Source organism: Erpetoichthys calabaricus, chromosome 17 (assembly GCF_900747795.2).
Source record: "Erpetoichthys calabaricus chromosome 17, fErpCal1.3, whole genome shotgun sequence".
Lineage (NCBI taxonomy): Eukaryota > Metazoa > Chordata > Cladistia > Polypteriformes > Polypteridae > Erpetoichthys > Erpetoichthys calabaricus.
In genome coordinates, this window is record NC_041410.2 from 28964861 (window position 1) to 29109039 (window position 144179).

The window sequence follows — 144179 nt, forward strand, 5'->3', positions numbered from 1 at the left end:
ACTGACTTCATGGAAGAGTCACCAGAGACACGAATGTCACTGCTGAGGTAAGTAAACCTCTCGACGAGGTCGACACTCTCTCCGCAGACAGACATACGGCTGATGGCTGTGCCCAAGAGGTCATTAATGGCCTGGCTCTTGGTTTTTATCAGAGCCCGTTGAATCAAGAATGGCATGAATGTGATTTAGGATTTATACAATGAGGCCGAGTGGTGGCTCTGAGGTTAGGGATCTGCACTGGCAATTGGAAGGTTGCTGGTTTGAATCCCATAAATGCCAGAAGTGATTCCAGTCTGTTGGGCCCTCGAGCAACGCCCTTAATCTACAATTGCTCCGTCCTGAGTATGACATTAACCTGCACTCAGGTCCTACAACTTGCAGGGAAAACTCAGGGTTTCGTGACAGGATTGGCACTCCAGCCACTGTATAAAAACCTCGCCCTGTTCCACTCCATTCAAAGTAGTGTCGTACTGAGGTGTCACCTGTTGCACAGCTCTGCTTGGGTCCTAATTTGGGATCCTGAAGTGGTTTGTGATGTGACACATTGTATCAGTGTATGCTCCCAACCTTTCTTATGTAATGGCACAAAAACAAAGGTGCAAAAAATAATTAAAAACAGACATTCGGCATTCCACCCAGTTGTCTCCTGAGACTTGGTCTTGGGTTTCAGTGAAGAATTTTCATTTTGCTGCATCTCTAATCCCAGATGAGTCTGGTTAATATTTCCTGCCATTCACCACCACCTGCCAGACACGAGGCTTTGATGGCTTTCTAGGTGGGACCTTTTCATGGCTATGATTGGACCAGCACACTGTGGACAATTTTTTCCTATCCCCGAAATTGTTACAGAAAGTTGAACAAGCAAAGCGTGATTGGGTCATTGGCTGTTCACTTCCAGAGCCATCACTTTCTACACATTTTGTTATGTTGCAGCCATGTGCGAAAATCATTTAAAGTCATTTCTTTCCTCATCAAGTAACACTCAATTCCCCAGTAGGACAAAGCGGAAGCAGGATTTTAGGAATGTTTATAAATTTATTACACATTCCCATCGACACAAGTATTCAGACCCTTTCTATGAAATTATGTTCAGGTGCATCCCATTCAAATGATCATCACTGAGATGTTTCTACACCTTGGAGTTCACCTGTGGTCATTTTAATTGATTAGGCATGACTGGGAAAGGCACACACTTGTCTAGAGAAGGTCCCACGGGTGATCAAAAATCAAGTTCTGCGATCATAGGAATTGCATGCAGAGCCTTTTGACAGGATTGTGTTGAGACACGCATCTGGGGAAGGCCACAGAAACATTTCTGCAGTATTGAAGGTTCCCAAGTAGACAATGGCTTCCATGCACTTTACATGGAATTAGACTGGAACAACCATGACTTTGCCAAGAACTGGCCACCTGGCCCAACTGAGCAATCAGGGGAAAGGAGCTTTGGTAAGTGAGGTGAGCAAGAAACCAGTGGTCACTCCAGAGTACCCCTAGATGGGAGTAACTTCTAGAAAGACAACCAGCACTGCAACACTCCACTATTCCAGGCTGGACAGGATCGACAGATGACACATGAAAGAAAATCTGATTGGTGTCTGCAAAAAGACATCTTAAGGACTCTTAGATTTTGAGAAAGAAAAATGGTCTGGTTTGATGAAACCAAGGCTCAGCTGTCACGTCTGGAGGAAGCCATGCCTCGCTCATCGACTATGCAACGCCATTCCAACAGTGAAGCCCAGTGGTGGCAGCATCAATCTGTGGGGTTATTTTTTTTAGTGGCAGGGAATGGGAGATTAGTTAGGGGTGAGGGAAACAAGAATGGAGCAAAATAGAGAGAGATCCTTAACAAATACCTTCTCCAGAGTGCTCTGGACCTCACACTGGGCCAAAGGCTGATCTTCCAACTAAACCCAACATAAAGATGACTTATGGTCAAGTCTAGGAATGTTCTTGAGTGGCCCATCCAGAGCTCAGACTTGGACCCAATCTCTGGAGAAACCTAACAATGACTGTCCACAGATGGTCTCCATCCAACCTGACAAGAGTTTGAAAGGATCTGCGGAGAAGAACGGCAGAAAGTCCCCAAGTCCAGTTGGGCGAAGCTTGTTGCGACAAACCTAAAAAGACTCCTGGCTGGAATTGCTGCCACAAAATATGGAGCAAAGGGTCTGAATATTTGTGTCATTGGGATATTTCACTTTTTAGCACAAGACTGCAACATAACAAAATGTGAAGAAAGTGAAGGATCTGAACACTTTCTGAAGGTACTTTATATAAGGTGAGGCTCGTGTTTTATCTCAAAGGAACATGTTGGTTGCATCGTAAAAAATGAAAACGCAGATGTAGCTTCAAGTGATGTCGCTTAAACAAATGTTTGCATTATTGCTTTAATTGTTTTAAGGACACAAGTTAAAAATCCGTTTCAGGGGACTGTTCTAGCTGTCCATCTTTCTTGTCCTTCTCTGTTGTGTTCCCACATGCCACCGCGATGTCCACGGCGCTGCTCGTACATCTTAGCTTGTCCATATTATCTCCTATGGCTTTCCCCTTCCGGGGATTGCTGTTCAAACTTTTGGACCTGAGAGATGGATACATTCTGTCATCGGCCATCAAAAGAGAGTGGTCAACATCTGTCCTACCATCAGCCGGCAGACAAACATCGCTGTTGTCGTCTGTGCTCGGGAGTGACTGATTACATTCGGCTTGCTTTATTGCCTCAGAAGTAAATTGTGACTTTTCAGTCAGCCTCAGGATGGAGACACGTGGAGGCAGACCATAAGGACTTGGATGAAATTTATATTCTAGGCACTGTGTTTGCTGACCAACAAGAAACTGTCTTATGGAGTCCGTCGTGGAATCTGTGCATAAATCGTTCCCCGCTGTTGGAGGAAAAAGAAAACTACTTCGAGATTTCATCAAAGTGCATGATGGATTGGTGGTTTCCAAAGGGTAGTACCGCATGGCTGTCGATCTCTCTAAGGGGTAGGAGATTGCTGCTTCCAGTTTTGCTCGCTCTGCTCCAAAACCAGAGCTTTCATGTCCAAATCTGTGAGTTGCCAGTATCTGTGGGCAGGCACTATCTGAATGACTTGGTTTGCTCCTTGAAATCAAAATGTCCACACAAGAACCTGACTGCTTGTCAGACTGTAGTAGGCCTTCTGGGTCGGTGTTGGCACAGGATGAATGTGAGTCCATGTGGCTAGAGAGAAGCCTCTTATCCTCAGCGCCCTTGTCGACTCCGGCCCTTCTTGGCACTGCAGGGGACAGCATTGCTTCATTCTCGTCATAAGGCTGATCTTCTCCTTCGAGGTGACCCCTTGACCAGCCATAACCATCAGAGCTGTTGATGCTACTCTGTCTTAGAAGACATGCGGGGTCACAGTCTGATGAAGCCTTGGAGTGAGTATGGCTTAGTTCTGCTTTGTCTACTCCTGCCAGCTTCTCCAACGCATTTGCCATTCGTGCTGAGAACTCTTCCAGTTGAGCCAGACGCAGATCTACTGTTTGAAGTGATGCCTTCATGAAATGTTCCCGTTCGTTAACTTCTTCGAGGCGCATAGACATATTTTCAACCCTAGGGAAAATGAGAATGTCTTACGGTAATTACAAGCTATCATTTGTTCAATTAGATAGATAGATAGATAGATAGATAGATAGATAGATAGATAGATAGATAGATAGATAGATAGATAGATAGATAGATAGATGTATGGCCGGGGATGCTGCCCGGACGGGACGCCCTTTACATGAGAAGACCGGGGGAATGGGCGCACTACCAGGAGTACCTCCCCCGGGACACGAGAGGATCGCCCCCTGGGTTTACATCGGGACCACGGATTTGGAGCTCAGAAGCTCAACCTGCTGGGGGTCCGTGGTCATCACCAGGGGGCACCTGGACAGCTCCAGAGTCTGGGCATACAGCACGTCCGCCACACCCGGAAGTGCTGCAAAGAGGTTAATCATGGGAAACCTGGAGCACTTCCGGGTGCACTATAAAGGAGGCCTCCTCACTCCATTCAGAGGCCAGAGTTGGGAGGCAGAAGACGAGGTTGCAAGTGAGGAGTGGAGGTGGCAGAAGAAAGGATTGAGTGGAGTTGGGTATTGGAGCACGGTATTGTGTGCAGGACATTGAAAATAAATAAAAGTGTGTGTTCTGGACATTCTGGGTCTGTGTGTCTGTCTGTAGCCAGGCTATCTTCTACAATAGATAGATAGATAGATAGATAGATAGATAGATAGATAGATAGATAGATAGATAGATAGATAGATAGATAGATAGATAGATAGATAGAACATTATTTGTCCACAAGGAGGAATTTGGCTTTTTTACAGAAGTTCTTTAATTAAACAAATGCATAAACAGGTAGATAAGTAAGTACGTAAATACTTTATACACACACACTTTGTTCTGAACATACACCATTAAAGGAAGGAAGGAAATTTAAAAGAAAGAAAAGTTCTGAGTTGTCTGTCCCAGTGTGTGTGGTTGCCCCAGTTGCTGACTGATTCGTTGCCTGACCGTCCTCAGTGTCAGTGTGTCAGAGAGAGGATGTGTAGCATTGTTCGTAATGACACTCGGTTTTGTTTTGTTTTTTTTTATTTCCCTTGCTATGACCTCCAGGGGGTCCGGAGTGCAAATTATAACAAGCTCCAAAAATGAGATTCCTTCACAGGGTGTCTGAGCTCTGAGCCTTAGAGATACGGTGAGGAGCGCAGACATTCGGGGGGAACACCTCTACATCAAAAAGAGTCAGTTACAGGAGTTCAGGCATCTGATTAGGATGCCTTCCTGTCAAGATGTTTCAGGCATGTCCAAGTGGGAGGAGACTTTGGGGAAGCCCCAGGACATGCTAGAGAGATTATATCTTTCAGCCAACCGGGGAATACCTCAGTATCCCCACAAGGGAGCTGGAAGAGGAGGCAGGGAACAGGGACATCTAGGCACCTTTGCTCAGATTGCTGCCCCTGTGACCTGGACCTGGATGAGTGGCAGAAAATGGATGGATGGACTGCTTGTACAATTAAAAAATGCATTTACACTCTTAATTTTAATAAAAAATAACCAGAACAGTGCCTTATTAGACCCCCTCCCCCCAACATGGTATAACTTTCGGCCATCTCTGTTTCTTTAGCTAGTTGCTCAAATAAGATAAACAGCATAGTGACAAACCCCTCATCACCTCAGCAGTTATCTCGTTAGTCACAGCCACTTCCGGAGAGTCTGCCATCAATCCCTGGACTGTGAGAGCGCACTTTGGCTCGTGAGGTCACAGCTCTTATCTTATTTGAGAGCCGAGGTGAATTTGGTTTCATTAATGAGTAAATAAAAGCAAAAAAGATTATTCTAGAGCCCCCCCCCAAAAAAAACACAAAGCACTGAAAATGCTGGTCTCCTTTGTTTTTGTAGGATTGGCTTATTATATTTTTAATTCTTCTGCAAAATTTAATCTGTATCTTTATCATGGTCACATCTAAAAGGCAAGAATAATAATGCCTGAAATTAAAAGAACTAAAACTTGTCAAGTGGTATTTTGAATTGATTAATTTATTTTTATATTGTACTGTTTGCCTTTTTTCCATGGTGGTCTTAATGTAATTAAGCTTTGCTCATTTCAAACACTTTAATAATAGGACTGTCAGAGACACCATAAATAAATGATCATTTTCTTAACTGCTGTTATTTTCAATTTATTTATTTATTTATTTTTTTGAAGATGAAACTTGTTAAATGAATACTCCACCTAAAAGATGACCACATAAGAGAAGAGGTCATCACAGGAAATCCTTCAGGGGTCTGACTTTTCTGATTTATATTAATGACATTGATTCTGGTTTAGTTAGTAAACTTGTCAAATTAGCAAATGATACTAAAATTGGAGGAATGCAGGCACTGATGACTCAGCAAAAAGAATTCAAAAAGATGTGGACAAGCGCCAGAACTTGGAGAACACCTGGAAAACGCAGTTTAATGTAGAAAAATGCAAAGTGCTACACGTGGGCAAAAAGAACACCAATTATACAGTTAGGTCCATAAAACGTTTGGACAGAGACAACTTTTTTCTAATTTTGGTTCTGTACATCACCACAATGAATTTTAAATGAAGCAACTCCGATGCAGTTGAAGTGCAGACTTTCAGCTTTAATTCAGTGGGGTGAACAAAACAATTGCGTAAAAATGTGAGGCAACTAAAGCATTTTTTTAACACAATCCCTTCATTTCAGGGGCTCAAAAGTAATTGGACAATTGACTCAAAGGCTATTTCATGGGCAGGTGTGGACAAGTCCGTCGTTATGTCATTATCAATTAAGCAGATAAAAGGCCTGGAGTTGATTTGAGGTGTGGTGCTTGCATGTGGAAGATTTTGCTGTGAACAGACAACATGCGGTCAAAGGAGCTCTCCATGAAGGTGAAAGAAGCCATCCTTAAGCTGCGAAAACAGAAAAAACCCATCTGAGAAATTGCTACAATATTACGAGTGGCAAAATCTACAGTTTGGTACATCCTGAGAAAGAAAGCAAGCACTGGTGAACTCAGCAATGCAAAAAGACCTGGACGTCCACAGAAGATAACAGTGGTGGATGATCGCAGAATTATTTCCATGGTGAAGAGAAACCTCTTCACAACAGCCAACCAAGTGAACAACACTCTCCAGGGGGTCGGCGTATTGATATCCAAGTCTACCATAAAGAGAAGAAGACTGCATGAAAGTAAATACAGAGGGTGCACTGCAAGGTGCAAGCCACTCATAAGCCTCAAGAATAGAAAGGCTAGATTGGACTTTGCTAAAGAACATCTAAAAAAGGCAGCACAGTTCTGGAAAAACATTCTTTGGACAGGTGAAACCAAGATCAACCTCTACTGGAATGATGGCAAGGTAAAAGTATGGAGAAGGCGTGGAACAGCTCATTATCCATAGCATACCACATCATCTGTAAAACGCGGTGGAGGCAGTGTGATGGCTTGGGCGTGCATGGCTGCCAGTGGCACTGGGACACTAGTGTTTATTGATGATGTGACACAGGACAGGAGCAGCCGAATGAATTCTGAGGTGTTCAGAGACATACTGTCTGCTCAAATCCAGCTAAATGCACTCAAACTGATTGGGCGACTTTTCATGATACAGATGGACAATGACCCAAAACACACAGCCAAAACAACCCAGGAGTTTATTAAAGCAAAGAAGTGGAAAATTCTTGAATGGCCAAGTCAGTCACCTGATCTTAACCCAATTGAGCAGGCATTTCACTTATTGAAGACTAAACTTCGGACATAAAGGTCCACAGACAAACAGCAACTGAAAGCCGCTGCAGTAAAGGCCTAGCAGAGCATTAAAAAGAAGGAAACCCAGCATCTGGTGATGTCCATGAGTTCAAGACTTCAGGTTGTCATTGCCAGCAAAGGGTTTTTAACCAAGTATTAGAAATAAACATTTGATTTCCAGTTATTTAATTTGTCCAATTACTTTTGAGCCCCTGAAATGAAGGGATTGTGTTAATAAATGCTTTAGTTGCCTCACATTTTTATGCAATCGTTTAGTTCACCCCACTGAATTAAAGCTGAAAGTCTGCACTCCAACTGCATCTGAGTTGTTTCATTTAAAATCCATTGTGGTAATGTACAGAACCAAATTAGAAAAAAAGTTATCTCTGTCCAAATATTTATGGACCTAACTGTAAATACAAGATGGCAGACACTGTACTACAGGAAGCAACCTCTGAAAAGGATTTTGGAGTTTTTGGTGATGCAACATTTTCATCAACTAAGCAATGAACAGAATCAAATAAAACAGCAAATAAAATATTAGGTTATATCATAAAAACTGTTGAATTTAAGTCAAGGGACGTTATGCCCAGACTTTATAATGCACATGTAAGACCACATCTGGAGTATTGTGTGACGTTCTGGTCACCACACTACCACTACAAAGACACAGCAGCACTTCAGGCTTTGCAGAGGAGAGCAACCAAGTGAACCTCAGGACTTGAGGAAGTGTCCTACTCTGACAGACTCAGAGAAGTAAACCTGTTTAGTCTCGAGCAGAGGAGACTACATGGGGACCTAATTCGGGTATTTAAAATCCTCAAAATCATTGATAAAGCAGATCCAGTAACAGTCTAGTTTAAAGGAATATGCCGTACTCGAGAACATCAGTGGAAATTAAGGGGAAGTACATTTAAACTGAAGCCAGGAAGCACTTCTTTATACAAAGAGTTGTGGGACTCTGGAACAACACTACTGAGTCATGGAGTTGAAGCAGAAACCTTAGAACCTTTACGAAGTATCTGGATGACATATTGGGACAGCTTAGCTATTAGCTAAACATATGGGAGTAATGGACTGAATGATCTCCTCTTGTTTGTCAAATTTGTAATGTTCTTACTTCTAGAAATGAAACATTTTCAATCTGTTTTTTACCCAGTGCTGATCGTAGTGCTGGCTAAAACAAAATTTAATCTCATGTTTTCATAGAAAACAGAAATCATAAAATTGATCACATAATAGGCTTCAATGGAGGCTGTGGAGGGACGATATTGAAAGACAGCAAACAATATTAAAACATCCATTCTTAAAATTCTCAGGTTACTTGTGTCACATGAACCTCATATGTCAACTATCCAGTCCCATGTGTTTTCTGCTAAACTATTCTTAAATAAGCACTTCCAGAAAATCAGAGCAGTACATGAACATGAAGTGTGTTCAAACAGGATTAAACTTGAACTAAAGCTAGGAGTCAACCAATGAATGAGGTGGCGGGATCCAATGGCATTGAGTGCAAGTCAGCAATCCACCCTGGGTGGAGGGCAAAAATTCACTCTTTGAGACATGAGGATAAAATTGTGCATTTTTTCAGTATGTTAAATAAGACTCATGATATTTAATTTGTATGTTTTTTATTTTCAGATTATTTACATAAGCTGTCGTTTTTAACTGACTAAACTGTATATTTAAACAGGAGTTTAGCAAAAACACTGCTGGTAGAAAAGCAAATGCAGACACACAAAAGGCAGTCCCAACAGGTAGGTAATTAGCTCACTGACCACAAGGACTAATGACGTCATGCCATCAGAAGACTGGGGAGAAGTCGCAGAAGACAAGGTGCAAAGTTAAAACCACTTTAGAAGAGGAGAAAAGGGGGCCACTAAAGCTGTTTTTCTTTTGAACCAGTAGCTAAACAGATTGACAGGAATAACAATGTGTTTTCATTCAGTGTTGAATTCTGAAATGCAGAATTTTATTAGAATGTACTGTATAAGTTTAAACACAATTAAACTGACCAGTGTGTATATGCTTGTAAGAAAATGTGAAATAGGGTCTTTTGGGAACGTAGTCGTTTAATTTGTTCGCTTAAAATAACTTCAAGCTGACAGGTAGCAAGGCCAAGCAAAATTCTCAGTCATCCTGTTTTAAACTGATATCACTTACTAAAAACAGCCATTAATTCATGGTATAGGAGACGTCGCCTGTATTGGTTGGATGCAGACTCTATAGATCCATGAGCACATGAGATAAGGCTTTGATCTGAGAAACGTGAAAGGCATTGATGCCTTATGAGAGACTGGGAGTAAGCAGTTTTGAAAATGGGTAAAGTGCTACCTACAAAATGAAAATGTGCCATAATGGAAAAGGGAAGAAAGGCTGCACCTTGGCCTACACTTTTAAAGGACACCTTAGTTGAATTAAACAGAATGAACTCTTTGATTTACATGGACATATACTTTATCTCTAGGCTATACTCTAGGCTCTACTTCTGGTTTTTGATGCCCAAGTTATCTCTGCAATAAGTATCATTAATGATTGAATAATCTTATTGAAACTGTCTTGTTGACTGATATTACGCGCCTCACTGTGCCCATTTCAGTGAGTCATATGCTTTATTAGTGATTTGTAAGCCTTCAGGTTCGTGTTGTGCTTGTTCCAGTGATTCATTGTTTGTTCAGCTCTTTCTGAGGTAGAGTTTTAGGAACCAAAGGATTTTTTTTAACTTGGCAGGAGGTCCTCCTGGCCTCTGGTCCATCATTTGTGCAGCCCTTTCAAAGGTAATTCTCTCTGAGCAGAGTCCCACTTCCATTGATCCTGGCAGGAGTGCAGCTCCTGAAGAGGCTCTTGGCCTTTGCTAAGGTAGTTTGAAGAGTAGCGTTTTCATGGATAACAATTCAGGATCTTTAAGATACAGGCATCCCGGCAGGAGTGAGGCTTATGAGCACAGTTGTTTTTAGCCTCTGCTAAGATATTAAGGTATGATTCCAAGGATTAATAAAATAACAGTGGGAGGTCGAGCTTTTAGTTACAGGGCCCCTAAACTGTGGAATGGTCTGCCTGCTGCTATAAGAGATGCCCCTTCGGTCTCAGCTTTTAAATCCCGGCTGAAGACTCACTACTTCAGTTTAGCACACCCTGACTAGAGCTGCTGATTAACTGTACAGACTGCATCTCTGTTGTTAGTCATTAGCACTAAAACATAAGTAACATGATAGTTATAATTTGTTACTAATCCTCACCTATTCTGTTTCTCTTCTCGGTACTCAAATGTGGCACTTGGTGCCACGGCCCACCTGCCAAGTTGTTTGCCTGCTTAAGGTAAAGTCACTCTGTTGGAGGATCGCAGGAATAGTGGGGTAGAGGGGTCCTTTCATCGGATTGGCAGGCCCAGTGCTGTCCCAGCTGTGGAATGGCCAAATGGGAGAGGCAGCTTGATGGCTGAGGTCTCCAGGACTCTAAACAAATCCAAATCATATTATGTGATATCATCTACTGTTAAATTTTGCTCTGTACTTGTAAAATTTTAATTTTTATACTGTATTGAGGATTTGTTCTGTTCTGTGTATTGTATTGTATTGACCCCCTTCTCTTTGACACCCACTGCACGCCTAACCTACTTGAAAAGGGGTCTCTCTTTGAACTGCCTTTCCCAAGGTTTCTTCCATTTTTTCCCTAAAAGGGTTTTTAGAGCGTCAAGGCTGGGGGGCTGTCAAGAGGCAGGGCCTGTTAAAACCCATTGCGGCACTTCTTGTGTGATTTTGGGCTATACAAAAATAAATTGTATTGTATTGTATTGTATTACTGCGGTGGGTTGGCACCCTGCCCGGGATTGGTTCCTGCCTTGTGCCCTGTGTTGGCTGGGATTGGCTCCAGCAGACCCCCATGACCCTGTGTTTGGATTCAGCGGGTTGGAAAATGGATGGATGGATGGATGGATGTATTGTATTAAAGCTGAGGTAGCCAGCTGCAGCCATTGTTAATGTATTGCGGACATCTCTGTTACAATATAGCACCTTTGAGCAAATAGGCATTTTGAGTCGAGTACACAGTGGCAGCGTCTGTGATGAGAATGACTGATGAGTGAATGTTAAATAGGGGTGTGCATGTAACTCAAGACTAATACCTTAGGCATTTCCAGTATTAACTTGTCCACCAGTATAAAAAGAACTTTAGAGGTTAAAGCGCCAACTGTGATCACTTCTTCACAATAAAACAAGACGTAAGAGGAAAACAAGAAGAAAATGTAGATGCATGTTCTGCACCTAGCAGAACTGTGTGCAAGCTGTTTGCTATTCTTGCACACTGCAGTTTCCTCTCACTTCCTAAAGACGGCCATGATTAGGTCAATTAGTGCCTGTGATTTGGCCCAGTGCAAGTCTATATGTGTGCCTTACGATAGATTGGCATGCCAGGCACAGTTAGTGATTCCTGCCTTGCAGTCAGTGTTGTCATTATAGTCTCCAGCCCCCTATCACCCTGAAACGGATAATAAAAAATGCGTTTGGCATATGAATAGACAGTTGTATGGACTGATGATTCTGAATGTGCGACCAATCCTAGGCTATTAAAAACTCTTCCCTCATCTGCCAGTTAACTTGCCTTTCTGATGTCACTCGGATTCGTTCATCATTGGATGAAAGTTCCTTGTCTTCTTTCTCTTGGAAGTACTCATCCACACATTGTTCTTCAAATTCATACAGTTTCTTCATTTCTTCATCATTCAAAATTAATTCTGCAAGAACAAATCCAATACATTTATCTGAACAAATAGTCTGTGTTTAGCAGACTTACAGACTTTGTGAAGTGTTACGCCATGATTACAATGATGGAAGTAGCTACACATGCAAAGACCAGGTGACAATTGTTCTGCAAAACATTTCATAATTGTGCCTCCTTTAAAAGACACTATCTGATGGATTAACAGGAGTGTTTGTTCACCAAGACTGATCCTCAGATAGATGTCGTACCTGATATCTGGATGTACTCTGTTAAAAAGACAGGATAGGGAGAACATTCAAAAGCCGCCCTCAAAATGGAACAAAATCAAGGTGCACATGGCATGCATCCATCTCATCCTGCCTTTTAATTCACCAGGCTATGATCATTGAATATGTTTTCCTAGACATGTGTGTGTTAGGTTAAGTGATAACTCCATATTGGCCCAGTTGGACTGAGTGTGTCCTACAGCTTGACTAACACCTTCACAAGCTCTGGATCATGACTTGCACCCATTGCTCATGGAATTAGCACAGACGTCCAGCTGCACTGAATTGGATCTACAGTATCTATAATATAGATAGATAGATAGATAGATAGATAGATAGATAGATAGATAGATAGATAGATAGATAGATAGATAGATAGATAGATAGATAGATAGATATTAAGGCACTATATAACAGATGATAGATAGATAGATAGATAGATAGATAGATAGATAGATAGATAGATAGATAGATAGATAGATAGATAGATAGATAGATAGATAGATAGATAGATAGATATATAAGGCACTATATAACAGATGATAGATAGATAGATAGATAGATAGATAGATAGATAGATAGATAGATAGATAGATAGATAGATAGATAGATAGATAGATAGATAGATAGATGTGAAAGGCACTATATAACAGATAGATAGATATTAAGGCACTACATAACAGATGATAGATAGATAGATAGATAGATAGATAGATAGATAGATAGATAGATAGATATCTATCTATCTATCTATCTACAGTATATATCTATCTATCTATCTATCTATCATCTGTTATATAGTGCCTTTCACATTTATCTATCTATCTAATAATAATAATAATTCTTTATATTTATATAGCGTTTTTCTCACTCCTCAAAGTACTTTTCCATAGTGAGTGGGGAGCCACTTCAACCTCCACTAATGTGTAGCATCCACCTGGATGATGTAGTGCCAGCCATTTTTGTGCCAGTACGCTCACCACACATTAGCTGTTAGGTGGTGAAGGTGTGAGAGAGAGAGAGCCAATCAGAGACAGGGGATGATTAGGGGGCCAGAATGACCAGACCACGGTGGGCAATATATCCAGGACATCAGGCTACACCCTGCTCTTTATGAAGGAGGCCCAGGGATCTTTTATGACCACAATGAATCAGGACCTCAGTTTTATGTCTTGTTTCAAAGGTAGCTCCATTTGTACAGCACAGTGTCCGCATCACTGCACTGGGGCATTAGGATCCATATTAGGATCCATATTCAGACCACAAGGTAAGTACCCCCTGCTGGCCTCACCAACATCTCCTGACAACAACTCAAGCTTTTCCTAGATTGTCTTCCATCCAAGTACTGGTCAGGCTTGAAGATGCTTAACTTCAGGTGGATTTTCTGTGTTGTAAAACTATAAACACTTTCAAGCAGGGGAAGGTAAAATAAATTGCTATGTGGTATGAAAGTGACATTAAATGTGCAATGTGTGTCAAGCTTTAAAAGAAAGAGCAGCAGGCAGAATCAGTGTGATAGTTAAATGTTCCCACGGGAGTCATGTGCTTTAGATGCATTAACTTTAAAAACCATGAGGTGGCACTGCAGTCCAGAGAAGACTGAAGTGGTAAATGGACAAGTGATCAGCAGTGATCTCAGAATTCCACTGGTTTCCTAAATACAAACAGCTTTCAAAGTAACTGAGCAACTGCTGTGTCCTTATTAGTGCACTTCGCTCCTACTTCTTCTATGCTGTTGCTTCTGCCTCAGGGAATGTGTGTGCAGGATCCTGTTTATTACTACTGAAGACAATGGCTCCTGTGTCCTTAGGACTTCAGTTCTCACTGTCTTACTACATATGAGCACACAAGTTGTACACAACGCCAAATGAGCAACTGCCAGCATCTCATCTGCCTACTTAGTCCCCGGTCCCGCTCGTCCAAGTCTCCTTCTTGCCTCTTCTTGCAGCGGCAGCAGGCGTTCTTGATGATGATGTAGATGTGACTAAAGATGATGAGAGGTGGTGGCAGAACTGGTCTGTCATGGAAGGTCATGATGAGCTGGTAGCGTTGGAATTTCCACACCTGGTTTGAGATGGACTTCACCTCGAAGAAGGTATTGCTGTGGGGAACACAAGAGCAGAGGAGCTAAATGTTACAGATGAACATCTTATCTCCATCCCTTTCAGAAATGTTGAATGACATTGTTTTTTGCCAATAGGGGACACTCTTTAACTCTGGCAGGTTATAATGTTTAAGGCACCCCAACCACAACTGGCTACTGTGAATGAGCGCCTCTCCTTGTTTGCTCTTTATCAGGGTTTGCCTTTTTTACATTTTGCTCTTTAAAAGTATTTGTTACTAATGTGTTGTTGACTCCAGGTCAGTTTCCTTCCATAGATGGGGGACACACCGTGCACTGATTTTTATTTTACACAGTTTTGTGTCTGCTACTCCAAGATACACCAAGGTACAATGGCTGAGCTTTGAAGACTTACTTGAAGACTGCGATGAGTAAGTTAACAAGCAAGATGTTTGCCACCAGCAGATAACAGGCCATGATGGCTGGAGTGAGCCATGCACCAGGAATACATGGAGGTAGGCGCTTTCCATCCTCGTCGTACAAATTGTCTCCACATGGTGCTGTGAAAAAGAAACATCAAAAAGCTCAAACGTTCTTTCTTCTTCACAACAAAATGCCAACAGTGAGACCTGACGTGTGCAGCTGTATCAATGAAAGTGTTAGCGCTGACACTGAAATGTAACCAAAATTAATGGGATCACCAGAAGAAGAGTCATCTAACAAGCAAAGATAGATAGATAGATAGATAGATAGATAGATAGATAGATAGATAGATAGATAGATAGATAGATAGATAGATAGATAGATAGATAGATAGATAGATAGATAGATAGATAGATATGTGAAAGACACTATATAATAGATAGATAGATAGATAGATAGATAGATAGATAGATAGATAGATAGATATGTGAGACACTATATAATAGATAGATAGATAGATAGATAGATAGATAGATAGATAGATAGATAGATAGATAGATAGATAGATAGATAGATAGATAGATAGATTGAAAGACACTATATAATAGATAGATAGATAGATAGATAGATAGATAGATAGATAGATAGATAGATAGATAGATAGATAGATAGATAGATAGATAGATATGTGAAAGACACTATATAATAGATAGATAGATTGAAAGACACTATATAATAGATACATAGATAGATAGATAGATAGATAGATAGATAGATAGATAGATAGATAGATAGATAGATAGATATGTGAAAGACACTATATAATAGATAGATAGATAGATAGATAGATAGATAGATAGATAGATAGATAGATAGATAGATAGATAGATAGATAGATAGATAGATAGATATGTGAGACACTATATAATAGATAGATAGATAGATAGATAGATAGATAGATTGAAAGACACTATATAATAGATAGATAGATAGATAGATATGTGAGACACTATATAATAGATAGATAGATAGATAGATAGATAGATAGATAGATAGATAGATAGATAGATAGATAGATAGATAGATATGTGAAAGACACTATATAATAGATAGATAGATAGATTGAAAGACACTATATAATAGATAGATAGATAGATAGATAGATAGATAGATAGATAGATAGATAGATAGATATGTGAAAGACACTATATAATAGATAGATAGAGATAGATAGATAGATAGATAGATAGATAGATAGATAGATATGTGAAAGACACTATATAATAGATAGATAGATAGATTGAAAGACACTATATAATAGATAGATAGATAGATAGATAGATAGATAGATAGATAGATAGATAGATAGATAGATAGATAGATAGATAGATAGATATGAAAGGCACTATATGATAGATAGATAGATAGATAGATAGATAGATAGATAGATAGATAGATAGATAGATAGATAGATAGATAGATAGATAGATAGATAGATAGATAGATAGATACTTTATTAAACCCAAGGGGAAATTCACATACTCCAGCAGCAGCATACTGATACAAAAAACAATATTAAATTAAAGATTGATAACAATGCAGGAAAAAACAGACAATAACTTTGTATAGAAAACTTTTTGCAAAGGACCCAAAGACTAATACAGAGATTGTCAAACTAAAAAAAAAACTCACCCAAAAAGGCAAATTCAACAAACAATGAGGCCTTAGAAGGGGATTAATGAATGAAAATATGCAAAGAGTTTAATCGAAAACTACAAGCAGGTCCTCCAAGTCCCAATCCGGGTGGTTCGTCATGTGGTGGGTGCGACAACGTGCTCTCAGTGCATTCCCCCAACCCCTCTCTCTCTGTCACACAGTTCTCTTGTTGATCTTCATAACATTGCACTGATGACATAATTCACATAACATCCAGGACCACTCGCCATGGCAGCCACAGGTGTGAAATGGCTGCCACAAAACAAAATGGTGGCATCAAAATGATTACACAAATGACAGAATAAAATAGAATTAGGGAAGAAATCTCTAACAGTGGGGGCGGCACGGTGGCGCAGTGGGTAGCGCTGCTGTCTCGCAGTTAGGAGACCCGGGTTCGCCTCCCGGGTCCTCCCTGGGTGGAGTTTGCATGTTCTCCCCGTGTCTGCGTGGGTTTCCTCCTGGTACTCCGGTTTCCTCCTACAGTCCAAAGACATGCAGGTTAGGTGCATTGGCGATTCTAAATTGTCCCTAGTGTGTGCTTGGTGTGTGTGTGTATGAGCCCTGCGGTGGGCTGGCACCCTGCCCGGTGTTTGTTTCTTGCCTTGCGCCCTGTGTTGGCTGGGATTGGCTCCAGCAGACCCCCGTGACCCTGTGGTTGGGATATAGCGGGTTGGATAATGGATGGATCTCTAACAGTTCTAACAGTACAAGTGTATTGTACAGCAATGGGGTGTGTAGCAGCTAAAGTGAGGGATGATGGCTTAGAGCAGGGGTCTCCAACTCCAGTCCTGGAGCGCTGCTGTGTCTGCTGGTTTTCATTCTAACCCTTTTCTTAATTAGTGACCAGGTTTTTCTGCTAATTATCTTCTTTTCTCTTCGTTTTAATCAACAAGTTTTTTTAACCCGTGACCCTGTGTTCGGATATAGTGGGTTGGAAAATGGATGGATGGATGGAAGTTTTTTTAAGACTTAGTCCTCTGAATTGATTCTTTTTCTTCCTTAAATGGCATCCAAACAGAAATGAACAGTGAGGTGAGCCAATGGATGACCAGCTCAGTCAGGGCCTCAAACTCCAACCAGTTTCTCAATTAGAAGTTGAGTCTTGCTGCTAATTAAACCCATTATTAAATTAAATGGCTTGTTGTGTGCTGTGGCAGAATGAGAGCACCATTTCTGAAACTGTTGTTTTGCTTTTTGCTAATAGAATTGACAAAATGTTTTGTGGACCTAAGCAGACCAACATTACTGAGGCCTTCACTGAGGTTGTGTGTTGGCTCATTTTGTACTTCATTATTGTTTGGAAAAAATAAATAATTAAGGACTCCAGTGTTTTAAATAGCAAGGTAAATTAAAATTAAGGTAAAAGAGTTAATTAAGAGCAAACACTGGTCACTAATTAAGAAAAGCGTTAGAATGAAAACCTGTAGCCACGAGGGCCCCCCAGGCCTGGAGCTGGAGACCCCGCTTTAGACAAAACCCAAATATGCTCATTCACTGTATGAAACGCCAATACAAGCATTTTTAGGAGTCCATGACTCAGACAGCCATCAGTTGAGCCATCAGTTGAGCTACCAGTGTATTAGCTAGAGGCAGTGAACTAGCCATTTGCAACGTTACTGTAAGAAGTAAGAATCAAACTCATCTGTTCCTCTCTGTAAGAATTCCTTTAACAGATGCTCAGCGTCATTTGTCTAATTAGCTAAAGAAAGAAGGGATAGAGGGTGGCACGGTGGCGTAGTGGTAGTGGTGCTGGTAGTGGGTTCGCTTCCCGGGTCCTCCCTGGGTGGAGTTTGCATGTTCTCCCCGTGTGTGCGTGTTTCCTCCAACACTCCAAAGACATGCATGTTAGGTGCATTGGCGATCCTCAATTGTCCTTAGTGTGTGCTTGGTGTGTGTGTCCTATGGTGGGCTGGCGCCCTGCCCTGGATTGGTTCCTGTCTTGCGCCCTGTGCTGGCTGGGATTGGCTCCAGCAGACCCCCGTGACTCTGTGTTAGGATATAGCGGGTTGGAAAATGGATGGATGGAAGAAGGGATGAGAAGCCATTTAGAAAATCCATGTAAAGACTTACGGTTAATTTCCATGGCATAGACTAGAAGCCAGTCCGGTGAAGGCAAAAAGAGCATGAAAGGAAGAAAGCAAAGAAAATCAGAGCTGCAGGTAGGTGTGACACACTAAGAACATAATCTTCAGTTCTTATTGTAGCACTATTGTTTTACAACATTCAAATGGAATAGAGCACTTTCTACGAGAAAACAAAAAAAACTTCAATTCCACAATAATTTTTAACTAAAATGGCAGATGATCATAAAAATCAGAAGAGGCCTGCTCTATAATCACTGGAATTTGAATATAATTTGGTACAACGGCAGAAAAGAATAAATAAGAGAAAAATCCCTATGTACAGATATTAGTTAAAAGTTTTAGAACACCTCAGTTTTTCCAGTTTTTCAAATGTAATCAGTTCAAATACAATGAATGACCTTAAATGGTGAAAAAGTAAGCGGTGAACTGTGAGAGGTTTAAATTTAATGTTTAGATTAGCAAACACCGAGAAAGGGAAATATCAGAATATTACAAATTGGCCTTCTTCAGGGAACAACCTCCAGATGTTCTGCAGCAATTAATGTAAATGAAGCCTTACGTCTCATGCGGTTCATTTATAAAGGCTAGAAAGATATGAAACAATGTAGTGACATTTCTCACACTATTCCTCCTGCTCATTTCTGTACATTTCTTTTTCAGATTTCATACCTAGTCTACTTGATGCTATTTAACTATGTCATTCTTGTTAAAATGGAGCGCTGGCCGTCTATCCAGGAGTGGATTGTCATTTCCTACATCCTGACACTTGCCTTAGAGAAGATTCGAGAGGTAATGTGGCGCATGAGAGCCAAATAACAACATGGAGTATACCAGCGGTTCTCAAACTGTGGGGTGGGCTCCCCTAGGGGGGCGCAAACTAACCAAAAAGGGGGCACGAAGATGTGAAAAAAAGAAAACAAGAATAGAAAATATGAAAAATACATCTATTGAAACCAAAACAAATTAACTTAAACTACATTCTGATACTAGAAAAATATAGAGTTAGATAAATGTCGATAAAAGTTAAGTAGGTATAATAAAATATGCATCTATGATACTGTATATCATTAATTAAAAAAGAACAAATTGGTATTAGTGGGCTCCTTTCAAAAAAACATTAGGGGGGGCGCAATTAAAACTGTTATGAAAACTCGGGTCGCAAATACTTAAAGGTTGAGAAACGCTGAATTAAGAAATGAAATGAGACAGAGCGTTATTATACTTAGAAGTGCAGGCCTTTCATTTAGAGTGGTGACCTACACAAACCAAAGGAAGAAAACTGGAAGAAACTCTGACAGAGAGAGATCCAAAGTCACCACTGAATCAGAAGACAAGTTTCTGAGGGTCATCAGCTTGCATAATAGGCACGTCACGGCACAACAGCTTAATAGTGATGGAAAAACGCAAGTGTCAGTTTCTACTGCGAAAAGGAGACTTTGTGCTGCAGGTTTGACAAGGTGAGTGGCAGTAAGAATGTCATTCCTTAAAGCAGAAGTTCTCAAACTGTGGGGTGCGACCCAGGGGCGTGAATGTTGCCATATGTGGCGTAATTTCACTATTTGTAGGGAATTTTTAAACTTGTAGCGGTGTATCGGTTGCAATAAATATAGGAATACATTTTTTTAGGGTTTCAAAAAAAACGTTGGGGGGGGGGGGCCCGATTAAAACTGTTATGAAAACTCGGGTCGCAAATACTTAAAGGTTGAGAAACGCTGGCCTTAACGGACAAAACAGGGCCTTGAAATACCGGCTGTAGACTGCTGCAGACTGAAAGAAGGTCTTATGGACCAATGAATGAAAATTTGAAATCTGTAGTTCATCACGAAGGGTGCTGAGTTGGTGAAAGGAAGGTTCCTCAGTGTGTGACACCAACAGTCTAACATAGAGGAGGAAGTGTGATGGTCTGGGATTATTGTGCTGGAGGCAGAGTTGGAGACTTGCACAAAAGACTTGGCATTCTAAATCACAAGGGTTACAGCAGTTTGGCTGTTATATCAGCAAAAGGTGGCTACTATGATGAATCAAACATTTGAATAAAATTTTGTACACTTAATGATTCCTTGACTTATTTTTGTTTTATTTACCATTGTTTATTTGTTCTATGCCTTGATTTCATGAAACATTTCCATAAAAACTGAAGTGTTCTTAAACTTTTGACCAGTAGTGGTGGTGACCACAGCAAGGTCATTAAATCTGGATGCCTTTGAAAGATCTGGTCACAATGGAGACAGAGATGTACTCCCTAACCCTAACCCCAAGTATCAGGACATCAGTGAGCAGCACTTCCCTAGTTTCGGGAACTCTGTTCAGGAATCTTCTGGTGGACATAATAGCAAGAAACTAAAAAAGCAAACATAATCAGGCTGATGAACTCGGGTTGTGACCACTGACACCAAACACTTAACCAGACAGATGTTGTCAGAAGCCGCTTTGTTATGTTTATCTAATTTATTTTTTGTTGTTCGTTTAAGTGTGCCACACAGCAAGAGTCCTTAGGAAGCTCTTACCAGGGTCCCACCAAGAACCCAACTTTATCTCTTATTGAATCAGTAGGCATCTTGTGAGTGGCACACATGCACCATCCAGTTCTCTACACAGCTGTGATGGCAAAAAGGGAATATTTAATATAAATAAAAGCTGCAAACATCAGTGTACGACAGAAATGGAGAAACACATCGTTTTGGAGTCCATTTCATAGTAACACAACTCTTTAATGAATGCACACAGCCTGTAGTCTCATGGGTTCCTTTCAACCTCTCTTGGGTGACATGATACAGAAGCATCTGTCAGAATGCCTCACAACGGCAGCTAACGACATCATAAAACAATCTGCTTGGCAAACTTGGCCCCAGATTTTTTATCATCCTCTGAGTTCAGTGTTCAGTCCCCCAGAAACCTACCGGAGAATTAAGTAGCTAAGAGGAGGACAAAAAAAAAATAAAAAAACAGGAAAATGGATGTCAGCAAAACAAGAAAACAAGCAGGCGGCCTTCCTTAAACAACAGTCCCAATGATCATCTGCCCTGGAAACGTGAAAACAAAATCTTACTATGAATTCTACTCTTACGGTCTATCTGATCTGCAAACACCTCCCCATAGATCATCCAGTAAGGCATGTAGAAGATGTTGCGAGCCAGACGCCAGGTGGGCTCCTCATCTGGGTGCAGGATTGCCTGACGTGCGACACCAAAGCTCATCAGTACCACCAGCATGATCACCACAAAGTACAGCATGTCAATCATCTGCAAGACAAAGGGAGATGTCTCTCTGTGTATGCCACCCCATTGCAGATAAGGAAGCTGAAAGCCACACAAATGGGACACTCACAAATCCTGAAGACAAGTGGAGAATGTTAGACAAACTTGGGCTGATGAGGATGAACACAAGCAAAAAGGTCACATGTTCACTGCAGCAAGGGAAGTAGAAATGACTGGAAAATATAAAGGTTCAGTAGATCCATCCATGTAATCCTTTAATAGTGAATTGGGATCAGAGTAATACGAGGTCTGTCATGACATTAAGGAGACTGAATGACAATATCCAAAGAGCCATCACCAATGCAATCATAGACCTCACATACTGTAAGACAGTTTCCACAAATGGTCCTAAGGATGGAAAGAATGACATGTAATCACATGAAATCATTTTTTACAATAACATTTTCTTCAACGTTTATTTCGGGGGTGTCCAACTCCGATCCTGGAGGGCCGCAGAGGCTACAGGTTTTTATTCTAACCCTTTTCTTAATTAAGGACCTGTTTTTGCTGCTAATGAATTACTTTTCCCTTCATTTTAGTTGACTTGCTATTTAAGATTTAGACCTCCTCAATTGTTTATTTTATTCTTTAATTATAAGCCAAACAACAAAGAGATACAAAGCAAATTAACCCATGACCAGCTAACCTGTGTCCATGACACGATCCGTGAAAATAAAGAAAGGTGAAGGTCTCAGTAATGTCGATCTGCTCAGGTCCACAAAACACTTTAACGGTGCTTTCTGCTGTGGTAGAACGAGACCACCAACGTGCTATGAAATTTAAAAACGAGTTAAATTAACAACAAGAATCACAGCAGATGAAATGGAATTAGTTGGAGGTTGAGGCTAACAAGTTAGATGGTCATCTGTTGGCTCGCCTCACATCTCGTTTTTTATTTGGCTGCCATATAAGGAAATGAGAAGCATTTCAGAGGATTGTTAAATAACAAAGCAAATAAAATAAAGGGCAAAGAAGTCAGTTAACAGCAGAAATTGGTTATTGATTAAGAAAGTGGTGGAAAAGTGTGGCCCCTCCAGGGTCAGAGTCGGACACCCCTGGTTTATTTCATTCATTTCTTTACAGACCTTACAGGTGTATCTGAGCATGGAATGGACACCAAGTAATTGTATGTTTAGTTAGGCATGATGCCGATTTGGACTTATTCTTGTGTAGCAGTCTTTTGATTTTTGATGCATTTGACTTGTTTTTGTAGGGCTGCAGGGGCAGAGTGCTATGGCAAGACTGAAGGTAAAATGCAAGTATAAATTTTATAAACTACTAAATACAGAAACAAAGTAGAAAGTGATTAACATACAGTAAATGGAAACCAACAACATCTGTCCATTAATTCGTTGTTGAACAATGAATAGTTGATAGTGGAGAAGAGGAAAACAAAAACTCCAGTCAGCAGCATACATGGAGAAAATAAACCTCTAGGGGGTCCCCGGTCAGTCCATGTCATTTATTTCACAGAAACCTTTGTATTGTACAACACAAGCAGCTTTCAACATTTGACTCCTGCAGTTGTGTTCCTAATGGCATGAGTGACAGCTTCACTGTTCTGTCTTGACACAAGCTACTTAGCATGAACGTCAGCCAGTCAAGCACTTGCTTAAAATACACCATTTGTGTTACAGCTCTTCTCAAACTTGCAGCCTGTCATCTCTAAAAACCTTCAGTATGGGATTATGGGGGAAAAATAAAAACAGCTTTCAGATGTGCCAGCACTTGGGTGTACACTGCCATTCAGCTGCCATTAAATGTCTTGTACTTCAGTGTCATATGAATATGTCTGCTCCCAGGGCGACACCACCATTAAGGCAAATTAGTCATTCGCCAAGGGTGCGGATCATAACCCAGCTGCATGGGTTAACTACCAAACAGAATTTCTCAGAAACTAGTAGATATAAAACAGGGAGTATAACTCATGTAACATTTTATGTTAAAACATTAGTATCAGTTTTCTATCACCTTTATATCTTGATGAAATCTTTCTCCATACTCATCTCTGACATCGCTTAGATTTGGTGGAAAAAAGTCAAGGTGAGAATGTAAAAAATGCGTCTTCAGTGACAGTCTGGCTCCCGTAAGCTAATATACTTTCAGCATATTCTCCACAAGTTCAGTATAATTCTCTGCTCTGTGACTGTCAAGAAAATTCTGGACAACCTGCACGAATGAGGGTGCTGATTCAGTTGGCTTCAGTTTCTTTTTGAACTCATCGTCAAACATCAGTTCACGGATTTCAGGACCAACAAAAACACCTTCCTTAATTTTGGCTTCACTTTTCTCGAGACCAAACTTATTTCTTAAATGCTGAAACGCATCGCCTTCACTGTCCAGTCACCCTAGTTGTCCAAGACCTGGAACATCATAACTAAAAAAACGGGACGTGCTGGACGAAAACAGTTTTCAGATTTGGAGTCAGCAAGTGAAATTTGTTGAAGTACAGGTGAAAGAATCCCAGTAGCCAAATGCTTGTTGAGCAGTGTAATTTGTTTATTTATTGAAGAACGGGATGATGCGCTGCACTATTTAATTGAACACCTTTTGTTTTTGATTTCAGTAAAAGCATTGAGCACCTTTTGCATCTACCCCTTGGCTGGATATGTGTGTCTTCATCTGCCCGGCTATGACTATAGACAGTTTCAGGTTGGAAAGGCTCTCAGGACCATGGGGCCGATCCATACCATTTCAGGGTGCAATAAGGATTACTGATCATTAGGCTGTTATTCAATTTAAACCTGTTAGGTATTAAGGAGCTAGGATGTCTCTGTATGCATGTTTCATATTCAAAGTGACTGTAAATGGTGTTGTAGTTGTATGTGAATAGCTTTTTGGCATATCATTCTGTACATATTATGCTTGAGCTAGTCCAGCATTACTTGGCAGGGTAATGTATACATCTGTATGCAAACTGTAACACTCACAGGAAGAACATGGGCTCATCTTACATGAAGGAACATGTGAAGTAATAATTAACTTCTTTGGCAAACAGCTAGGACCCATACCCGACTGGGACGCCTTGATAAAGGTAGGAGCAGGGGAGAGAACTTGCACAGGACATTATCTAGAACTTTTGAAAATATCATGCATAGTGCTAAATCCATCCCTCCTGGGTTGCAGCGGTGCCTCAGATTCGCACAAGGCTCCATGGGAGTTGGAGTTCGCTACAGCCCTGTTGGGTTTCTTGGGTGCTGCCAGGGGGTTTGTTGCAGGGACTGAGGAGCCCTACTTTGCTTCACTTGGAAGTGTTTCCAGACCACACTAATGGGCCAGCGGAAGTACTCCTGGGTGCAGGATAAAAGGTGCCTGCTGCCATTGTCCCGGGAGCCAGAGTCGGGAGGGTCAGGATGACACTTGCCAGAACAGGAGTGAAGGCGGACTGAGAAAGACTGAGAGAACGAAGAAAAGAAAAGAAAAAAGTGTGCAGCTGGGAAACAATTGAAAGCGTTTTGATCTGTCAAATACAATTGTGTGTGTTGCAGAGACTTGTGCCTCGGTCTGCATGTGTCAGGTTTGGTGAACATGTTGCTTTTGACAGTCTTACATGATTTTAAATATAGTATAAATGTATCGATATGTATTTTGAGAATTGGTGATTCTTACTCTCTCTTAATAATGAAGGTGTGAGGTTTTCAGACAGTCACAGATCTCTAACTTGCATTCATTCATACTTCAGGTACATTTTTCTGTTGTGGTGAATATGAGGCAGATGTGCGTCTTGAAAATGGGATCCATGCAGAACATCTTCCTCCAGAATGTGTGACTGTCACAGTGACAGTTCCCACAGAACAAATGAAACTAACAGCTGTGCATATCTCACAAAAAAATGAAATCACCACAACAATGAAGATTTGATAGATTCTTACCATTTTCCCAATCATCATGACATAGGGCCCCAGGTACTTATTCACTCCAAAGATGTCCAGCACTCGGATGTACCAGAAGATGATGTCCACACAATAAATGACGCGCCCATAGCCCATGTATGGCTGAGCCTGCAGCCGAAGGAGCAATCCCATTAAAAACACAGAGATAGCCACCAAGTCGGTGATGTTCCAGTACTCCTGCAGCCACACATTAATCTTCTGCTTCAGCTTGCCTGGCTCTGACATCAAAATCTAGAGAAATTAGAATGGAAGTTAAAATGGAAAGCAAGGGTAGAGGATGTTCTCAAGCGAATGCTCTCTAAGCCTGCATTGAGCCTTATTTTTCACCTTCCTTGACACGATTCCTTTCCTGTATTTCTTGTGCAGCCTTAGAAACATCAGATGCCATGTTGCCAACAGTGTATGAGCATCTGTGGCTCTCTGGAGAATACCAGTGGCATGCATGATGGCAAGGGATGTGGTGCAGGTAGTACGGTACAGTGGTTAAGGCATTGGACTTCAAACCCTGAGGTTGTTGGTTCAGATCCTGCTACTGACACTGTGTGACCCTGAGCAAGTCACTTGACCTGCCTGTGCTCCAATTGGAAAAGTAAAAAGAAATGTAACCAATTGCATCTTAAATGTTGTAATGAAGGCGTCAGCCCAATAAATAAATGTAAATGGAGGTGTAAGATGATCCTCTTGTAAGCACCACACAAGGAGACTCTCATGGTGATGGATGGACCGTAAGAACAATCTGCATGTGTCACAACACAAACTGCCCACCCGGCTCTACAGTGTATACTTCAGCGTTTCTCAACCTTTTAAGTACCCAAGGTTCTTGTCTATAAGCCGGACTCGTGTATAAGCCGGAGACCAAAAATCATACGAATTTTTAAAATAAAATCTTATCATAGATAAGCCGGACTCATGGATAAGCCGAACGTACTATAACCTATAACTAATAGAAGAGAGGGAGGTCAGTGGTCTCACTCGCACCCATTTAATTTCTTTAAGGGGGGAGAGAGTGTGAGATATTGGCGTCTCTCTCACTCCCCGCATGGCGCGGCCGGAGCGCATTCTTTCTGCTCTGGGTGTCGCCGAGTCAACACGCGCGCGTAGCGGTCATTTAAATTGTGATTTTATATGTAAGCATATTTAAATATATATCGCGGATTTTTTGCTGGTTCGCGGATTTCTGCGGACAATGGGTCTTTTAATTTCTGGTACATGCTTCCTCAGTTGGTTTGCCCAGTTGATTTCATACAAGGGACACTATTGGCAGATGGCTGAGAAGCTACCCAACTTACTTTTCTCTCTCTCTTGCGCTGACTATCTGTGATCCTGACGTATGGGGATTGAGCAGGGGGGCTGTTTGCACACCTAGACGATACGGACGCTCGTCTAATTTTGTAAAGCTGATTCCTGAAAAGACATACTGCACAGTGCTTCGCATACTTAAAAGCTCGAAGGGCACGTATTGATTTTTGACTGAAAAACAAACTCTCTCTCTCTCTCTCTCCCTGCTCCTGACGGAGGGGGTGTGAGCTGCCGCCTTCAACAGCTTTGTGCCATGGTGCTTCGCATACCTAGAAGCCAAACAGCACCATTGATTTGTTTGCTAGAGATTGTTTTCTCTATCTATGTGACAGTCACTGCTCCTGACACACACACCTTTGAAGAGGAAGATATGTTTGCATTCTTTTAATTGTGAGACTGAACTGTCATCTCTGTCTTGTCATGGAGCACAGTTTAAACTTTTGAAAAAGAGACAAATGTTTGTTTGCAGTGTTTGAATAACGTTCCTGTCTCTCTACAACCTCCTGTGTTTCTGCGCAAATCTGTGACCCAAGCATGACAATATAAAAATAACCATATAAACATATGGTTTCTACTTCGCGGATTTTCTTATTTCGCGGGTGGCTCTGGAACGCAACCCCCGCGATGGAGGAGGGATTACTGTATAAGCCGGATTTATGTATAAGCCGATATTCTATTTTTTCATTTTCACAACTTTTTTCCTTAGATAAGCCGCGGCTTATAGACAAGAACTTAGGGTATTTGCGCCCCGAGTTTTCATAACAGTTTTAATCGCGCCCCTCTAACGTTTTCTTGAAAGGAGCCCACTAATACGAATTTGTTTTTTTTAATTAATGATATACAGTATCATAGATGCATATTTTATTATACCTACTTAACTTTTATCGACATTTATCTAACTCTATATTTTTCTAGTATCAGAATGTAGTTTAAGTTAATTTGTTTTGGTTTCAATAGATGTATTTTTCATATTTTCTATTCTTGTTTTCTTTTTTTCACATCTTCGCGCCCCTTTTTTGTTAGTTTGCGCCCCCCTAGGGGAGCCCACCCCACAGTTTGAGAACCGCTGGTATACTCCATGTTGTTATTTGGCTCTCATGCGCCACATTACCTCTCGAATCTTCTCTAAGGCAAGTGTCAGGATGTAGGAAATGACAATCCACTCCTGGATAGACGGCCAGCGCTCCATTTTAACAAGGATGACATAGTTAAATAGCATCAAGTAGACTAGGTATGAAATCTGAAAAAGAAAAGTACAGAAATGAGCAGGAGGAATAGTGTGAGAAATGTCACTACATTGTTTCATATCTTTCTAGCCTTTATAAATGAACTGCATGAGACGTAACACTTCCTGCAGACTCAATGATTTGGGGCATTGCTGGTGCATTTATTATAATTTACCCTGATAAGAACTCAGAATTTGTGGTCAACATTGTAGAAACACATCCATCCATCTATTATCCAACCCGCTATATCCTAACTACTGGGTCACAGGGGTCTGCTGGAGCCAATCCCAGTCAACACAGGGCAAAAGGCAGGAAACCAACCCCAGGCAGGGCGCGCACACACACACACACACACACTAGGGACAATTTAGAATCGCCAATGCACCTAACCTGCATGTCTTTGAACTGTGGGTGGAAATCGGAGTATTTAAACACTATTCTATAGCAATTTAATACAAAAGCCATCATTCCAGTTTGAAACACCTGCTTGGTCAAAGTCATGGTTGCTGGAAGAATGCATAAGCAGTGGTGTGTACGGTAGTCCATTACTGCAGCTGCCCTTTCACAGTGTGCAATTCTTCAAGATACCAAGCCTGGTAGACATTATGGAGGTAAAGAAGAAATCCAGCCAGTGTTACACACTTCATGCTTGCATGCTGTTGATAAACCAACTTACCGTATAGAACCAAAACTTGGTGAAGGGAGCATTGTAAAATTCAAAAATTTTGGTTCCAATAGGCACCCTTCTCTGCTTTTTCTCTCCTTCTTCCTCGTCACCTTTCTTAGAACTGTTTTCTAAGTTGCCATCCTGAAAACAGACCCATAAGTGGTAGTGAGTATTTATAAATTGTGACGCTTGGCTCACAGCATTTGAGGCGGCACGTCTACACGTTACACTACATGGAAATGAAAGCATTGGCTTCCTTCAGGTGTCTGAGAAAAACATGTCTAAGGAGGGAGCACAAACACCACGGTCACAGGTGACAAACAGACAATGGAATTAGGACAAAGGACAGACAAAGCTCGGAGACAAAAAGCCAAAAGGAGCCAGCAACCAAAACTAAACCATCTGTCAAAAATTGCAGGTAAAAAGTCTTGATTTAAATGAAGGTTTTGTTCCAAACTAGAACAAACTATTAAATATTAGAAAAGCACAGCCAATAGTTGATTGATTTAGAATATCCACACACTTGGATGTGAAATACCGCATGCCACTTTCTCTTACAACAGCTGCTCAGTGACAGCACAGACCATGCCCATGTTTTGCATCACACCCATGTGACAGGAAAAGGACATCGTTAACAAAAATTATGGTCACGGCCATGAGAAGCAGCTGCAAAATGGTGGCGATCACAAAAACATCAATAAATAAGATGGCACGGAAATGATTTCTACCATCTGGGTGTAAGGTGGGGAACAAACCCTGGACAGGGTGCCAGTCCATTACAGGGCACACACACCAAGCACACACTATGGTAAATTTAGAAACACCAGTTCACCTAACTTGCATGTCTTTGGACTGTGGGGGGGAAACTGGTGCACCAGAAGGAAACCAACACAGACGTGGGGAGAACATACAAACTCCACGCAAGGAGGACCTGGAACATGAACCCTGGTCACCCAACTGCGAAGCAGCATTGCTACCACTGCACCACTGTGCCACCCATGTTACAATGTCTACTCCCCTAAATCTTTATTACACCCTCACTGCATATTCATAGGCAGAATTGCAGAGTTTGTACCTAGTTGCTCAGATAATTCATAACTTTGCAATAAGAAGCTCAAGATGTGAACCACAATCATCTACAGGTTTGTTTTTTGCTTAATTTATAAAGCCTTCCCATCTCCTCAAGTTTGGGTACAGATCATAAAGTCAATCTGGTTTTGGGTTTTGCTTCTGGTGATGTCCATGCACAGACTCATCTCTTTGGCTGTTGGAAAGAGGTGTTTGCTGCAATCAGCAGCTGATGGTCTACAAGTTTGGAAAAGGAGCCTTCTAAGCTCTGATGTAAGCAGTCTGTTAGCTTCTTCTTCTTTGTCAGGTCTAGCAGAGATATTATAAAGCACATGGATTGTGAGCTACTGGTATGGTCAGATGAGTAGCACTTGTGTTAGTCATGGTCTCTTGATCATTCTTTTTTTAGTTGGAGCTGATGCTCTACATTTAATTTAAATAAACGACATTTCCAAAATGGTTGTTGCAATGTCTTTGTGCATTTTTCCTTCATATTGCAAGGCTCATAAATAAGCAGTTAAAATAACATAAGTGATAGTGTCTAAACAATTTGATTTTCATTTTGTTTAGATAATCAGACAAATCAGTTTAGCATTCAGACAACTGTATTTGTTTTTGTCCTTTTTACAGATTGCTAAATCATTTTTTACAGAATACAAATTTTTTTGCAATGTAGAGTATAGGAAATATACAAGTCTTGCAGGTTTTTTGAGTTGGAATTTAAATCAGAGTAATCAGATTAATGTCAAATTGTCCATTAGAAACAAAAATTGCCAAAAAAAAGAACATCAACTGTTAAAATGCATAAAAAATTACAGTCATATGAAAAAGTTTGGGAACCTGTCTCAGCCTGCATAATAATTGACTATACTTTCAACAAAAAAGATAACAGTGGTACGTCTTTCATTTCCTAGGAACATCTGAGTACTGCGGTGTTTTCCGAACAAAGATTTTTAGTGAAGCAGTATTTAGTTGTATGAAATTAAATCAAATGTTAAAAACTGGCTGTGCAAAAATGTGGGTCCCCTTGTCATTTTGCTGATTTGAATGCCTATCACTGGTCAATGCTGATTACTTGTAACACCAAATTGGTTGGATTAGCTCATTAAGCCCTGAACTTCATAGTCAGGTGTGTCCAATCGTGAGATATAAAGGTATTTAAGGTGGACAATTGAAAGTTGTGCTTCCCTTTGACTCTCTTCTGAAGAGTGACAGCATGGGATCCTCAAAGCAACTCTCAAAAGATCTGAAAACAAAGATCGTTCAGTCTCCTGGTTTAGTGGAAGGCTACAAAAAGTTATCTGAAGTTTAAACTGTCAGTTTCAACTGTAAGGAATTGAATCAGGAAATGGAAGGCCACAGGCACAGTTGCTGTTAAACCCAGCAGGTCTGGCAGACCAAGAAAAATACAGGAGTGGCATATGCACAGGATTGTGAGAATGGCGACAGACAACCCACAGATCACCTCCAAAGACCGGCAAGAACATCTTGCTGCAGATGGTGTATCTGTACATCGTTTGACAATTCAGCACAATTTGCACAAAGAACATCTGTATGGCAGGGTGACGAGAAAGAAGCCCTTTCTGCACTCACGCCACAAACAGAGTCGCTTGTTGTATGCAAATGCTCATTTAGACAAGTCAGATTAATTCTGGAACAAAGTGCTTTGGGCTGATGAGACAAAAATTGAGTTATTTCGTCATAACAAAATTCGTTTTGCATGGCGTAAGAAGAACACCGCATTCCAAGAAAAACACCTGCTACTTACTGTCAAATTTGGTGGAGGTCCCATCATGCTGTGGGGCTGTGTGGCTAGTTCAGGGACTGGGGCCCTTGATAAAGTTGGGAGTTGGATGAATTCAACCCAGTATCAACAAATTCTTCAGGATAATGTTCAAGCATCAGTCATAAAGTTGAAGTTACGCAGAGGTTGGATATTTCAACAAGACAATGACCCAAAACACAGTTCAAAATCTACAAAGGCATTCATGCAGAGGGAGATGTACAATGTTCTTGAATGGACGTCACAGTTCCCTGACTTGAATATCATCGAAAATCCATGGGATGATTTGAAGCAGGCTGTCCATGCTCAGCAGCCATCAAATTTAACTGAACTGGGGAGATTTTGTATGGAAGAATGGTCAAAAATACCTCCATCCAGAATCCAGACACTCATCAAAGGCTGTAGGAGGCATCTAGAGGCTGTTATATTTGCAAAAGGAGGCTCAACTAAGTATTGATGTAATATCTCTGTTGGGGTGCCCAAATTTATGCACCGGTCTAATTTTGTTATGATGCATATTTTCTGTTAATCCAATAAACTTAATGTCACTGCTGAAATACTACTGTTTCCATAAGGCATGTCAGATATTAAAAAGAAGTTGCTACTTCGAAAGCTCAGCCAATGATAAACAAAAATCCAAAGAATTCAGAGGGGTTCCCAAACTTTTGCATATGACTGTACATACATTGATTGTTCTGCAAACACAGGAAAGAATACAAATGTGCCTTTCTGTAACTTTACATATTAATTATCTTAACACTTTGGCAGAACGATCACAAATATTAGTATGTTTTAGAGCTCAGCCCTGTTCTTCTAATGTTTACAATATTAGAGGTTTAATGTTCAAATCCTACATGAAATTTATGAAATTCAAAAGTTACACATCTTCAGCTACTTTTCAATCAACACATTCTGGGCACGTCCGCTGCATACATGGAGTGTTTACAAAGAGGAGAGGATTGAAATCAACAAAGAAATCACTTTAAATCATCTGTGCAGACAGTGCTAATGGTTTTAATTATTTAATGGTGTGTCCTTGTCCTTTATATTATATTGGAAAAAACTTTATCAGGGATCGGTCCTGAGCCCTTTCCTGTTTGCAATGGTGATGGACACGTTGACAGATGAGGTCAGACAGGAGTCTCCGTAGACTATGATGTTCATGGATGACACTGTGGTCTGTAGTGAGAGTAGACAGCAGGTTGAGGTGAACCTGAAGAGGTGGAGGTATGTACTTGTGAGAAGGGGAATGAAAGTCAGTACGAGTAAGATAGCGTACATGTGCGTGAATAAGCAGGAAAGTGGGGGAAGGGTGCGACTGCAAAGAGCAGAGGTGGTGAAGGTAGACACGTTTAAATACTTGGGTTCAATAGTCCAAAGCAATGGACAGTGCAGCACAGAGGTGAAGAAGAAAGTGCAGGCAGGGTAGACTGGGTGGAGAAAAGTGGCATTAGTGATTTGAGTTAGAAGAGCATCTGAAAAGAGTGAAAGGGAGGGTCTAAAATGGTAGTGAGACCAGCTGTGATGTTGGTTTGGAGATGGTGGCACTGATGAAAAGACAGGAGGCAGAGCTGGAAGTTGAAGATGCTACAAATTTTCGCTCGGAGTAACGAGGGTAGATTGGATTAGGAATGAGTATATTAGAGGTACAACACAGGTATGACAGTTTGGTGTCCAAGTGAGAGAGGTTAGATTGAGATGGTTTGGGCATGTGCAGAGGAGAGATGAGGGGTACACCGGGAAAAGAATGTTGAGGATGGAACCACCAGGCAAGAAGAAAAGAGGAAGGCCAAAGAGGAGGTTTATGGATGTGGTGAGGGGGGACATGAAGGCAGTTGGTGTGGCAGAAAATAATGTAAAAGACAGAGATAGATGGAGATGGATGGTCCGCTGTGGCGACCCCTAAATGGGAGCGGACGAAAGAAGCAGAAGAGGGAAAGACTTGTTATTGTGATTGTTAGAAACAAAATGTTAGTGTTAGAAAGTAAAGTCAGGTCAACATGGTAACATAGACTATCACCTCAGGGATTAGATGTTCTGAGGTTGAGACCCCACCTCCCGAAATCATTGTCTGTTGAAACAGAGAAGGTAACATGCTGAAGGTAAAGCAGGTTTAGAAAATGGATGGATGGATGGACATCTAACAAGGTAAATGTTTAAGCATTTGTTTATCTAGCTAATTTTAAAATGCAAGGAACTTAGGTAAGCTTGCTGTTGCTACTCCCAGAGGTCCATTGATAAGAAAAGCACCATCTGGGGTACTTTATAACCAAATTGTTTGTTTAAAACTACATTTGTGAATACTTTGAAATTGGAGAAAATGCTGACAAAGGTGAACTGGGCTGGGGGGGTTGGAGGTGCTCATCACTGGTTTTACAAAGGTGCTTTGATATAACTCTGTACTGACCTGTTTAAGTACTCCCTCCAGGATTTTACATTTATGCGTCTGGCAAACATGACAGGGACAGGCCATTAGGGAAGAAAATTGTGTAAAAGTCAGGCGATGAGCTGGCTAAAAAGAGAGCAGGCCTGATGATGACCTGAAGAGCGTTCATCAGAGAAGAGCTGCTTAAGAAGAGAACTGAGTGTAACTACAAGAAACTCCTAGCACTATCAGGTTGTATGGTTGGCACGGCCACATTCTGTTTGCTTTTTGTTTATGGCATTAGTTATAATATTATTATTAATTATTTTACCAGTTATTAAGTATTTACAATATTTATAAATTGTGTGGGATTACTGCTGTAAAAGGAAGGGGGAAGAATAGAATTGTAGAATTAATCCTCATAGTGTGGTAAGAGTATGGGATTTGGATCAATCTGTCAAGGTCCATATAATAAAGAGTATAAAGAGGAGAATAGGGTCACCCTTGTACATTGCCCTGACAAAAACATCTGTGAGGAATTTACATGTTCGCCCCATGTCTGTGTAGATTTTCTTCTGGATATTCAGCTTTTTCTTCTGCATCCTTAAAAACGTGAGGGTTAGATTAAATCGTGTAAGTGTGAGCGAATGAGTGGCCTCTGTCATGGATTGGTATCACGTTCAGGACTGTTTCCAACTTGAACCTAGTACTCAGGACCCTGTAAGCCTTATTTGAATTAAGTTAATCATATTAAAAGTTAAATCAACATTCAATCTATAAAACATACAAATTCTAAACATATCATTGAACTGGAACACAAAAACGCACAGACAAGACTGTCCATTTTTAGAAGAACAGCCCCTGGTACATGGAAGTGATAATAAGAGGGAAAGCTGATTGGATATTCAATATAATATAGTCATGTCTACTTCATGTCAGTGACCTAATTGGCTATTTATATACTTTTTATCTTGATGAACCCCTGAAGCAATCATGCCACTGCAATGGCACACCTCACTCTCTCCTCTGGGTGCTCTTTTACTGCGTTACATACCTTGCTGACTGTGTTGTCCTCTTCCTTATCCTTCCCTTCTTCATTCTGACTGCCAGTCTGATATGAAAGGTCTTCACTGGTCCGAAATTCAAGGAAGAAGATTGTGGGTGGTAGAAGAATTCCCATTATAACCTGTAAAAGTGAAGCACATTTGCTAATTTCTGATGTGAGGATTTTGGTTCACCTGCTACTATTAGTTCCTCCATAGAAGGGCTGAGAAAATGTTTGGTGTTGTTTCCCCTCAGATGAGAAGCCATGATTGAAATCAAAGACTTTTTTCATTTGTTTGCAAGATGAGGTCTGAATGGACCCTAAACCAACTTGCCCATAATCACTAAAGTAAGTACTGTTCTGTTAAGCTGTTTTAATTTTGTTCTCCTCTTTAAGGTGCATTTGCTTAAGACATGAAAGCACCCATTGTCACCTTCAGTCTGTCTGCTCGCATGAAAGTATAGAGCATGTTGTACAAGTTCTTGAACTTTGAAAAACGTCTATTAAAAAGCATTGGTGAATTTTCTAAATTGTATATCTTAGAACAGAGAAACATTCTGTACAAGCTCAGTTACTAATTAATTTGCTCTTTCAACTTTACCTTAAGAGAGGGGTTATGTCAACTTGTGTATCTTCCTCTCTTAAATATCCAATAGGTGCTCTTGACAGCAAACCAAATCCCCAATATAAAACACTGAAACACCAGTTCTCCATTGGTATTTCTTTTAAATATTTTATATTTAAGAAATACATACAATTACCATAGACACGCCAACCAACTACTAACAGTTTAATGCAATTTGTACATCACTTGGGTTTATCAAACCTAATTGGGTTCAGTTTTTAACTACATTATATTGTAAAATTTTATTTTATTTACTCTACTGATACATCCTATTATCACTGTAATTTTTGCTTATGATTGATTTTTACAAAACTATTTAATGAACACTGCGGTGGGTTGGCACCCTGCCCGGGATTGGTTCCTGCCTTGTGCCCTGTGTTGGCTGGGATTGGCTCCAGCAGACCCCCGTGACCCTGTAGTTAGGATATAGCGGGTTGGATAATGAATGGATGGATGGATATTTAATGAACAAATATGTTATCTCTGCCCTTGATGAACTAAATTAACAAAAAAATAAAAAATACTCGAACCTTTGAAATAGCCAAGTCCCTGAATAAACCATAATGTTGTGCCGTGCATACTGTACATTTTCTAACTTGCTTATATTTGTTGGTTTTATTTGGAGTTGTGTTGCAGGGTTTCCTCTCAAAACAAAATAAACAAGACTATTTTATTTCCCTTGTAATAAAGAATCTTATTTGCATCAAAAGCCGTGGAATTGGATAAAACACAGAACAGATAAAGGCCTATAACACCTTTGCAGTCATAAAATATTTTTTCCCTGCACAAACACTTTAAAAGAGCTGGACAGAAATTTGAATACCTCTGTAACTGTGCTTGCTCTGATATGAAAACAGAGTTACGCTAACAAAGTCGCCTGTTTACCACATTTTGCCTCTCACCTTAAGGCCAGGGTTTTTGCGCATGCGCAGGCATCCCATCCACATATCGGTGAGCAGCATCTGGCTGCAGGTATGTGCAATGAAGTCCCGATGCTTTGCTGCTACTGCTAGCTTGAGACACGTTGAGTTACTCCAGTTCTTCAACTCATAGGTGAGAAGCTTCATGGCCACCTGCTCATCATGCTTGTAGGACTGATCCAGCAGTTCATAGGCAAGCTGAGCAAACTCCCTGCAAGAGACAGACCTCCATGAGAGGGTGAACACAGGCAAGAAATAATAGTCTTCTCCTCTAGTTTGCCAAGTTCATCATATCCAGTGTGTCAGAAAAGCATAAGCCATTAACTGAAGTCAGCACCCTGTCAAAGCTTCACTAGCAGGTGACTGAGCAAGACAAGCACAGCAGAACACCCTGGGGTCTGAGAGATCTGTTCTTCAAAAGCGTAGCCTTGTTCTGTATGCAGAGTCCATATTTAGCTGTACACACCAAGGTGAATCACTTGGCACTCTATACACACAGCTCACTTAATCATCACAGTCTAACACCAAGTCAGTTAAGCATCAGGGAAATCAATCTGCCCAGTTAGGAAGCAAAAGTGATTGTGCTGTCGTAAGAAGGTTTGCTGTGTCCAGCTTAGTCTGAAGAGCATGGATAAGATACCAGGAGATGTGCTGTTACATGAGGAGAGCTGGACAAGGGTGTAGTATGGCATCAACTCATCAACAGGACTGGTATCTGCTTCTTTGCATTAGGAGGTACAGAAGGGGCACTGCCTGAGCCCTACAAAATGACCTCTAGCTGGCTACTGGTGTGCATGTTTTTGACCAAACTGTTAGAAACAGAGTCCATGGGGATGGCATGAGGGCCTGGCGTCCTCTGGTAGGACCTGTCCTAACAGCCCATCACCATGCAGCTTGATTGGCATTCTCCAGAGAATACAACAATTGGCAGCTCTGTCATTGGTGCCGTTCTCTTCACAGATGAGAGCAGGTTCATACTGAGAACACGTGACAGACATGAAAGAGTCTGGACACACCATGGTGAACATTATGTAGCCAGTTTGGCGATGGGTCAGTGATGGTATGGGGAAGGAATATCCTTGGGAGTGTCACACAGACCTCCACATGCTAGGCAACAGTACCCTGACTGCTGTTAGGTACTGAGATGAAATCCTCAGAGCTCGTCAGAACTTACACTGGTGCCGTGAGCCCTGGGTTCCTCCTGATGCAGGACAATGCCCGGCCTCATGTGGCTAAAGCGTGTAGGCACATCCTGGATAATGAAGGCATAGATGCCATTGACTGGCCCGCATGTTCCCCAGATATGAATCCAACTGAGGACCACAGGGACATTATGGGCTTGTTCAACCAACACAGCCAAGTACCGCCACAGACTCACTGATGCCCTGATCCAGGTCTGGGAGCACATCCCCCTGGACACCATCTGCCATCTCATCAGGAGCATGCCCAGATGTTGTCAGGAGTGCATACAGGCACATGGGGGCCATACACACTATTGAGTCACATTATGAGTTGCCATAATGAAATTCATTCAAGTTGGATCAGCCTGTGATTTCAGTTTTTGACTTTGAATTTCAGCGTGATGATGAATTCAGCCCTCAATGGATTGTTAATTTTGGTTTCCATTGACTGTTAGTACATCATTTTGTTCTCAATGAATTACATAGTATTACTAAGTAAAGATTTACCACTTGAATATTTTGTTCATCGAGATCTGAAGTGTGATTTAAGTGTTCCCTTAATTTTTTTGAGCAGTGCATATGAGTGTGGCTCCATTACTAAAACTTAGCACAAATGAGAAACTCTACAAAGTCAGGTCTGAAGTGATTCTCTGGGCATAAACAGAAGTGAAACGTTACACATTGGGCAGATGCAGAAGTCTACTGGACTTGGTATTGATGTCCAGCTTTATGGGAAGAAGCTCTTAAGATTTACACCATACTGACTTTCATAGTGCATCAGATGTGTTGGTAGGCAGCATTTTTCTAGTTTGCTAAAAGTCCTTGTTGTATTAGTTGTGGTGTATCAAACGGTGCCATTGTAGCTGGACTTCAGAGAGCTCAAGGATCTGGATATGGGAGCCAGCTTCTTCCCAGAGTGCAATGGGAGTGAAGCTGGCTTGTGGCTGTTTCTGTCTTTGCACAAAGGCAAAAATGCTTGGGAGCAGACGTTTAGTTGTGCAAGTGCATGCTTACTTTGAGTTGTTATCCAGGTCTTGGGAGATGTCATCCACCATCTCACTCTCAGAAGACTCATGGGCCATTGACTTATATAGTTTACATGCAACCAGTGCTTTAGCCATGGCTTCCTCACCACGCTGCCATAGAAAAAGTGCCATCTTCTGCCGTTTCATCAGTACTGCCCACACCAGCAACTCGTGGAAGGGATACTGGAAACGACTGACTTCAGGATCATCTACATCAATGTCGGCTTCTTCCTCTTTTTTCTTTTTCCTTTTCTTGCTCTTTGAAGGTGGCTCATCATCCTATATCAAAAATCAGATAGCAGATTAAAATACAAATTTTAATGAGAATGATACATTCATATTATGTGACTCGTATCGATAACTGTTTTGTATTAAATAAAGGCAGGGCACCAATTTCCCATCCCAGTTTCCAGCCTTGTCACAGGTTTTAAAATCAAGTGTCAGGTTGTTTCACCTTGAGCTTCTAAACCTAACACAAATCCCTACCACACAATCAAGGGAGTTTTTCAAAAGAATCATGGCCACATTCTGGGAATGGAGATATTGCAAATGTCTTAGAATTGGCGCATGCAAAGGCTACAAAAAAGGATGGTTGGAAAAAGTGAAAAAATATTAAAATAAGGTAAAACAAAACTCGATCTGACCGAAATCCTAAAATTGGAGCTTAAAAAAAATGAAAGCAAGATTATAAAAATTACAAAAAAAATATAAAAAAAAATTAAATGATAAAAAAGAAACATTGTCATGTATGATTAGCTAATGAAGCAGGAAGCTAGAGGATGTAAAGCCACGTAGAAAAGTTTGCTAGCTGAAAGGAGATTCAGAGCTTGACCGTGAGCTCCTCATATCTATTCTGCTTTCTGATCAGCAGTGAGGAACAAAGATGCCGTGCCACCTTGAGGCGTACACAAACACTTGAATACAGATATTTGTGTGCTTGACAGACACTAAAGCTGCATGGAGAAATGAATCCCAAGAAAGCAAAACTGACCTCTTCATCAGTGGCATAGCGGATTGGAGCATGACAGTGTGAGAGCCACCCAGGTGTGCCATGGAAATAATGAACCTGAGAGGGATAAGTTCCATGGATGGTCAAGACCTGTCTGCGGAGGACAGAACTTTACCTAGAGAGGCTGGCATAAAAGCAGCTCTGCACTTTGGGCACTTTGGATGCATCTCCTGGCTGCTAGAGTCCATCTACCTGGGCGTGTGGTCACCAGCGAGCCTCACAGGGCTGGTAGATAGTGGGCATGTGAGTAGCCTCTGAGGCAGAGAGGGGTGGGAAAAGGGACGAAACAGCTGGGAGATGCTCACTGAATGTGAATGGCAAACAGAGCTTCTTTTCTACTGGTTTCTTCAGTAGTCCTGCCACTTTAGACATTTGAGCACGTACTGTATATATGAGACATTATGTGTTTGTGGTTAGTAGAACAGTGGTGTGCCTTGGGATATTTTTGCTTACAAAAAGTGTGCCACCCCAGAAAAAAGGTTGGGGAACACTGATCTAGAGCAGGGGTGGGCAGATTCAGTCCTGGAGGGCCGCAGTGGCTGCAGGTTTTTGCTCCAACCCAATTGCTTAATAAGAAACCCTTATTGCTCAAGTAACACTTCAGCTTCACTTTAGTTGTCTTGCTCGTTAAGATTTTGAACCCTTATTGCTTATTTTAGTCTTAAACAGCTGTATTCTTGGTTTTTAATTGCTCCTAATTAGCAATGCCATGCAAATGACAAAAGAGACCAGCATTTCTCCATTTAGCTTGTTACCATTTACACCTGTGTGTATTTATCATGCACTATTTGGTTTAATTAAATACTTGGAAGGAAAGTGAAGAGAAAAAAGTGAAGCACTGAGAATTACTCATCTGTTTTAGACTTCAGATCATTTGGATGATATCCTTAGAAAGGAAAATAAATCTAGGATATGAGAATGACCTGACATGGCAGAGTTAAAGCACTAACAAGCCATGCAATTAAATAATTGACAAGGATTGGTTTTTAATTAAGCAACTGGGTTGGAACAAAAACCTGCAACCACTGCAGCCCTCCAGGACTGAATCTGCCCACCCCTGATCTAGAGCAAGGAATGCTATGGGGCACATTAAACAAAATGTCACCACTCCACTTGGACAACCTAAAGTCACAGCTCTGACACTCTGGTGTTCTCACCAATGGAGGACATCACTGCGTGAGCTTACCTCCATTCCCAGCAGCTTCAGAGCTTTTGGCTGCAAAACACAAAAAACATAAACAGAAAGTCAGTTTCATTGAAGAGCCAGAAAAAAGGAACCCCGTGAAGAAGGAGATCTGAGAATATCAGGAGGTGGAGGAAATTAAAATCAACAAAATACATCTGACAACAAGCTCAACATATTATGTTGCTACAGGCAGAGACTGAATCATGCTAAAGAACAATTCAAGTCAAAATGTATTGTATGATTCAAATACTTCAATCTACAAATCTTCCTTAATGTTTGTGTCTGGTGCAAATATACCTATCCACCTTGAAGTGCCTGTTCTGTTTTGAATACTTTTCATGTTATTTCACAGGGGGTATAATAACATAGCACAAACCCTGTTGCTTTGCCAGTTGCATAATGAAGTTATGCATTATAAAATGCTGTGGGTCAGCAGGAGAAAGAGCAGCCTGTATGAAGACCATGGGACTGTCTCAGCAAAACATTGATGCAGACCCCGAATAAAAAAGGAATAAAACTGATAGCCCATTTGCATCTGCTGACTGACTTTCAAAAATACTAGGGAGTATGAATTGTATTATTTATTTTGGAAATGTTACTTCGCTTTCTCTTGGTCTCTGCTAAATCTGAAGGCACATGTGCTTTGTAGTTAGCTGCCTTTTCTGTAAATGTTCGTGCCAGAGGTGATAACAACAGTAGTGGATCCGTCATTCAGCATTTAACAGAATCCAGATTTTCATTTCAGTTCATTAGTTGAGTTCACTGCAGTGGGCTGGCGCCCTGCCAGGGGGTTTGTTTCCTGCCTTGCGCCCTGTGTTGGCTGGGATTGGCTCCAGCAGACCCCCATGACCCTGTAGTTAGGATATAGCGGGTTGGATAATGGATGGATGGATAGTTGAGATCACCACCTTTGGGATTAAGTGAACATCTCTACAATCAACGTCTCCTTGCTTCTCTTTGGTCTAGAATCTGCTTCTAAGATGCTGGGACCACTATGTCTGTCACCAATGATCAAACCACAGTCAAAGTCATTTCGACCGTGTATCTTGTCCATTCTAATTTTGGATGGCACAAAACTAAATCTCTTCACCATGTTTGCATGCTATACAATGCCTATAAAAAGCATTCGCCCACTTGGAAGTTTTCACATTTTGTTGTTATGTAACATTAAATCACAAAGGATTTAACTTTAATTTTTTGACATCGGTCAACAGAAAAAGACTCCTTAATGTCAAAATGAAAACAGATCTCTATAAAGTGGTCTAAATTCATTACAAATAAAGCATACAAAATACTTGATCACATAAGAATTCACCCGTTTAATATGGCACACCTAAATCATCACTGGTGTAGCTAAACGGTTTTAAATGTCACATAATTAGTTGATGGCGATTATCTGTCTGCAGTCAAAGGGTTTCAAATGAGTGTAGTATAAATGCACCTTATCTGGAAGGGCCAACCTGTGGTGAGTCAGTATGGCAGCCTAACTTATACAATGAAGACATAATGAACATCTCTACTAACTCTGTGTAAAGGTGATTGGAAAGGACAAGTCAGGGATGGATACAAGAAAATATCCAAGACATTGAATATGGAACAAACCATAGATCCGCTTAGAGCAGGCAGTCCACAAAAGCTAAGTGATCTGCAAGAAGGACTCCAAGAGACTTTTGAGAATTCTACAAGAGTTATGGGAGGTTTTGGTGAGTCCAGCAGAGGGCCCTTACCACCTGGTCTGTGTGTGGATTCCAATGCCCCAGTGCAGGGACGAGGACAATGTGCTGTCAACATGGTGCCATCCTTCAGATGAGGTGTAAAAGTTGCATGTATCTCGATGTCCTGGCTATATTGTCCACCATGGTCTAGTTATTCTGGCCCCCTAATCATCCCCTGTCTGTAATTGGATATCTCTCATCACTTCACCACTAATAGCTAATATCTTGTGAGTGTACTGGAGCAAATAAATGGCTGCTGTTGCATCACCCAGGTGGATGCTACACATTGGTGGAGGTTGAATTGGTTCCACACTCACTGAAGTGCATTGAGTAGCGAGAAAAGCACCATATATGATACTATATTATTATGATTATTATCATTATTGGTTAAAACTGGAGAGACTGTGCAGACAGCAAGTGCTGCTGGGCGCTTCATCAGTCACACCTTTATTGGAGAGTGGCAAAGAGAAACTCACTGTTGAAGTAATATGGAGGTATGAACTGACCCACAATCTTCTCATTTGAGGTCCTGTGCCTTAATCACTACACCACACAGATGCCTGCACGACTCCAGCATCCTGGCTACCTGCATAGGAATCTACATCTCCCTTATTCCCTGTTGGTTTTCCTCCTAGAAATGTGCAAGTTAAGTTTATTGGTATCTCAATATTGTTCAAGTTAGCGTTAGTGTAAGTGTGAAGCATTACAACACCTGGCTGACCAGATAACTAACATGGAGCACAAACACCCGGACTCCCTGCTCATTGTTCTTGGTGATTTTAACAGAGCAAACCTCAGGCAAGAACTGCCAAAATTCAGTCAGCATATTAAGTGTCCTACCAGGGACAAAAACACACTGGACCACTGCTACACTACATTAAAGGATGCTTATCGCTCTGTCCCTCGTGCTGCCCTGGGACTCTCTGACCACTGTTTGGTTCATCTTCTCCCAACTTACAGGCAGAACTTAAGATCTGCAAAGCCTGTGGTGAAAACGGTGAAGAGATGGACCAACGAGGCAAAGCTGAAACTACAAGCCTGCTTTGACTGTACTGATTGGAGTGTTTTTGAGTCTGCAGCGACAGACCTGGATGAGCTTACTGACACTGTGACATCCTACGTCAGTTTTTGTGAGGATATGTGTGTGCCCATGAAAACTTTTCGCACATACAACAACAACAAACCCTGGTTTACTACAAAACTCAGGCAGCTTCGTAAGGTTAAGGAGAAGGCCTACAGAAGTGGGGACAGAATCCTGTATAATCAGGCCAGAAACACATTGACAAAGGAGATCAGAGTAGCAAAGAGGTGCTACACTGAAAAGCTGGAAAATAGGTTTACAGCCAACGACCCTGCATCAGTGTGGAGAGGTTTGAAAGACATCACCAACTACAGGAAACCATCCCCCCATACTGAAGAGAACCATCAACTGGCCAACGAGCTGAATTTGTTCTACTGCAGGTTTGATAATCCCTCTTTCACACCTCTCACCCACGCCAATCAAAATACAGTCCCAGCACTCACTACCAAGCCCCTGCCCCTCCCCACTGACACCATACCTGCACTCAGGATCTGTGAAGGGGACGTGAGTCAGCTCTTCAGGAGACAGAAGATCAGGAAGGCACCAGGTCCAGATGGTGTGTCACCCTCCTGTCTTAAAGTCTGTGCTGATCAGCTGGCCCCCATATTTACACAGATCTTCAACAGATCCCTGGAGCTATGTGAAGTTCCCTCCTGCCTTAAGCGTTCCACAATTATCCCGGTTCCAAAGAAAACCTCCATTGCAGGGTTAAATGACTACAGGCCAGTCGCCCTGACGTCTGTGGTCATGAAATCCTTTGAAAGACTGGTGTTGACCTACCTGAAGGACATTACAGACCCCCTGCTTGACCCCCTACGGTTTGCTTACCGAGCAAACAGGTCAGTGGATGATGCAATCAACATGGGACTGCACTACATCCTGCAACATTTCGACTCTCCAGGGACATATGCTAGGATCCTGTTTGTGGACTTCAGCTCCGTGTTCAACACTATCATTCCAGAAGTCCTCCACACCAAACTCACTTGGCTCACTGTACCAGCTCCCATCTCCTAGTGGATCAAAAACTTCCTGACAGATAGGAAGCAGCAAGTGAGACTGGGAAAAATCACATCCAGCACACGAACAGTCAGCACTGGCACCCCCCAGGGATGTGTCCTCTCTCCTCTGCTCTTCTCCCTCTACACAAATGACTGCACCTCAAGAGACCCGTCTGTTAAAATCCTGAAGTTCGCAGATGATATGACAGTCATTGGCCTCATCAAGGACAGTGACGAGTCTGTATACAGACGAGAGGTCGAACAGCTGGCCCTCTGGTGCGGTCAAAACAACCTGGAGCTGAACAAGCTTAAAACTGTGGAGATGACAGTGGACTTCAGGAGGAGCCCCCCAGTGCTGCCCCCTCTCACACTACTCAACAGCATTGTGTCTGCTGTGGAAAACTTTAGGTTTCTGGGATCCACAATTTCCCAGGACCTAAAGTGGGAACTAAACATAAACACAATTGTTAAAAAGGCCCAGCAGAGGTTGTACTTCCTGCGCCAGCTCAGGAAGTTCAACCTGCCTCAGGAGCTGCTCATCCAATTTTACTCTGCAGTAATCCAGTCTGTTCTCTGTTCATCTATCACAGTCTGGTTTGGCTCGGCCACAAAACAGGACAGGAACAGACTTCAACGGACAGTCAGGATTGCAGAAAAAATCATTGGTGTTGATCTGCCCTCCATTCAAGACTTATACAGATCTCGAGTCAGGAAACGGGCAGAAAACATCATTGCAGACCCATCACACCCTGGTTACAACCTTTTTCCACTTCTTCCCTCTGGTAGGCGCTACAGAGCACTGTACGCCAAAACTACCAGACATGTGAACAGTTTCTTTCCTCAAGCCATCACTCTCATGAACACTTAAGTCAATCTCACAGCATCAGGGACAATACTAGGTAAAACCGGAGTCCAATTCCTTGTATGTGTACATATACTTGGCCAATAAAGCTGATTCTGATTCTGATGTCTTGCCCATGGTTGGTTCCTACCTTGTGTCCTTTGTTTCTGGGACCGACACTGGCACCCTGTGACCATGAACTGCAGGGATGGATGGATCTTGTAGTAAATCCAGAAAAGTTAAAACAGTAGGTAAAGAATAGTTCATTTTGCCTTCACTTACCCTCTTTGGTCCAAACAGGTTATTGTAAAGAGTACGGAAGCTCTTCCTGGTATAGTGGCACCGGTAGGCCCCACCCATGAGGTGCTCAAGCACCAGCCCAATGTCAATCAGGCTGATGTGATAATCTGGGGGGAGATTTCCCTGGGAAAAAAAAAATAAAGAGGTGGATGCAGTTTACAGTAGTTGCTCTGATGTTCCTACACTATAAAAAGCTCCCAGGGTGCTTGGCACAGAACAGTAACAGTGAGGCCCAATGGGTCCGTCTGTATTCCCAGCATTTGTCTCCGTTAACCTCACTGGATTGCATATTCCAGGGAAAAACTCTGGTGGATGTATGGAGAGACCATGGAAACAGACTATGCAGACCTGATGTATGTTGCTGGAGCTTCTCCGGAACTACTCACCTTTTTAACATCCCTGACTAAAAAATGCAGAGTGCTTGGTGGTCCCAATCTCTGAAAATAAAATAGAAATTTACTGTGATTTTCTAGTATGATTTGAGGGAAACATTGGCACCTTTTAAACCGCTTCCTTTACAGCATAGGAAAAGAGACACAGATGTCTGTGGGTACATTTATGGAGATGAGCAACTTAGATTAAAGGGTCAGTTGAAAGGAAAAAATGGTTGGTAACTTACGGTGTTGTACAACTCCTCCAGTCTTGGGATTGTAAGAAAACGCTGTATGTTGACACCATTCTCGATGAGAAGTTTAACAAAGTCAACACGATCTAAAACTAAGGCATCCATCATGGCTTGTTCAAGCGAATTGACCTGTGCGAAAAGATCCACGTCAAATTCTTTGTCAGGGAAAATCTGCTCTGTCTTGCAGTGAATATCATGCACAGATATCGAGAAGTGGCAACACTAAGCTGAATATGAATGGTTACAACTGAACGCTGCCACAACCTGATGTAGACGATGCTTACTGGTCATTACTGGAATTGGTTCTGTAGCTGTAGTTCTGGCTTACACATCCAGCCAGCCACAAAAATCATTTAACAATAAGCAACACTTCCTGAGATCTGCAGCCTTGTATATGTGTACTGAACCCATGTAGGGACAACTTACTGTACAAAGTGAGTTAATACATTATGTAACATCTATGTTATGAGTAATAAAGTTGAGAAATAGTGTTGCTGTGCATACAAGTTTATAAACAGTTTTGTTACATAGATATAATCATGTCTGTGTCCTAACAGCTGTGACATACTGTATTAACTAACACACGGGTTAGTAATTAATGAACAGATTAAACAGTACAAGAACAGTGATTGGAGTAGTTCTAACAGACACCTTAACATACAAATTTTACACAGATAAACAATGCTGGCATAATCAATGTAAAATGGCATGTGAAGAAGTAAGGACACCCCACGAAATGTTTTTTCTTTTTTAACAAATATGGTGTGAGGGACAGAAATCTGTTTACAACAATACAGAATACAAGACAGAATACAGAATGTTAATTAAACTTGTTATTTAATTCTATGGCTTGTTGCTGCTCTCTGACACAGCAGACATTTCCATAACTGTTGATTTTCTGTTTTTTCTAAGAACACCATCAAAATGTTTTGGGGACCTGAGAGATCAACCTTACTGAGACCTTCACCTTTCTTTATTTTCAGATATTGTGTGATGGGCACAGGTGAGCTGGTCATGTGGCACCTTGTTTTGTGTCTCATTATTGTTTGGCAGCTAATTAAAGAAAAAGAAACAACTAAGGGGCCTGAATCAATTTAATTAACTCTTTGAGGGCTGAATATTTTTTCCAAAAAACTCATTTTTCTGAAAAGCACACAAAGCAATGGTTTCACACATAAGTCAACATGAAACGTCTGTTGGTATGTGCTGTGGCTGCTGTTGGCGCATGTTTGGCATCTCTGGTGGCAGTCGCTGCACAGGGGCACCTCGATGGTCAGCAGGAATGCATGATGGGCCAGCTGCCTGGCTGTCTTCACACGGCAGATGAGTGGCGGTGGCAGTTGCAGTGTAACGCAATATGGTTTGTACATCTTGTCATCATAAGTGGTGGTCCTCAAGGGCAAACGCTGTTGTAGGTGCATCAGCTACACGAAAGTATTCAGCATCACGATCAGCTGGGGACCAATCAGATGATGCTGGTACCTCACTTTCATTTTTGATATCCATCTCCAGATCACTTGCGTGAAACTTGGAGTCCGACAAGTCAGAATCCTATTCAACGAAATTACGTAAAACATCCATGGAGGATTTTGCTTGCACATTTGCTTTGGTCTCTCGCCAGTTGTCAGCACAGTTTTAGAGGTTGTTTGCTCTTTGCTACTCATGCATGCGTAGTGAATCGAGATTCAATCAACAAAGCTATGTAACTTTCCTTCCAGCAAAAAGAGTTGAGCTAAAATGTAAGGGTGAGTTTTGTTGCAGTTTACAGCTGATTACCGTCCTCTACTCCTGAATTTCGACAAAAGTCGACATCAGCCCTGAAAGAGTTAAAATTAAGGCAAAAGAAGTTAATTAGCAGCAAAAACTAACGAGGAAGATGGCTAGAATGAAAACCTGCAGCCACTGCAGCACTAGGGCTTATTTTCAGGGGGTGTCTTATATTTATTCATATACAACAGTGTTTCCCAAACTCGGTCCTGGTGGACCCCTGTTGCTGCAAGTTTTTGTTCCAACCTGATTCCTAATCAGTGACAACACCTGGTAGCACTGATCTCATTTAATTGGCTGGTATTTTTATTTTCTTTTATTCGACATTCAGAAAAGCATAGCAGCATGATTTTTACATTTATAAGACATTTAGAAATATTTCTGCTTTTGCTATAGATTTAAATGCTTAACTCTCTGGGTGGCACGGTGGCGCAGTGGGTAGCGCTGCTGCCTCGCAGTTGAGAGACCTGGGGACCCAGGTTCGCTTCCCGGGTCCTCCCTGTGTGGAGTTTGCATGTTCTCCCCGTGTCTGCGTGGGTTTCCTCTGGGCACTCCGGTTTCCTCCCAAAGACATGCTGGTTAGGTGGACTGGCGATTCTAAATTGGCCCTAGTGTATGCTTGGTGTGTGGGTGTGTTTGTGTGTGTCCTGTGGTGGGTTGGCACCCTGCCCGGGATTGGTTCCTGCCTTGTACCCTGTGTTGGCTGGGATTGGCTCCAGCAGACCCACGTGACCCTGTGTTTGGATTCAGCGGGTTGGAAAATGGATGGATGGATGGATGCTTAACTCTCTTTTGTTGATTTCATTATACTTTGCCCTTTCTCTGTGCAGTTTTCCCCCTTCGTTGTATCTTATTAATGACAATTTAAAACGAGCAGAGCAGACACGCAGGCAAACAACACGGAATAATCAAAGGCTGTAAGTACTTTAGCAACCGACCCACTAATGAGTAAATAATGGATTAATTAAACAATTAGAAGACCTAGAAAAGTAGAATGAAAATCAAGATGAAAATACTGTTAAAAAGAAAAAAAATACATTATTCATATATAACTGCTTGGTACATTTTAATTTTTTTTTTTTTAGCAAACTTAGTTTTCTAATTTCTATATTGTTCCCTAAACACAGAACTTGGGAAATATCAGTTCACTTAATTAGCCCAGGAGTCCAATTAAAAACAGAAGCTGGTTGGAACAAAAACCTGCAGCCTCAGGGGTTCACCAGGACCGAGTTTAGGAAACACTGATATACAACAATATACATTTATCCAAATACAGTCATGTCATCTTCTTCTGGAATATCGTCACAACTCTCCACATTCAAACCCTGAATTCCAGCCTGAATTTCTTGCTACTCCAGCCGCTTTGCAGATCGATGTGCGCATTTCGATGTTTGATGAATGGTTCGATGTGGTGAAGCAAAATACCGACATACAAATGTATTCATGTTGCCTTTATATTCAAACATCACATATTCCCCAAAGTAACGACACAATACATTTTAAAAGTCTCACATACCATCTTCTGTACGGTCCTTTTTTTTTTTTTGTACCTTACAATACCATCAGAATGTACGGCGGCGTATTTGAGCCACAGAGAAAAAAAAAATAAGGACATAATGAAAATGTCTATTTTGTGATTAAAGTGGAAATTTCGGCTTTAACCTTGAAATGTCCACTTTAACCTCGTAGTTTACTTTATCAATAAAGCAGACCGTCGTAAACGTCATCTTAAAACTGACCCAGATGTTAATCGCTTCGAGCTTCTGGGGCTTTCTCCTGACCTGACAGCAGCAACTGATCGCAATCACAGAGAACATTACATTTATTATATTCCAGCTCTCTGCACATTTAGAATTCTTAGATTTATACTTGATATCAGTTTCAAGATGAAATGCATTAAAATATGTATGTTACATTTACAGATAAATCGTTACCTTTGTTTAAATAATGAATACTGTTAATAGCTACACATATATGGGGTGGCACAGTGGCACAGCGGTATCGCTGCTGTCTCGCAGGGAGTCACGTCCCTTATGATCCCTGCCTGGAGTTTGCATGTTTTTGCTGGTGGGTTTCCACAGTGGGCTCAGTTTTCCATCCAAAGACATGAAGGTTTGGAGATTTGGTGAAGCTAAAATGACATTAGTGTATGCGTGTGTGCTTGTGTTCACCTTGTGATGAGCTGATGCCCCGTCCAGAGATTTTGTTTCTGTCTTGTGTCCAATGCTGCTGGAATCGGTGCATCCCCAAATTGATGGATGTAATCATTAAACATCCTTTTCAGAGATATTGTGGCAAGGTGTCCTCGGAATTTAATGGATGTTTCGGGAAGACGCGTGAAGTATAAACCTGGCCTTAGGTGCCTTACTTTTTAGCTGATGATCTTGACTAGGGCTTATTTTTGGGGTAGGGATTATATTACAGAGCAGCCTGAAAATCAAGCAAGGGTTTATTTTCAGAGTAGGTCTCATTTTTTGGGGAAACACGGTATGTTAAATAAAGAAAAAACATTTTATGGAGGGTACTTACATTTTTTACATGACTGCAATTACAGATTGATAAGCTCATCAAGAATACCCAAGATAATAGCTCCATTGGGGTATTCATGAGCAGACAGAGAGCTTTCAAATTTGCTGACAACTTTAGTTATTAACATTGAATTAAAACATACAGTTCTGCTAATATCAAGCCAGATTTCCTATAGAAAAGGCTACTTAGCAGTGACATTTCTGGAAGGATGAGCTTGTGGTTTTTCTTCATCACCCAGTGAGTCCCTGTGCATTAGTACAATGATATATACTAGCTTACAAAATTGTGTTGTGTGATTAGAAGTGTAGTATGGACAGCCTTGTGGTCTATTCCACAGGTCTCTGTTAAGAGCCACTGCTTTAGTTTGTGCACCTTAGCTTGACTTACACATGTTGTCCTCAAAATGCCAATTTCCTGAGATCTAATGCTTAAATACCTCACTGCCAGCTTTTCTTAGGTGCACGTGTCAGAAGAGGAGAATCACATAAAGTGTTGTCTCTGTAACTGAGGAAAAAATTATGTTCTGTGTATGGAGGTAAACAGAGATACTGCTCAATGTCCAGACTGAAATGAATGCAAAATCAAAGAAAATCAAAAAGAACAGAGTTAAAATGAAATCAAAGACCCAAAGAGGATCCAATATATTCTTGTCTTGCAAACCATAAATGAGAGGATGAAATGAAGTGTGGAGTAACAATGGTGATTTTACCCAGTTCAGCAGCTCCAACTTTCGTGGGTCGGTTTCTTCATCTGCTTCATCTTTGCCTTTTCCTCCCCTCCTTTTGCCTTTCCCTTTTCCACGGGTGACCCGAACGCTAACTGCTGGACTCTTCTCTTTCTCCTGAGTTGGTGTGTCTGTAGTCACCAGTGTACTGAGGGGCTGCAGAATAAAATGGGAACATAAATATTCAGGAGATACTCACTTGTGTCTACTTGTGCTCCCTCCTTGTTTGGGATCAGGTTAGTTCAACTGTCTCTGTAATATTTCCATGAACATCTTCTTTGTTGTGTCCTCTTCTGATGCTTAAGCTCAAGACCATATTGCATTTATACTCAGTCCAATATGCCAGGCCTGTCTAATAAATCCTACTTTTATTAGCTGACACTAGGGCCAATTTAGAATCACCTTTCCACCTAACCTGCATGTCTTTGGACTGTGGGAGGAAACCCACACAGACACGGGGAGAACATGCAAACTCCACGCAGGGAGGACCTGGGAAGTGAACCCGGGTCTCCTAACTGCGAGGTAGCAGCGCTACCCACTGCGCCACCGTGCTGCCCATAGCACAACCGGACAATTATTATCTGACTGTGGGTATTACAAATGGTAGTAGCAGCAGCTTTCGTCAAATTTAAACTAATTCTTGCCAGGGACAGGAATACTTCAGGTCAGTTTGTAATTCTTCCAGTATCTAAAAATATTTGGAAACAATATCCTGAATATCTGAATGGATAAACAACATTACTACTGAAAAAAAAATGAGAATGAAAGAAGTTGCAAACATCCAACCCAACTGGTATGTATAACTTTATAACTTGAAAGACTCTGAATAGTTTGTAATTAAACGACATTTTAACTTCAACCTTTGAGCAAGTCAGGTACTTCAGACTCACCGGCCAGTGATGTCCATACACAAAGATCTGACTGCGTGCAATGTCCACTCTGTTCCAGGCCAGTGCCAGGCTCAGCTGATCAGGCGCGGAAGCATTAGTACCTGAAACGTCAAAACAGAAAAGCTTACATAAAGAAGATCAGTGACACAAAGTATTCTTCATTGTTTTTGAAATGTTAAAGTTTATTCAAGTGAGGAAATGTTATTCCATCTGCTCTTTTGTTTAAGTAGTAGCAGTTAATTGATCTAATTTCATCTGCACTGTCTTCATATATAGGTTTGTTTTTTGTAAGGTATTTCACACTAAAAATACAGATTTCTTATGTGTCCAGAATGCATTTACACCCTGTACATTCCAGAGCACCATGCTGAGTGTAAGAGGACACAGATCGTAATGTTCCTTCACAAGAAGTGTGTAGGATTAGAATGTAGCACTCCCTATCATGTCATCCACACTTTAGAATAGCATCATCAGACTGTATAATGTTTTGTCTTACTAAGTGTTGATCTTTAAAATAAAACCAAACATCTGTCCCTTTGGCTCTGTCCCAACAAACGTACTGCATTTGCAGCATAGTAATGCGTTTGGCAGGACATGCAGGAGGGTCTAATGAACACATTTTTTCCTAAGAGTTTTTAATGTCCTGTTTTGCAGACTAAGAGGAGAATAGTCAGAGTTGTTCAGTATGGTTTGTCGCAGGTGGCTGGGTGCGGCCTGCAATCAGCCACCTACCTAAGGAGCCGCCGCCCTGCAATCAAGGCTGGAGTCGGGTAGGAGGAGGACAAGGCCGATGCAGAGGGGGCGAGGAGAGGCCCGAGTGTGTTGTGTGTGAAGAAGAAAGTGGCTATTGAGAGCCTGGACTTCAGGAGACTGTGTGAGGGTTTGGTGTGGTGCACGTAAGGACTTTGTAAATAATAGATAAGTGTAAATAAACGTGTGGTGATGATTGGAAATGTGTCTGCCTGTCTGTGTCCGGGAAGCACCCTTTCACAGGTTGTTACATGGTAATTATCAAAAACCTTCTAACGTATTACTTGGACAAATCCGTAATCTGAACCATGAAATGAAATGCAAATCAAATTTAGTGATTCCTTCCATTAGGTTGTCTTTTACTTTGTTGCTTGCTCACAAAAAGGTTCCCTTTGCTTGGTCAAAGTTCAGACACTTTGTTGTGTGCACTGCCATCTTTTATAGCAGAGCTGCACTAACATCACATGTGTCACAACATACAGTATTACAGTATTTGTCACATCGTTTGACATCACATTGCATCCTCCAACACAAAAGGATGACATTTAAATCCATAAAAAATACGGTCATAGGAAAGCACAAAAACAAAATGGTGACATGATGTTGACTCTGGATGGAGGATTCAAAAATTAAAAGAACAAGGGATAAAAACAAATAGCATATCACCAAAAATGAAAATATAAATAAAAGAATGCATTCTTGACGTGACCATTTATAACATTATACTTGGGATTAACAGTACACAGTAATGGGGATTGTGGAAGAGAGGTGAAGAAGAGAGTGCAGGCAGGGTGGAATGGGTGGAGAAGAGTGTCAGGAGTAATTTGTGACATACGGGTATCAGCAAGAGTGAAAAGGAAGGTCTACAGGACGGTAGTGAGACCAGCTATGTTATATGGGCTGGAGATGGTGGCCCTGACCAGAAAGCAGGAGACAGAGCTGGAGGTCGCAGAGTTAAAGATGCTAAGATTTGCATTGGGTGTGACAAGGATGGATAGGATTAGAAATGAGTACATTAGAGGGTCAGCTCAAGTTGGATGGTTTGGAGACAAAGTCAGAGAGGTGAGGTTGTGTTGGTTTCGACGTGCAGAGGAGAGATGCTGGGTATATTGGGAGAAGGATGCTAAGGATAAAGCTGCCAGAGAAGAGGAAAAGAGGAAGGCCTAAGCGAAGGTTTATGGATGTGGTGAGAGTGGACATGCAGGTGATGGGTGTGACAGAGCAAGATGGAGTGGACAAGAAGATATGGAAGAAGATGATCCGCTGTGTCAACCCCTAACGGGAGCAGCTGAAAGAAGAAGAAGAAGATGAGATCTCTAGTGACAGGCAAGTTTTACTGAACATTAAAAATTGTCCATCACCAGACATTAATTGAAGAAATCAGATATACAATCAAATACACTTGATAAATATAGATCACCTTCAAATATACCTGCTTCTTACAAACTGCCTCAAAAAAGACAAATTGCAAGTTTAGTCTTACAATTAACTCTGCATCCTAGTTTCTGGCTTCCTCAGAAAAAAGACCAACATTCTAATGTCATCCAGTACAGCAAATTTAATATTCATTATGCTGTTAGATTTTATGTGCAACTTTTGATGCAGATAGCCACATCACTCTACTGTATAGTACTATAAAAATATTTTATAGTGCCCCATAAGTGCTCTTTTATGTGGTTTTATTTATATGTCTCACATATAATGAGACTATTTCAAGTAATAATTCCATTTTCAGTGAACGCTTAATTTAAGGATCATTACTGAAATCTTGAACTATGGCCATATCACACCTATACTCATGTCTCTATTTTGGTTTCCAAATAAGTTCAGGGCCAAGGTCAAAATCCCATTTTCAAAATGCGGTTAGATGACCCTGGTCTTGTTTGAAAATAGTTGTAAGCAAGGCATGACTTCAAAGAATTTCATCTTAAAAGTCTCCATCTCATGGGACTTCATACCTCAACAACGTTTTTGGAGTCTTTTAATTCTCGCTGGCAACACAAATTAGACGATCTACAAATCTCTGACTTATTAAATCCGAACAATATATTCGATCTCTTTTCGCTGTTCTGTTATTTCACTGAGTAATAATTTCCGATTGTTTGCACTAATACGATCTTTCCTATCCTTTTTATGAGACTTTTAAATTTTCGTACTTCCATTATCTCTAACCTGCTGTGCATGTGTATCACTCCCACATTTTTGAATTCTTTATGACATTCTACTTTGTCATCTACTCGTTGTCCTTTATTTCTGGCCCTGGACGTATAACGCTGCTCTCGTTGTGAAGGGTGGGCTGAATGCATGTTAAGGAGATGCGGTCAGATCAGCTGCTGTCTTGTTGCTGCTGCTGGCGAGCTGCGTGTTCTGCTTGTTGCGTTGCGCGTCGATCATTTAAAAGCCTGTATAGCAGCTGTCCTTTTCTCTCACTGCCTTGTCTTAAGTGATGTCAAAGTGTCTTCCGAGAAGATCACATCTTGTCTCCCTTGTCTCCCTCCCAAGATTTTTTTTATAATAGAGAGATAAGCCAATATTTACAAATGTGTGTAATAAAAAAACGTTCACGGCAGCAGACTGCATAACAACATAACTTTATAACAATGCAACAAATGTATTAATTAGCTGTTGTTGCAAGTGAAGAAGCGTAAAATAAATGACTCTCAAATTCATAGGGTGTAGAAGCATCACACATGGAAGGATGATATGTTATACAAACAGTGCTCATCAGTCTGTTCTGCTCTTTTTCAGAGAGACAAAAGAATCACAAACACTTACTCAATACCTTTTAGTAGAGCTGTCAAAATGGCCATCTCAATATCCTGCTGTCCTTCTGAACCCATGCGAAACACTGTGATCTAAAGTTGGGAGAAGAAACACTTCATTCTTGGATTTCAGCTAAAAAGAAAAGATCACACAGGTCTGACAGTCTTTACTGTATAAAATTAAATTTGCAGTGCACACAAACTACTGTACAATATAGCCTTATCTCAGACATTAATTATTTTGATATACCTTTCCATACTATATCTTTAAGTGGTTCTTAAAGTTGTGGATTTTTGCTCGGACAAGCATTTAAAAAAATCTTTGGACTATTAGCACTAAAGCACACTGCAGAATGCAGAAATTCATTTTATAATACATCACTGGACTACGAGAACATTAAGAGGTGAAACCTGTCAGTGTGACTCTAGGAGTCAATGACAAGGCTTTGAAATTTTAAGAAACAGAGCATGCTCTGCAACGACAGCTAGGTTCAGAGGCGGCCGCATAGTATAATGGAAGTATAAACACTCTGGGTGGACCTCAGCAGCATCTACTAGTGTGCCATCCCTGTCCCCGTGGCTGACTCTACTGGTGCAGGCACCTTTACTCACAAGCTCCTTCTTCTTCATGCACTCCATTAGCATGATGAAAAGCTGATGTGACTGGCTACGACTGTAATTGAATGTTTTCTGAATGGTCACAAGAAGCTGATCCCTGAGACTGTCACTGATGACTCTGTAAATAACAAAAGAAAAGCAAGATGTCAGATTGCTTCAGAAGTTCTCCCTGAAACTGCACACTAATTGCGGATTCTTCATGTCTCACCCTGATTCCTCCGAGTACTTGTGAGCAAAAGAAACGATGTCCGATGCCCGGCCACTTCCATCGCAGATGACCACAGGCACTGGAGGATCCTCCCGCAGGCTTTCCAACACTACTGATATGACGTTAGGGCCACCTTCAACAATGAGGCATACGACTGGTACTCCTTGCCCAAGCCCTGAAAGTGACAAGGTAAGTCCACTTGAACTTTTGTGGCTATCTAAGTGAAGAAGTGATAGTGCCAGTTTTCTGTAGTGTCGATTGTGCTTGCAGCATGTGACAACGAAAAGTGTAATATAGACGAGCAGCCTGAAGGACAACACATCCATGCTCTACAGAAAGAAATCAAAAGTCACACCCCATGACTCTACATAAAAAATCATAAATCTAAATGGTAAATCTTTCATATTTAGTGGGTTAAGGGAATGTCGGTGGACTCTGTTGAGGTTACCAAAATGGTAACTACATGGAAAAGCCAAAATTAGAAAAGCAGGGACAGGACTGACACACAACCATTTACCAGCTCTGTCAGACTTCCTGCCCACCTGCAGCAGTAACACAGCAGGGAAGATGGTGCCATCACTCTGCTCTGAACCTGCAAGTTGGTGAGGACATGGCACTCTATATGTCACTCTCTTTCCAACCATAAGGGGACAACGTGCACAGAACTTGCAATCTGCAGGTATTGAACGCAAATTCAGCAGTACACTCCAATTCCATTACAAGATACAGATATAACTCCAGAAAAGCCAGCATTATATCACACATACAAACTCATTGGGGGCAACAGATGAATTGGGGCAGGAATATAAGGAAGCAGTCATTCAAATTATGATTAATTATGGAAGGATTACCAAATACAAAAACAAGTAATGAAGTTGTGTTGTATTGTAGGTTTACATCAGTATACAATGCTTAGCTGCCTCTCAGCTTGCTTACTAGTGTTGATCTTCTGCAAGGAAATGTGCTTCTCCAGCTGTCGACGCAGCTTCACTTCAGCACCATACTTGCCAAGTGTGCCATTGTCAGCCAGGATGAAATGAGAGTGACTGCTGTTGAGCACACACAGCTTACTCAGAGGATTGGACATGGTCTGGTATGCTCTAGTCACCTGAGGTGAAACAAATAAAGAGTATGAGGGATCTGTATGGAGAGAGCTGGCATTCAGAGCAGAGGCCATTGTCTCTCTATACTTAGGAGCTGTGTGGACAGACTTGGTGGATATAATAATTAATAATTACTTAATTTATATAGCGCCTTATCATATAATTACATGTACCTCAAAGTGCTTTCCACAAATTAATCAACAAAAACAAAAAAGATATAGCATAATTGCTTGGATATTATCATTAATTAATATTATGATAATTTCTAATAAATGTAAGTATACTAAATAGAAAATCAACCTGGGCATTGTTAAACAAAATTTAAACACTAAAGTGCAAAACAAACCTTTACTCTTATCAGAAACAGATTTGTATTGTTTTCTAATTAAAAACCTTATACATAAAGATGGCAAGAGAGCAACCAGATCTAATTTACATATATATAAAAACAAATAGGTATACAGTATATATCTACATTTGACTTAGGCATGTGTACATGGCAACACATTAAGTAGAAACAGTCTGATATTATTAAATTCAGTGAAAAGATACAAAAGCGAATAAAGCACTGGCTTTGGTTGATTAGGATGTAGATGAAGTTCTTGATTCCTGAATGTGATTGTTTGACCAGCTGACATTGAGTTGACATTCATTGAGCTAATCAGTCCCTGCTGTCAACAAACAACAAATTTGAATTTTTTTTTTAATGATAGAAAAATCTACCACACCTCACAACTAGTAACTGGTACCTAATTCCCATCTGAGAAAAGACTGCTTTCCCAAAACCCTAACACATTCAAAATGAGCACTTCAATAGGCATAGACTACGGAAGCCGAGAGAGGACGTACAAAATTATTTTTTTTAATTGTTTCCTTGAGATAACAGACTAATTTTATCGAGATCTCAATAAAACAAAAGATCCTGCATTCTCGAAATTATGAAATAATTGTATCTAACGTTTCATGTTTCGCTTATTGAAGCCACGTCCTGTTTGAAATGGCAGAAGAGCAGAATTGTCTTGATCAGTGAGTCACATTTTTTGTTCAATCAAGGGCTAACGCAGGCTGAAATATGTTTATGCCTTAGCTTAGAAAATAATAACGTTAGTGTCCGTCATTTAAGAAGACGGTTAGCAAGGCTTCAGCTGTATAGGCATCGTAATCTAAGCGAGCCTGATGCCAGGAGCAAAGGTTAAGTTTTGTTTTCTCGAGATCGTGATAAAATTATTCCGTTATCTCAAGAAAAAAAATTTCGTTTTTTCGACATCTCGATAAAATTACTTTGTTATCTCGAGGAGACAACTTAAAAAAATAAGGATATTGCACGTCCTCTCTCGGCTTCCGTAGAAAATAATAACGTTAGTGTCCGTCATTTAAGAAGACGGTTAGCAAGGCTTCAGCTGTATAGGCATCGTAATCTAAGCGAGCCTGATGCCAGGAGCAAAGGTTAAGTTTTGTTTTCTCGAGATCGTGATAAAATTATTCCGTTATCTCAAGAAAAAAAATTTCGTTTTTTCGACATCTCGATAAAATTACTTTGTTATCTCGAGGAGACAACTTAAAAAAATAAGGATATTGCACGTCCTCTCTTGGCTTCCGTAGAAAATAATAACGTTAGTGTCCGTCATTTAAGAAGATGGTTAGCGAGACTTCAGCAGTATAGGCGTCGCAATCTAAGCGAGCCTGGTGCCAGGAGCAAAGGTTAAGTTTAGTATTCTTGACATCTCGAAAAAATGACTCTGTTATCTCGAGGAGACAATTTAAAAAGTAACGATATTGCACGTCCTCTCTCGGCTTCCGTAATAGAGTTTTTGATTCCTGAATGTGATTAGTTGACCAGCTGACATGGAAGAGAGTAAAACAGAAAACTCCTAAGATTGGTTCAATAGCAGAAAAATAAACTTCTGGAGGGTCACGGTTGTAAGACAGAAGCAAGCAAATAAAACAGTTAAGTCTGATGGTAGTCAGTTTTTGTATCATAGAAGTCAGAATGACTTAGGCCAGCTGGTCACCCACCCTCCACTGGAAATGAAAGAAAAGAAATGTTTAGTGTGCTTTCAGATGGCTCTGCTCTCAAGGAAGGGGACAAGGTGCTGACATCTCCACCTGTCTTGGTTCAGTGTTGATATCTGGATGAAATGCTGCCCATCTGTAGAAGCAAAACCTTCTGCTTCAAATGCCCAAAAAATAAGTTAAGTCTTAGGGTGTGAAATGAACACCAGTACTTAGCTGAAAAAACACAGTGCAACACAACAGATGGTTTTAGCAATGGACTGTAGGGAGTGAATACAGTAGGCAGACAACTCTTGAGTAAGTAAACACTGTTACTGACCTGTCTGGAAAAAAAAAATGAAACATATTTTTTCATATTTCATGAAGCTCACTGGATCTCTGATCTGTTTGAGTGGAAAATTATCTAGACACTGAAGAGAATATTGTTGAAAACACAAGCCAAGGTCATAAACAGGAATCGACAAAAGGACAAACCAGAGGAGAATTATGGACAGTAGTCAGAACCCGATTTTAAAAAACTTTCCATGCAGATGCCTGAACAAAGCTGCTCAGACAATTGCAGTTGCTTATAATGAGCAACAGGCAGACAAAAACAGACATATTCCAGAAATTCAACAACTTGTGATCAGGTTATGTTAGCATGTCATTGTGAGAACAAGCAGTCTGACAGGCAGCTAACACTAATTGGGATTAGCAGCTGCTGATTGGTTGAGAGCTGGCCCACCTCAGAGAACGACAAAGGCTACAGCCACACAGGATCAGGACAGGCTATGTGTGGAGAAAACGGGATGCAGCCAGTGCTACCTGGTTGTGTTCAGTAGCTGCCAAACAAAAACCATAGCCAGGACAGGATGAAGCAGGGAATGTTTGACCTTCAGTGCTTTGCTGGTGAGGAGCTTAATAAAAACAAAAAATAAAGCAGGATGCCACTTAGCTGGTTCAAACGAAATGGAGTTTTTCCAGTACAAAACAACGGCTCCACAGAGGCTGGATGTTGCTGCTTTGTACCAAGTAAAATGTACAACCAGTACTGACAAACTGAGCAGCTAGAACTGCATGGATCAGAAGATAAATTGTGAATGAAAATACTAAAGCAAAAGGTTGTTAACTGGCAATTTCAAAATAAACCATTGTCAAAAAACTCTAAATCAAATCAAGAAATCACACATTTGTCAAAGCCACAAACACAATTCACAAAACTCTCTTTTAAATATCCGCAGTCTCAGATGAGCATAGACCCATTGCGCCCACCACCAACTTGGGTTAAGTCCTAACAATAAAAATGGCAAAATGGTGTGACCTGTAAACAGAACAAAATGGCATTGTGGTAAAATAGAAAATAATTTAATAATAAAACGTAGACAAAACTAAAGACGTAATAAAATAATCACACAGAATGGGTCTGATTTTCGAACCCCCCAAAAATAATAAAAAAAATCCCAAGAAAATGTATTAAACGCATAATAAATACTTAACAATGTCTAAACCATAAATTCTTAAAAAAAAGAACACAAAACACACAAGATAGCTGCTACAAGATAAAGGCAGGCAGATATAAAGGAACAAAAAATTAAACAAAAGCCAAATAGTTAAGACATGGAACTCCTGCTCAACCCAGGGTTCCAGTCACTGTCATAATAAGCAGAACAAAAACAATTTTTCTTTGTTTTTTTTCTGTTTTTTAATATAACACCCAGAATATCACCTGTAAGTGTACATATGTGCATTTGTGGTACCAAATGGCTGTGAAATCTGTGCAGATCATATCGACACATGAAGCAATAAATGCAAACAGGTCAGGACAGGTTGGGGAGCATGCACTGATACAGCACGATGCTGCACCCACCACATGACGAAACAGCTAGGGATCCAGGTTGGCAACCCCCCAAGCACACACACACGGTCCAGTCCCACCCACTGGAAATGACCATCTATCTGCCGCTGTCAGGTGTTACGTGGGTATCCCCTTGGCCTGGTCCTGCCAATGAGAATCCTGTGAGTGGGATCACCCTCGGGGAATCGCGCCACATGGCTGTAGTGCTGTAACTGACGCTTCCTCACAGTGCAGGTAATGTGACTCATTTGGGACTCCATGAGCAACCGGTCATTCAATGCAAAGTCAAGCCAGCGGTACCCAAGGATACTCCGAAGAGACCCAGTACTGAAGGAGTCCATTCTGCTCTCCGTGGGAGTACCTCTGCTGCAGCCACCAACAGGAAGGCTGCTCGTATTATGAAGGAAATGAGGGAAAGCCCACGGGAGCCTCATCCCCAGAAGAGTCAAAACTGCTGGAGAGCTAATGGGGAGGTGCATGGAACTGGGCATGGGTCTTGCCTCTCTGGCATGATGATCATCTTAATCGTAAATCCAGACAAACAAAATAAAAATAAATAAACAAGTTCCGATTCAAAGCACTAATAAAAGACAACAAAGGGTATCTTCTTTTGGCTGCTCCCGTTAGGGGTTGCCACAACAGATCATCTTCTTCCATATCTTCCTGTCCTCTGCATCTTCCTCGGTTACACCCATCACCTGCATGTCCTCTCTCACCACATCCCTAAACCTTCTCTTACACTTTCCTCTTTTCCTGTTACCTGGCAGCTTTATCCTTAACATCCTTCTCCCAATATACCCAGCATCTCTCCTCTGCACATGTCCAAACCAACACAATCTCGCCTCTCTGACTTTGTCTCCCAACTGTCCAACCTGAGTTGACCCACTAATGTACTAATTTCTAATTCTGACCATCCTCGTCACACCCAATGCAAATCTTAGCATCTTTAACTCGCCACCTCCAGCTCTGTCTTCTGCTTTCTGGTCAGTGCCACCGTCTCCAACCCATATAACATAGCTGGTCTCACTACCGTCCTGTAGACCTTCCCTTTCACTCTTGCTGATACCCGTCTGTCACAAATTACTCCTGACACTCTTCTCCACCCATTCCACCCTGCCTGCACTCTCTTTTTCAATTCTCTTCTAAAATCCCCGTTATTCTGTACTGTTGATCCCAAGTATTCAAACTCCTCCACCTTCACCAACTCTACTTCTTGCATCCTCACCATTCCACTGACATCCCTCTCATTCACACACATGTAATTCTGTCTTGTTCCTACTGACCTTCATTCCTCTCCTCTCTAGAGCATATCTCCACCTATCCAGGGTCTCCTCAATCTGCTCCCTACTATCGCTACAGATCACAATGTCATCAGCAAACATCAAAGTCCACGGGGACTTCTGTCTAATCTCATCTGTCAACATGTCTTCCTATCGCAGACCTCACTACTGTCACACTTCCCTCGTACATATCCTGTACAAGTCTTACATACTCCTCTGCCACTCCCAGCTTCCTCTCAAGGCACCATGTCATATGCTTTCTTGAGGTCCACAAAGACTCAATGCAACTCCTTCTGGCCTTCCCTAAACTTCTTCATCAATACCCTCAGACAAACATTGCATCTGTGGTGCTCTTTCTTGGTATGAAACCATACTGCTGCTCACTAATCATCACCTCACTTCTTAATCTAGCTTCCACTACTCTTTCCCATAACTTCATGCTGTGGCTCATCAATTTTATTCCCCTGTAGTTACTACAGTCCTGCACATCCCCCTTATTCTTAAATATCGGCACCAGCACACTTCTTCTCCACTCCTCAGGCATCCTCTCACTTTCCAAGATTCCATTAAACAATCTGGTTAAAAACTCCACTGTCATCTCTCCTAAACAGCTCCATGCTTCCACAGGTATGTCATCTGGACCAATGGCCTTTCCATTCTTCATCCTCTTCATAGCTGTCCTTACTTCCTCCTTGCTAATCCGTTGCACTTCCTGATTCACTATCTCCACATCATCCAACCTCTTCTCTCTCTCTCATTCTCTTCATTCATCAGCCTCTCAAAGTATTCTTTCCATCTGCTCAACACACCCTCCTCGCTTGTACGTTTCCATCTTTATCCTTTATTATCCTAACCTGCAGCACGTCTTTAAAAAAAAAAAAAGACAACAAAGGGTACGCTTATGGTTAATGTTGAAAATATGCATGTGCGTCCCTCCATTTTGGAATTTTCATAGGTACTGTATATCTTTGTGTATTTACACCTATATTTTACATTGTCATTTCAGCAACATTTTGTTTTACTATGCTTTCGTGTTTTGTATTTTGGGTATTTGAACACTGTTCTTACAGCTATTTTTGTTTATTTTAAATGTGGTTTTCCTCCTGAATATGTTTCAGTCTGCTCCTATAAACATTAATCCATCTCCTTGCTTAAATGAACTCAAGTACAACTTTGAATCCTGACAACAGAAGAGCCAGGCCACCTGCAGTAACTGTTCTACAGCTAATGGTTTCACTTCTTTGTAGTATTGGGCCCATTTTAAATTTTTTATAAATTGACTAAACAATGGAATATATTTTCATAATGATGTATCATGTCAGGATCACTTGAGATGCCACAGGCGTGTTCACGGTCTTTGACCTGAGCATAACAAAGTGGCTCTTGTTCAGTGTTTCTTCCTCTTTCATACCCTTTTTCATAATTTTTGTTTTTGCTGATATTCATTCCACATGTGCAGAGAAGAGAAAGGGAACAAGGCAGAGGAAGCAGAAACATAAATGTCAATACTCAATATTTAACCCATGAGGGTACACAATTGTTTTTTCTGCTTTTTTAATTTAGCTTGAGGGTTCTGTTCTGACTGGCCTCTAGTATGTGTGGCCACAACTATCAGAGGGATGGTCCAGAAGTCATGGAATAACCACCTCCCACCGCAAGCACAAGTGTCCAGCGTTAAGAAAGGAGAGAAGCTGCTAGTCACAGACAGATAGGGGTGGGATACATTTTGGGAAAGAAAATAATCATGATCAAGGGGTCACATAGTTATTTATGGGTATGGTAGTTGTTGTGTGTGAAGTGTTTTAGTGGTCCATGTACATTATATAGAAATATATAGAATTATATTAGAAACATCATGAAGAGACTGCTGAAATGGTTAAGTAAAGAGACAGGAATGTTCAAATCAGTGGTCTCCAACTCCAATAGTCCTGGAGGGCCACAGTGGCTGCAGGTTTTCATTCTAACCCTCAGCTTAATTGGTGACCAGTTTTTGCTGCTAATTAACTAGTTTTCCTTTCATTTTAATTTACTTGTTTATTATGATTTGTTTCCCTGAATTTTTTCATCGTTCTACTGAATTGCTTAATTTCTTTCTTTAAATGGAACCCAAACAAATATAAAATGTGAAGTGAGTGAGCCAACAGAAGACCAACTAAGTCAGGGCTTCAAACACCAACCAGTTGCTTAATTTGGGCGCCAAGTCTTGTTGTTAATTAAACCCGTTCTTTAATTCCATGGCTTGTTGCTGCTCACATTGTGCAATAGCAGACATTTCCGAAATTGTTGATTTCCTCTTTTCTAACGACACTTTAAAATTGTTTGGGGAACCGAGCAGATCAGCATTCCTGAGACCTTCACCTTTCTTTATTTTCAGATATTGTATGATGGACACAATTTACTGGTCATGTTTTGGCTTATTTTGTCTCTCATTATTGTTTGGGTACTAATTAAGGAAAAAGAAACAATTAAGGGGTCTGAGACTTCAAGTGAAGTCAATTAAATATTAATTAAAATTAAGTTAATTAGCAGCAAAATCAGGACTGAAGTTGGGGACCCCTGTTTCTAGGTGATGGTTTAAGAAATTGGCTGATATCATGTACTCAGTAAGACTTGGTAGTTGTCTTACACACAAAACTCCAATAAAGAGTAACAGCTGAACGCAACAGATATTGAGAGGGACAAGCTTGTAGTAGAATGAGACTTTTATTTGGAAATGTAAGTCAAAAAAACAAAAAGTAAATGTCAGATGAAATGTAAGCTATTAATTCCGTACATTTATGCATACTCTGCATTCCATAAATATGGGTCTCTGTCTTTGCTCTGTGATCATCTTTTGACACATCTGCTTTACGTACTCTCCCTTAACACAGTGTTTTTCAACTAGTGTGCCGCAGCACAGTGGCGCACCGTGAGAGACTGTGGAGATAATAGTGTAGCTCACTTGGGTCTGCACATGAGAGGGGTGGCCAAGATCTGTCTGGGGAGGAATGGTCTACCAGGACAAGCTGGCATTAAAAGCAGCTCTGTGATCGTTATGTTGCAGACAAAGCACTTCAAGCACTTCAGGTGCGACTCCAGGCTGCTAGAGTCCATCCGCTTGGGTGTATGGCTGCCAGCAAGTCTCCCAGGGCCAGTGGGCATATGAGTTGCCACTGTGGCAGAGAGTGGCGGGCAAAAGGGGAAAGCAGCTTGGAGATGCCACCAAAGTGCTCACTAAATGCCATGTCTGCAAACACTGATCTCTGAGCTTCTCTGGTTGTCCCCACTTCAGTCAGTTGAGCGCATGTATCTTATATATAAACTTCTAAGCATGGAAGTGTGTGTGTCTGTCTGGTCTGGAAGTGAGAGTTGGAGTCGGGGTAAGGGCTCCACCTCTGAGGAAACAGAAAACTCGCTTTGCTGCTAATAACACAAGTGATGCCATCACGTCAGCAAAATGCAACCTCCGAAGAAAGACAAAGTTGCTTAGCCGCTAACATTGGCAAAACGGTATTCCATTTACTTTTCCTCCCGCCGATAATGCACAAGCGAGGCGAGCACTTCGGCAAAATGAATCCTCCTAGGAGAGAGACGCCCAGAGTAGTTCCTTTCAATTACCTGATATCTCTACATTTCAATTTTTTTTCTGACGATTTCAATAGTTTCTAGGACCCCGGCTTTTTACAGCATGGGTTTACACAGCTAGTCAGGTATAATTTGTTTGTGGACAGAAAGATAGTGGTGTGCCTTGGGATGATTTTGGTTACAAAGAGTGTGTCACTACAGAAGAAAAGGTTGTGAAATATTGCATTAACAGACTGCTGTAACAAGTTGCATCCTCTTCATGAAGAGAAATTAAAAACGTGTGAACAAGTTATCTCCTGTATGATTTCTGACTCTAAGAGATCCTAGGGGAACAAACTTCTTTCTTTAATAATTTCCAATTTTTTCCACAATTTCCATTTGCTTGTACTTGTACTCACATCTCTTCCAATCAGATCTTCCCGGTTCTCTACAATTCCCCAAGGTGCAATTCCTATGGCACAGATCTTTCCTCGTGATTTAGACGAGTGGTCTTTCAAGGCATCTCCAACATGACGGATGACCCCTGAGTAGTAAATGGGAGAAAAAAAAGAAGTTTGGCAGTGCAAGCGACAGTCTAGGCAAGATTACAAAGTCCCTTCTTTGTCCTTTGTCCGTTTCTATTAGGAAGAATCAATACACTTTATGAAAGAGTGACCTAATGACCAATGGTTTCACTGAAGAAGGTAAAAACACTGCGCACCATTGAGCCAACAATGTTCTGAGTCTATCTTGGTAGAGAAGACTTTGTATTTCTTCAGCTTACATGTGCAGTATGTTTAATATGCTAAAATTTTAGGAGTTTTACAAATATGGATAGAATTCACTTTCTTGTCATTCAAACCATACAACAAGGAGTGCACAGCTGAAGAAAATTGTGTTTCTCCAGGCTCAATGTACAAACACAAACATGGAGACAAGTGCACATTATACAACAACAGATAGACATAATAGACGGCATCAACAGGCAGAATAAATGTATAATCCAAAAGACACATTGTTGAACAGTTGTAAAGATAACATAATGCACAGACATAACAGCATTTTAGGAGATTCCGAATATATGTGTTCAGACATATTGGAATTGAACGGTCCCAATAGGTCAGCATGTTGTTTGTTGTTAGAGGGAGCTGAGAAGTCTGATGGGCTGTGGGAAGAAACTCCTACCAAGTCTGGCAGTTTTGCACTACATACTGTGGTAGCCTTTGCCAGAGGGCAAACAGTCTATGCGTTGGGTGGGTGGGCTCTCAGACAATCTTTGTGGTTCTCCTAAGCCAGAGTGACAAGTACAGATCTTGTATAGACAGAGGGTGGTTCCGATGATTTCCTCTGCCATTCTCACCACTCTCTGGAAGAACATCTGATCCAAAACAGTGCAACTGCCATACCAGTCTGTGAGGCTGTTGGTCAAAATGCTCTCTATAGAGTTTCTGTAGAATGTTGTGAGGACAAGAGGGGAGAGGTTTACTCTCCTTATCCATCCCAGAAAGTGACCATAGTAAACCAAGAAGAGGAAACTGTAACAGAGAGAATAAAATAAACCACACAGTCTCCTGCTGCATTTGAGCAGCATAAATGAATGTATCTCCTTTAACTATAACCGTAACTTTTACTTTCATATGTTCTCCTAGATGTCAATCTCACAGCTCTGAATGCATTTGTAACCCACACTGCTAGCTGCTTCTGAACTCTCATGCTCTATACTACTCTCTACAGACAGAATTGGCTTTTCACTCAACAGAGGCTGAAAATGAATACTGAAAAGAAGTGGTGAGGCGACCTTTTTGCTGTTATGCATCTAAAATTTGGAATAATACTGTAGAACAATTCAAAAAACTGCTAAAAACCCATTATTTTAAAATGGCTTTTTCATAGCTACATTTTAGTTTCATCCCTTTTAGTCTATATGGGCATTGAATTATCGTTTTCTTGGGTTCTGCAATTCCCTACTAATCTGTACTTTTCTCTGCTGTCTTTTCTGAGTCTTCTCTGGTGGTGATTGGTGCCACCACCACCTGATCAAGGCACCATGCTGCCCCCTGCGTTTTTGTATTGAATGGCGGGTGTCCCAGATGTCCACATGACCATCATCATCAAATTCTTCCGTGTGATGCCTGAAAACAATGAGTACTGACTTAGACCATCTATGTTAGGTAGAATGTCAGTCTTTTGGCCTTAGTACCCCTGCAGATTTTGTTTTTTCCTCTGCCTAACTGGAGTTTTTATTGTTTTTTCTGTCCTCCCTGCCATTCAACCTTACCTTTTTCTTTGTTGCATACTGTATAATATTATTGGCAATCTTGTTTATGTTTTATATATTAACTTCCTTTTCAATTCATCTTGTAAAGCACTTTGAACTACGTTGTTTGTATGAAAATATGCTATAAAAATAAATCTTATTATTAAATTATTATTATTGGCTAATTGCCTCATAGCCCCTGTCCAGGACAAGCTCAATTAATGTGAAACCTGCTGAAAGTAAAAAATCATTTATTCTAAACATTTTCATATATTGTGATTCATCTCAGATGAATACTGTTTCAAAGTGATGTGTGTCAGACCTCTAACTAATCTTGTTGAATATGCAGTCTGCTCTTCTTTTGGCCTTTTGTCGGACTCATGAATTGCATTTCTGTTAACTGAACAGAGGACCTCCTCGGTACTGCTAGCACGAAATCTCCACTAATGATTCACCTTCACTTTATGTTACTCTCATTTTCCTCCAGAGTAACAAGGCCACACAACACTGAGATGGGAATCAGAAGATCTGGAGAGTCTGCTGCCGACTAACTGTGCATAAACACTGCAACAAGCGCCACTTTTCAACTGTTAACATGTTAACCGTGGCATATTGGCAGAAGTTGGTGTGCACCATTAGTGCTTTCAAGCAAATTGGCATGCATTCATGAATTTCCAAACCCCCGTTATTCAATTCATGTTATCTTATTGCGCTGATGAACACTCTGGACCCTCAATTGAATGTTAAAGTATTGTTGTGCGTGAATCTCAAAGGGAGGGCCCCCTTCTTCGCTCCTTGACTGAATGTTAAAGTATTTTTCTATTGAATACATTGATTCAAAAAGGTGAGTACTGGCACTTTGTGTACAGTATACAGTTAGGTCCATAAATATTTGGACAGAGACAACTTTATAATTTTGGTTCTGTATATTAACACAATGAATTTTAAATGAAACAACTCCGATGCAGTTGAAGTGCAGACTTTCAGCTTTAATTCAGTGGGGTGAACAAAACGATTCCATAAAAATGTGAGGCAACTAAAGCATTTTTTAACACAATCCCTTCATTTCAGGGACTCAAAAGTAATTGGACAATTGACTCAAAGGCTATTTCATGGGCAGGTGTGTCCAAGTCCATCGTTATGTCATTATCAATTAAGCAGATAAAAGGCCTGGAGTTGATTTGAGGTGTGGTGCTTGCATGTGGAAGATTTTGCTGTGAACAGACAACATGCGGTCAAAGGAGCTCTCCATGAAGGTGAAAGAAGCCATCCTTAAGCTGCGAAAACAGAAAAAACCGATCTGAGAAATTGCTACAATATTACGAGTGGCAAAATCTACAGTTTGGTACATCCTGAGAAAGAAAGCAAGCACTGGTGAACTCAGCAATGCAAAAAGACCTGGACGTCCACAGAAGATAACAGTGGTGGATGATCGCAGAATTATTTCCATGGTGAAGAGAAACCTCTTCACAACAGCCAACCAAGTGAACAACACTCTCCAGGGGGTCGGCGTATTGATATCCAAGTCTACCATAAAGAGAAGAAGACTGCATGAAAGTAAATACAGAGGGTGCACTGCAAGGTGCAAGCCACTCATAAGCCTCAAGAATAGAAAGGCTAGATTGGACTTTGCTAAAGAACATCTAAAAAAAGCCAGCACAGTTCTGGAAAAACATTCTTTGGACAGATGAAACCAAGATCAACCTCTACCAGAATGATGGCAAGAAAAAAAGTACGGAGAAGGCGTGGAACAGCTCATTATCCAAAGCATAGCACATCATCTGTAAAACACGGTGGAGACAGTGTGATGGCTTGGGTGTGTATGGCTGCCAGTGGCACTGGGACACTAGTGTTTATTGATGATGTGACACAGGACAGAAGCAGCCGAATGAATTCTGAGGTGTTCAGAGACATACTGTCTGCTCAAATCCAGCTAAATGCAATCAAATTGATTGGGCGGCGTTTCATGATACAGATGGACAATAACCCAAAACATACAGCCAAAGCAACCCAGGAGTTTATTAAAGCAAAGAAGTGGAAAATTCTTGAATGGCCAAGTCAGTCGTTACCTGATCGTAACCCAACTGAGCAGGCATTTCACTTGTTGAAGACTAAACTTCAGACAGAAAGGCCCACAAACAAACAGCAACTGAAAGCCGCTGCAGTAAAGGCCTGGCAGAGCATTTAAAAGAAGAGGAAACCCAGCATCTGGTGATGTCCATGAGTTCAACACTTCAGGCTGCCATTGCTACCAAAGGGTTTTCAACCAAGTATTAGAAATGAACATTTTATTTCCAGTTATTTAATTTGTCCAATTACTTTTGAGCCCCTGAAATGAAGGGATTGTGTTAAAAAATGCTTTAGTTGCCTCACATTTTTTTGGAATCGTTTTGTTCACCCACTGAATTAAAGCTGAAAGTCTGCACTTCAACTGCATCTGAGTTGTTTCATTTAAAATTCATTGTGGTAATGTACAGAACCAAAATTAGAAAAAAGTTGTCGCTGTCCAAATATTTATGGACCTAACTGTATCTACTTCAGGCACTAGTGGAGAGGCCATCTTAATATTATTTATCTTCAGGTTGCCCTGAGGAAGTGCATGTCTTAACAACACCAACACTGTGACAATTCTTTCAGACTTTACTCAGTTATTGTACATATTCAATTGACAACAAATCTACTGCTATTCTTGATCACCTTAAAATCGAGGTTACATGCAATTATTTCTTGGTCACCAACAAGAGTTGTTCGTTTATATTGGTGCCCTTCTGTTTGCCTTCCTGGAACGTCATCTCCTTTGACAAAGTAGCTTGTGATGCTACAGAAAATTGCCTAGTTCACAGACTCATTAAAGCATCCTTTAATGGCGCCACAGTTGGACAAAACCTGAGAGTAAACTGGTATATTCATCACTCTTGCTACAAACACTAAGTGGCCACACCTAGAAATTCAGGTTGCTTGTAAAAACTATGTTGTGGTGTAAGAAGCTTGGTACTTTGGATCTAAGAGGCAGTTGCTCTTTCTTATTTTATTTTTAGACATTATCCATACACCAGTGATAGACTCTTAAGGAGAGTGTATGGCTTACTTCTAAATCTAATCTTCTGATCGCCTACATGCTACAATATTTATAATCCATAAGCTCCCAGGACATAAGGAGAGGAAGAGATCTTCCCTTTAGTGTGGGATTATCTGTTTATATGAACTAATAGTTCACATTACAGCTGTAAAGGACACTGACACATCACATCTTCTGTGAACCTAACACAGTGACAGTCTGACTGCTCAGTACTTTGTAACAATGCTATTAAGATACAAATATAACCAATGATGCTTCAGTTGGACACAGCTACTGTATATATCCAGTAGCTTTCTGTATTCCATTTCAGTTTAATATTTTTATATTAATTACAGCCACACACGACACTAACAGATGACGTTGAATTTGGGGCGTGATTTCAACTTTAATTTTAACTGGGCTTCCCAGATGACCAAGGTTGAGAGTTTCACGGAGTAGATGCTGCAAAGCTAAATGAGTGACAAAGCCCTGGTAATCTGATCTAACAAGAATCATAAAAGCAGTAAGAGAGTCACTAAAGCAGGCTTAGCCACAGCCAGGAATAAAGTATGCAGTTGAAGAGAAGACTGGCTACTAATAAATCAAATAACTTATCTTTGAAATTCCTTATGGGGTCCTTATTGGTGCCTCTAGTGGCTAGTTCTCACCTTACTGATGTTTCCTTCATTACTGGTGTTATGTCCTGCCTTAATGGTATTTAAAAGGGAGGTGTTCCCACCCTGCTGCTGTTCTGTAGGGTGGAAGCTGTGGCCTTTCTGTTGTCCTGTAAATGGGTCATTCATGCTTTACTGGTTTGTCACTTGGCACAAGTTGCCATCTTCAAACAATGTTAATGGAGGGAAGCTTTCACATTACCAGTAGCATATGTAGGATAAATTCCCTTTTTTTTGTGTCATTTATAAGGTGTTGTGGCAGAAACGCTTGGTTGGCACCGACCCAACACAGACTGACACCGGAGGCACAGGTGAAAATCAACAAAACTATTTATTTGTTCTTCATCTATGGGATACGCCTTCCTCCTACCCATAGACACAACACAGTCCCCAGAAAGACACACAACAGAAAACCCAAAAACATCACTCCTCTTCCTCCACTCCTCCCAGGCAGCTTTGTCCTCCTCCTCCTCCCGACTCTGGCACCCCGAGTAGTGGCCGCAGACTCCCTCTATAGCCCACCCGGAAGTGCTTCAGGTGGCAATTAAACTAAATTAGGCTGCACTTCCAGGTGTGGCAGCGTTACCACCCACACGGGCACAGGAAGCCTTGTAGCTACCCCTTGTGGTGGCCACGGAGCCCAACAGGGGTGAGCTCCGGTGTTCCAGGATAGTGGCCCCAATGCAACCCAGGGGGGCTGCCACCAAGTGTTCCAGGAGACATAGTGTGGATACCATGGCTGCTTCCCCCGGGTCTAGTGTCAAAGGGGGGGTCCCGGCCAGGCATGGTTCTCGGCCCGTCCGCCACAATGCCTTCTGGCTTACAGATGTCTACATTTTGGAAAAAGGCAAAATGATATCCTAATGGAATCCTACAGGTTGACACATGCTACTTTATTGATAATCGGTACGCAGTCTTACTGATGTCTCATAGGGACTGAGTTCCCAGTTTACCAGTGTTTCCTAGGTGAACAGTTTTTACATTGCCATGTCTGTGACCTGCTGCCTTACTGATATGGCAAAGGTGGTGAATTCCTGTCTTATTATTGTCCTGAAGTGTGGGACTTCTGCCTTACTGACATTCTGTATGCTGAAACATCTGCCCTTTCTTTGTTTCGCAATGTAAGGATTTTTTGCGTTGGCACTATCTTTATGGAGGCAGCTTCTCACATTTACTGTATTATGTTCCTGATACATTCCCTGCTTTATTAGCATAATAACCATAGATTAGTCCATCTTTATTGCTAGTTAAGTGAGCTATAGTTTTAAAACTTACCTGCGTCCCTATTAGCTGGGATTTTCTGCATTTTGTGTAGTCTTTAGGCCTGGCCCTGCTAGTTAACTGTTTATCTGTATAGTGAGAATTCTTTATTGGTTGGTCATTGGTGGCCAGTTCCCGCCTTGCCCATGTTGTACACAGGGTAACTCCCACCTTAATTATGTAACATCCAGAGTTATTCCTACTTTAAAGCGGAGTGTAACTGGCAAGAAATTGCCTGGGGCAAGAGAGGAATAGGGTGACACAACACACCTTCACCAAAGAGGGAAGCCCACACCGAGAAGCAGAGAGTAAGGTGGTGTTTATATAGTGTGCTGTCTTCCACATACTGATGTCCCAAATGCTGACTGTGGCCTTTTGCAGGCAGGGGTGAGATTCTATTTCAGTAGTCTTTCAATAAACCCAAGCTTCTCCATCACCACAGTCTCAGTGGTGGTCAAAAATGACATCAACTGTGTCATGTTCAGGAGGATTTTCCTAACTATAATGCTTGGGAACTACTTGCTTTGTCAGCCTTCAGTCTCAGAGATTGTGCCTAGCTAGTGTCCATAGATGAAACACTTGCTGGCATGGTGAGTGTTCCCAAGAAATAGAACATCTCTAAGGATGGAAGAACACATGGAAGTTTCTTTACACTTACAGATCTGTAATGAGAACCTGTCCTACTGGCCTGTTATAGCCGGTACTGGGCCAGGGTCGCCTGTGATCCCACCCAAATGAAACTGGAATAGTCATTCTTGTGCTATTTATTTAAGAGGAAGGAGAAAAGCACACTTCACCTACCAGTGCTGACGCCACCAGTGAATATCCAGGCTCCAGTTGTCATGGCTGCCTTGATTAAGCCTTTCCCAAATACTTGCTTGAGCTTAGGCTGCATTTCAAAATTCTGAAGGCCTCCGTGCACTGAAATGAGGAGGGTTGGAAGCTCCAGTTGCCAGTCCTTTACCATCAGATGAAGAAGGTTGTCTGGCTTTGAATCGTATGATACTCGGATGTACTGGAATAACAGAGGGAGAGCCACAGAGATGTTACCTTCCTACTTACAGTATTTTTAAATACTCCACTGACATCTGATTTAATATAAAACATTGCAGCTGTACCAACTGCCACTTTCCGACTTTGATATTGGTGTATTGTCTCTTTTGTTTCTGAAAATAATCTACCATTGCTGAACTGCATACTGAATCAGAGCAAAAGATTTACAAAATGAAGATAATTGAATGGATTGTTGACAAAACAGCCCTGAGCACCCAGTGGCAGATCTCTCATCAAGCAAACAACAAGCAAACTAAATAAGTTTAGCAGCTGCTCCTCTTTTTAAACAAAATCTCCCCATTTTTCAGACAGATACTTCTATAGGATCCTTTTATCCTAACCCTCCCTCGATCTCCTTCCTAACCTCAGTTAACTTGTCATCCACAGCTAACTCCACAGAGGAGAATCACATGACTGTGTCACTTGCAAATATGTTACCAACAATACCCAGGTATCTGATCCCTCTGGTACATTCAATATTAAAAAACAGGCCTCTTGTCAGTCCAAAAGTCTTTTTTACTGTATTTCTTATAGGAAGTGTCCAGTCACCTACATAGAGTGAAACACTGAGATGGTTAGCAGACCATTTCGCAGATCATGTTCAAGCTGTTAAGATCAAATACCTGACAAGGTCTATTATAGATCACTTCCCATCCCTTGACCATAGCGACACTGATTTTTTCTATCTGTGTTCTTTCACAGGGCTTTAAAGACACATTCCAAAGAGAATTAGAAGAAGCTAAGCTCATTCTCACGTGGGATCACATATTTCTGCAGGTCTCAGTGACTGACTAACTTTTCAAACTCTTCCTTGTATCGTCTCTAATGGTAGCCTTTTCTCATCTACTCTCACCTTTTCTTCTTTCATCCACTATGGCTCTGTTCCATCCTCCCCATCCTATATATGTTACTCGCTTTTTCCTTTCCAGTTGCACACCTGATAAAGGATTTACAGCTGAAACATTGTGTCTTTGACTTTCTTTCTTTTTTCAGTGAGGAAATAACCTTTAACCCTTTTCTATTTTTTGAAGATGCACGCTGATACAGCCGTTTATTAACAAAACCAGTCAGTCAGTCCAGTCAGTCATTTTCCAACCCGCTATATCCTAACACAGGGTCACAGGGGTCCACTGGAGCCAATCCCAGCCAGCACAGGGCTCAAGGCAGGAACAAACTGCGGGCAGGGTGCCAGCCCACCGCAGGGCACACACACACACACGGGACAATTTAGGATCACCAATGCACCTAACCTGCATGTCTTTGGGCTGTGGGAGGAAACCCATGCAGACAGGGGGAGAACATACAAACTCCATGCAGGGATGACCTGGGAAGTGAACCTGGGTCTCCTTACTGTGAGACAGTAGCGCTACCACTGCGCCACCTTAACAAAACCACAATTATGTTAATCAAATGTTGCCACTGGCATGCAGTCCGGTGAAGTACACAGTGGTGCACATTGCTCCTTAAGTGCTACTTGAGCACCAGTACCAGGGTCTCCCTTTCTTAGCCTCCCATTGGTTTAAGGTGTCTTTGAAGTGAGTCATAGTGAGCCATGGGAAGGACTGTCAGTGCATGATGCAATTGATGACCTCTGCATACCACATCATGCAACACTTCTTCATTATCTAAGTCAGGTTGTAAAGTCATGTCTATCTGCATTCTGGCGTAAATACAAGCAATAAGGTCTGATGTCCAGGAGGCAGCAGAGTACAACTGGTGTGGAAGTACTTCTTACCAGGGCTTTGTTGGAATGACCACCTCCTTGAAACTCTACAATACCGTAGGCATCGGTGGGCAAAGTCCGAGTGTGCTTGGTTATGGACCACTTCTCTGCTGGGGTTTCAGGCTGCACAAGCTGATTGTTCTCGTCACCACTTTTATGAGATGATACGCTAAGAAGGGAAGATGAATGTTGTCCGATCAAGTGACCACAGTGACATCTAGGAAAAATAACAAGTGCAATAAGGAAACAGGTTAAACAGACGAGAGCAAACCTCAATAGTGTTAGGAGAGTCAGAAACGGAGGATGACCCTATGCAAAATACACAAACGTTATACTAATTATAAAGTGATACTGCTATCAGTGAATGCATTTAGAGCGGAATCATAGGTCAGTCAATAAATAATATTTCTTAAGTTTAGTATTTTATGATAAAGCTTAAAACAGAATAGAAATGAAGCAAAAGAAGCCTTAGAGTCCAGCTAATGACTGGAAATGGGCCTCCTTACAATATGAGCTCTCCTTGCTTTACTTATTTTCTAGCATCTCAGACTAATCCTAATTAACTGCAGCCATTCTCTGTAATGCTCTTCCCTTTTGAAAACTTCCTTTGAGATCTCACTGGTTGCTGAGTCGGTGGCTTATTACCGTTCCATGCTCACCTGGCTTAGCTAAAGGTGCTTTGTTTCTGTCATTGCATGTTACAAGTGTTTGATTTAGTTTTTGTTTTACTTAAAGCACAATGACTAGCGTTGCTTCTTCACAGTTTCAACCTCAAAGGCTTGAACCGCTGCTTGTGTCAATGTGCGTTTCTCTGGTTTACACCTGCTGCATGTCTAAAAGATGCATGTATTATATTAATTGGTTACTCTAAACTAGCCTTGTGGAAGTGAATGTATGTTAGAGTGCCCTGCATCTTGTCAAGTTCTGGATTCCTGCCTTGCATCTGATGCTGCATGGATAGACTCTGGCTTTGTTCAGTAAATTTATGGAAGGGATATAAAAAAAAATATAAATCAATGTTGTGGAACAGAGAAGAAGATAAAAGAATTGTGAGCAGCAAGAACTCTAGACTTGTACAGTGTCATCACTAGCTACAGTAGATCCAGTGAAACTAACAATGGATACACAATGTCATCAGATCTCAAAGTCTTCTCAGTAAATTGCAGCTAGCCTAGCAGGGAATTTAATTCATGACGATTCTTCGTGAGATACACTTTGAATTAAATTGGACTGCAATGCTAAATATTACAGCAGCACTGGTAACAGACACATGTGCTCAAGAAGTATACAGCCACAGGATAGCAAGACTAGAAAAGGAGGAGTGAAAAGGCCAATTTAATAATTTTTATCAAAATAGGCCCCACTCCTACCAAAATTACAAATTAAGTTAGGAAAGAAAAGGCACTATGTGCGAAAGCACTTCTACTTATCACCATTTGTCTGTATGTAGACTGTTAGTCAAAACACAGGAAGAAAATGTGGACTAATACAAGAGTGTACATGGAACTCCTTAAGAGTTTACAATGACAAACATGAACAAGTGCTAATTAAATGCATAATGAGAGCAGCTTGACCACAGACCAGTGCAGGCTCCGCAGGGCTCTTCGTCTTGTGTAATCTCCTCACTTTAATTCCACTGTTAGCCTCAATTCTAATCCTTAATCCCCTTTACCTCAACCCAGCCGCTTGCCGATGAGCGCTCTCGGCCCTCCATGTCAGAGCTTTTGTTTTCCCCGAGTGTAAGATCAGGCCTGGGCACCTGTGCTGACCTGCATTTCATGGTTCACTATCTATTATTCTGCCAGCTGAAGTGGCATTCACAACCAAAAGTCAAAATGTTTATTTTGATTCTCCAATGTGTTAACATGTTTTATTTCTTTTTTTTTCCTATCTGTGCTGCATATGCAGTCCAGGTGTTCAAGGTTTTTTTGAAATTTGGTACCACAATGCCAGTTGACATTTGCCCACCCTGCCCTCTCAGTTGCGCCATGAGCAAAGGAGTTTGATGCACAGAGTTTTTCATAACCGTGGGACAGCACAGTGAATATCCTTTTGACAGCACACTTTCAAAAAAGTACTCATTTCATTATGTCTGTGAGGTACGGCATGCAGCGCAACTATAGAACAGGAAAATGAATTGAATGTATTTAAAAATGTCACCTTGTTTTTTTGTGCTTTTCCAATGGGGACCCTGATTTCATGTTTTCAGGTCTATTGACTTCTATAGCATTTCTTTTGTGTGAGTGTGTGATGGACTGACTCCCCCATTAAAGTAGAACGATGCCTTGGTGACAGGAATTGATCAGACTCCTTATTGGGTGGATGGTGTGGCATATTTGAAATTTAAGTGTAAAGAGTAACAGTTTCAACAGATGAGTTGCCTTTCATTTTAGCATACTGAAGGGTTTCTATAGTCTTCATATTGGTTATGTGAATGGTATGGAGGAGCAGTGATTAACATTACTAGCTCAGAGGCATGGGTTCAATTCCTGGGCCAGTCAATGTGTGTATGGAGTTTACCTAGGATTGCCAGATTAGAAAATTAGAAATATGGAACACTCTTAAAATCTCTCTCTATATTACTACATATATAAATTTATACATGCCCCCTACACAGTAGTGTAGCGTGGGTGTCAGCCGCCCGGGGCGGAGGAAAATTCCGCCGCCCCCTTATTTAGGTATGGTTCAAATTTTTACAAGATATTATTATTTATTGTGAAATTTTGCCGCCCCCTAAAAGTGCCGCCCCTGCCGCCCCCACTACGCTACACCACTGCCCCTACACACCCAGACGAATATATTATATAAAAGTAGAGAGTGTAGAAAAGGCGCTATATAGGCGCCTGACCCGGCACAGAAAGACACTGAGGCACGTATAAAACACTGACTTTTTATTTTTCTTCTTCGCCTGTGGGGCACGCCTTCCCTGTGTCCCACCGGCAATATACAGTCCCAAAAGCACTCTATTCCACACAACAACAATAACAGCACTCTTTTCTTCTCTCCCACCACTCCTCCACAAGCGTAGTCCTCCTCCTCCCGACCCTGGCTCTCTGAGTGGTGGTGGCTGGCCCTTTTTATACCCTACCCGGAAGCATTCCAGGTGCTTGACCACTTGGTCCTAATTGCATTTCCGGGTGGGGTTGCAGATTCGACCAGCCGGGCTGCAGACTCCATGCAGCTCCCCCTAGCGGCCATCTGAGCCCCCAACCAGGCTGTGGAGGACTCCATTTAACATGGAGCCATGCGCCAGGTTGGGGAATCATCGTCCGCCAGGGAGGCTGCCACCAAGCGTCCCGGGGGAGGTATTGAAGTGTCCATGGCTGCTCCCCTGGAACAGATGCAGCAGGGGCGTCTCTGCCGGGCATGGGACCTGGCTGTCCATCACAAGACATAAGTTAAAAACATAAAGCAAGGATTTTTTTTTTTCCCCTCAATTTATTTATCAGTTTTCCAATTAACAACAACATAATACACACCTCCTCAAATACATAAAAATGCCAAAGGTATCGACAAACAAGGATTTTAATGGGTTATGAGGAAAATAAAAGTAAAATCATTTGAAAATTATTTAATACAAGTTAAAAAAAAAAGGCAGCACAATGGTGCAGTGGTAGCGCTGCTGCCTTGCAGTTAGGAGACCCGCGTTCACTTCCCAGGTCCTCCCTGCCTGGAGTTTGCATGTTCTTCCTGTGTCTGTGTGGGTTTCCTCCCACAGTCCAAAAACATGCAGGTTAGGTGCATTGGCGATTCTAAATTGTGCTTTGTGTGTGCACTGCGGTGGGCTGGCACCCTGCCCGGAGTTTGTTTCCTGCCTTGCGCCCTGTGTTGGCTGGGATTGGCTCCAGCAGACCCCTGTGACCCTGTGTTAGGATATAGCGGGTTGGATACTGACTGGATGGATGAACAAGCTAAAAGAAATTCTGAAAAAGTGAAATCATTTGAAAATATTTATTTAATACAGACAACAGAGAAATATTATTATTATTTAATACAGGCAGTTAGAAAAAAATTAGTAACAACGCACTTTGTTGACAGTCACTGTATGTTGCAATGCTGATACAGAACTGCAAAGCAGCGCGGCTGGAGAGCTAAATGGTAAGAGTGTTGCTGTCCTCAGCCAACCATAGCAACTGAACAAGTTGCAAACAGGCAGCCAACACTAGTTTCCTTGTTACATTTGGGTTATTTTCATCAAGAGAATCTAAGAAAAGAAAGTATAATTACTTATAAAATTACAACTAAGTACCATAAGAAGGTAGTAAAAATATATTTCATCCATCCATCCATTGTCTTCCGCTTATCCGAGGTCGGGTCGCGGGGGCAGCAGCTTGAGCAGAGATGCCCAGACTTCCCTCTCCCCGGCCACTTCTTCTAGCTCTTCCGGGAGAATCCCAAGGCGTTCCCAGGCCAGCCGAGAGACATAGTCCCTCCAGCGTGTCCTGGGTCTGCCCCGGGGCCTCCTCCCGGTTAGACGTGCCCGGAACACCTCACCAGGGAGGCGTCCAGGAGGCATCCTGATCAGATGCCCGAGCCACCTCATCTGACTCCTCTTGATGCGGAGGAGCAGTGGCTCTACTCTGAGCCCCTCCCGGATGACTGAGCTTCTCACCCTATCTTTAAGGGAAAGCCTAAAAAAATATATTTTATTACAAAATTTGAAAATGAACTAAATACGGGACATTTGGGTAATCCCTGAAAGGTCAGTACGGGACAGCAGACAAAATTATCAAATATGAGACATGTCCTGTATATAAGGGACGTCTGGCCATCCTAAGTTTACCCGTCCCATATTAGTGAGTGTTTTCTTTCCTCCACATGATTCTATAAATGAAAATTTGGGTAGATATAATGGCTAGTCACTTGCACTTATAATGCTCTGAAGTGTTTTTGCAGATGCCTGTTATGCCATTTTAAATAATGAAAACATGCATCTCGCCATGCTAGCTGTAACTCTGGCCAGGCACAGTCTGCACACCTGTCTGCCTATGGCTATCTGTGTAAAGAAAAACTTCCTAATGTTTGTGCGAAATTTACCCTTAACAAGTTTCCAACTGTATCCCAGTGATCTACTGTATATGAACTCATTTTAAACTCACAGTCTCGATCAATTGGATTGATTCCCTCCATAATTTTAAACACTTCAGTCGTGTCTCCTCTTAATCTCCTTTTGCTTTTAATGTTTCTTCATAATTCATCCCCTGTAGCCCTGGAATGAGTCTGGTTGCTCTTTTCTGTATCTTTTCTAGTGCTGCTATGTCCTTTTTTGTAGCCTGCAGACCAAAACTGCACACAGTTTATGCAGGGGGTGAGATCTTGAATTTGTGATTGTCTGTACAGAGCTTGCATGTTCTCACTGTATCTGTGATGGTTTTTCTTCTAGGTACACCAGCTTTCTTCCACCATCTCACAGATGGGCCCTTTAGGTTATTGAACTACTTATAACTGACCATGAATGAGTGACTGCGGTGGGTTGGCACCCTGCCCGGGATTGGTTCCCTGCCTTGTGCCCTGTGTTGGCTGGGATTGGCTCCAGCAGACCCCCGTGACCCTGTGTTCGGATTCAGCGGGTTGGAAAATGGATGGATGGATGGATGAATGAGTGAATGTAGGTATTTACATGAGTATGCTCTGTGATGGACCACTACCCCATCCAGGGTCGGCTCCTGTTTTGCCCCCATTGTTACTATTCCAGGCTTCAAAGACCCCAAGTTATACTGGATGCCTGCGGCTAAAGGTGTCATTCTTCCATGAGTCTGAAACTTTATTTATTTACTGATAGATCTTTTGCGAGCTTCATTTGTTGAATTATTCATTTATGTGTTTTCAGGTAAACAGCTGCACCCAAAAAGATTACTTCACAAAAGTGAGCTTTGAATATATTCTGTACTGTCACCAAGGTAGGTGAAGCTGGCATTGCCAGCCCAGAGGTTGCGCCTTGACTTATGAGGCAACAACTCATTTGCTTAATTAAAACAGAAGAGGCAGATGCTGCGATTTCACAGTAATGAAGCCTCGCTGGCGACACCCCAGTGTCTGCTGGGCTTCGTTTCAGGTAAGCCGCTAAGCACCTGGTAATTCTCTTGCCTGATTAGAACAATTGAATTGTCTTTAATGAAGAGCAGCTGTGATCACCAGTGGACTGAGGACAGGGCTTAACAACTCGACTAGTTGCATCCTAGAATGCTGCATATAATGCCTTTCATAAGTGAATTATGTCTTATGCACATTGTGATCCATTTGGAAGGCACTATGTACATTAAAACTGCAGCACAGTGGACCTGTGGACAGCATTACTGCCTCACTGCTCCATCTTACCGTGTTTGAATCTGGTTCTTTGGGGACTCTGCCAACATGGCTTGTGTTTTGGGCGTTCTGTTTTTTTTTCTCACCAGACTGGTCTGGTGATATTGACTATGAATGTATGTTTATGGGCACTGCAGTCGACTTAGGCTCGGGCACCTGATACACTACGTTGTATAAGCAGTTACAGAAAATGGCTGAATGGCTATATGGAGGTGATTAAAATGTTTTGAGCATGAAAGAGGTATTCTAAGGTGCTGATTTTGAAAGTTGGCAAAGAATAGCTCTTGTGTGCTAAATATACAGACTACGGGTTTCTAGGGCTTTTAGCATAAAGTTATTGCAGCAGGAATTCATATTATACAAAAGTTAATATGCCTTCAGAGATGTAACATGTATCACAACTGGTCACTTTCACATGCCATTGTCAAGAAATGGGCATGGACATGGACATGGAATGACAGCCCTCGAAGATTACCAAAAATCAGGCTAATCTTTGCACATTAAAAGAAGAAAAAGTTGCCACTGTGGAGTAAATCTGAATAGAGAATTGAAGAGATAACTGACCCAGTAGGTGTTACTTATAGGTCAGATGAATTCAAATAAATAATAATAAATAAACATGAGCAAAGTTTGGGCATGTTGGATACCCAGAGGATTGATTCCTGGAAAAAACTGTCACTGCATGAACATTAAGCTAAGAGATTCAGAATTAGAGAAATTTAAGAAGCATTTCATAACATAGTATAAACTTAGATACATCAATATCACCCAGAGTCCAAACAACATTTAAAACAAAGGAAGAAGCATAGTGTTTCTCTAATGCGTGAAAAATTCATGGTCCAAACCAGTACAAGACTTGTACTGATTACACACTTATTTTTCTTTGGTGTTTGTGCCATTCAATCAGGGAAAGTGGAGAGGTAACCTTTCAACCACTTGCACCCAACTCAGACATCACAGGTTGTAAAAGCTACTCTCTAATAAAAGTGAATTAGAAGATATTCCATACCCATGTCACTCTTCAGACACAGCCCTGTATGAATACTACCTGTTCCCCCATCCATAAGGCTACTACCTCCATGGAACACGCTATGCCAATGATGAAGATGTCAAGTTGACTACTGAAATGTTGAGTGGAATAGAAAAGCTTCATGAATGTTATAATGAACAAATTAAAGATTATGGGAATTATGTTGAAAATAAAACTTGATGATTGTGCTGGCATTTCTTTTAAAAGATTTGGCTCAACTTTCCGATCACCTCTCATGAACATTAAAGTTATTCAAATACAACTCATACAACACAGGTGGGTATATGGGCACTGTATGCATGCACGTGAGGGACACTTGACCAGTGAAGCTACCAGTCAAAGGCACTGGAATAAGCAGACATAAAGAGTTTAGGGTGTCACAGATCATGCATGTAGCCTTGAAGACTTTTATAAATTACTAGAAAATATTTTATGAACTGTCCATTGGGCTTGGTGTGAGCATTGCCTTGTGGTTTGGCTCTCCATAGTGCTACCCATCAAAGCAAGACAAGACTGCAAACACTGCTCTCAACACATGAGCACTCAAAGGTAACGGAGCTCTCTAGTGCTAAGTTAAGGATCTGCACCTCTCTATTAATGTCCATGCATCCATTTTATGAACCCCTTTAGGAGCCACAGGCTATCCTGGAAGCAACAGGCAAAGTCAGAGACCAATCCTGCATGGGATGTCAGCATATCACAAGATAAACTGACTCATCCGGGGTTGAAATTAGAGGTGGACTTTGGAGAAATATGGTCATTGCGCTGGGAGTCAGACTTAGTTATTTGGGTGCTGAGGAAAAACAAGGCTAACTATTGTGTCACCCCTCCACACGTTACAGCTCCTTAGAAGATGGCCTTCCAGTGTAGCCCCCTAGAGGTACATTGCAGGGAGTGATAATCCAAATGAATCATCCTGGTCTGCAGAGCTCAGCCTTGACAGCACATTCATTCATGTTTCAGTAATTCTTCCACACCTCACCTGAGTCTTAGTGAAGTTACCATTGGCCATTATAGTGAAATGAATCTTTGAAAAAGCACCTGAGAGCTCAGGTAGAATGAAAGACAGCATGTAGCCAGCATACAAACCTGTTGGGCTCTTTGGGATTTGGACACGGATATATGCACTCCCGCTTGTGAAATGTTTTCTCTATCCATGCCTTCTGAGCCTGTTGGAAAAACAAAAGAGTTATGCAAGAGAGTGCAATCTGCAAAGGTTCCCTTAAGAGCAATGGTATTTTTCCATTGGGAATAATGGCAATTCATACTGTGGCCTCACTTAATAGGCAGGGTCTCTTGGGTAGGCAAGAGAGAGGAAAGGCTGAGTTGGACCTACTCATTGATGCTCATTGTTGTTAACTGCTAAAGGCCTCAGTGTGGTGATGTTGGAACTAGCAAGCCAAGGTGCAGCAAAATTTGATTGTCGGACAATAAGTAATGTGGGCTATTTCAAATCTGAGCAAGAATTTGGTAATCAAAAGTATTGATCAGCGAATTTCACCAAAGTATTATTTGCAGCAAATTTGTTGCGTTTGAGTTCACCCTTATTTGTCAAATTATTTATTGATAATTCAGCCAGTTTAGGAGAATATTTTTTTCTTTTACCAGCTCACCATAATGCTTTGAGAGGTCAGCACTACATCCCCTGGAACTGTAACAGAAAAACACTGATGGGGCCGTCCCCCGGCCTATAATACTGATCATTTGTATTACCGACTCTGAGGGACAAGTTATCTGTGCTTGTAGCCAAATGTGCAGGTTGATCTTCAAGTTACAAGTTAATATAAGAGAAGGAGTCAAACGCCCTATGCATGCATAATAATTAGCCACGTGATGTGGCAAGAGTGAAAACAAACCTTAAAGAATCCTGACATATCCCTCAAACCAAACACAGGAGACTCTATGAAATAATAATAAAGAAAGGTTTACAGTGATCCCTCGCTATATCACGCTTCGACTTTCGCGGCTTCACTCTATCGCGATTTTTTCTCATACACGCTTACATCACTACGCATGCGCTTTCTGAGAACTTTTATCTAAGCCCCACGATGGCTCCTAAACGTGCTGCTTTCTCTAAGCCTTCTGACAATAAAACTAAGCGCCGGAGGAAGATGCTTACTATCCAGGAGAAGGTGAAACTCTTGGATATGATCAAAGATGGCAATACCCTACAAAAGCCTCCTCACGCATATGAAAAGACAGTGCCAGCAACTGCCTATCAAGATGTTCTTCAGCCACGCACCCAGACACCCACTGCCTACTCCTAGTACTCCTTCAGCGGAAGAAGACAACGACGCACCTGCTGAAGATACTGCACCACCTGAAGACTCTCCTACTGAGGTTGTGCCTTCATAGGTTAGTGGTTATGTGTAAGAACTGTGTGTGTGTGTAATTAAATGTACAGTACCATAATCTACTATATAAAAGCAGTCGGGATTGTCCTTCAGTCCCGTGAGTGCAAAGCGTAGCGGTATTCCGCTTATCACAGACTTACTACTTGCGGCTTGCAGTTCGAAACGACGCAATCTGAGCAGAGTTCTGGTGCTCCCATCGTTCCCTTGCTTTTGTGCGCGATGTGCTGGAAAAATAGACAAAATTACGTCACTGGAAATAATTAATGTTGATGGAGTAAAAATGCCTCACCGCGTAGTAAATATCAGGGGAGATGGTGCTTGCTTATTCTCATCTATAGTTTATTTAGTGCATGAAACTCCGTCTTTAGCGGTACAGATTCAGGCTGACATTGTACAACTTTGGACAGGTACTCGAGGGGATAAAAAAACTTAGGTTTTCGGGAGATGTTATGAATGGGCACTTTGATGTTCTCATTCCCTACACTTACATGCCTGATGTACACATGAAGAGCACACAAATTGAGGATAAAAGTCGGTCGCCTTAAAAGACGGGTGAGCCTAGTAATAATATGATATTTGTAACGTCTAATATGTCTTGTTTTCTCTTATTTTGTCTAATATATTGGATAATATGAGTGTACTGGTGACTAAAGGGTGTTATTTCATGTCTAGAGGGCTCTAATAATGTTAAAAAAACATATTTAGAAGGTCGTAAACAGGTTTTCTATACTGTAACTGTGAAAATATTCGATTTATAAATAAAGAATCCTACTTCGCGAAAATTCATTTATCACGGTAGAGTCTGGAACGGATTAACCGTCATAAACGAGGGTTCACTGTATTACTATTTGTATGACATTTCTATCTTTTTGAAAGAAGCAAAAATGCAAAGCATCAGCACCGATAGTTTGGAGAGCCTTCAGCACAACTTCAAAAAACAGAATGTGCACCCGGTTTCAATCACGACATGGTCCTTTGAATTTTCTGCCTTTAAAAGACCTACAGTATATATTTTTTCTGACTTTTCACTATGATTTTGGCATTTCCACTTTATTTTGACAAAATCTATGATTGGGCGTCTCTAACTGTGTTCTTTCTTTTCTGATCTCACATAGGCATGGTGGTGTAGTGGTTGGCACTGCTGCCGCACAGCTCAGGTTACCTCTTTGGCCACAATAATCAGTCCAGTATAGTTGGCAGATGTTCCCCTAGTCCTCAGAGACACTTTAAAGATGATTGCACCATTACAATCGTGTCAAATCTAGTTCAGTTAGTCCTTCCCAAATTGACTTCAATGCATTTCCCTGAGTTTGGCAATATTCGCGTGAACATGCAAACACTTCTGTGTTATCTCAGAACTCGAGGTGAAGCGAACACCATGGAGCTTGCTCATCACTACTGATCAACCACTAAGTGACCATTTGCAAGAGAGAATTATAGTCAACAAAAAGTGACAAAATTGGTTCGGACTCTTCCCAGCAATAAAGGGCGCTATGGAGCCAAAGACCAAAATAGGATGCTAGTGACTCTGTAGAGGAGTCATTTCAGGATGCCGTCTCCTGAAGGGGAGCTTAAATAAAAAAGGGCCAAAATCTTTCTGCTTCCTCTAAATGTACCCATCCATCAATCCATTTCCTCAACTCGCTAATCCACAGGATTGTGGGAAAGCTGGAGCCTATTCCAGCAACCATTTAGCACAAGGCAGAAACAATTTCAGGACAGGGTTCTTGTCCATCACAGCGTGAATGCACACACATACACACACTTAGAGCCATTTTATATCATGGTTTAAGCTGTAGTAGTAGGGTGTTGTACCATGTTAGCCATTATGGATTGCAATGAGAAGTCAAGCAAAATGACACCTTTTATTGGCTAACTGAACCAATTACAATATATTAAGCTTTCAAGGCAACTGAGGCCCCTTTGTAATCGGTTCAAGTAGCCAGTAAAAGGAATCATTTTGTACGATTAAAGCTGAAAATTGATCTTTTGCAGCCTTTTCCTTTTAGAAACCAAGTTGTGTACGGTGCTGCTGTCAGCATTCACGTCCCGTGTTCCTAGTGGCGTGCTCTCTGAGGTCATGACCTGGATTTAATCAGCAAACTGCATAAAAGGTTAGCCTTTTGCTCTGAGCCTTATCCGATCTGTGGATAAAATCCTTATTTTGAATTTGACTTTTTGTGTGCTTACTTTTCTTGTCTTGGCTGGTTTTTGATTTACTGCATGTTATTTGACTTGATGAATTTTGCCTGTTGTCTGGATTTTAGTCATGTTTATTTTCTTTTGTTTGTCCTTTTGCTTGCACCTCCCAGTTTTCTAAAAAAAATTAGTCATTTGTTGACCTTCCAAGTCAGGCTAATTTAACAACACCAGTTCATCTAACTTTCATGTCTTTGACTGTGGGAAGAAACCAGAGCAGGTGAAGGAAGTCCTTGTGCATACAAGGAGAACATGCAAACTCCACACATGAGGGTCCCAACACCCAAACCCCAATCTCCTTATGGCAAGGCAGCAGCGCTACCACTGCACCATTGTGCCACTCTTACATGAACTGATAGGTTTTCAATAAACTGCATGCAATGGTTACATTTATTGGTATTCCAGTGCATGATAATCCGTTTCTTTTTTGTTATTTTCAGTTTATAAATGAGGTGTGGGTACAAGGAGGTGCAGAGAAGTATGAAATGCCAAACTCTCAAAACACAATTTTGTGCAAGCAGCTCCAAACAATTCCTAAGTAAAGTTGTGCTTCTGTAAGTCACAGGTGTGAGGCAAGCAGCAAATGTAGGCAGGCCTGGATGTTGAGTGGTAAGTGGCTGTAAACACCTGACCTAATAGAGCATCTTTCCTGGTCCAGATTAACACAAAGAACTTTCTGTGAGTGCAAAAAGAGGTGATAGTCAGGAGCTAACAGAGAACATGGGGTGAAATTAAGTGGTACCACCTGTCATCGAGTCACTAAATGGGTCACTGGTGCCAGAAGTGCCAGCGCAGCAAATTCCACACAAAGCGCCATGAGGCACAGGTCGGCTTCCCTGAATGAATGAAAGGATTTCGGAGGAATTAATGCCTTAAGCGCTGTGAGGCTGCCGCGTAATGTAATTGCCAATGCTTTTACTGTTTTGTCCTCGAGAAGCAGCTTCTCGTACATGCAGGTGACCTGTGGGAGTTGGGGTTGCATAATACTTACTTTGTTCTCATTTCTGACTGCAATAAATGAACGAAATAATATAAAAAATATAAAATTGGTATGAGTGAGAATTTGAAATGAGCCTCTAAAATGTCTTCCAGCTTAGTGCATGTTGGCTGATTCCAGGATATCACCTTAAAGGCAAAACTGAGCAGAAAAATGTGGGTGGGTGAGACTGGCTCTGCTCCCCCCTCCGATAGTCAAATACTTGGCCATCTTCCATTTACAATGGGGTTGTGCAGGTTATTTTTCATTTATGACTTTGAAACAAAATTATGAGAGTGCTAAAAGAAGTCCAAAGAGCATGAGAGATGGAAGTGAATGAGTGCATCCTGGACTGCCAACGTAACACCAGATCTACTGAGCCTATAATGGCTTTGTGTAGGGGTTAAGATGGAAGCGAAGGTTTGTGATACGGTTTGCATATTTGTAGCTAGTTATCCAAAAAGGTAGAAAAAGAATCACATATTTTAAAACAGTTTTTTATTCCTAAGCCTTTGACAATCTACCAGGTATCATCATCAGAGGACAATAATTAGAAATACAGGAATCAAAAGCAATATATAGCAAATGAGGGGGTGGATCAATCAGGTGGGGTTCAGAGGGTGTTGGTTATAACGTTTTCTTTTATTATTTGGGTGTCCTTCTTTTTTAGCCTGCATTTGCTGGGTTCATGTCAAAATGTCTGTTAATGGCATCACCCTATGAAGCATGTCAAGGGCTTTCACAGTATAAATCTGAATGCAAGGTGGACACAACGGTGCAAGAGACTTCATTTTTTCATATTGGGTTATCTATTCACCATAATAGTAGAAACAAGCAAAATATAGCAGAGATAAACTTGACCCATGGCACTTAAAATCAAAGCGGAAGTTAAGAACTTAGGTGTGATCACGGACTCTGATCTCAGATTTAAATCACACATTTTCTATATTACTAGGACTGCATTTTTTCACTTAAGAAATACTGGAAAAGTTAGAACTCTTATAACATTGCAAAATGCTGAAAAATTAATTCACACATTTGTTTTTAGCTGAGTAGATTACTGTAATGCACTCTTTACAGGTCTACCTAAGAAAGAGATCAACCAGGTGCAGTTGGTTGAAAATGTAGCTACTAGAATGTTGACCAGCAAAAGAATATCTGAGCACATCTCACCAGTTTTAGTGCTGTTACATGGGTTACCTTGAGAATAGATTTTAAATATAAAGCTCTGAATAATCTTGCTCCCTCATATATTTTGGAGTGCCTGTCCCCTAACATTCCCAGTCATAACCACAGATCGTCTAACACTGATTTGCTTATTATACCGAGAGCTAAGCATAAAACAAGTGGTGAAGTGGCCTTTTGCTGTTATGCACCAAAAATATGGAATAATTTTTCAATAGAAATGCACAGGCTAATACCATTGAGGCGGCACAGTGGCGCAGTGGGTAGCGCTGCTGCCTCAAAGTAAGGAGATCTGGGTTTGCTTCCCGGGTCCTTCCTGCGTGGAGTTTGCATGTTCTCCCCGTGTCTGTGTGGGTTTCCTCCCACAGTCCAAAGACATGCAGGTTAGGTGCATTGGCGATCCTAAATTGTCCCTAGTGTGTGCTTGGTGTGTGTGTGTGTGCCCTGCAGTGGGCTGGCGCCCTGCCCAGGGCTTGTTCCTGCTTTGTGCCCTGTGCTGCTCCAGCAGACCCCCATGACCCTGTGTTAAGATATGGAGGGTTGGAGAATGGCTGACTGACTAATACCATTGATCAATGTAGAAAACTACTAAAAGCCCACTTTTTCAATTTGGCCATTTCTTAATTAATTTTTGTTCTAGGCATTGCAATTATCATCAATTTCATAGATGTGCTATCCCTATTTTTCTCTGTTTTCTTTTCCAGTCTCTCTTGCCACCATCACCTTATCAAAGTACCGTGCAGCCAATTGTGATGATGGAATGAAAGCACTCTACTGTCTACAAGTCCAAGTGCATCAAATTGTCTAACATTAGGATTAGAAATAATAAGACTGGCTTTAGCACCTGGCCTGGCCATCTTTAGGCCTGGAACCCCTGCAGATTTTTTTATTCTTCAATATCTCGCTCCTGGAGTTTTTCTTTCTGTCCTCTCTGGCAATCTGATTATAGGATCGGACTTACCTTAATGGACTTAAAAAACTTATCTTCAATCTAGGATTCTACTACTTGTATACAGTATCTGTGTTGTGTAATCACATAATGATTCTTTAAAAATTAATTTTTTTTAATTATTTATTTTTGTTATATACAGTTAGGTCCATAAATATTTGGACAGAGACAACTTTTTTCTAATTTTGGTTCTGTACATTACCACAATGAATTTTAAATGAAACAACTCAGATGCAATTCAAGTGCAGACTTTCAGCTTTAATTCAGTGGGGTGAACAAAACGATTGCATAAAAATGTGAGGCAACTAAAGCATTTTTGAACACAATCCCTTCATTTCAGGGGCTCAAAAGTAATTGGACAATTGACTCAAAGGCTATTTCATGGGCAGGTGTGGACAAGTCCGTCGTTATGTCATTATCAATTAAGCAGATAAAAGGCCTGGAGTTGATTTGAGGTATGGTGCTTGCATGTGGAAGATTTTGCTGTGAACAGACAACATGCGGTCAAAGGAGCTCTCCATGCAGGTGACAGAAGCCATCCTTAAGCTGCGAAAACAGAAAAAACCCATCCGAGAAATTGCTACAATATTATGAGTGGCAAAATCTACAATTTGGTCCATCCTGAGAAAGAAAGCAAGGACTGGTGAACTCAGCAACGCAAAAAGATCTGGACGTCCACAGAAGACAAGAGTGGTGGATGATCGCAGAATCATTTCCATGGTGAAGAGAAACCCCTTCACAACAGCCAATCAAGTGAACAACACTCTCCAGGGGGTCGGCGTATCGATATCCAAGTCTACCATAAAGAGAAGACTGCATGAAAGAAAATACAGAGGGTGCACTGCAAGGTGCTAGCCACTCATAAGCCTCAAGAATAGAAAGGCTAGATTGGACTTTGCTAAAGAACATCTAAAAAAGCCAGCACAGTTCTGGAAAAACATTCTTTGGACAGGTGAAACCAAGATCAACCTCTACTGGAATGATGGCAAGAAAAAAGTATGGAGAAGGCGTGGAACAGCTCATTATCCAAAGCATACCACATCATCTGTAAAACACGGTGCATGCAGTGTGATGGCTTGGGCGTGCATGGCTGCCAGTGGCACTGGGACACTAGTGTTTATTGATGATGTGACACAGGACAGAAGCAGCCGAATGAATTCTGAGGTGTTCAGAGACATACTGTCTGCTCAAATCCAGCTAAATGCACTCAAATTGATTGGGCGGCATTTCATGATACAGATGGACAATGACACAAAACATACAGCCAAAGCAACCCAGGAGTTTATTAAAGCAAAAAAGTGGAAAATTCTTGAATGGCCAAGTCAGTCGTCACCTGATCTTAACCCAATTGAGCAGGCATTTCACTTGTTGAAGACTAAACTTCAGACAGAAAGGCCCACAAACAAACAGCAACTGAAAGCCGCTGCAGTAAAGGCCTGGCAGATCATTAAAAAGGAGGAAACCCAGCATCTGGTGATGTCCATGAGTTCAAGACTTCAGGCTGTCATTGCCAGCAAAGGGTTTTCAACCAAGTACTAGAAATGAACATTTTATTTCCAGTTATTTAATTTGTCCAATTACTTTTGAGCCCCTGAAATGAAGGGATTGTGTTCAATAAATGCTTTAGTTGCCTCACATTTTTATGCAATCGTTTTGTTCGCCCCACTGAATTAAAGCTGAAAGTCTGCGCTTCAACTGCATCTGAGTTGTTTCATTTAAAATTAATTGTGGTAATGTACAGAACCAAAATTAGAAAAAAAGTTGTCTCTGTCCAAATATTTATGGACCTAACTGTATAACTATCTATTTCTAACTTGCCATTTTGTTTTTTCTTTTATATTGTGTAATGCACTTTGAGCTACATTCCTTGTACAAAAATGTGCTATAGAAATAAAAATGTCGTTGTGGGAGCACAGAGTACATTCACATGTTGTTCTCTCCTACTGTTGCCTTTATTCACTCACTTCAGTATCTAACAATGTAGGAAGCAATTAAGCTCATTCAAAACTCAGTACATCACTGTGGTATGTGCATTCAGTAAACTGTAATGCATGCATAACTTGCTTATGAAATATTATACTTTCATATGCAATATAGTATAGAAGTAAAGGACTGTGATACAGTTTGCATATTTGTAGCTAGAAAACTGCAAGGGAGAAGATGAGTCATGTATCTTAAAATATTTTTTTATTCCCAAGCTTTCAACCCCTACCAGGAGTCAAAGGGGTAGGGGGACAATGATTAGACATACAGGAATCAATATATTTTATATAGTTTATTTAGGCCCATTATTATCATTCTGACATTGCTTGCTATTCCATTATATAACCTACTCGTAAAACACATGGACCTATGGTTGAAAAAAAACACTGCAAATAAAAACCAAGTTAAAGATAAGGAGCTGATAACGTCTGGTGGCTCGTATAGTGCAAACTGAGTTTTGGCAACACATTTTTTTGTTTTCACCATTAAAATAATACAGCTTCACCGTGATCACATTGGTGATCGAACTGGCCCAAGCAGTGCTCTTCAAACAAACACTGATCTAAGGATAAATAGGCAATGGTGGCCTAAGGTCAGAGGTTTGAGTATTTGACGATCTTCTGTTTCTGTCTTGTTCCTGTTGTTGCATTCTGTATCCTGCACTTTGTCTTGCTGGCCCATGAACCACTGTGCTGGCCTACTGCTCAGTTGTTCTTTATTCAGAATTAGCCCTTGCTTGACTATGTGCTGAAGTGTCTTGTCTCCTTATTGCTTCTCGTTCTTCATCACTTAAGCACCCTCTGTGATTTGCTTGACTGAGGTGATGATGGTATATTTTTCCATTATTGCTAATTTGTAATATGCTTAATTATATCAAACAGGTTTTAAAAGCTAAGACAAGTTAAACAAAGGACATGCATGAGCCACAAAGGACATGCATGAGCCACAAAGGACGTGCATGAGGTCTGGACTCTTAACCGCTAACTCGTCAGCAAAAGTTCACAAGCTGGGGCCCTCGCCTTGCAAGGAAGTTAAAGAGCTTGTTGATTGCTTCTGAACAGCCGCAGAAGGAATGGTCTATAAAAGCCACAGACAGCTGAAACTGGAAGTTAAAGAAACAGGCAGAGGCACAAGAAGAAAAGAGAGAGAGCTGCAGTGGGTCGGGGAGTTAGTGTGATACAGACCCCTGAGAAAGGGATAGATAGACAGCTGCAAGCAAGATGTAACTGCTTTTACTGCAAGGGATGGCCACCTAAGAAGGGAGAAGAGAGACTGAAAGCATCTGTTATGATGGACTGATGCTGGTGACATTTAGGTGCTGCTGGAACTCAGCCATTCAAGCAATTTATCACAATTACTTGCTTCTGTTTTGGCATGACATGTTAGTGGATGAAAAAAGTGAGAACACCTGATCTGCTGTCTTGTTAATTGCTCTAGCTATAAGATAAGATGGCTTTGTGGGGAGATGTATCCTATGAGGTGTAGGGCCACTTGATCGTAGTTAATTGGTTGCAAGCATGTAGTCCCAGAAGAAGGGTGTACTACTGCTGTGAGTCAAGTGATACCCTGCCACAGACAAGGAATCCAGTAGCAGGATGAAGGAAGTGGATCACAGTAGCAGCCTTAGTACCAACTGAAGTTGAGCCATTAGACTCGGGAGGCATTTTAACAGGTGCGAGATGTGGACTGTGACATTAGAGGAACACGGCTGTGTATCATAGCCAGGAACTTGCATAGGAGTGGAGCATCCATAAAAAGACTTTTGTTGCACAGAAGGAAGATTATGGTTTAGGGGTAAGGACAACCTACACCTTCTAATGCAAAACACTGATGTTCAGCAGATGCCACTGCTCTTCTTCTTCCTGTCATTGTGGCGGTTAGATTATTCTGCACACAAGCACAAGTCACTTTGCTGTCCTTCATGCACGTTTAACTTTGTGGTTGACATGTATTTGATGATCTTCTTGATTGTCGACATACATTTTTCTGTGTCGTTCTTGCATTCTGTACCTGCACATAATGCTCAGCAGATATCACTGCTCTACGTCTTCTTCCTATTATGCTGATCTTTGTCACATAAGCATCCTCTGTGATTTGCTTGACGTTAAGCAGATGTCTCGGCTCTTCTTTTTCTTTCTGCCATACCACTTGGTTTTGTGATCACTTTGCTCTAATAAACCCATGACGATAGGTTTAACTTTGCTGAGGTTGCCACTACCTAAATTTTTTTTAATTTACAGAACATATTAGGTGATAAGCTTTCAATTAAGACCAATATCAAGGTTTTAGCCTCAGTAGTTCATAAGTAGTCACATGACAGATGGACAGACCTTTGCATTTTATATAGGGGGTGGGCAAAAGTAGGTTTACAATTGTGAGAATGTAAAACACAGAGTTTATTCTTGTATTAGTATTTATTAATAATTTATTTTATTTATTTGAATTATTTGTTTTCTTCTTCTTCTTAATATTATTATTAAAATGCGCTTAGGTGTAGCAATCATAACCTGCATGTCTTTTTCCATACAAACAACTATAAATCTACTTTTGCCCAACCTTGTACAGTATATTGATATACAATCCTGCTGTTTGTTTTCATTATTATGTTATATACGTCTGTAGAAATATAAGTTTTGGTCTCTTCCAGAAGACACTCTCAGAAACCCCCGTTTCCAGAAATTTCTAGCACAAAGGCATGAAGCTCCTAGTTAGACACGATTGATTTATTATACCAAAAGAATGTTGAAGTTATAAAAATCATTATCATACCCTGGCACTTGGACCCCAACAACTGCTGACCTGCTCAACTCTGTGCATTTTGAATTGTGGTCCTCTGTAACCTTACACTCTCCCAACTTCTGCAAGCTCTGACAGCACCTGGAGAAGATAATGGCTGGAGTAGTGGAAGCATCTCAGTTAATGAAGAGAGAGAGAGAGAGAGAGAATCCTAATGGCTACACCTGCTTCCATCCTGTTGAATTACATTTAGGGTTTCCCAGCAAAACCTGATGTGGACCGTATGGTGAATGATTATCCAATACATGCCAAGTATAAAAGTACCATTTGTGTTGTGGCTGTTTGTTGCTGTTGTTGTTATTTTGTCATCACTGTGGCTTTGAGGTGGTACTGTAAGCAGAACTCCCTTTCCACCTTGAAATTTTTAATATGGAACCAGATCCATTCATTGAACCATTCAGTCCCTGCTGGACAAAAGCAACAAACTTGAATTTTTTAAATGATATAAAATCTTCCACACCTCACAACTAGTAATTCACACCTAAGTCTCATCTTAGAAATAACTGCTTTCAAAACACCCTAACACATTCAAAATGTGCACTTCAAGAAGTGGTCACTTGAAATGGAGTATGAATACAATTTAACATGGCAGCACATGGGCATCCATCACACCGGTGATGGTGATATTAGTATGTCTCTAAACATATTGTATGCCACATGAAAACATCTCTCTATTATAAAAAAAAATCTTGGAAGGCTTGGAAGGAGATGATACGTGATTTTCTTGGAGACACTTTAACGTCACTTGAGACAAGGCAGTGAGACCAAAGGACAGCTGCTATACAGGCTTTTAAATGATCGATGCGCAGCGTGACTAGCAGAACACGCAGCTCGGCGGCAGCAGCAGTAGCAAGCCAGGAGCTGATCTGACCGCATCTCCATAGTGTGCGTTCAGCCCTCCCCTTCACAACACGAGCGGCAGAGACGTGAACTGGCTGGCGCGTAGCGTGCCCGGGGTCTGGGGGGGGGGGGTCTATGGGCAAGCGAAGCGATCTGGGGGCTAAGCCCCCTAGTACTATATAAAAAAGGACACAAAGCATTGATCAGGAGCATGTGATATACACCTCAAAAGACATAATTTATTCAAGAACAGGTCCATATCTGACTTGCGAATAGCAGAAGAGAGAAGGAAGTAAGGTGCAAATTCTGTTGGACTGACAAGCTGGGAGACAATAGTTTGCTTCTGTCTGAGCTTCTCATTACGAAGTGCAGGTTCACAATGTACACCCTTCTGCCATTTCTTACAGACAGAGGAGGAATCCACAAAACAAGACAACATCTGGCTTGCAGCTCACTGGTGACTATGAAGCCAGAAGTCATGGCTGTTGGCTGTCACTGTGTTATTCCCTCTAGTGTACGACAGCCTGCTGGTCAAAACTTCAGCATCAACTTCAGCTTTTGTGAAGGAGCGAGTCCAGCTTACTAGATCGCACGGAGACATTTTTAGTTTGTTAATCACATGAAAGCAGATATAAAAAGGCACAACATACATCCTGGGTTGCTAATCCCCTCCAGCTGCTGGGCACCACTCCAGAGATTAAATGGTCATTGCTATGCCGCTTTCTGAAGCCAGGCTCTGCATATGCACACACACACACACACACACACACATACAAACAGGTTCATGGCACCAAGGTGTAATGTTGGTATGAAAGAGGTGATATGTTGGGGTTTGGTCTTATATTGACTTTGAGAAAGAGAAAAATGAAAAGTAAGCAATAGTTATGGATGTTGTGACTCTCCACTCATTTGCCTTCCTTGTTAACTTTAAATATTTTAGCTGTGTGCCCAATGTGTCAGCCCTAAAAACAGCTGTGCGTTCCATCAGGGTAGCCATGTGTACAATAACTTAGAGCATATGAAAGATGCAGGCAGAGCAGCCAGGGATGCCATGAGGGACAGAGGTGGTATGGTATTTAAGTTACTTCACCTCTGCCCCATCCACATCCAAATCAAACAGCAAGTGTTTCTGAGGGGCTGCAAGAGCATCAGAGTTGTGACATCATTGCTCCTGCTGGAGGGACAAGCATAAGGCTCAGCGCCTTCTTGGTGCTATGAATATACAACAAGGCTAACACCTGCTAGGGGTGCTCCTAAGTCCAAACTGATTTACAGCTCCTGCTTCATGGTGGCTTAGAGTGAATCTCAGCCTGTGCTTCTCTACCCTGATGCAGCAGCTTAGCGCTTTCTCTTTCCTTTTTTGTTCCCGAAGTACAGTGGAGACCCCTACTGACTAACATTGTTCACTGTGGCTAGAGGAATGGACCCTTTTGGTTTGATTTTAAATTTATTTTATTGGTGTCTTTACCTTTTTCCATTGATTATTCTTTGCATACAAAATGTTAATTAGGCCACCTTTAGGTGTCCTCTGCTGCAGCTGATACCTCTGCACAGCTACAGCATCTATATATATAAAATCCCTGTGTGCGTCCAGGTGTCCGTGTGTGGGTGTCTTCTGGTGAAGTGCGCATGCGCGGGGCACGGTGTGCTGTGCGATATTACTGTCAGAGAAAATTACAGGCATTTTACGGAAATACAAACCAGTATTACTGTGAGAGGAAATTAAAGGCACACAATACAGTGACGCATATTACAGCCACATACAACTGTCAGAGAAAATTAAAGGCATATTACCGACGCGCACGCCTGTATTACCGGCAGAAAAAATTAAAGGTATATTACGGACGTACAAGCCAGTGGACATACAAGCCAGTATTACTGTCACAGAAAATTAAAGACACACAATACACGGCGGCAGCCCACGAAGAACGGTCAGCTCAGCAAGTAAACATCAACAAAAGAAAGGCTGAAAGAAAGATAAATACGCCCAACAAAAAGAATGAGGTCAAAGTCCCTTGCCATTTAATATAGACTGTTCCTACTAATGTTTATGCACTACTGTTCTAGCGCCTGTTATTGTAACGGGCTAAATGACTAGTCTATACATAAAAAAGGCAATAAGGAATAGTCAAGTCAAGTCAAGTTGGGGAGCATGCACTGGTACAGTGCATTGCTGCACCCACTACACGACGAAACAACTCAGGACCCCGGTTGGCAACCTCCCAGGCAGACATGTGGTACTGTTCCACCCTTCAGAAATGACCCTCTATCTGCCACAGCCAGGTGTTACATGGGCGACCCCTTGGCCTGGTCCAGCCACTCGAGTCTCCAACAATGAGGATCTTATGAGCCGGATCACCCTCGGGGAAACGTGCCACATGGCCGTAGTGCCATAACTGACGCTCCCTCACAATGCAGGTAATGTGCCTCATTCGGGACTCCATGAGCAACCACTCATTCGATACAAAATCAAACCAACGGTACCCAAGGATTTTCCAGAGAGACACAGTACCAAAGGAGGAATAGGAATAGTGTGTCCATAAAAATACTTTGGAAGTGTTCACATTTTATTCTTATACAGCAATGAACTACAGTGTATTTATTTTGTCTATTTTGAGGCTGATTAACAGTTAAAGGCTATTTAATATCAAAGTAAAAATATGCAAAATGGTCTCATTGTAAATATAAAACACAAAATAACTGATTACATTAAGTATTTAATATGATGTCCCTAAGTCATCTCTGGTACAGCCAATTTGTTTCAGAAGTCACAGAATTATTTACTTGGAGATCACTTGCCTGAAGTCAAGGGGTTGCAATTGATTGAAGTTTAAATGGCCCTTATCTGGAAGGGCCAACTTGTTTTAAGGCATCATGGTGTCCTGACCTACACCTTGAAGACAAAAGCAACACTCCAAGCAACTCAGCGAAAAGGTAAAAGAGTCAGAGGATGGAAACAAGAAAATATACAAGTCATTGTTCAGGTGTTCAGGTTTCTGGGTATTGAGCTGGAGGATGACCTGACCTGGAGCGCCCACACCAAGGAGCCGCTGAAGAAGGCGCAGCAGAGACTGTATTTTCTGAGAATTCTCAGAAAGAACCATCTCCCCAAAAATCTGCTCCTTGCTTTTTATCACTGTTCCATCGAGAGTGTGCTCACGTACGGACTGTGTGTGTGGTACAGCAGCTGCACTTTCTCAGAAAAGAAAGCGCTCCACAGGGTCGTCAGGACAGCAGAGAGAACAATTGGTTGTACCCTCCCCACTCTGGAACAAATCTACACATTCCGATGCCGCAAAAAAGCAATAGACATTTCACAGGATTCATCACATCCCGGTCATTGCCTCTTCCAGCTTTTGCCATCGGGCAAGAGATACAGAGCAATGAAAACCAGGACAAACCACCTTAAAAACAACTTTTATCCAAAAGCAATCATGGCCCTGAACTCAGAATAAAAACTGCTCCGTATCATTCTTCCAATGTGCAATATAGACCTTAAGTCAACCAGTGCAATTTGTATATTTTGTAAAGTACAGTACTTTTATTACTATTTGGTTTGTTATTATTTTCTCTCTTCTTGCCTTTTTAACTCTTATTCCTCACACTGAGTCCACTGCACCTTCAATTTCGTTGTTCCTTTGTAAAAGTGATAATGACAATAAAGATCTATCTATCTATCTATCTATCTATCTATCTATCTATCTATCTATCTATCTATCTATCTATCTATCTATCTATCTATCTATCTATCTATCTATCTATCATGGAATATCCCTTGGAGTTCAGATAAATCAGCCATTAAGAAATGGGAAGAGTATGGCAGAGCTGCAAATCTGCCTACAACAGGCCATCCACAATAACTGAGTGATTAGGTTAGAAGACAACTAATGTGGGAGGACACCAGAAAACCTTTGATAACTCTGAAGCTAGAGTGGCAGAGATTGGAGAGACTGTGCAGACAAGAGATGCTGCCCAGGTAGCTTCACTAGTTGCAGCTTTATGACAAAGTAACAAAGAGAATTCAACACAACCTTCAGTTAGAGTTTGCCAGAAGGCACATGGGAGACTCTGACGTGAGCTTTTCGGCCATCAGACTACATGCCATGTTTGGAGTAATTCAAACACTGCACATTATGAAAAGCACACAATCCCTACAGTAAAGCACAGTGGTGACAGCAGCATTGTGCTGTGGGGACTGTTTCTCTGCAGCTTGTCCTGGAAACTTCGTGAGCATATAAGGAATGCAGCTAAATACTGGAAAATCTTGGAGGAAATCCTGATGCAGTCTCCAAGAAATCTGTTCCTTGGTCAAAGATTTATTTCCAGCAAAATAATTCCCCCAAGCATAAAGCCAAAGCTACACAAGAATGATTTAATCCAATTGAGAATTTAAGAATTGTCTGCTCAGTCATGAGCCCCATGTAATCTGACAGAGTTTCAGTAGTTTTGCAAAGGAAAATGAAGAAGAATTTCTATTTTTAGACGTGCATCCAGTTAGGGGCAGTTGTATCTCAAACTGGTCCTTCTCATTTTCCTGCTGTCCCAATACAGTAGCCGTGTGTCATTATGTAAAGCAATGCCAAGAAATGTTGCCCTGCTTGTTCCTGTCATTTGACATTGCTCCACCGAGGAGCCAGCTCCACTTCTGTCATTATATAAAGGCCCAATGAGTGGCTATAGTGGCTCACCTAGCTCCCTCTTGATATTCTTAATCACTAACACTGTAGGGACAGTGGCGGCTATCCTGTCATTATGTACCACCCAACTGATGCACGACAATGGCTTTCAGTGGTCCCTCTTCCTTTCACTGTGTACCACAACTCTAGAGTATGGCAGTGTGAGGTATTTAGCGTAGACAGCCTAGATAGTTGAATCCATTTTTGCTAGACAGAAGATTCTGTATTTTCAGGTTTTTCCAAATGGAACAAAGACAGGTGAAGTGACTTGCTCAGAGTCACTCAGTAGTGTCAGTAGTGGGATTTGAACCCACAGCTTCAGGGTTTGAGGTAATAAGCTTTAGAGACACCAGGCATGGAAGTAAGTCTGCTCCATATAAGGTTTGCAATTGCCCGAAAACAACAGCAGAAGGTCAAAATTCTAATTTAGTTGGAATAGATACAAGAGGTTAAGGATTTATGTGATGTCAGTGACACAGCTATGTCCCACTGTATCAGGAAAGACCTAAAGACCTCAATGGTCTTCAACATACATTCTAATTCGTTTTGTCATACCACTAGAACAAATCCTGGACAACAGGATATCAGTCCAAACTGTGAGACACAAAATTTCCAGGATTATCTAACCTTGAGGGAACCTTTGGGGAAAACTGAAAAATGTATAAACGCATCAGTACATTTCTGAAGAGTTGGTGGGTACAAATGGATAACGGTAGGGACTCAGCACAAGAATTCATATCTGACTGCCTGGCATGTACTCCAGCTGATGCCCACCAAGCATGATGAGAGAGCATCCTCAGGAGCAGCAACTTACCTCTGTGTGTTGACGTGGTCCCGTGCTGCCCATCTCCACCTCCCTATCCTATAACTACATAAATCACACAATTAAGGAAATATGAACAGTTTGAATACAGCCTGACTGTGTGCGTCATTATGGAGTAGCACACTCCTTGAGTACAGCTTGTCCTCACCAGGGCCCAGCTTCCTTCCAAGATAGAGTCAGATAAAGGGTAACAATTTTATTGCACTAGAGGTTTCTATATACTACCAAATGTTCCTCACTAGAGGCTTTTGTATGCTACCAAGTGTTCTATCTATACTAATAAAAGGCAAAGCCCTCACTGAGTCACTGACTGACTGACTGACTGACTGACTGACTGACTGACTGACTGACTGACTCACTCACTCACTCACTCACTCATCACTAATTCTCCAACTTCCCGTGTAGGTAGAAGGCTGAAATTTGGCAGGCTCATTCCTTACAGCTTACTTACAAAAGTTAGGCAGGTTTCATTTCGAAATTCTACGCATAATGGTCATAACTGGAACCTGTTTTTTGTTCATATACTCTAATGGAGGAGGCAGAGTCACGTATCGTGTCATCACGTATTACACCTCCTACGTAATCACGTGAACTGAAAACGAGGAAGAGATTTACAGCATGAGTCAAACGCGGGAACGAAGGTAAATGACGTTAATTGTTGAGTGTCTTTTAATACTGTGTAATTGTTGAGTGTCTTTTAATACTGTGTAAGCATACATATTAACACATGTGCAATTAAACGTGTGCATTTACGGGGTGATTTCTCAGGCTTAAAAGCTCGCCTTTTATTAAAAAGGTAAATGCAAACTATTTTCATTCTGAAGGGCACAAACCACGTTAGATTTCAGCCGTTAAACGAGCAAAAATGTCGGTACACCAGATAAATAAGCGCAACATATTATCAGTTGTATTGTATGCTTACAATACATATAGAAATGTGTTAATCGTTAACTAATATTATGGGATGGTGTTTTTCGACTCGCGCCTTGATTTAAACGATTGCATGTCTTGGTGGGTTTGCGTAGCTTATTGTCAATATCTTTACACCTCTTTTTAAGACTTAATTTAAAAAGGTTTTCTTTTCTTCTTAATTAAAATTTAAAAGCAACACTTCACCGCTGCGAAGCCCCTCTAGCGCTGACGTCCGAGGTTCGATTACCGTAAGCGAGTGCAGTGAGTGTGTACGCCTGATGAGCCAAGAATAAGGGGGAAAGACGTGTCGCGTACTCTTTGCATTATTTGACAGTAAACTATTTTCATCCATTCTATGATCTGCTTCTCACAACTGAAGGCACCGTGGCTGATGTTACCTGACTTGCTGGCCAACCATAAGCATTACCTGGTAGGTAACCACCCACTCACTTCACTCCCTTACGGGAATCGAACCTCGGACGTCAGCACTAGAGGCGAAGCCCCTAAAATTGCGCCACGGCGTGTGGTTCATTTATTTGACAGCATGTAGATCGGGGTAATTACATTCACGGCATTCGTAGTCTGATTCACAATCTGATTGTATGGGTGGTTGCCTACCAGGTAACGCTTATGGTTAGCCAGCAAGTCAGCTCGAAGTGATCACTCGAGTGAAGGCAGCTTCACAAAAAAACAGATCCTTAACAAACTGTTATTGGTATATTTTCCCTCAATTTTAAAAGGTTTTCTTTTCTTGTTAATAAAAATTTAAAAGCAGTACTTCGCCGGTGCGAAGCGCGGGGATTTGAGCGACTGACGCATACAGACATATTCATGAGTGCTGGTACTTCGGAAACAAAGCACCGTGTACACCTAAAGTTTAAATTAAGTTCATAGACCTACAAAAGGTTGCCATTGATTTGAGGCAAGATTGCTTTTCTCCTGTACAACTATACGTTGCATTCTTAACAGTAAGCTTGCACGGCTTGGTCATAGTACAACCGGAGTGCTGAACTGACAACGTGGTATACAAAGAGAACTATAACAATCGTAATAAACAAACAAAAAAAAAAGCGAAGAACCCTTGGATTTAATAAAAAGGCTCCTTCCTTGGCGAAGCAAGGAAAAAGGAAGACCTTATATGGCTATCATTTATAAAACAGCGGAAAAGCTGTGTTAAGGCTGCTTCACAAAAAATCAGATCCTTAACAAATTGTTATTGGGATACTTTCCCTCAATTTAAAAAGCTGTTCTTCTTAATAAAAATTTAAAAGCAGTACTTTGTGGGGATTTACATATATATATATATATATATATATATATATATATATATATATATATATATATAGATAGATAGATAGATAGATAGATAGATAGATAGATAGATAGATAGATAGATAGATAGATAGATAGATAGATAGATAGATAGATAGATAGATATAGATGTATATAGAGATATAAATATATATAGATATAGATATACATATATAGATATAGATATATATATATGTATGTATGTCTATATATATATATATATATATATATATGTAAGCTTATAAGTACTGCCTTACTTCTCTTTAAGAAAGGAAGATGTAATGATACTTGATTTAAACGATTCCATGTCTTGGTGGGTTTGCGTAGCTTATTGTCAATATCCATCCATCCATCCATTTTCCAACCCGCTGAATCCGAACACAGGGTCACGGGGGTCTGCTGGAGCCAATCCCAGCCAACACAGGGCACTATTGTCAATATCTTTACACGTTTTTTTAAGACTTATTGACTGAAACGGGCTTTCACGAAAAAAGTTAGGGCTTTGCTACAGGATACACCCTCCACAAGTTAAGGAAGTAAAAATAAAAATGTATATTTCTGTTTTATTTAAACCTTTTAAGTTCGTATGCATAGCCCCATTTGGCTGTTTTAGGTTTTTTTTTTTTCTTCAGTAATATTTAATCTCCTTAAAGAAAAAGAACATATGCATTTTACTTTTTTTGTATCTCTTTAGTAATATTTTAGTGTAAAAGGATAACGAGTATTTAAACCTTTTATGTTACTTTATAGTTATTTTACACAATATTGAAAAATGAATAAGAACGCTACATATTTTGGCAGCTGCTGCTTTAATTTTCAATGAAATGAAAAAAGCTCTCCAAGAGAAAACCTCAATGAAGAAGAAACAGTTTGCACTATCTAAAAAGGAGAAACCCTCATTTATAAAGGTTTGCTGCAGATGACTTAACTGAAAATAAATGAATAGTTCCTATGTGTATAATACATATTTATCTGTTTTACTTATGCCTTTATTCCAGCAACTTGCAACATCTGAGGTACAATTTGTTACATTACTTTTGTTTTTTGCAGCACAGGCAGGTGAAGTGACTTCTTCAGGGTCACACAGTGGTGTCAGTTACCAGGATTTGAACTGACAAGCTCCGGGTTTGCTGAAATATTACTGAAGAAAGAAAAAAAACGAAAACGGGCAAATAGGGCTATGCATACAGATGTCCATCCATCCATTATCCAACTCGCTATATCCTAAATACAGGAGCCAATCCCTGCCAACACAGGGCACAAGGCAGGAAACAAACCCCGGGCAAGGTGCCAGCCCACCGCAGGGCGCACAGACCCACACACACCCACACACCAGGGACAATTTAGAATCGCCAATGCACCTAACCTGCATGTCTTTGGACTGTGGGAGGAAACCGGAGTACCCGGAGGAAACCCAGACAGACACGGGGAGAACATTCAAACTCCACGCAGGGAAGCGAACCCGGGTCTCCTAACTGGCACCTTTCACTGCGCCGCCATGCCACCCGCATACAAACTTAAAAGGTTTAAATAAAACAGAAATATATACCTTTATTTTTACTTCCTTAACTTGTGGAGGGTGTATCCTGTAGCAAAGCCCTAAGTTTTTTCATGAAAGCCCCTTTCCGTCAATAAGCCTTAAAAACAGGTGTAAAGCTAAACTTGCAGCACCGCTATTCAATTACACTTGCCTAACGCCTCTCCTAAGGGGACATACTGTGGGATCTGGGCATCAGTCAAAGCACCAATCACAGGCCCGACTAGAAAGCGGGAAGCTGTGATTTGTCGTCTCCCTCCCATGTAACAATCACAGCCTGTGTTACAACGCACTATGTATGTATGTATATATGTATATATGAAGAGGATGGATGGATGGATGGATGGATGTATATGTGTGTGTTTATGTATATGTGTATATATATATATGTATATATATGTTAATATGTATATATATATATATATATATATATATATATATATATATATATATATATATATGTATATGTAGATATGTGTATATATGTATATATGTATATGTATATATATGTTTACATAACCTCTTTAACACACTACTTGTCCGCTGCGAAGCGCGGGTATTTTGCTAGTCATATAATATTTAGTGAAAAATTCCAAAACTTCCAGAAACACACTTAGATTTTCATAAACCAGGGCAGTGTCTGTCTGAAATTAACTCATTATTGTCTGAGTCCATGAAAAGCCTGCAGGAATCTGTCTTAATAGGGATGTTTGTTGACATCATGTGAAATAGTTAGTTCAAAGGCATGTTTAAAAAAATTAGAGTTATCAACAGGCTACTGAAAAAGATAATTCCATAGTTACTGTATAATGTACCACATATCTATTTCTGTGTTACATTAAAACAGAATTCAATAGATTGGCGCATAATCACATAGGGCAGACAGCTTTCCTCCACCAGTCTAACCATTGTAACTCAGAGCTCTATGTTCTGTTTGGGGGGTCTTATTAACACCACTAAGAAATTCCAGGAGGAGCAATTCATATTACAATCTTGTTTTTATTCAAAAATTGTAAGAATAGGCTCTATGACTGATTAGAAGATTATGAGAGAGTCAGAACAAATTTAAGAAAAGATTAACATGTGCTGGGCTAAAAAAGTGCAGCAGCCTGCAGAATCAGAAAGAGCTCTTTCCAACTGTGGATGTGGAAGCACTTCAGCATGTAACCTACTGTAAGATTTTCAAACTCATGTAATGTAATTCAGAGTTGTGGAGAGAGAGACCCTACCCTGGAAGAACTTGGCGCAAGGCAGGTACACAATCCTGCAAACCTTTGTGGATGTGGGAGAAAAATGGGAGAACCTGGAGTTAAACCTACTAGATACAGAGAGACGTGTAAACTCAACCTGGGCAAAATCTGGGCTGGACATTCATGCTGGATCTGTGAGGAAGTGCTGCACCATAATATAATATAATATAATATAATATAATATAATATAATATAATATAATATAATATAATATAATATAATATAATATAATATAATATAATTTTTTTCAATTGCAAGCTTAATAAATACGTGAAACAAAAGGTACACCCCATGAAATGTTGTTTCTTCTTAACATATGTGGACATGTCAAAATTTGATCTTCATTTAAACAGTATTTTTAGATAAAAGTGATATAATAAACATTGTGCCATATTTACATTCTGTACTCCATTATATGATTTAAATAAACATACAGTAAATGGAAATTTTACATGTGGAAAAAGTAGCACACCCCTATTGTAATAAAAAAATTTTGGGAAGAGAGATGAGACGTGACTTCCTCAGAGAGACACTTTCATGTCCCGCAAGACGAGAATTTGTGCCAAGAGATTTAACCACACCCAGGGCCGAAAATAAAAGGCAAAGAGTAGATGACAAAGTAGAACATCGTAAAGAATTCAAAAACGTTGGCTCGATACACATGCAGAGGAGGTTAGAGATAATGGAAGTACGAAAATTCGAAATTCTCCAAAAAATGATAATAAAGATCGCATTATCGCAAACAAACGGAAATTATTACTCTGTGAAATAATGGAATAGTGAAAAGAGATCAAATATATTGTTTGGAATTAAATTTTAAGTCAGAGACTTATAGATCATCTAATTTGTGCTGCCATCAGGGAAAAGTAGTGTTTCTTCCCAATGAAGAGGCGTATTCACAAGAATTAAAAGATTTGTTGTTTGGTGAAAGTGAAATCTTGCGAGAGAAAATTTCAAGCCCTGCGAGACAAGACTTTATGCAAAGAGATTTGGAAAAGTCCTGTCCACATCTAAAACATTTACAGCCACACACACGGTTCAATCATTTCTCATTTGTGTCAATGCTATTGTCAGACACAGTGCGTGTAGAGAGAAAGAAACAATATTCGCTCACGTGCAGTTATATGTTGTGTTGTCATAATGTAATTCCAAACAAAGAATCAAAATTCAATGCGATATTGACAAAAAGGTAAAAGCGAAAAAAGATTGAATATATGGACATAGGTGATATGACAGAACTATGTAGATATTGTTCGGATTTAAACTTTAAGTTGGAAACTTGTAGATAGTCTGTTTCATGTTGTCATCAGGGAAAGAAAGTGTTTCTTCCCAATGAAGTGGGCTATCCACGAGAATTAAAAGTTTTGTTGTTTGGTGAAAGTGAAATCCACATACGCAAGGATGTGAAGTTGCTGGCGTGTAGCGCAGGCAGGGGGGTTGGCAAGCGAAGCCCCCTAGTATATATATACTGTATATATATATATATATATATATATATTATATATATATATATATATATATATATATATATATATATATATATATAAGGGATGCACCGATACCACTTTTTTGGAAAACGAGTACGAGTACGAGTACTTGCATTTCAGTACTCGCCGATACCGAGTACTTGCCGATACCGAGTACTTGCCGATACCGAGTACTTAATAAAAACATGATTTAAATTTACAGGTAACAGCTTTAGTCATATAATTTAACAAAAAAAAACAAGAAACTCTCGTCTATCCACTGGGAGGTTAGGCTAATTAGCGACACGGGGCTAACACTGCTTGTCCAAATATCCGTGGTGAAACTAAATGCAGAGGAGGCTTGCAGTAGGCTGTGGATATGTTTTTTCACGGAGTCATGTAGTTTAGGCAGCTCCGTGTCAGTCATGTAGCGGCGGCTTGGGACATCATATCTGGGCTCCAGCACATGGAGGAGACGCAGGAATCCCACATTTTCTACCTCCGTGAGTGGCTGGTCACTCAATGCAATGTACTCGATAATTGCTTGTGTTATTTTCACAGCACGTGGATTGTCTCTGGACATTTTCTCTCGTCTTGCAAGAGTTTGCTGCAGCGTGGGTTGTGTTGGTTTAGAAGCGTGGGTAAACTCTTTGTACTCGTTGTCGTGTTGGGATTTTAGGTGCTTGATTAAATTACTTGTGTTAAATGCGCTACCTTTTGAGCCTCCTCTGGACAATTTCGCTGAGCACAATTTGCAGTCCGCCTTTGTTTTGTCGTCTTCATTCACTTTGAAATAGTTCCACACGGCTAGGGTTACCACTTTTAATACAAAAAAATAAGGGACGCATACTGCAGCGGGGGCCACATCCCGTATTACCCAATCAAAAGTAGGAAAGGAGGCATCTTCATAAAATGCGTGTGGGATGATTTGCATGAGACGCTGCTTTAAAAAAAATGATAAAAAAAATACGGGACAAAACCCGTCCCGTATTGATTCAAAACGGGACGTGCAATTTCATTCTCAAATACGGGACGATTCCGTATTTTAAAGGACGGGTGGCAACCCTACACACGGCTGACATGTCTCGCCTCGCCTTCTCCCCGCTCTGAGCTGCAGCCGGGGCCTGGGGGCGGGCACTCGGCGCTTGTGATTAACCCCTTACACGCCGCTCAAACATAGACATTTCTCAGACCGTGGTATCGGAACCCGGTATCGGGGGACTTTTAACGAGTACGAGTACTTTAGAAAATGTGGTATCGAGGCCGGATCGGTGCATCCCTAATATATATATATATCACTATAAATATTTAAGATTTGAATCAGGAGCATCGAATCAGGTGCAAATGATTAGAACATCATTAGGGAGGATCTTGACATTTAGTTTGGTTTGGTCTTTATTGTTGAAGTGGATACTATCATCATGCCTAGAATGAGAGTGCTTTCTGAGCCTTTAGAAAGAAGATTATAGTTACCTATGAGACTGGGAAGGGATTTAAAGTTCTTGATCCTCACCATTCCTAACTGCCCTTCATGTAGCATATTAAAGACCTTGGTACAGAGTGTTGGGAGAATGGCAGCTCTTTTGCACTAAAAGATACAACCCTGACACACAGAAGGCTGGTTATGGTGTGAAAATACTGTAGTGCATCTCTCAATTGGAAATGCATATACAAATTAAAAAATCTTTAAAAAAACTAACGCCAGGCCAGGCCAGTGCACTAAGTTCAGTCTCAAACAGAATGCAAAATGCTAAAAGAAGACTCCAAGAACCACAGAATTTCACCATGGAATGTATAGGTGGCTCTTGCTACTGTTGATATTAAAGTGCATGAGTCTACCATTAGAAAGAAGGTGCACAAATTACATCTACATGGGAGGTGTATTAGGATAAAATGTTTATTGTCCACAAAGAACAAAAGGGCCAGACTTAAGCAGGCAGTGACCATGACTTCTGGGACAATGTGCTCTAGACAGACAAGGCAAAAATAGAGTTATTTGGCCACAGTACCTGAAGAAATGTTTGTGGAAGACCAAAGGCGGTATTTGACCAGATGACCCTGAAACCAACTGTAAGGCATGGTGGTGGAAATGTTATGGTCTGGGGTTGCTTTTCTCCAGCTCTCCATTGTAGAATTCACAATTAATTCTTCATTGTTCCAAAGGGTCATTGAGGATGATGTGAGACTATCTGATACAAGATTGAAGCTCAACCAAATGTGGATCTTGCAATATGACTCTAAAAATACCTGAAAATCCACCAACAAATGGCTGAAAAGAAAGAAATTTAGGCTTCTAGAATGGCGAAGTCATCTGAAACCTATCATGATGCTGTGGGGGGATTTGACACGGGCAGCATGTGAGAGTGGGAAAAACTCTCTCCCAGTCTATGTCAGAGACTGCTAGACTTTTATAGGAAACACCTACTTGAGGTTGCTCCTCTCAAAGGGGAAAATACCAGAAATATCAATACCAAAAGTGTACTTACTTTCTCCACAGATGGAAATAGCATACTGTAACTGTTCATGTCTGTTAAACAAATTATTGCAAATTCAAATTTTCATTGTTTTTTTTAATAATCACCTTTATCTAAAGATAGTGTTTAAATAAAGATCAGATCATCCCATGTACACATATGTTAAAAAAGAAAACTATATTTCATAGAGTGTTCTTACTTTTCAAGTGACGGATATGTACACTAGCTGTGTTACTTGGTTTGACTGGGAAATTTTCTAAGTCAGTGGGCATCAGTTATAGTGCCATTAGTTAACTGGATGAATTAGATGTACTACATAACTTACTACTTTTCTGTATACAATATTTGTATATATACAGTATATATATATATATATATATATATATATATATATATATATATATATGTAGCAGCTTCAATGATTTGATGGGTCAGTCAGTGAGTTGGACGTACCCTTGCGGACTAAAATCCAGTGTCTTAACCATTACACCACACTGTAATTACGTCATTATTGCCCATTTGATGATGTACAGACACAATCAATTTATCAAGAAAAACATCTTTTCTTTACTCTTTTCTTCATACTGGTAGCGTTGTACATTCCACTAATGCAAATAAACACTACAAACAGGCAATATTCAAATTAAGTCTCCACTCTTTATTCAATATACCAGGACGCATCCACCAGGCACCATCGTTTTTTGGTGGTAGGGAAACTCAACCAACCCTTAACTTCAATACGATGGTGCCATTGTCAAAAGTTACAAACCAAAATTAAACACAACTGTTTGAAACCCAACATAAAAGAAATCATAATTAACAGTCTAATTTTAGGTCCAGCGCCGCAGAGCCTCCTGGAACATCAGTACTGTCCGTCTCAACAATATTCACACACATACTGTATGAGCGATTAAACATTTATGGAAAAATAAACAACAGCACTATAGACGTGATTAATTACTTGATAGCAATGGTTGTGAAACATTACAGCTTCTTGTGTTATCCATACATCCTCCTTTGCACTTGACAATATGATAAACATGACCCTGGGAAAGTGGAAAGTTTTTTGCTTGATTTTTAATATGTGTGTGAAGGCTACTGCGGTGGGTTGGCACCCTGCCTGGGATTGGTTCCTACTTTGTGCCCTGTGTTGGCTGGGATTGGCTCCAGCAGACCCCTGTGACCCTGTGTTCGGATTCAGCGGGTTGGAAAATGGATGGATGGATGGATGGATGGATGTGTGAAGGCTAAATGAAATTGGACCACAGTTTTATATTTGGCGTGTCATTGTATGAACATTGTGACAACCAAAATTCAGGATATTAATGTACTTGAGTTTTATTATCACTCATGAAATTATAACCACCAAACCATTACAGGCGCAGTGCACAGGACTCAACTGACTGACCGATAGTATGGATGACTGCTGTGTTCCACTTCTTTCATGCAGCTTGACCGTTGGCAGGTGGAGAATATCAATGCTGAGGGGACTGCAAGTTCTCTTAAAAGTCTGCCAACTCAGAGAGGCTGATTTGTGTCTTGTTGTTCAAGTGGCTTCTGTGTTAATTTTACAAACACTACACCATCCACTGCTTCTGATTATACTATGGGGTCAAGCAGAATAAGTCAGCACATTTATGCACAGACTACTGCGGTACTTGGGCGATTTAGAGACATCACATCACCAAAGCTAAAATGCATTCACAGAAAATGTGGTGTCTTTAAATTTACACTTGAAAGACAATACTATACCCAGTTATGCACTTTAAACAGTAAATATAAATCCACATAAGTTTGTTTAATTTTGCAAAAATTGCAAAGCAATTTTGCTTTGTTAGGAAAATGCTAATTAACCGTTGCAGCCTGGAAATTCCACACAGATATAACATGCTTGCACACCGACAGTCGCCAAATGAATTGAGCAGCAGCAGCAACACTAACCACTGCACCACCCTTCCACTTTTACATTTACATATAATTGCTAACAATTGCTAACACCTAATGAATGCTAAGACGAAACGTTTCTGAAAATTAATCAATTTTTAACCTGTTTATACAGTCTATTTTGGGCTAAGCACTCCGAAGAAGCACTAATAGAGCGCGTCCCAGGAAATACTGCAACACCTCACACACAAGAGATGTGTTTAGATTTGGATCTGATCATCTGCATTCTCAAAATGATGTTTTATTAATGGCACTTCACTGGGCTGTGTGGTTCCTCAACGGAACCATTGCTGAACAATTATTTGCTCCTGTGGAGGGTTCTTTGCATATGATATCAGCTCTTTGCGATTTGAAAAACGTTTTCTAATATGCAGACAAAGCAGAAATCTTTAATGTACAGTGTAGTAGGGTAATACAGTAGAGGGATAACAGTCAAAAAAGTAATAAAACAGATAATAAAAGGAACTTAGCCTGTGTTATTATAAACCAACTGGTATTTCACAAATCTGTTATCATCTGTTCATGTCTATTTATCGATTCTTTTACAGATCTAAATAAATACAAGTTCTTTCCTGAACCTTCACATATATGGTTCTATCAGAAGCCAAAAATGGTTACCCTAAACTGCCACTCTAACACCTTTATTTTCAAGAGTGCAGTTTACAAGAGGGCTAGTCATTGAGTGATCTTAAGTTTGACTTTGAGGGGCACCATAAACAGGTCTTTGCCTAGATACACTTTTTTTTCTTTTTTATGATACCTTACTCAGTTTACTAATGTCATCCTAGCCTGACGTTTCCCCATTAGAACACCACTGTTTAAATCAGACTTTCCTCATCCGTCATTTCTACAGGGCATGTAAAATGACTGAGAGATTAAGTGAAACATGTCCAACACTGTAATTTGGCAGAACTACATTACTCTGATTTGTTCTAAATATCTGTTTTTTTTATTTTGGACCACAAAAGTACTATTGTAAATTACAGTGTTAACTTACTGCTGTAAATTGTACTTCCAAGGCTATAATGTAAAAAATGTGGTCCTAATTTAATGATTAAATGACTGCCACTGGTGTGCCTCAGTAAAACTAATGGAGTCAACAATTATAATTCTACTATGATTAAAATTTAATTGAACTGTGTCATTCTGCTTTTAATTTAGATAGATAGATAGATAGATAGATAGATAGATAGATAGATAGATAGATAGATAGATAGATAGATAGATAGATAGATAGATAGATAGATAGCAGGGCCGGATTAAGAGCTTTGGGGGCCCGTAGCACATTTCAAATTTGGGGGCCCTTTTGGTCTGCATCATCTGAAGTTTAGATTCTGAACAGTTCAAACCGAACTAAATAATTATTTTACTCTCGATTATAATAAGAATCTTATATTTATGTGAATTTTATGTGTTGGGCCCCTAAAGTTTTGTTGTGTAAGAAATTTACAGTTTTAAAACGTAAAGATAATATTTTTAAAGACCAGTTTTTCAATGCTACACTTTTTCATTAAATATTGGGTCCACCATTTGGGGGCCCCCAAAATTGCAGGGCCCGTAGCATATGCTACATGTGCCTATTGGTTAATCCGGCACTGATAGATAGATAGATAGATAGATAGATAGATAGATAGATAGATAGATAGATAGATAGATAGATAGATAGATACTTTATTAATCCCAAGGGGAAATTCACATACTCCAGCAGCAGCATACTGATAAAAAACAATATTAAATTAAAGAGTGATAAAAATGCAGGTTTAACAGACAATAACTTTGTATAATAAGGTTTGTGTACCTGCATGAGACTAACAATAATGTCTAACTATAATAAAACATGAAAAATGTTAACAAAGTTCTTATTTTGGTCGTTGGACATGATTCAGTAGTTATAAAATTAAAATTCATGTTGTCAAGTGGAGAAGAAACTTTGCTTTTCTGATATAGGGTGTGCTACAGTTTCACCAGCACATCGAAAATAACAGCATACATCAGCTTCCATAACCATGGAAATATTTAGAACACAATGAACAATGATTTTGCTAACCATTCTTAAACTTTTCATAGTGCACAAGTTTGGGGGAAATAAGGAAGCATTTGCTGCCTTGCTGAAAAGTAGGCATTTCCTTATGCAAATATACTAACTTTATGAACATGTAGAATTCTGCACCATTATGACTTTACTGCAATGCAACAGTTATTAATAAAATAATCTTGTCCATTGAATCAATTAATTGATATTGACAGCTAAATACTCCTCACATGTAAATTGTGTTGTATTTATCTGTTTATATCATTATTTTAACTGTTTACTGTTTTTTTTTATCCTTCCATCCTTTCATTTTCCACCACTTATCCAAAGCCACGTCTCAGGGGCAAGAGGCTTAGCAGTGAGGCCTAAAGGTCCTTTTCTCCAGCCACACATGCCAACTCATACTGTGGGATCCCAAGGCTTCTCAGGCTATCTAGGAGATATTACTGTTTTTAAGTAATACAGTTTTTTACTGTGAAAATATACGGTTAACATACTGTATTTTTACAGGTTTTTTACAGTATATGAATTTCTGTCAGCCTGTGCTCTGAAATCAATTCTGATATTGATACCATTGCTTTTTGTTGTCATCATCTGAAAAAAATATTAATTAAGTCACAGATTATAGAGGCACCTGTGGAACAAGTATACAACACTATCAGGTTTCCCATTTTATTTATTGGTTTCCCTCTATGTAGGGAATAAAGGTATTCAAGCACACTCATTATGTGCTGAAGTGGGCAAACATATTGGTTTATGAAAATGATATGAACCCAATAAACACCAATCAAGCAGGTTGACCAATGCCGCAGAGTACCAATGCCGCTGGATATAGAAAAGCTGTGCACAAAACACTTACGTTTGCTCCTCTTTACCTAAAAGGCAGCCCTAGGCAGGGCAGGTCGCCCCGCACATTCAACTACAGCGCTTTTTGCTGTGTGCTTCACATGGCACCGAAAATTCAGCACACTTCCCATTAAGTTGTTGCTATCCCTGAGAGCTGCCTTCATGCTGAGGGACTCCATGAGGTTTCCCACAGCCCATACTTCCAACTCTACATAAAGAACGTTTGAGTTTATAGCCCAGTACTTCCAAACACGTGTCAGAGAAATGGGCACACTTGTACAGAAGTCTCAGCTGTGGACATGATTGTACAAGTGTGTCACGATCACGCAAGACTGACTTCTTTATGGACATGTGCTAGCACATCATTACAGAGTTGTGCTTCAAAGTAATCTTTTCAGGGCTTGACAGTTTGGCTCAGTCAGAATGTTAAAAGAAGAGATGATCAGACCAGGTACACAATGTGAGATAAGCTAAGAAACTTGCAGGTACATGAAAAAGTTGCTGGACACTGACCAGAGGCCAGAAGTGTATGCTCCAACCTCCTAGCTTTAATTCCAGGAGTTCACAGGAATTTTCACCGTTAACAGCTGGGCAGCAGCATGTCTGGAACATCAGCTCCACTTCTATTTGTGCTGCTTTCAGTCGCATACTATTGCTTTTTGTTTTCATCAGCCTACTAATCTCAAAAAAAAAATAAACGGAATCTGCCTCTTTGTACAGTTACCTAACACTAATACTATGCCTACAGATTCAACTTGCACCCACGTCTTACCTTTTGTGACCCAGATGTGGTGCGCTTGATGGAGCCACGCATGAATGAGCCGCTTGTCCGCCTGAAGGAGCCTGCAAACTTCCCACTTCTGCCTCCAGCTCCCCTCCTGCCTGCCATACCCTCCATGAGAGCGGCGCTAAAGGAATGTGGAAACCACCATTGCTCACATCAGCCTGGCCTCAAGATAATGGCAGAGAAAAAAGTGTTGGCACACAGCTGGCACTGTGCTTACTGAGCAGCCCTCGACAGAGTGAGAGATGATCTAGACGCTGACACATAGACCCCCTTTCCTCTGGCCGCCTCCTCTAATCAGGCTTAATGCCTGAGCTACGCTTTTTAATGGATGGAGATTTAATAAATGGTGATTGAAGGAAAATCTACTTTAACGTGCTGCTGCCCCTGAGGTTTTTAAGCAGGCAGTGGCAAGCATGGGAAAGGCAGATGCAAATTATTTCAATATAGAAGAGAACGAGGTACAGAACACAGAGAGAGACAACAAATTGGGATATAGCCCTAGATTACACCTTGCCCATTGTGACAATGACTTTCATAACAAACCTTGAATCTAAGCACTTTAAAACTATGGCCTTATTGTTTCTGTGTTATTACAATCAGGGTATTGACAGGTGAAATGACAGTTAACAAGGGACAGAACACCACCAAGATTTGTAAAATTGTACAGAGTTTATAGAAAAGAAGCAGCCTGTACCTGAAATGATGACACTTTTTTATTTGGTTAATTTGGAACACAGCACAGACAAGGGTGAAGTTTTAGCATTTGGGATGGACAGTGTGGCCTACAGGGGGCGTCCCAGCTCCCCAACCTGACACAGACAGATGCAGCCACAAGTTTTTTCTCAGCACAAAGATTTATTTACAGGAGGAAAAGTCTTCCCCAAGTGTTTCCCACAGCACAGTACAAAGTACAAATAAGCACCAGCACACAGCAATGCATTTACTTCTTCTCTCTGTCTCTGTACATCCAGGTGAAGTGGAAGCCCAGTGAAGTAGGGCTGTGCATCCCCTGCAACACCCCCTGGTGGCACTCACGGAACCCAACAGGGCTGAATCAAACTCCAACTCCCCACCAAAATACTGTTCAAATTCGAGGAATTAAACACCTTTTCCGCATTATACAAAATCCTATTAGAGTCCCTACCTTTCAAAGATCCAAGAGGACATTGGGAAGAAGATCTCTTAATCAGTATATCAGAAAAGGAGTGGAAGGTAGCAAAGCAGAGAATTCACTCGAGCTCCATATGCGCAAAGCATAGAATTATTCAACTAAAAATGATATATCGAGTCCATCTGTCTCGCTTAAAACTGTCCAAATTGTTTCCAGGGCAAGATCCAACCTGCGAACGCTGCAACCAAGCTCCTGCCTCACTGGGTCACATGTTCTGGGCCTGCACCAAACTAACATCATTTTGGACCAAAATTTTTAAGTGCCTTTCAGACAGCCTTGGGGTCACAATCCCTCCTAACCCATTAACAGCTGTGTTCGGTGTTCTTCCAGGCGAACTTGAAGTGGAGAAGGACAAGCAAACGGTGATTGCATTCACTACACTTTTGGCACACAGACTTATTCTGTTAAATTGGAAGAATCCTAACTCTCCTCTGATAAGTCAGTGGGAAACCGATGTTTTATATTATTTGAAATTGAAAAAAATCAAATTCTCAGTTAGAGGATCTTTACAAAATTTTTTCAAAACCTGGCAGGATCTAATCAATATTATTTTAGAATAAGAGAAATAACTATTACCGCATTTAATTCCCTTCTCCATCTCTTATTTACCTATATATTTATTTCTCCCTTTCTTTTATTTATTGTTGCCTTATTAAAAAGCCCTAAGCAATTCTCCTTTGGCTTAGCTCTCCTTCTCAGGGGTGGGGTTTGATTTGTCTTCAATTTTGTTTGGTTATAAATTGATCTATTTGTATGGAATGATTATAATAAAAATTAATACAAAAAAAAAACAAACTCCAACTCCCACGGAGCCCTGTGGGAATCTGCAGTGCTGTAACAACCCAGGGGGGCAGCAATCTAGCGCTCCAGAGGAAGTAATACCCGGTGAAGGTTCTATCCACTAGGTCCTTCCAGTATATAGCTGTCCTGGTTGTCCACCAGAACTTGGGGCACTTTCACTTGGAGATAAAAGCATTTCAGGAGTTTTTGTATTGTTTGTAACATTATTCATGTTGAAAGTCATATTTATTGGCATTCAGTTTAGAATCTTCAGAAGCCAGCGCCTATTCTGGAACAACTGGTGAGCACAAGGTAGAAACTATTCGTGGATTGGGCTTTGATCCATTACTGATCACACTAGTGCATATACTTACATTCTTACTCATACTGAACCAGTTTACAGTCACCAATTAACATGGCCTGCATGTATTTGAGTGGTGGAAGGAAAACAGACACACACACAGGAAATATGCAGATGGTGTTCATGCCTGCATTCAAAACTGGGACTATGGAGTTGTGAAACTGCAGGGCTAACCACTACACTACATGCACCTTCTCCCTATCAATTAAATTCCACATTACATAAAAGCCACATTTATTAATTAGCATCAGAATGATTTTAATGAAGGGATTACTAAGACTACAGAACAAAAAAAAGTAAGACATTTACATAAATGATATAAATAGTATAGGAAAATCACAGAGAGACAGACACATCATAGTTCCAGGCTAAAACATTATGCTGTAAGAATAGAAAAGAATTTAAATGCAGTAGGTAAAAGGTATTTCCTTAAATGTAATAGATAACTAGCACAGCAAAATGCTCATTTATTAAAACAGGCTTAATAGTACAATGATAAGTCTGTCTGGATCACATTGTGCATTTACGAACCACTGTTCACCAGATATGCTAGCCCTCACATCCCTCTTTCTTTGTGTGTTTTGTTGCCTTTGTTCATTGGACATTCTAGCTCTTACAGCTGTCTTTTATTGTGACTCCTGTTGCCTTTCTTTATTACTTACTAAAACTTACATCTGTCTTTCTTTGTGCTTTTTCTTTTCTCTGTTCATCGGATAATGCCACCCTCTTATGGATGACAAACAACATTACACCCAGGTACAGGCACTGGACGTTTAATTGCTTTAGAGCGGGGGACTCCAACCTTTTTTTCCCTCGAGAGCTACTTTTACAAAATGTAAATGGCCGAGGGATCTCTTGGTTTCTCACAGCTTATTTCAACCCAAACAGACTGAATAAGCTTTTTTTGCCTAAACATTTACAAAATGTTGGTGTCAATAACTCACATTTTGCATTAAACATCACAAAAAAATATTCAGTTCACCTGCAAGTGCATTTTGTATGTCTGTATGCATTTTCTAGTGTATCTCACACTATTGAATTAAAACATGAATGCTGTCAAAACAAAACAATGCAATTCCAAATACACAGATATTCCTTATTCAATTGTCATTTTGTTCCATGTTACTGTTTCACTTTATTCACAGATCCAGTTACATGTGTGATGTGTTTTTTAGTTTGTCAGATGACTGGCAATGCATGGAGTCAACAAGAGAGGTGTATGTTGGAGTGGAGCCACTTAGGTTCACTCTCATGGAGTCATTTAAATGTTCGACTGTCAGTCTTGTTCTGAACTTTGATTTCATGACATTCATGTCAGAAAAGGAAGACTCACAGAGGTATGGAGAACCAAACAATGCAGACAAAGCTGCTTGGTGAAGATTCTTATAGTTATCTGGCTCTGCTAAGCTCCAGAAATGATGAGAATGCTGTTGAGACTTTAACTGAACATTATTTTGAAGGTTTACTAATATATAATATATAAAATCCAATGTCTACCTGTCTGTCCGATTTGAACAAGAGAACTACTTCATGGATTTAAATCTGTTTTTTTTTTTCTATAATTTGCTTGAAAATTCCGGTTGATTTTGCAACCTTTCTTACATTGCTATGTATCATAGTTTGCTTGCGGTACAGATTTATTTGCCCGAATCCGAGAAAAAAGCAGCGGGCCGAGGGGGGGGCTATCTTCACTCACTTGCTAGCTTCAGATAGATAGATAGAGAGCATGTACCTTAACTCCGTTTAGCTAGCAAATGAGAGAACAATTGAATTCAAGTTTGTTTGATATTTAAAATAAAGTGTTACTTAGGTCTTGATGAGTTTGAGTCCGGATATCCTCTTACTTAAGTGTATGCCACATTGAAAAGATAGATAGCAATTCAGATTGTGGATCGTGATATGATTTTTTGAAAAGATCGCCCACCCCTAATTTGACTAATCAAGTTTTCAAATTTATGTAGGATTCATTAACCCTTTGGCGAGCTACTTGGAAAGGGGTTACGAGCGACATGTTGCAGACCCCTGCTTTAGAGTCAGTTATCAGTCAGAGTACAAAACAACATTCATAATGCTGGAGCCTCAGTTTGCTTTCTAACTTTAGATTTCATCTTCTCAAAATCAATTAATCTGCAATTTATAATTGTCTACATGAAAAGTATTTCTTTTCATATGATTTCTTTTGTCTAATTATGAAGTTTTTATGCAGAAATTTTAAAACTGTCAACAGTAATTTGCCAATGGGCTCACAGCTCCAGGAACCTTTGTTTGAATTTTGTCCCAGTCATTCGCTGTACGGAGTTGGCACTGATGCTATCTGTTTTCATGAGTTTTCATTGCACTTCAAAAAGACATGCATGTCAGGTTAATTGGTGAGTCCTGATTGGCTCGTATGATGGAGTGTGGGTGTGTAACTTAACATTCTATGCGATAGACTGGCACTCTTTCAGAATTTGTTCCTTCTTTGCTTCCAGTTCAATTAGGATGTGTTCCAGCACTGTTATGCTTAATTGCGTTAAGTAGGTCCAAGCATGGTTGGCAATAACATTGTTCTTCTAATAGGAAAAAAACACTTGCAAGAAAATTTGAATGAAAAAGTAAATACAACACTTTTTAGGAAATAACATTTCTGTTGCATCATAAAAACTTGAAAAGTAAACAGTATGATCAAAAGCCTTTACATTACATAAATTGCTTTATTTCATATTAATTATTTCAACACATCACATTTCTCATGCTGGAGAGACGAGACGTTCCATGCACCTAGGCTGCCTCAAATTGGGACGTGAGTGCTGCTGTGCAGCGGTCGACACCTCAGCACCACACCAGTTCCGATCCCCAAAAGGCCTGACCCCACTGGCTCTCCGGTGGTTTTGACTCTTCTGGGGATGAGGCCTCTGAGGGCTTTCCCCCATCCCTTTCATAATGCAAGCAGCCTTCCCATGGGCAGCTGTAGCAGAGCTACTCCCATGGACAGTAGAAAGGAGTCCTGTCTGCCGTTTTGGAGTTGCATGAGGGAGCGTCTGTTATGGCACTACGGCCATGTGGAACGATTCCCCAAGTGGATGAACTGGCTCAGAGGATCCTCTTTGGTGGATCCCACGTAACACCTGGCTGCGGCAGATAGATGGTCATTTCTGGGGGGTGGAACTGGGCTGCATGACTCCATAGGGGGTTGCCAATCAAGATCCTGAGCTGTTTGGTCGTGCGGTGGGTGCGGAAATGAGCTGTACCAGTGCATGCTCCCCAACTTGACCTGACCTGATCATATTTCTCCTACTAGGATTCATTAATGAACCATAATTTTCAAATGTTCAAGGCTCTTTTTTAAAGCTGCTTGTAAACATTTACTTCATTTATGTTTTCTGTTTAATAAAATTAAATACAGATTTCACTCGAGCTCCACATACGCAAAGCATAGAATTATTCAAATCAAAATTATATAGGTCTCTCATTTAAAATTGTCCATAATATTTCCAGGGCAAGATCCAACCTGTGTATGCTGCAATCAAGTTCCAGCATCACTGGGTCACATGTTTTGAGTGTGCACCAAACTAACATTATTCAGGACTAAACTCTTTAAATGCCTTTCAGACAGCCTTGGTGTCACAATCCCTCCTAACCCATTAATAGCTGTGTTTGGTGGACTCCCAGATGGGCTCAAAGTGGAGAAGGACAAACAAACTATGATTGCCTTTACTACACTATTGGCACGTAGACTTATCTTGCTCAACTGGAAGACTCCTAACTCTATTCTTTTAAGTCAGTGGGTAACTGATGTTATATACTATTTGAAACTGGAAAAAATCAAATTCGTACTTAGAGGATCTGAGCAGAACTTTTTCAAAACCTGGCAGGATTTAATGAATAACATTTTAGATTAAGCATCTAAATTGAGGAAGCAGGTTCTCTCCCCTCTTTTACTCCATTTATCTTTATTCATTTATTAATTTATCTATTCACTTATTTTTACTAGCATAAAGTTTTACTTTGCTGGCTGAGCTTTCTTTCTCAGGGGTGGGGGTTGATTTGTTTCGAACCTTTTTTTTGTAAAACTTGAGTTACTGTATGTGTATGGAATGTTATTTGATTTTAATAAAATTAAAAAAATAAAATTATGTTAAGTATTTCAATAAATTCTTGTTTATCGTGGTGTCAGAAAATTGCGACATGTCGTATATGACAAAGTGACTGCTATATTACAAATAATTACTACCTATACAGTACTAACACTAATTTGTATTTTAAATTCTAAAAATCATTTACAGAGATACACTCCCTTGATCTGCTGGATTCCCAATCCGAGGTACAGAAGATGAAATCTTTGGCTGCACAATCTCCTACATGCTGGTAAAGTCTGCCCTCTGATTAGTTTACCTGCAGGCCATTTTCACCAAACATGAACAGGAGGCACACCTCATTACAAAGTTTAAAGCAAAGCTATGGATTTCAAGTCAATCATGATATGAAAAAACAGTACATTGTGTATCAGAGTCTCATGAGAAAAATGGAGATAAAAAACATGATGACACGGAACTTTTTGTAATCATTCAAACTGTGTTCAACTACCTTTTTGATATTTAGCTTAATTAAGTAGATTTGTTGCAAGGTTATGTATTGGATAAAAAAATCATACTTTTACCTGAAACTAAAACTAACTTATTATTGCTATGTTATGGGTCTCTGTTGTGGTAAGCTGATTTTCCTGCTGAGTGTAAAGGTTAGACCTAATTTTTTTGGTTGATTGGGGTGGAGTTTTTATAAAATTATGTATATGACCTAAGAAAAACAGGAGCCTGGGAGATTTTCATAAATCAGGATCATTCCATTGGCCTAACTTAGTGTACATTATGGCCTCTCAAATACTAATGACATGCAGGATAACCACTGTTGTATACACATCTGCTGCAGATAACAACAGTCTTGACTACATCAGCACTTCTTTGAATACAAACTTCTTTCAACAAAATATTTTCTTTCGATGTGAAAGTGTGCCAAGTCCACTGCTGTACTCTTTCTTCATCTATGACTGTGTGGCCTCATATAATTCCAACTCCATCAATAAATTTGAGAGAAGGCTTATCTATGCCTTTCCCTCTTCAGATGTCTCCATCAATGCTCGCCAGTATTTACAGGCACAAAGTGAAGTCCAGCCTCACTGATTACATTATATCCTTGTAGAAAACTATTCAGCTCAGAAATGTGAAACAGGCGAACTGCTGCCTTTTTCCAGGATAAACAACATATAAAGCACACTGCCTAATAAAGGCTCACAATGTTATTAAAAGGACTTTCCATCCTGCAGAGTAACTTTTCTCCTTCCTTCCCTTCTCACAAAACATACAGGACCATCAGCACTCATTATTAGAAGATTTAGGGACAGTTTTTATTTTCAGATCTTAAAGCTACTTAATGGCCATTCATCCTGAGAACTGCATGAATACCTCTTGTATATATTTCACGGTCTGCGTTGCATTCATTGTCTGTTGTTGGTATTATATAACTGTCACTAGTCCATGGGAGAGATACAAGTAAGTATTTCTTTGTACTTATTAAACATGACAATCAACCTGAACTATAAACAGAGTTATACAGTCATATGAAAAAGTTTGGGAACCCCTCTTAATTCTTTGGATTTTTGTTTATCATTGGCTGAGCTTTCAAAGTAGCAACTTCATTTTAATATATGACACGCCTTATGGAAACAGTAGTATTTCAGCAGTGACATTAAGTTTATTGGATTAACAGAAAATATGCAATATGCATCATAACAAAATTACAGGTGCATAAATTTGGGCACCCAACAGAGCTATTACATCAATACTTAGTTGAGCCTCTTTTTGCAAATATAACAGCCTCTAGACGCTGTCCTCCTATAGCCTTTGATGAGTGTCTGGATTCTTGAGGGAGGTATTTTTGATCATTCTTCCATACAAAATCTCTAGAGTTCAGTTACAATTTGATGGCTGCCGAGCATGGACAGCATGCTTCAAATCATCCCATAGATTTTCGATGAAAACTTCTCCCTCTGCATGGATGCCTTTGTAGATTTTGAACTGTGTTTTGGGTCATTGTCTTGATGGAATATACAACCCCTGTGTAACTTCAACTTTGTGACTGATGCTTGAACATTATCCTGAAGAATTTGTTGATATTGGGTTGAATTCATCTGACCCCCAACTTTAACAAGGGCCCCGGTCCCTGAACTAACCACACAGCCCCACAGCATGATGGAACCTCCACCAAATTTGACAGTAGATAGCAGGTGTTTTTCTTGGAATGCGATGTTCTTCTTCCACCATGCAAAGCGCTTTTTGTTATGACCAAATAACTCAATTTTTGTCTCATCAGTCCAAAGCACTTTGTTCCAAAATGAATCTGGCTTGTCTAAATGAGCATTTGCATACAACAAGCGACTCTGTTTGTGGTGTGAGTACAGAAAGGGCTTCTTTCTCATCACCCTGCCATACAGATGTTCTTTGTGCAAATTGTGCTGAATTGTAGAACGATGTACAGATACACCATCTGCAGCAAGATGTTCTTGCAGGTCTTTGGAGGTGATCTATGGGTTGTCTATAACCATTCTTACAATCCTGTGTATATGCTGCTCCTGTATTTTTCTTGGTCTGCCAGACCTGCTGGGTTTAACAGCAACTGTGCCTGTGGCCTTCCATTTCCTGATTCCATTCCTTACAGTTGAAACTGACAGTTTAAACCTCTGAGATAACTTTTTGTAGCCTTCCACTAAACCATGAAACTGAACAATCTTTGTTTTCAGATCTTTCGAGAGTTGCTTTGAGGATCCCATGCTGTCACTCTTCAGAGGAGAGTCAAAGGGAAGCACAACTTGCAATTGACCCCCTTAAATACCTTTATATCTCATGATTGGACAGACCTGTCTATGAAGTTCAAGGCTTAATGAGCTAATCCAACCAATCTGGTGTTGCAAGTAATCAGCATTGAGCAGTGACATGCATTCAAATCAGCAAAATTACAAGGGGACCCAAATTTTTGCACAGCCAGTTTTTCACATTTGATTTAATTTCATACTGTACAACTAAATACTGCTTCACTAAAAATCTTTGTTCAGAAAACACCCCAGTACTCAGATGTTCCTAGGAAATGAAAGACATACACCACTGTTATCTTTTTTGTTGAAAGTAAATTATTATGCAGGCTGAGAGGGGTTCCCAAACTTTTTCATATGACTGTATTTACAGTACAAAATACTATAATAATGGTTCAGTTACCATAAACTTCCTGTCAACTGTTTTTCCAATCTGCTTTAAATGTGGATTCAACTTGCAACATCTTATTCTAAACTTACTGTTTTTATCATCCCACCTGTTGTTCCAAATAAAAGGATCCTCATAAATGTAATTCTAAACTTCAAACAAGGGCCCACTTTGCTTTTCAATTCACATTTATCTTGACATAACTTCAGAATGTATCTTTTAAGAATAGATCTAACACTCCATACATTCCAAGAAATGCAATGTGTGCATTAACAGTTGCTATTCCAGGAAGCTTGCCTTTAATTATATACAGTACATACAGGTATGTGCTGGAACACATAAAATCCCCACTATAACACCTTGACTGCATGTGATTCAAAATTAATATGGAACTTCCTGTATTATATCTGGCCTTACACTGCCCTATCCATTCTGTACTGAACCCAAGGCAGTTACTCAAAGCAGTTTTACATGGCTTTAATTCCTCTGCTCATTCTAAAGCTAAGAAAAAGACATTAATTCTTCTGAACACACTGTTGAATAATTAATACATCTTTTATGATATTCACTCTAGATTCAGGAACGTACACTTCTGATTCTATGTTTCTCAATACTGGATTTTTTTTTAACTATCCAATATTGCAACTTTTGTAAACTCAGACAGGACTCAAAGAGTGAAAGGAAATAGTTGTGTGTTTGAAACGCTGTCCTCATCCACAGGGTCCACTCAGTGGTGTGTTGTGAAAGAACACAACTGAAAATTTTCCACTCTAATAGTTGTCACAGCACATTTGAAAACAGATTCGTCTTAAAATATGATGATGACTGAGTGACTGTAAGCCTGCTGAGTGAGATTGAAACCACTCATGGTCCAGTGGTAGGTGATTTTGTCAACTGGTGTCAGCGGTGCCTCTGTTGCCTTGGGTCATTTTAGTGTGAGTGTTACCGGCCTCACGGTCTAGGGGAACCTGGGCCAGGTACAAGCCACTGTTGCTACAGGGTGTAGCCATAGCGATATGGTGAAAAGCATAAAAGAAACAGACAGCAGTCCCAAGTCTCAGACCATACCTCTCTCTCTTTTTTTATTCTCCTTTTCCCAGAAATATATATGCTTCAATTTCTGCATAGATCAACATGGCAATCAGTGAAAACAATGGTGCAAGCCAATTTCCTCTGCATAACAAATAGTGTAAACACATTTACTTTGAGTGCTTGATTAGAAACCAATGTCCCCAGAACTTGTTAATATTCCAAGGAAGCAGACAGTTCTGTATCCCCACATTGTGTGTAGATGAGATACTAAATCAAAACAGTCTGACTATTCAAAGCAGGTGACTCTTTAGCAAGACAGGTAAATGTTTATGTCCTGTAGATAGCCATCAGCAATAACCTGTAGCAGAATTTTCCAGAAATTCTGCCTTTTCTTTAAAACACTGGTTTATAGCCCATTACACTAAGCAACACACAGAAATGTCATTTTCTTTAGAATACTGAATTCTAGCCCATTACATGAGCGCTAACCATTATTTCAGTCTTATAGGTGCGTTCACATACAATGCTCTTATTATGTTAGTCATTGGCTTGTCTGACCGTCCGTCTGTCTGCCTTAAACAAGTGGCCCCAAGTGAACCAATTTTGTGGAAACGTGGCCCACTCTGTCTTCAAAAAATTTGTCGAGACAGTTGTCGTTGAGCTATCTAAAACAGATCTCCTTCTACAAAGTTTTGAAACTCCAAATTGAAAAGCATTAGCAAATATGCGAACTCGTCTAAACTTAAAACAAATAGCATACTGTGCGACGTAAACTACATTTTATCTTGGCAGCGGTTACTCCAACTTGAATATTTTGCATATCTTACATTTTTTAACCGCTACTGATTCCTCAATGCAAGTTAATGAAACACCATTAGGAGGCGTGAGCGCTCAGAAAGTTAATCGCCGACTAGACGGACAGTCCGCGGCTAGGCTATGAATTATCTAATATTATTATATCGTGCCACACAAAAGCCCACGGACGTTTATCTAACGAACCGCTCGAAACCCCACGGAGAATCACATGGTCCACGGAGAGATTCTCTGTAGCTAAAAGCGGACAGCTTGTTAAAAATGTTGAAAACCATTGCAACTTAAATGAACTTTCTAACTGTAACATTATAAAATACAAGCAAGAAAAACAAAACGTAATCTACATATAAACACAGTATAGGGGCCTACCATGTGGCGTGACTATTTCACGGACAATCTAATTTATATCATTTACAGGTCCCAGTTTTAACATGATGCTCATCTAATAAAGTTTTTCAGGGCCGCAAATATTGTTTCGTCAAAACAAACATCGTCACACTGTATTTATAAAAGCGTGCAGGAACGTCTTATGATTAACAACATGCGTTACTGTATATTTAAACGGCATCGCAACGGGGAACAAGAAGAAGACAAAAACAATGCACTTACAATTTGTTTATACCTCAAGCACTGTGTAGAATGCTATGTGTTCATTTGTGATTTTTTTTTCATGCTCTGATTCCTCTCTGATGTTGATGAGATAAAGCAGGCATTACATGGATGGACTTTAATCGTGGGCAGACATGCTATACAAGTTTCCTGGTCTGGGACTTGGAAAATCTTGGCACCCTATAATTTACCATCAGAGTGCCACATTCACCTGATATGCCAAATGATCACTATAATTTTATTTAGATCTGTAGCAGTCTCCATAAAGTAAATCACCATGAAAAGATACTAACAGATTTGTGAAATACCAATAGGTCTTGATTTTAAAAGGGCTATTGCTGCATTTGTTCATTAACATGGGCTACATCCACCTTTTCTTAATCTGTTAGTGTTCTGCTAGGTAGCCGCCCTACCATACATTAAAGATTTCATTTTTTTCTACAAATTAGGAAGTTCTTCAAAGCACAAAGAACCAACTTCATATGCAAAGAACCCTTCCCAGAATGAAATGGTTCCATAAGGAACCACCAGGGCCGGATTTATATGAAAAGAGGCCCTAGGCTATTCCACCTATGAGGCCCTTTCACCTTCCATTTTTAAGTTTGTAAATTACATGAGAGATAATAAAATTTTGCTAACAATTTGAATGTAGGCCCCTCTTGATCTTGAGGCCCTAGGCTGAAGCCTAGTTAGCCTATAGGAAAATCCGGCCCTGGGAACCACACAACCAAGTAAAGAACCTTATAAGTGTTGTTAAAGAATCAGTATTTTAAAGAGTGTTTGTCATAACTGAATAGCTTTCTAAGTCCCATCAGGGCCGTTCTTAGCAGTTTGGGGTCCCTACGCGGTTCATAAATGTGCAGGCCCCGGATGTGCAGGCCCTGGAATTGGCAGCTTAAGAAGGTGTTCTAATAAAACGTCCGGAAAAGGCCTTACATGAGCAGTAGGCCTACATGTACGCTTGTGTGTATGCTTAGTGGTAAAATATTGATTTTGTTCTGGATCTGGTAAAGGCCGGTAATATAGGGATACAGTATTTCATGATTTTATGGGGATCTCTCTGAATGAATCCGAAACGAATCTCTAAAATTAAAACTTTGCTATAGTGCATATGGCAAAGTTACAATGGCGTGACAATATTATTAGGGATTTAGGTGAAGATTGCAATTTGGATAATAAATTACCATTGTTAATAAGACTAAGAGATGCACTGAACTGAATTTCCTGGGACTGGCACAGATGGCTGCAGTGCCAGGGGCATGACAAGGGCCTCAGGCCCACAGTCCGACAAGCTTACTGATAAGTCCATCTGGGGTAGAGTGCCTGCAGAGCCTTCAAACACACTTTAATGTTAAACCATGTATACATTTTCTAACTCATTCAAATGTTGTACAGAGTCTGTTTTTACCTATGTTCTTGTGGTCTGGTTTGGAACTTTTAAATTTATCAACAAAAACAGAATAACTCAAGTTTTAAAATGGAGCTGTAAAAAACAAGATCTCAACTGTGAAATCTCACAGACCTGTTTAAAAAATTAGAATTTTGTAAAGTGGTGCATATCCTCTCAGACTAACTTACCAACTACATTCTCAATTTCAGGTATTGCTATCAGGTCATATGTTCAAGGTTCCAAGGATAAAAAAAAACATCTGGTTCAAATACTCGTTCATCTCAACTGCTATTAGTCTTTAAAATAAGTTCAACTTTAAAAAACATCCACAGGCTTCAATCATGGGATGAACAGCTATCATTTGCATCAATCATTAGGTAAGCCTAAATATTGGTTTAATTTTTCTGTGTGATATATTTGATCTAATGTTTCACTATAAGTTCTTATTACTTTATTATATTTATTTGTATTTGGTTTATGTTTGATGGCTGAGTTTTTTTCCATATGTTTTTAATGTTATGTTTTCTCTCTGTAAAACCTGCGAACAAAACAAATGTCCCTTTTGGGTCAACAAAATTGAATTGAATTGAAGATTTGTGAATCCTACCAGTTAGATCAACTACAGTATGTTGTTATAAAACAACTTGATAAATATAATCACCCTGTCAGCTTCACTTATTCTTTTTAAATAAAGCTCAGCCTCAGGTCTACCTTAACACTGTGGTGGTACTTCTGATAAAATTCTGCAAAACTCTCTTTCAAAGTACTGTTTATTATACTGACCATCCTATTGTGAATTTCCCCTTAGAATTAATAAAGTATCTATCTATCTATCTATCTATCTATCTATCTATCTATCTATCTATCTATCTATCTATCTATCTATCTATCTATCTATCTATCTATCTATCTATCTATCTATCTATCTATCTATCTATCTATCTATCTATCTATCTATCTTTCTTTCTTTCTTTCCCGGCTTCTAGCACTTAAGTAAATCTCTGCTTTTCCTTCCATTACTGAAGCACTTGTAAAGCATCTTTACTCAAAAAAGTCAACCCCAATGTATTTGTTTGGCACTCTTATTTTTAATTAAAATTTAAATTTATTATTTAAAATATATTACAGGCATAAGTATATATTTATATATTCTATATATTTGTAGCAATGGATTACAAATAATAAAAAAAGAAAATAACATATTGAAATAATTGTATAATGACAATGAAATAATAAAGTACATAACGCAGAGACAAACTGTATTAGTACAAATCAAATAAATTTATATTTGGAAAGCAGATTTACTTTTTTGATTCCCTTGCTATTTTTACATTTTTTCAGAGTACACAACTGAGTTGAAATCATTAATAGATAAACAATACGTTGCAAAATTTCATTTTGAGGATAAAGAATTTTGCAAGTAAAATGAAGAGATTAATTACTACATTCTTTGTTGTTCTTTGCATTCACCATATTTATTTTTCTTTTCATTTTTTCACTAAAACCCTTCATTAGAGCAAGACAAACATTTTTGTAATGTACACAGTTATTAAAATATTTAAAATATTTTCATTATTTTTCACCACAAAAGCTATATATATTTAATATATTTGGATAGATATATTAATTTAGATATTACAATCTTGCATGGATTACATTTATGAATGATCTAATATGGTACTTTTTCACTGTATTTGTCAAAATGCATTTATGAGGAATTTATCGTACCATCTTTCAGTCAACCCAGCATTTTGATGCACACTTAAGTTGCACAGCAGGAGGGGTTTTTAGAATTATTAGATCCGTAATAAACTTCTGAATTTCCTTCTGCTATGCTGATCCCATTGTCAGAAATTGTTTCACTGACTTCATGTATTAAATGACTATTTTGGAAAACTGTCTTTATGAGGGTGCAAATACTGTTAGGGATTGTGTTTAAGACAGTGCTATATTCTTTTGCAGCAAGATTTTATATTTCTTCTTCTTCCGGCTGCTCCTGTTAGGGTTTGCTACAGTAGATCATCTTGTTCCATATCTTCCTGTCCTCTACATCTTGCTCTGTCACACCCATCACCTGCATGTCCTCTCTCACCAGATCCATAAACCTTCTCTTAGGCCTTCTTCTTTTCCTCTTACCTGGCAGCTCTATCTTTAACATCCTTTTCCCAACATAACCAACATCTCTCCTCTGCACATGTCCAAACCATCGTAATCTTGCCTCTCTGACTTTGTCTCCCAACCGTCCAACCTTTCTTTGCATTAAACCATACTGCTGCTCACTAATCATCACCTCACTTCTTAACCTAGCTTCCACTACTCTTTCCCATAACTTCATGTTGTGACTCATCAATTTTATCCCTCTGTAGTTACCACAGTTCTGCACATCCCCCTTATTCTTAAATATCGGCACCAGTACACTTCTTCTCCACTCCTCAGGCATCCTCTCACTTTCCAAGATTCTATTAAACAATCTGGTTAAAAACCCCACTTCCATCTCTCATAAACACCTCCATGCTTCCAGAGGTATGTCATCTGGATCAACGACCTTTCAATTCTTCATCCTGTTCATAGCTGTCCTTACTAACTCCTTCCTAATCCATTGCACTTCCTGATTCACTATCTCCACATCATCCAACCTGCTCTCTCTCTCATTCTCTTCATTCATCAGCCTCTCAAAGTACTCTTTCCATCTTCTCAACACACCATCCTCGCTTGTGAGTATGTTTCCATCTTTATCCTTTATGACCCTAACCTGCTGCACATCTTTCCCAGCTCGGTCCCTCTGTCTAGCCAATCGGGTACGGGTCCTTTTCTCCCTCCTTAGTGTCCAACGTCTCATACAACTCAACATATGCCTTTTCTTTAGCCTTCACCACCTCTCTTTTCACCTTGCGCCTTATCTCCTTGTACTCATGTCTACTTTCTACATCTCTCTGACTATCCCACTTCTTCTTCGCCATCCTCTTTCTCTGTATACTCTCCTGTTCTTCCCCATTCCATCACCAGGTTTCCTTTTATTCCTTCCTCTGTCCAGATGTCACGCCAAGCACCCTTCTTGCTGTCACCCTTACTACTTCTGCTGTAGTTGCCCAGCTGTCTGGTAGCTCTTCATTGCCACTCGGTGTCTGTCTTACCTCCTCCCTAAACTCAACCTTGCAGTCTTCCTTTTTGAACTTCTACCATTTGATCCTCTGTCCTCACTTTCCTCCTCTTCTTGATCTTCAACGTCATCCTACAGGCCACCATCCTGTGCTGTCTAACTACACTTTCCCCTGCTACCACTTTGCAGTCTTTAATCTCCTTCATATTGACTCTTCTGCACAGGATATAATCTACCTGTGTGCATCTTCCTCCACTCTTGGACATCACCTTATGTTCCTCCCTCTACTTAAAATATGTATTCACTACAGCCATGCCCATCCTTTTTGCAAAGTCCACTATCATCTGACATTCTTCATTCCTCTCCTTGACACCATACCTACCCATCACCTCCTCGTCTCCTCTGTTCCCTTCACCAACATGTCCATTGAAACCTTCTCTAATCACCACTTTCTGTCCCTTGGGAACACTGTCCATCACTTCATCCAACTCACTCCAGATATCTTCTTTCTCATCCATCGCACACCCAACTTGCAGAGCATATGCAGTAACAACATTCATCATCACACCTCCAATTTCCAGCTTCATAATCATTACTCTGCCTGACACTCTTTTCACTTCCAAAACATTCTTGACATACTGTTCCTTCAGAATAACCCTTACCCATTTCTCCTCTCATCCACACCATGAAGGTACAATTTGAATCCATCTCTAATCCACCTGGCCTTACTCCCCTTCCATTTAGTCTCTTGCACTCACAATATATCAACCTTCCTTCTCTCAATTATATTGGCCAGCTCTCTCCCCTTACCAGTCATAATGCCAACATTCAAAGTTCCTACCCTCAGTTCCACTCTCTTTACCTTCCTTCTCTTCTCTTTCCTCCGAACACGTCTCCCCCCTCTCCTCCTCCTTCTTCTGCTAACAGTAGCCCAATTTCTGTCAGCACCCTGTTGGTTAACAGTACTGGTGGTGATTGTTTTTAACCCGGGGCTCGATCGATCCGGTATGGAAATCTGTATTGTTGTCCGATCTGGCAACATGGATGCCCTTCCTGACGTTACCCTCCCATTTATGGGACTGGCACGAGGAAACACACTGGTTTGTGTATCCCCTGTGGCAGGGTTAAGCAAGATTTTATATGTAATTTGGAAAAAATATCACTTACATTTATAAGCTAACTTATCAATAAAATGCTATCCCTAAACCCATTCTCAAAAAATAAACTTTTCCCTTGCTCTCTAACGTTGTGTACACCAATGAGGCAAGGTCCACCAGCTCTCTTGGCGCCCCCTCTCTGTGATACACACTTGTTATACAACTGTCGTCTTGGTTGTTACAATTCTTGTAACGTTCTTTTCGAGAAATATGGCTTCCACTGTGCTACAGCAAATCTTTACAAAGTTTATTTCTGTGAGATTTCCATCTTACGTTAATCTGTTATGTTCTGTAATGTACCTAGTTGGTTCATGAAGTTAATAGCGTTATCCATCCACTCATCCGTTTTCCAAACCCGCCTTATCCTTTATCTAAAATAAAAATTGGGTGAATGACTATAGAAGAATAAAGGCTATTTTTTCATCGCCATCCAGAATTGCTAAGGGATGTATAAGGCATCAGTGACACAGATAGATAGAGAAAGCACTATCTCCGAGACGTAAGGTCTGCAGGGGAACTCGGGCGGGCTATCGACTCTCACGAGAGGCTCCTTCAACTAGAGCCCTTGCTCGCGCACATGAACGTGCAGCACTCGGAGAGAGACTCGCCTGCACCCGCCCCACCTAATGCGCCCGCCAGCCTGCTCTCCTGTTAGCGTACCTGCACGATCCCCGATAATATCCACTTACAGAGCCACAGCACCATACGTCACCGCAGTTGTACAGTACTGCTGTACGAGAGCTCCATCCACAGGCTGGCTTGGTAAACACGTGATGTTGAAGCGCCCTGCCTCTTTGGGGCCGGGGACCGGACTTGACTGAATTTCATTGCGGCAGAAAGTTGGCAGACGCTCTGCGGGTAGAGCATGGGGTATGCATGACAGTGTATTTGTCGGAATGCACGACATGCACCGTGGAACCGGGGATGTGGTCATTGGCACTTGACGGTAAGTTAGCCGTCTGCGGGGCCGACAATTTGCTTCGTGCTATTGCGTCGATGTAGGCCTCGCGTCCTCGGACTAGCCTAGTCGCAACTGCAGCGACACATCAGGCTGTTTTGTGTAGGGCCTTTTCCATTCGGAGATTGGCAAGTCTACCCGGTTGGATTGCATAGCAGACCAGTGTGACGTCTGGAAATGTTAAAATAAAAAATAGGGGAGCCGCAGCTTCGGCACTGAAAATGAGCCATCCTTCTTGTACCCTCCTTTCATTTGGCAGGGCGGGGGAAAGAAAGCACAACGACCAGCTTGGCGCTATAAAATGTAGGGATGAACACTACGGGGGAATTCGGCTTTCTCATTTTATCAGCCGATATTATGAACGGAAGCACTGCAGCAACCGAGCGTGACACCAAGCACCCTTCTTTTCGGGAGACATCGGTGACAGTAGAGGGGCTTAGGAGGAAAACGCTACCTACTCCGAACGTTATCAAGTACCGCGTGATCTGCTGGCTACTGGAGCCTTAAATGCAAAAGCAACAGGAAAACAATGTTAAGTGTCAGGGGAGATGGTTTAGGAGGGGCCGCTATAGGCTACCTTGGCGTGTGATGTTATTGGTTTAACAAAGAAAGTGTACAAGAGTACACTTGTCACAGGCTTCCTCTTGTGCCATTCGTACACAGAACCTGCTAGACGTAAAATGCGGGCAAATAATCTTCATTCGTCCCATCGTTGACATCTTCACGGCTCCCAGCGGCACAGGAAAGCTCCACTGCACACAAAGGGGAAGGTGGGCGCAGCCTTATTAACGGTTGACCATTCATATCCCTCTGCCTATATATTATCCATTAGTTTTATTACATGATTTCACATTTCTTGTACCTCAACTTTGTGGATCTACACCGTTTTTAAAACCAACTGTCATCATTCTGCCGTTGGCGCCATTTCAGAAGCATATCACTGCAGTCTGTCTCTTCTCGCCTTTATTTTATTGATCTCACTGCTTTAACAATTCTCTCATGTCCCGTTTTGTGCAGTGATTGCCTTAATGGGGAGGGAAAAAAGTAAGCCAGCAACTTATTATAAACCGATTAAGTTCATGTTCTGTTTACACCTTACATTAAGATACACATATATTTCTGGAAGGCCCATTGAAAGCTATGCCCCAACAGGTTTCCTGTACAGTGACATCCATATTTGCTTTTCTACACAGAGATGAAATTCAGCATTTTTTGTGGCATTGTACCACTGTTGTGCTGCTGTTAGGCAAAAAAAAAAATCATAACTTAATGTTGACATTTTTGCATCCAGTTAAAGTTTAGTAAGAAATAAACTGTAAGGAAAAGCACGTTTATAATCCTATATATAAAATGCCTATGCGTACGTATGTACGTACGTCTCCCTTTCGTTGCTAGGTGATGATAACAATTTGTTTAAACGTGGGACTGTTTTGTGTTGCCAGGTGATAAATATTTGTTTAGAAAATAATGTTAACATTGTTGCGAATGTTTTGTTAATTTTGGTTAACATTGGACTATGGAATCGTATCGTATTCTAATGGCCCTCCGGAATACCTGTACACATATCAAGAGTTTAGTGCCACACATTCCAGGTAAAGTACACCATTTCCTCACAATAGTGAACGAGTTATCCTAAACCTTAGACGATTATGCCTCGCAAAAGACCGCTAGATGAAGCGGTCTTTTCCGAACAGAAACGTCAATGAAACGAAAAAGACTGCACTCGATGACCAAATGCAACACAGGAGGAACCATCCCATCCGCGCGAAAGAAGAAACCAACAAGACCGCAATCACAGAGCAAATCCAACACAGGAGGAACCATCCCGTCGGCGCGAAAGACAAAACCAACAAGACCGCAATCACAGAGCAAATGCAACACAGGAGGAAGCATCCCGTCGACGCGAAAGACGAAACCAACAAGACCGCAATCACAGAGCAAATGCAACACAGGAGGAAGCATCCCGTCGACGCGAAAGACAAAACCAACAAGACCGCAATCATAGAGCAACACTCGCGCAATTACCTACACCTCAGCATCTTCATGCAGCCACCGGAACATATGTTATTGAGGACAGCATCGACCATCATTTTTGTGGAAATTTACAATTACGATGCAAATTCTGTGGTGCGAAACATTTCCCTGCTGAACAACCAGCAGATAAACTGTTTAACATCTGTTGCCACAAAGGAAAAGTGAGTTTCCCTCCGATACGGGTATCTGCTTTACTGAAGAGCCTCATGACGGGACAACACGAACACTCAAAAAACTTCATGGACAACATAAGGTCATTTAACAGCGCATTAGCCTTTGCTGCAATGGGTGCTAAAATTGCTCCTCCTCCAGGATACGGGCCCTACTGCTTTCGTATTCATGGACAGATTCATCACAGATCTGGGGCTCTACATCCTGAAAATGATGATCATTGTCGATTTGCTCAACTTTATATCCTTGATCTTGATGAGGCGTCTGCACAAAGAACGCAAATCAAAGAGAACTCTAAATGCAACCCCAACCTCATGACCCTACTGAGTTCATTCATGAGCGACAATAATTCTTTTGCTGAAGCATGTAAAATGCTTTATGAGGTGAAGCAGCAATGTCTCGCGGAAGCAACATCACGGAATCTGCAAGCACCAATAGTGTCATTGGCAATCATTCATGATAGAAACCAGGACCATATAATAAAAGACCATAAAATATACTTTCGCCTGCTTCAGCAGGCTTTTCAACTAGTCTTTAATAAAAATGCACAATCTTATAAGTATGTGCAAACAGTAAATATAGGCATTGTCATTCATGCTTTTTATGGTATCCATTGTAGTGATGTAGTACTTGTATTATAGTGTTACTAGCCGAGTTTATTACTTGATGGTAATTAATGCCAGTTCAAAAGTTTTTATTATGTTAAGTCCAATAGATAGGTTTAAAAATGAATGAATGATTCTTGATTTAGTTAGGAGAGATATTTGGTTATTAAGGTTGGGGAGTATGCACTGGTAGAGTGCTTTGCAGCACCCACCACACGACGGAACAGCTGGGGATCCTGGTTGGCAAAGGGCAAAACACGTGGTCCAGCCCCACTCTATGGAAATGACCATCTATCTGCCGCAGCCAGGTGCTACGTGGGGTGTCCCCTTGGCCTGGTCCAGCCGCTCAGGTCCTCATCAATGAGGATCCTGTGAGGTGGTTCACCCTCGGGGAATCGGGAAATGGTTATTAAGAAAGAAAATTTTGGAAGCTGCAGTTCATACACAATATCGGGCCAAATACTAAAATTATTGGGAAAGCTCATACCCTGTTGTCTTTATACAATTTATTTATATTCTTTTTTTTTTTTTTTTTGTCAGGACAGTGGTGTGATTAAAGTTATGCACTGTATACATTTCCTGATACATTATCTCTGGGGGACTAGGTTTAGTAAGTGAGTGCGGTATATGTTTTTCCCATAAGTTCATGGGCTGTTCTGTGCATAGTCCAGATATGGTTTAGGTTTATTGGCAACTCCAATGTTTATGAATGAATGTGTCTTACAATTGAAGGGCACCTGATGTCCCATGTAACTTTTAGTTGGATTCATCTGGTTTAAAAATTAGTAGGTGGATCAATGGTTTGTAATTCAGAGTTGTTTTACATAGTTATTTGCAGCAGACTAACAAAACTGAAGATATGCTGCTTACCTAGTGAGATGGGATGCTAATCAGCTGTTGATATAAAGTAAGATGAGGTTCTTTTTCCTCTTTTTTTAATAGATGGGTATGTAGCATACAGAAATTACTTACAGCTTGTTTTTTATCCCCCCTATAATATAGCACAGTTTTTACATCATTCAAATGATGTAGTATGAGGTAGTGTATGGATCTGGGATTAAGAAAAAGAATGACAAACTTTAATTTACATGTGTGTTTTCATGTGTTTGTGGAAAAGTTTAGTTTATCTGGTAGAATACCATGCAGTAGCAAGTATAATAGCCTAGATCTTTGTGACTTGCGCAGAGCTGTTTTTTGTTCTAGTAGTTCATTCATTATATTGTAGGTTTTCCTGATCTGTCTCACTAGTTGGGAGAATCACTTTTAATGACTAGTGCTAACTGTGTGTATTGTGACTACCATAGAATTTTGTTTTAAATTTTCATCTGGATATAGATTTGTGTCTGTCATTTGACTAGTGCAAGGTGTTAAGAATGTTGGTAATGGTCTAAGATTGTTTTCCAAAGTTCATGTGGTTTCAGCTTTAATTCTAACCAACTTTTTTTTTTTTTTAATTAAGCATGCTTTTATTTCTGAGTTTCTACCACTTTTGTGCAATTCCAGAAATTATTAACTTGTGTTGTTAAAATGTTATGAAATTAAAACAAGTTTCTTTTGCTTAGGGTTGAATTAGTTTGTCTTGTTTTTTGAGATTTTATAATCAGTTTGTTAATGTTCTAGTTATTTAAACCTTTGCCAAAAATGAGCACACAGACAGGTATAACACAAACATAGCTGGTTCCCTTTAATATTCAGTGTCATTTGCAATTGTGTCAATTCCATTTTTTAAATTGGCACTGTTTTGAAACGAGAGCAAACCTTCTTGAATTGCAAAGAAGAATATGACAATAGTCTTTTAATCATTTAACATTAAGGAAAAAATTAAAATCTTACTAAATTTCTTATGAATATGTCATACTGAAGTATCACTTTTTTCTTTTTTATGTTCTTTATTTCGCCGTATACAATTTCTTTTATTAGGAATTTGTTAGTTTTTGCATACCCCTTGGAGTCCGAGCATAGGGTCAGCCATTGTACAGCGCCCCTGGAGCAATTGCAGGTTAAGGGTCTTGCTCAAGGGCCCAGCAAAGTAGAATCCCTTGTGGCAGTAACAGGGATTAAAAGTGGCACCCTTCCAGATACTAGTGCAGATCCTTAGCCTCAAAGCCACCACTCTGCCCTTAAGTGAAGGCTACTAATAAAAGTATAAGATCAGCTAAAAAAAAGAATTACATTTATTCCTCTTTACCATACTTTCATTTGAGACCTGTGCAATACAGTAATCCCTCGCTATATCGCGCTTCGCCTTTCGCGGCTTCACTCCATCGCGGATTTTATATGTAAGCATATTTCAATATATATCGCGGATTTTTTGCTGGTTCGCGGATTTCTGCGGACAATGGGTCTTTTAATTTCTGGTACATGCTTCCTCAGTTGGTTTGCCCAGTTGATTTCATACAAGGGACGCTATTGGCAGATGGCTGAGAAGCTACCCAGCTTACTTTTCTCTCTCTTGCGCTGACTTTCTCTGATCCTGACGTAGGGGGATTGAGCAGGGGGGCTGTTCGCACACCTAGACGATACGGACGCTCGTCTAAAAATGCTGAAAGATTATCTTCACGTTGCTATCTTTTGTGCAGCTGCTTCCTGAAACGACATGCTGCACGGTGGTTCGCATACTTAAAAGCTCGAAGGGCACGTATTGATTTTTGATTGAAAAACAAACTCTGTATCTCTCTATCTATCTCTCTCTCTCTCTCTTTGTCTGCTCCTGACGGAGGGGGTGTGAGCTACCGCCTTCAACAGCTTTGTGCCGCGGTGCTTCACATACTTAAAAGCCAAACAGCCCTATTGATTTGTTTGCTTTTCTCTCTATCTCTGTGACAGTCACTGCTCCTGACACGCACTCCTTTGAAGAGGAAGATATGTTTGCATTCTTTTAATTGTGAGACGGAACTGTCATCTCATGGAGCACAGTTTAAACTTTTGAAAAAGAGACAAATGTTTGTTTGCAGTGTTTGAATAACGTTCCTGTCTCTCTACAACCTCCTGTGTTTCTGTGCAAATCTGTGACCCAAGCATGACAATATAAAAATAACCATATAAACATATGGTTTCTACTTCGCGGATTTTCTTATTTCGCGGGTGACTCTGGAACGCAACCCCCGCGATGGAGGAGGGATTACTGTATAGAAAGATTGCAAATGAAACATAAGGATAAAGTACAATGTTGCCACTTGACTCGCCAATTTCCTTCATCCTGTTTGTTCATTCTGCTTGTGTTAGAAACCTATGCCTAGAGTGTAAAAGAGGTCTGCTTGAATTTTTAGTTGTATGTTAGATTTGATTATTAATGTGCTATTCAATCTAGTCCTAAATAGCAGATGATTTACTTTGTGGATGGATTACATAATGTCTGAAAGTATTTGCAAGTATGGAGTAAGCAGACCTGCATATGTCACACTTGTACAGTAGAAGTGATTCAAGCTTGTCATAGTTTTTACCTTTATTTGGCCAAACCTTTAACACTAGACACTTAAGCTTTAAAGATGACAATATTTTAATAATGTTTTCTTTTCTAGTGCAAGTCTCACTCCTTGTTTTCTCTTTCTAAAGGACTGATGGAACCCAAGTAATCAGCTATGGCCTTGATGATCCCCCCAGTGAAGTTAAAATGGCTAGAGCATCTCAACAGCTCTTGGATCACAGAAGACAGTGAATCTATTGCCACCCGCGAAGGAGTTTCTGTTTTGTATGCCAAGCTTATTGCCAATAAGGAGGTGGTATTGCTGCCCCAACAGGTGCTTTGCCTAAAGGGACCTCAACTGCCAGACTTTGAACGTGAGTCCCTTTCTAGCGATGAGCAAGAACATTACCTGGATGCTCTGCTTAGTAGCCAGCTGGCACTGGCGAAGATGGTATGCTCAGACTCCCCATTTGCATCTGCCCTCCGTAAGCGACTGCTGGTATTGCAGCGCATTTTTTATGCACTTTCCAACAAATACCATGACAAGGGAAAAGTAAAGCAGCAGCAGCATTCGCCAGAGAACAACTCTGGCTCCACCGATAGCCACTCCGTTAGTGAACGGCCAAGGTCCAGCACAGATGCACTAATTGAAATGGGTGTCAGGACTGGTCTTAGCTTACTGTTTGCTCTGTTACGGCAGAGTTGGCTGATGCCTCCTCCTGCACCTGGACTTAGCTTGTGTAATGATGTCATTCACACAGCTATTGATGTCATAAGCTCTTTACCACCATTATCATTAGCTAATGAAAGCAAAATTCCGCCTATGGGTTTGGATTGCTTGTCACAAGTGACATCATTCCTTAAAGGAGTAACTATGCCTAATTCAGGTGCTGATATATTGGGACGACGGCTTGCTTCTGAACTTTTGCTTGGCTTGGCTGCACAAAGAGGTTCACTTCGATACCTTCTTGAGTGGATAGAAATGGCCTTAGCTGCAGCAGCAGTAGTCAGCACAATAACCCTTCATAACCAAGAGGGGTTAATTGGCTATGATTACTTCATGAATGTATTAATGCAAATGCGACGCTCATTGGTAAGTAACCCTAAGTTCACGTCAGTTCCTAAAGTAACTGTTAAGTCTTTGTCGGTTTATTTTTAAGATTCTTTCGCATTTAAATATGTGCTACTTCGACTGGCAACTTGAAATTTTGTATGAGCAAAAAAAATGTAATTTTTGTCCTAACTGAATATCATTCATGCTGTATTGCAGCAAAGTACAGTCATAAAAGTGACAGCATCTACAGCTTGTATTTTTTGCTAAACTGAATCAAATGCTTACTTCTGAGACAATCTTATAAGGTGGTCAGATGAAGCATGGAGCACTTACAGCACTTTGACTTACTGTAGATGGACAGAACTTTATTTCTCCTCTGGGGGAAATAAGTTTTTTTTTTTTTTTCAGTAGCTCAGTGAATAAATAGATAAATATTGTCAACTCTCCTGTGGGAGCAGGTGTTCTTCTACCAGTCGGGACCGACTAGGACCAAAGGTGACCGAAAACAGTCATTATGCTGGCAATGATAACAAGGAATATGTTTATTTACAACAATCCTTAAGACTACTGTTAATATGTATAGTTGCAAAGGTTGTAAAACAGTCATATCAAAAAGCAAAATAAGTCCTTAAAAATGATTTACAAAATCAAAAAAATTGGGGAAAAATAAATCCCCAACAAAAATAATTAGGCTGTTACCTGAGTTCAACTAATGCACTGTCCAAAGGTTAACAACTGCCAAAAACAAAAGTAATCACAATAAGATGGCTCTGTGACAGCTACAAACAAAACTCCGCTGACTCTCAAAAATCGAGCACTTGTGCCAGCTAGATGGGAGTTTCAAAAAGCTCCAATGAGTCAGTCAGACTTTGAGCCACCCAGCCTTTTGCTAGCTGTCACACATTTAGTTCTCTCCTGATTTTTCTGCTACTACTGCTCCCATA

The 144179-nt window shown here is 40.6% G+C and overlaps 2 protein-coding genes and 1 long non-coding RNA gene across 7 annotated transcripts in view; 2 read left to right on the plus strand and 1 right to left on the minus strand.

The window, feature by feature from the left end:
- Positions 1–2342: 2342 nt before the first annotated feature.
- On the minus strand, positions 2343–117834 carry trpm1a (transient receptor potential cation channel, subfamily M, member 1a). The gene is made up of 27 exons (XM_051920380.1): positions 117348–117834; positions 85112–85191; positions 76699–76903; positions 74712–74925; positions 67081–67205; positions 57825–57996; positions 56889–57063; positions 56675–56798; positions 56083–56155; positions 52551–52651; positions 51646–51816; positions 46635–46769; positions 46402–46452; positions 45998–46138; positions 41081–41110; positions 38875–39164; positions 36662–36890; positions 35144–35275; positions 28883–29014; positions 28092–28220; positions 25661–25912; positions 21599–21773; positions 18518–18538; positions 14724–14868; positions 14145–14347; positions 11861–11993; positions 2343–3574 (listed from the first exon to the last, which is right to left on the minus strand). The coding sequence occupies exons 1-27, from the start codon at positions 117471–117473 to the stop codon at positions 2410–2412; spliced, it is 4929 nt and encodes a 1642-aa protein (XP_051776340.1). The 5' UTR covers positions 117474–117834; the 3' UTR covers positions 2343–2409.
- Positions 82411–91922, plus strand: LOC127526114 (uncharacterized). The gene is made up of 3 exons (XR_007933732.1): positions 82411–82741; positions 88386–88490; positions 91441–91922. It is a non-coding gene; the product is annotated as an uncharacterized LOC127526114 (long non-coding RNA).
- A 17925-nt stretch (positions 117835–135759) lies between the features above and the next one.
- The window catches only part of herc1 (HECT and RLD domain containing E3 ubiquitin protein ligase family member 1), a 161074-nt gene continuing 152654 nt past the window's right edge, over positions 135760–144179 (plus strand). For all 5 annotated transcript variants that reach the window (XM_051920605.1, XM_051920606.1, XM_051920609.1 and 2 more), the window contains exons 1-2: positions 135760–135953; positions 142331–143274. In XM_051920605.1, coding sequence (XP_051776565.1) covers positions 142357–143274 — 918 coding nt within the window. In that variant the 5' untranslated portion in view covers positions 135760–135953; positions 142331–142356. The remainder of the gene's footprint in view (positions 135954–142330; positions 143275–144179) is intronic.

Coding starts and splice junctions, on each gene's coding strand:
- trpm1a (XM_051920380.1), bottom strand. CDS start 117,473: ATGGAGGGTATGGCAGGCAGGAGGGGAGCTGGAGGCAGAAGTGGGAAG. Junction 56,156..56,674: donor GCATGAAGAAGAAGGAGCTT/GTGAGTAAAGGT, acceptor TCCCAACTTTAG/ATCACAGTGTTTCGCATGGG. Junction 46,453..46,634: donor TGGAGGAGTTGTACAACACC/GTAAGTTACCAA, acceptor TTTTATTTTCAG/AGATTGGGACCACCAAGCAC.